Source organism: Grus americana, chromosome 1, assembly GCF_028858705.1.
Source record: "Grus americana isolate bGruAme1 chromosome 1, bGruAme1.mat, whole genome shotgun sequence".
Classification (NCBI taxonomy): domain Eukaryota; kingdom Metazoa; phylum Chordata; class Aves; order Gruiformes; family Gruidae; genus Grus; species Grus americana.
Window position 1 is genome coordinate 190,563,634 of NC_072852.1, and position 120,116 is coordinate 190,683,749.

General features: G+C 40.5%; 1 protein-coding gene and 1 long non-coding RNA gene across 4 annotated transcripts; one reads left to right on the plus strand and one right to left on the minus strand.

The window, feature by feature from the left end:
* Positions 1 to 16,370: 16,370 nt before the first annotated feature.
* Positions 16,371 to 43,855, plus strand: LOC129202926 (uncharacterized). 2 transcript variants are annotated; one of them, XR_008575872.1, is made up of 3 exons: positions 16,371 to 16,438; positions 30,492 to 30,596; positions 40,574 to 43,855. It is a non-coding gene; the product is annotated as an uncharacterized LOC129202926 (long non-coding RNA). The 2 variants fall into 2 exon arrangements; XR_008575873.1 differs by lacking the exon at positions 16,371 to 16,438 and adding an exon at positions 29,139 to 29,194.
* Positions 43,856 to 47,851: 3,996 nt separating this feature from the next.
* On the minus strand, positions 47,852 to 108,475 carry COG6 (component of oligomeric golgi complex 6). 2 transcript variants are annotated; one of them, XM_054816592.1, is made up of 19 exons: positions 108,278 to 108,475; positions 107,512 to 107,655; positions 107,091 to 107,162; positions 103,550 to 103,608; positions 89,894 to 90,005; positions 87,836 to 87,918; positions 87,527 to 87,597; positions 85,113 to 85,206; positions 81,409 to 81,537; positions 81,205 to 81,296; positions 76,775 to 76,839; positions 72,657 to 72,748; positions 70,899 to 71,016; positions 61,031 to 61,162; positions 60,342 to 60,509; positions 58,243 to 58,350; positions 56,666 to 56,719; positions 54,014 to 54,093; positions 47,852 to 50,391 (listed from the first exon to the last, which is right to left on the minus strand). In XM_054816592.1, the coding sequence occupies exons 1-19, from the start codon at positions 108,401 to 108,403 to the stop codon at positions 50,244 to 50,246; spliced, it is 1,947 nt and encodes a 648-aa protein (XP_054672567.1). In that variant the 5' UTR covers positions 108,404 to 108,475; the 3' UTR covers positions 47,852 to 50,243. The 2 variants fall into 2 exon arrangements, with proteins under 2 accessions (XP_054672567.1, XP_054672578.1); XM_054816603.1 differs by lacking the exon at positions 108,278 to 108,475 and adding an exon at positions 108,016 to 108,205.
* Between the last annotated feature and the right edge of the window lie 11,641 nt (positions 108,476 to 120,116).

Genomic DNA, 120,116 nt, shown 5'->3' on the forward strand with positions numbered 1-120,116 from the left:
TTATTACTTGAAGTTTTATGTGTGAAGGAAGAAAGGCACAGAGTCTTCGAAACTGGAAATGGCTGAGGAGAGAGAAACAAACGGTGTGTTGGAAAAAAAAAAATCTTCAGAAGGTCCTGGCTCTTCTTACGTCAAAGGTGTCTTGTGGTTTTTTCTGCACAATTGTACCTCCTTTAAAACCTCCAGGAATGCCAGCTCTGTCCCTCTTTCTCTTGGTGGGAGCTTCCCAAGGGATGTGTCTCAGCCATGGCTCACCAGGATATGGTCCTTATTTTCCTGTGCTTTCTCTGTCACTTGCTACAGATTGCTCAGTGTTCACCTTCCTGCCTGTGCAGGAGTCCAGTTTTGGCAGCATGGATGAGAGTGCCTTATTCAAATATCTCCCAGCCAGGTATATAGCTCCTGGGAACCAGGCGTAAGGACTATAAGAAGGTATACATTTCCCCCTTCTTTCAGGAGTGCCATAACCACCAGGCTCAGTATGTCCATCAGGATATTTGAAGAGGGCTGGGTTGCTGGTCCTTTCACAGGAGGTCTGAGCCATGTTGTGATGAGGATCTGTAGCAGACCTATGCTTATGCGCTCTCTGATTTCTTGCTGATGGGTTGGGGGCAGTTTCTAAACCTCAAATTTATCCCAAACATCACCAATTTTTGCACTTATGTTATGCATAAGGTGGTGGGTACCATTATCATCCCTTTAACTTTAGATATAGCTCTGAAGTTAATCTGGACTTTTCCATGCACGTGCACATTCTAGAAGGGTTTGAAGAGGAATTAAAAATTACTTCTAAGTGTACATAGTAAGGAAAAGCAGCTAAATAAAAATTACTTGTAATACCTAATTGTCTGAAGGAGAAGAAACCTGATGGAAAAGAAGTTCTGAAAGCATAGACTGTGTTGCAATGGGTTAGGAAACAAGATACACAAACCTCAAAACGGAGACTGACTTTTCTGCTTCTTCTCAGCTTCCTCACAAGTCAAAGGAGTCAGAATAGTTACTTTAGCCACGGTGAGAAGGTGACTCAAACACAAGCCTTTGCTCTCACCTTCCTGCCTCCTTCAAGCAGCCACTTCTCTCTTCAGAGCAGCGGGGTGAGGTGATGTGTCCCATCTCTACTGCACATTGCAATGCTTCAATCGGTGTTTTAAGGGTGGGTTTTTTATTGTTTGCTTTAAAGGAGAGCGGTACCCACTGAATTTATATACTGTGGACCCCATGGGTCAGAGCTCAAATTAAGAGGCTGGACTGGATTACAGCTAAGAAGTAAATCCCTGAATGGGACAAGTTAGCAAATCATCTTTAAAATATTATGTATCTGTATAATGCCTCAAGCATTCAAGCTTTAGACCTTTGGTTTTAATCTTGCCCTGTGACTCCTACATGGACTCACTTTTTTCTTTTTTTTTTTTTTTAATCATTATTTATTCTACTCTCTTACCTGTGTTAGGTTTTTTAAAGGTTGTTTTGCATTTTTATCAGCCTGCAGACATTTTAGCTGGTTAGTCAGTTAAAAAATCTGTACCTGAAATTTCAGAGTAGCTCAAGAACTTGCAAAGAAGTTTAATGCTTATAAAAGTGAAAGAGCAACAGCACTGGCCTGACTCATACCCTGTAGGAGTAGGTGCTAGCATAAACCTCCCCACATATATCTGCTGGTTCATCTCAGCCCTTTTAACAAGCTGCAGTCTGTATTAACTCATTACAGTGCAGTAATAGCAAGCTTTGGTAAGAGGCTCTTTCCTTTCCTGGGTGAAAACAGCTTCTTCAGCAGCTACTGAACTGAATTTTACTGTCAGCAGTTTATATTATTGTATACAATTAGAGCGTTTGAGCCAAAATATGATGGGTTTTCTGTTAAAAAGTACTGTATGTGTTAGTAAATGTATAACTCACCAATCCCTTGCCAGATTTGGGATGGATGTTGTATTTGCGTGTAGTATGTTCTCTGCCTCCATAGCCTCTGTTGTACCTGTCCTGGTTTTGGCTGGGATAGAGTTAATTTTCTTTCTAGCAGCCGGCATAGTGCTGTGTTCTGGATTTAGGATGAGAATAATGTTGATAACACACTGATGTTTTAGTTGTTGCCAAGCAGTTAAGGACTTTTCAGCTTCTCATACTGGCCTGCCAACAAGAAGGCTGGGGGTGCACAAGAAGTTGGGAGGGGACACAGCCAGGACAGCTGACCCAAACTGGCCAAAGGGGTATTCCACACCATATGACATCGTGTTCTGTATATAACTGGAGGGTTGGCCGGGAGGCAGTTGGCTTGAGAACTGAGTATCAGCTTTGGCTGGTGAGAAGTTGTGCTGTACATCACTTGTTTTCTATATCTTTTTATCATTATTATTACTACTGTCTTCCTTTTCTGTCCTGTTAAGCTCTCTTTATCTCAACCCACGAGTTTTACCTTTTTTTATTCTTTTCAGTTCTGTCCCCCATCCCACTGTGCGGGGGGCAATGAGTGAAGGGCTGTGTGGTTGTTTTAGCTGCCAGCCAGGTTAAACCACGAGAGTGCCCTACAGATACAGCCTGACCTGTGGCAGACGCTCTTTTTCAAAAATCTGATCAAAAGGATCATTTCTGCCCAAACACAATGCAGATATGGGAAATATACCGATAGAAGAAGTGTTCCGTCATGCCTTTGCTTTGCACCGTGCTGCAGGAGTGTACAGGTAGATGGTACTCGGTTGCCACTTCTCCCCACTCAGAGGGTGATGGGTGCCAGGGACAGGCCAGGAGGTCAGTCATGCCATTTGGCTTCGACCTCTATTGTACCTCTTGCTGGCACTGACCAACGAGGAATATTTGTTGTGAATACCACTGTGCTGCTCTGGTCTGTGGCCAAGAGAGAAAAAACAGGAGGAGGACCAGAAATCCTGTGCTTTGCTTTGAAAGTTCCTCCGTAGTTGTGTTTCCTTTCCAACAGGCCCCTAAAGGAGATGAGATGAGCATATGTTTATGTTTCCCAGTTATTTTCTGAAATGGTCTTCACTGAAGCGTTCATTCCAGCTTTGTTAGTGGATTTTTATTTTGCTACTGAATGTGTTCAAAGTTCTTTTCCCTCCACCGCCTTCCTGTTTTGTTTTTTCTTTTTTCTTTTGTGGTCTGAACTCAAGTTACTGTAATTATTCTACTAGGAAAATTTGAAGGTTTTGTCTCTCTACTTGACTTCCTGGGTCCCTGTGGAACTGGGTGAAAATCCATGGTTTTGGAGAAAACAGTGTAAGATAGGATGGATGTTTAGGGGTTGAGGAAGAACAAGAGTCCAGATCACCAACAGGAGTGAGGAACCGAAATGATTTTAACTATCATCACCTTTGCTAGCCAGGGTATGGTATATGGAGCTGCAGCGTGCAGTACCGCAGTATATAATGGGAGACGAAGAGGCAGAATCTTGTCTAAAGTCACATTCTGGGATACTGCTGAATTTGTAAACCATTCATGCACTTACACGCAAAAAAAAAACATGTAAAGGGACAGAGGTATACTTAGCTTAACTGTGAACAGCCTACTCCAGCATTACCTTGATTTTCTCATACTGATAACATCTTCAAGAAGAGCGTGTTGGAAATGAGAGCAAATCATTTTGCAAAAAAGAAAAAAAATCACATTCATCAATTTGCAAGTGATACAACTTCTTCTGGTATTTTCCCTTCAAATTAAAAACACTTGTCAGGCAGATTTCCAGCAAAGCATGTGGTGAATTTGTAGCAAAATTATGATGAACATAAAGAAAACACTGTCAGGTTCGATTCAGCTCTATATTTGGGGTTTGGGGAAAAAAAAAAAAAAAGGCACCAAAACCAATAGAAAGATTTATGGCTGGTTTGTTTTTTAACTTTAACAAAAATGGTTAAGGAAAACACGAATGCAAACACTCCTGGTGGGGTGACCATGAGTCACACTGCAGCTCTGTGTTGGTGCAGAGGTTCCCCAGCCGCGGGGCTGAGCTCCTCCTGGGACGCAGACCGCTGCGAGGGTCTACGTGACCCAGCACAGGTTCAGCAGCTACGGCTTCCTCTGGCGTTACCCCCCCCTCCCAAAAAACCCCCCCAAAAAAGATCTATAAGCACCTGTCTAAAAAACATGGCTTAAAAAAGCATCTTGGCTGGCAGCCATCTTCTCCTCTGGGAGAAACGAGGGAGAAGGGAGGGGGAGCTTTCACAGTGAAATTTAAGCGTAAGATTTGAGTGCTCGCTAACAGCAATCAAATGTTTTTACCCCAGGTGTAGTCCTACGGCCGTGAGCCTGCTCTGCAGGTGGCACTCCCCGTATGTGACCCCAGCGGCAAGTCCCCGGAAAGCAGTATTACCTGCTGAGGAGACCCACGGGTGAGAAGTGGCCAGGGTTTGGAGACACAAAAAGGTTTTTTCATCAGAAAATACCAGTACGTTAAACCTGACAGTTTTAGTGAAAAAAACATTGGTGAGAGGCAGAGGAGAAGCTGGTGGGGAGAATAACCCATCTGCACTGGAGACCTCCCTCAGCTTCTTTAAGCATTTTCCAGTTTTTTTCTGTAAAAATAGTGAGTGATCATTTGGGTTGTGTGAGTGGGTCAAGCTGTATTATTCAAGTCCAATTTTAACGAGCTGGGCCCTTGCAGTCAATAACTCCACGGCCATCCTGTAATCAAGCATGGTTATTTTAAAAGCCAAAAGCTCCGGTGGGGCAGAGGCGGGCATCAATTCAGCCACTGTACCTTTCCCAGTCACCGCCGAGCATCCTGAGGCGGGCCAGGGATGCACTAATTAAAAGAAAATACAGCAGCCTCTGAAAACAGGATGCTACAAAAAAGGCATTAAAGAATTCACTACATAACCATAAGTGAGTAATTTAAAAGACAAATTCAGAGTCCTGGGGTGGAAAGAGCCAAATGTTCCTTTTCCTGTCATCAAATGTTATTTACTCTAATGTGCAAACAATGAACAGAAGCTTTTTTTCCCCTCCTGAACTGTGTGAATTACTGTTTAAAAGAGTTTTCTGGTGCTGTTGATCAAGTCCATACCCAGAGTTAAAATACAGCCCACCACATGTTGGCATTTATTCCTCTTAATACCTGAAGCACTTCTTCATTGAATCCTGCAAGCCATGTTTCTTCTCGTTACTTGTCAAAGAGAGTCTTTTGTCTTCTTAGCACGCACTATCAATCTGATCATTTAAAGATTACATGCACTAGTCAATTCACCACCCTCAAACTGGAAGTGTATTCTGAAGAGCTTAGCAATAGCAGTAAATACAATGTTTCGCTCAAGCTGTTAATTATATCCAGGACAGGCTGGGAAATTCTTCACAATAATTGTGAATATTAAGTGCTTGAAAAATAGCTGCTCAGGATATTCTCCTGCAATTAGCACCAATGTATGTGAATGAGAATCATGTATGCCAGCAGCCACCCTATAACTCGACAAATCAAGACATTAAAAATCATCTCAGTGGGATGCAATTTTGCTTATCTGGCTCATACTTGAGATATTATGGTGAACAGCCTGGAAATAATAATAATGAAGAATATGATCTGCTGTGTTACTGCTCTGAAGGTCACTTGAAGGCGGTTATTTTATGCAACATTGCCAATAGAGTGTGTTTATATTCTGTTGCAGACTCAACAATATCAAGGCTATAATGTTTTGGATGGTGTTTTAATGGCACCAAAGAGGATTTTATTTTGTAGCAGAAGCACCTTAAAAACATGACAAAAAAATGGTGACCTCTGATTTTCTTCTTGAACATGCTGCACCTTTTCAGATTACATGCTGATCTGCTTGAAGCCAACAGCAAAACTCCCTGACTTTCAGAGGACACCTCCTTCCACTTTTTTAGGATACTCTGGGGTACCCTGGATATTTGTACTACATGGTACTTCTCTGAAATACTAATTTTTTTTTTTAGATATCCAGTCTCACATCTGATTCCGTGCGTTAAACCTGCGAATAAAGTAGTGCTTGTCTGAGGATGGAGTGCCTGTTATGATGATGATGAAATAAGAGATGTGGTGGCTGCTATTGCATATTTGTGAAACTAGGACGATGGCTTTGATATTTTTTTATATACTGCAGTTCTGGAGAATTTATTTGGCTGCAGTTCAGAGCATTCAGAAACCAGTCTCCCCATTGTCCTGCCTAGAAGAAATTACAGCACGTCATTTAATTGTCTGCCAGCTCCTACAACTCAGCTGCAAGCTTGCTATAACTTTTCTGTAAGTTTGCTCGACTCATGCAGCGTTCAGAACTGTCACTGCAGCAGTGCTAAATTGCCACAGCAGCTTTCTTGGTATGGCTGCAGACACATTGTTGGATATAGTGCCAAGACAGTCCTCTCCCTTTATGTCCTAAGGTTGAGTACTTCCCACTTTAGCCATCCAGGAAGCTCCACTGCATCAGGACTGATAGACTGAAGAAGAATTCCCCTCTATCCCCATCTCCCCATGAAATATAAAGCTGTTTGTTAACGATGTGCTGGCTTGAAAGCGGACAGATACTCAGACAACTTTGCCTAAAGCTTTGGCTGTGAGCACATTAGTTGTTTCCTTTCACCAAAGCCTCTGTGAGGCCAAGGACGTGTTCCAGCTCTCTGTGCGAGGGCAGATCTCACGGCACTGCTCACCCATGTGTCAGGGACCTAGGCACTGTGCTTACTCCCACGATGCCAACCACACTCAGTGCAGGTTCAAAGGCTTCACAAACCATGCTATCGCACAGCGCTCGCTCCCAGCCAGCACGCTTCCATGACACGGCAAAGCTCATGACCTCAGTCCAAAGCAAAGAGAAAACAGAGGGCTGGGGGTGGTGGAAGTGTTCATCTCTGGAGACAGTGAATGCAGGGGGGGAGGGAGAAGCAATGGGGCAGGAGGTTTTTGGGCCCCAACTCTTTCTTGATGCACAAAGCAGGAGAGCTGGTGCAGTGCTGCAAACATTTTGCTTTTGCAGCTCCAGGCAGTCTGTAGCTCAAGGGGAAGGCAGGGCTGCTGGAAGAGGGGGAGATGGCAGCACACTTGGACTTTCTTGTATCTCCTCTAACATTGGCCAGAGAGGCTCTTACAGCAGGCTGAGACTCAATGGGTGCACAGGCGAGATCCATTCCTGGTTCTGGAGGAACAAGTGCTGTCTTTGGACTTGCAACAGGCTTCTCTGCTCCTTGTAAAGGGCAAAAAAATATACTGACTTGTCCCTTCTGGCCAAGGACACAACTCCAAAACAGAGTCATTTGGCTGTCTCGGCCTGAATCACAACCCTGCACGGTATAGATGGAGAAGGCCCAAGCTAGGTCTTTCAGGCTGAAACAAGTTTGCTTGTGTGAAACCGGCTTGGTGGCTATTCTAGCTGTATGTGTCATGTTTTGTATTTAGTAACAAAACAGTCATATAGGTGACAGGAAAAGGAATCCTGTAGGTTAGAACTAGTGAAAGCATGAAATTCCTCTTTTAAAAACAAAATAGAAAGAAAAAGTGAAGTTGTTTTTCAATGTCTCTTGACTGTCCTTGTCCAGGAAAGGGCAAACCAGTAAGAGAAGGGAAATTCCTGCTTGATGAATTGGAGATGAAACCATACTAGAGATGTAGAGTGTCTTTAGTTCATGGTTCTTGTATAGTAAAAATAGGTAGAGGAGGTGGCTGGTGTCTCTGAAGTGTGGCAGGCAGCTGGGTAAGGGAGGAGCTGGAAAAGGCTCTGATGAGGTGGAGGACAGCTCTGGGACAACAGCGTTTTCTGTTAGTGCTCCTGTAACTGCTTGCAGTGTGAGGGGAAGAGGAGGCTGACTCGAGGAACACTGCAGGATTCATGTTTTTTGCAGTCACGAGATTTGGAAATCCTTGCACATCTTAGCCAGGAGAAGGGGGAGTCTCACCTGCCCCTGCCTGGCTCAGTCACTGCCCAAAGATTACGTCTCAGGGAGCTGCTGCTCCTCTGAAGCTCTCGATAAAGTTTGGATACGTCCTTCAATTCCTAAGCTGTTTGTGAACCCAAACAAGCAAGGTTAAATATTTGTGTGCAGAGGAGAAGACAGATCCTCCTTCCTGTAAATCCTGCAGAAGTGTTGTTTCATGGGACCTCTGCCAATCTGGGCATGCCCTCTGCTGCAGCCCTCTCTTGGTCTTGGCAAGGCACTCAATGCAGACTGAAAGCCATGTTTTGTTTTACATCATTTGCCTCGCAGTGCTTCATCACTTCCACACAGACATTTAGGGGTTGCTCAGATAATGCACGCCTTGTAACCACCATATTCCTGTATCCCAGAACAATCTGGGTGTTGGAGAAACATCCCTTGCAGGACCTGCTGGGAGTTACTGGTGCAAGGAAGTGGGTTATGGCACAGAATAGCAAGGGTCGCCCCCTACACCTCCACTCTTCATGAAGCAAGTATGACTCCCTCCCGTTGTTGCAACTTTCTTCAGACACTCCACTGAAGACTTGCTCCAGGCTTTGCAGACAGCTGTTACAGTTAGCACTTCTAAAATGTCTGTGAAGGATAGATGTGCACTGCAGAGGCAGCAGCACTCGGTGCCCACAGGAGCTTTCTGCAGAGCTGGAGGCAATCCAGGCGTTGCTCTCTCAGGATCCAGCTCCTTTCTTGGTGCAGACCAAAATGAAGCTCATGGACTCTAAGTCTTTTACTTGAGCCATTTATTGTTAATCTCATTATAATGATGAAACAGGCTTAGGAAGAGGATAAAACTTCAAACTATGAAGAAAGATTTCCCCACAGGCTTAATTTCAGCTTAGTCTCCTTTGTTACAAACTTTTTGCTTGATAATTTATCTTATTTGGATGATGCTCTTCAATATAGCTCTCAAGTTAATTCATTATCTCTGAGATTTGCTGAATAATCTATATCACTTAATAGTTTTTAAGATTTACAAACAGAATACCCTACTGAATTTCATTTGGCAGAAGATTTTGTGCATATGGAATGAATTCACATTTCTTTAAACTATTCCTGAAGCAAGACGGTAGTTGAGGAACTGTAGGCAAATAAGATTTAGGTCTTATCTACATGGGGGAAATGACCAACATAATGCACGATACCATTATGGTTCCCTCGGTACACATTCTCTCCTGAAATAGAAGTGATTTTATACTGGAAGAATTACTTCACTCTGATTCTAAAATTTAGTAGAACAGGTCAAATATTCAAGGCTAGATGCTTTTTTTTGTTCCTATATTCCTTATGCCCTCTGAGGATTTGGATGGGGAAAATTTTTTCCTATTATAATTATAAAGAATTAGCTTGTATAAATAGCAATTAATTGGTTAGAGCTCAACAAGCCAAAGAAAGGTTAAGCTCTCTTTCATAAAAGCCTCAGTATGATACACCAGGAACAAATGTGCATCCTCTGGTGACTGCCTGCAGTTGGCTGTTTGCTTCCTAGATGTAGTCACATGGTTGCCTGCAAGATCCTCCCAGAATCCTTAAAAATATTTTGGTCCAGGGAATGGAAGAACAGAAGACTTTTCAATGACTCCCACAGGAAACGGTGGGGTGGGCTGTGTGTGGCTACAGACTTTCCTGCTCCAGAATAAATTCGTCCAATGTACACAAAACATTCTCATCTGATGAAGAATTGGAAACAGGATTGTTTGCTAAAATGTTGGAAAGACCATTGGGTTTTAGCTTTGTTCTTTGCTGGATATTCGAAGAAGGGCTTTCTGCTCTAGTTGCACTGGTTTCACCAAATTAAAAGACCCTCTTGCTCTATTTTAGTCTCTCACTTCAAGCTGGAGAAGGCACAGGGGGTCAGTTCTCTCAATTTCTAGTGGGATCTTATGGAAGGGCAAGGCTTCATCGTGTGAAGTAGCTTGGCCTTATCCTGACAGCCAGAGCAGGACCATCTCAGAAGACAGTAGACGCAAACAATGGAGATGTCTGTATTCGCTCCACTGAATCTTATCCCGGTGCCTATGACACAGGGGCTATTGGCATAATGATGGTGTTTTGCTCTTCTCCTGCTGTCTCGTGCTCTTCTTCGCTATATCTGTCCCTGTGAGTAATATTTGTTGTAAAATATAGCTGTAATAAAAGGCAGGGCAAAGTCTGTAGGTAGAGATACTATCTCTTATTGGATAAACAAATAGTCTGAAAAAGTAGACAAGCTTTCAAGTAGACATGCCGTTTTTCTGGGTGGAAATGAAAGCAGCAAATTCCAAAGCTAAATACAGTTTGTGAACAATTGCCCTGAGTGTAATAAGATATTTATCAGAGCATTGGAGAGGAGATCTTTGGGACCGGTAGGGAAAGAGAGGCAATGTGCCTCCTAATGTATAGCCTATGGGACAGGGAGACTTCAGTGGGGAGAGGAGAATTATGGAAGGTTGTAAAACCAGTATCTCCACCAAATCCATGATACTCAATATCCAGTGGAGTTATGAATCTCTGTTCCCAGGCTTAGAGGGAAGTGGGGTTTGAGGTCAGTATGAGTCTGCTGTGAATGAAGAACAGAGATCTAGAAACAATAGTGAGCACTAGCAGAAGCTTGTGAAGAAAAGGAAAGCAAAATTAAATTACTTTTAAATAAGATTTGTCTGGAAGTTCCTAATAGTAGGGACATTTGGTGAAACACATTCCCTCTATTAAAAAGGATTGTGTGGGAACCAATCTTTTTGCATTTCAAAGGAAAGCTGGTGATTCAAAAAATTTCCTTTTAGGAATGGAACAACAACAAAAAAAGACTAAAAAAAAGCATAAATTGCTTAGGAGACAAAATTGAAAAAAGAATAATAATGCTTCTGGTCAGATAATTTTTTGGGGGACAAAAATAAAAATACTCTGTTTTTCTGGGAATTAGAACATCTGAAAAGTTCTTAATACAAAATAGAAAAGTTGCTTTGAAATGCAAAATCAAATTTTGTCTCAAAGAAGCTGAAGAGGAATGCTTTTGACTGATGGCTCTTGACCAGTTTTTAGAAAATAACTTCCATCAAAGAAAACAAAATCTTCTGCAAAAAATTTTGCCTTCATGGAACCGGCATTTTCCAGCTGAGAGACATGTCACTGCAGAACCAGACTAACTCATGAATTTTAAATCGCAGCGTCCTGATTGACAGTGGCTAGCAGGAGAGCAAGCGTGAGGGTTCTGGGCACACTCCTGTTGTCTGCTGCTGTCAGCTGCCTCCGGTCTTGGAGCACCGTAAAGTTATAAATACATATAGAAACCCCTGCAGCCCACCCCAAACACCCATCTGCCGCTGGCTCCGCTGGGGTGCTGGGTGGCACGAGCTGCCCGTGCTCAGAGGTGCAGACAAGTGTGACCAAAGCTCTGTGGTCAAATTAAATTGTATCTCTACCGTTGTTGCGGGGAAAAGCCGCACGCAGCGTACAGGTAGGTTATATCGCAGCCGCGGCCCCGTGCTGCTCCCAGCACTCACCGTGGCTCACTGGGACGTGAAGCCCCGAGACGAAGACGACTCGTACCCGGAGCAGGCAGAGGTAAAACTGCGGCGAAGGCTCCAGATGAGTGAATTAGGGTGATGGCAGTAACTACTCAGAGACCTTTACTCCAGCTGTGCTGTGAAACAAAGCACACGGTTTGCCGCTGTCGTTTTTTTGTAAGGGGCCCTTTTATATGTAGCCTTTTTAAATGTATCAGTTAATTAATGGCCAATAAAAACAAGCAACAACTACCGATGGGCTAAGCGATTCAGCAGCTAAGTGGTTTTCAAGCTTCTCTCCACATATTTTTGCTAATTAGAGTAACCAAATCATCTGTTATGGCTAAATCGCTCAATATGTATAGCCTTCCAATCATTCCCTAATTTCTGGGAATTGGTTGATTATTTTTAAGGATTACGGGAATGTGTTTTCCTGTAGGCTACTCCCGCCTTGGACTTTTTAGATATACAATAGTTGCTCTTAATGAAGTGCAATCAGTCACTCAAGTCATGCAGTGTTTGTCCTGTATCTTCTTTAGAGCCAGCACTCAACTAGAAAATATATAGATACATGCTTGGTAGAAATAGTATTTCTCTGAAACAACAATAAATTTAAAAGGTAATCTTTGAAACTCTTGGAATTCACAAGCAGGAGCTGATTCTGACATTGCAAAGCCATAAAATAGCATGATGTCACACAGCAAACTTGTTTTGCTTCCTTTCTTTTTCACTCTTCTCCCAGCACTCCTGCTCCCATCTGAGGCCATGACCCTCAGCTCCTCCTTCTATGTCTTGAACTTCCCATGCTGTTTTGAGATATGAGAGAAAAGAGAGTGGAGCATCAGTAAACCAATTTTCACCAATTCATGGAAGAAGAGTTCATGAAGGGCTAACAAGGACAGCTTTGGTTCCCTGAGCCACGGACAGCTGGAATTTGGGAGGGTGTATCTGAGAAAGTGCCTTCATACTCTTCCCCTTTCGCTGAGGACCTGCAGAATGCACTAGCAGAGAAAGGGTGCTGAGATACAAGGAGCTTTGGTCGGGGCATGTATGGGTGCTCTTATGGTTCAAAGCCGCCTTACATCTTACAACTACCAGATGATTTACTGAATGAAAAGAGCACGGAACCCTTCGTCTATTGGTTTAGCACACTTCTCACCATCATCGTGACTGGAGTATCCTTACAGCTGGCTGGTCCCCTTTGCATCTGTGAGCAGAGACATGGCTCCTATTAAGCCGTTCTTGTCCACTTGGTCTTTCAGAGATAATGTTGTTAGGAATCCATATTTCTGAGTGAAAAAAAAATGTTGCTGTTTGCTGTGGGTTTTTTCAAGTTTGAGCAAAAGCAGTTAGGAAGGAAATGGGAAGGGGAAGAGAAGAGAATTATGTAGAAAACCAAAGAGCTTTCAAGCAAGGATATTGTCAAATCCATAGGGAACAAAAGCTTTCCAAGCTAGTTAGCACTAGATTTCCTTTCTCCCTCATAGAACAAGGCAAACAAATGTCAAAATGAAATGCTGAAGTAGACCTTGGAATTTCGGAAAATCCTCCTACTTAAGGCTGCTTCACTGCTGGGTTTCAGTGAACGTAGGGTTTATTCTTATTGTCTATTTGTTGTAGTGTCTATTCCTCCTTTTACCATAACATACCTTGGGTGGGGGGTGGGGGTGTAAAATAAGGATGCAGCAGATGCCACTGACAGCTTTTCCCTGGTGACAACTGGAGCAGTACCACAGTAGAGGTGACCAGCACTGGGAGAATGTCTCTGGGCTACCAGCGCTCCATTTTTCAGCCTTCGCACTGCCTGTCCTGAGAGCTCATGCAGGTGCTGATATAGGACTGGGGAGGTGTTTAAGTAAACAGAACATTGATTTTCAACTCAGGTTTTAGGGGGCGTGAGTGCCATGAGAGTCCTTCTGCATTCAGGAGTCCAGTGATGCTACTTTTTGGAATAATCCTAGAAACCCTTTGTCACTGCTTGTCCCAAGGGAGAAGACTCCCAGCCCACATCCATCACAGCCTTCTTGGTCCCAGGCTGCCTTTGTGGTCGGTCAGATGTGCTGCAGCCTGGTCGGCATTCTTACAGACACTCATTGCATTGGTATTTTACAGCTGATACAAAATATTTATACTCCAAAGACTTTTAGAAAAGGTCATATCCGGTCTCCTTGCTGGTCACGGTGAATCTTTCATAACTCACTGTCTGGCAGCAGCTTGTAAAATTATGTTTTCATAGCCTAGCTACTTGACACTGGAGTATTGGATTTAACCTTTTTAGCCCCTTTTTAAGAATCGTTATGGTGAAATAAGTGACAGGGTAACATTCTGATAAAAAAAAGAAGAAACACATAGTGATACCAAAAATTGATTAGCAGAATTTTGCCAAATATCTTGCCACAGTTCTCAATTTGTTTTTTAGAAAATACAAAAAATAGCATCACGGTATTGAAAGCATCAGCCATGACACACAGCTCATGCAATATCTGCATTCCCACTGCACAGTTCTCAGGGTTAGCCTCAGCTTTGGTCCTTGTCTCATGTTATCCATCTAATGTAACATCTGATTCTGTGTGGTCCTGAACTCTCTTAACACCAGAGACTCAGACCCACAGAGATTGGAGTGATAAGACGCAGCTGAGCTGACATGACTTCAGGGAGCAAGGCGGAAAGAAATGCAAGCTCTCTTCCAAGCGGGCTTGCTTGTCCTCCTGTGCTGTGGGGGGAAAGCAAGAGGCAGTATTCAATCACTCACTTGGACAGAGTTCAAGTGTTTCTGCTGGGAAATAAACCCACAGCATTGTTGAAAGGTGCAAAATTGCCCTGTTACCTCAGCAGCTGGGCCACGCCAGCTAAACTGGAAATCTTGCAGTACAGTGTAGTTAATGATCTGTCTAGCTAAACAAAATTTCACTGCTAATCTTCTTGACCTCAGATGTGTTGCCTTTGTTAATCCCACTTTAAAATACACCTTTCTACCAGGACCTGGAAGCGTGCTGAGTAGCTACTGTAAAATTTGCATGAGTATTCAGCTACATGGAAACCAAGACACAAGGGAAGCTCTCTGAGCTGCAGCGGCCAATCCGCAGGACAAGTCAAGTTTAATTCTTGCAGGAAAATTGCCAGTACAATTTAGGAGAAAGTCCTTTTTTTCTGAATCTTTGAGATACATCTCTATTGCCATCTTATTGTCTTTGGCTCTTGGAGTGTGGAAAGGATTGTTTTTATTCCTCAGCATTTTTGGCCATGATCTACTTGTACTGAAAGGACTTAAGATGTAGATGACCCCTCCTGCTTTCTGGCTGTGGTACAAGTGAAGACTTTAAGCATCTGAGTCTTTGTTACTGAAGTCTTCAAGCTTGTTTTAGCATCTTGCAGGGACTTTTGTGGCTTCTGGTATGAGGACGCTGGAGCAGATGTCCTTGTGCTTGCTTCAGGTCCAAGTGGCTTACCACAGCTGCTGGCAGTCGCACTGAGTGGCCACAGCTTCCCTCCCAGCCCTCCACTTCTCAGTGATGTCTAGAAATGGAAAGAATGAATGGTCAAGTCATTTTTAGAAAGCAGACGTTTGCAAAAAACCAGCCAGGCACTTCCTGGGCAAAGGAAGAGGGGGAGAAGGGGCTGCAGGGGAGGCTGGGGGGCTCTGGTTTTGCCACACTCATCCCTTCGCATCCCTGTTTTGGTGCAGCAGTTCCTCTTCAGGGGTGAACCCTGATGCGAGAGGAGCTGCAGTGCCAGGCCAGGAGTGGGGTTGTGTCCAGGGGTGGCAGGGGATGGGAAATGAGGTTCTCGCTTGCCTTCAGCTTACTGCTGTCCAGCCAGCTCTCACAACATCTGCTTCACCCCGCTCTGCGCCAGGGGAAACTGTCTGGCCCAGGTTGTGCAAACCCTCATCATCACACAGACCCAGCCGGCACAGGGCATGGACACCCCTGGGGCCGTCCCAGCCCCAGATTGCTCAAGCAGTGGTGGCTCTGCTCTGCAGATGCTTCAGCCAGCCCAAGAAAGACACAGGAGGTCTAAACATAATAAAACACCTGCATGCTTTGCCCTTCCCCAATTTCCTTCCTGCTTCACAGCAGGGGTTTGGGCCAGACATGGGGAATAACGATTCCCCCGCCTAGACCCTCCCTCAGCACTTGCCTCACATGGGAAATTCTGTTTTGTCGCAGCATGCCATCATTCTGCTTTTTAGTTTGTTTTGTTCAAAGAACAACATTCATGAAGGTGGTTTTCACCTCTATACCTGATGCAAGAATTTTCCCTCCATATCCTATGGCTTCAGGAGTTCATACATAAGGTCAAAGAAAATAAAATTAAAAAAAAAAAAGAAAGGACACACACATTCAGAGGCAAATTAAACACCAGTTTTAAAGTCTGACAAAGATATACACAGAAAGACTTGGTCCCCAGAACCAAGCTCAAAAGATAGACACAGGCAGATTTCCCAAACTGTCACAAAGTACAAAAGAATTAGTTTATTTAATGTCAACACACTTCATGCAGCTAATAGAGGATCATACAAATTCTCTGTAGGTCATTGCTTTTCCTAACTCAGTAGAAATTCAAGTATCTAATAAGAAACACCTACCCACCCACTGACCTGCTATATGGAGTTATTTTGAAGGGAGACATCCTTACACTTGCTTGAAAAAAAGGAACAAATACAGCTATACATACTGTAGCAAATGCACACAATTCTCCTTAGGATGGACCAACTGGAATTAAAGGCCCACCTCTGGCTCTGAGGTGCTGATCTCCTCAGCAGACCTCACGCACAGTCCTACTCCATGCCCCTACCTGGACTTCTCCTTTTCTCTAGGACTACCTGTACACAAAATGTCTGTTCATCTTCAAATCCTGGGATTGCTTGGGCAGCGGATTGGCAAGGGAAGGTAATGTGAAAACTGTTGCTCATGCTCTGAAACACCTATAAGGCTGGAAATCTCTGTCATGTAGAGCCAGCCCTTTCTGGTTTGAGTCACATCAGAAATATTGCAAAGGTAGGCTGTCTCTCAGTGCTGGAGTGGTGGCTGAGAAAGCAGAGATGGAAACAAAGACAAAGCAAGGACATGAAGGTAAGGGGAAAAAAAGTAATTTAAAGCTTAAGCAAACAAACAAAAACCTTTTCTATTTATTTAATGCAAATTTGGGGTTGACTTATGTTGTCAGAAAGACTATGTAACTGTTAAACAATTCAGGGAAGCTAGATTTCCCCAAATTTGCTGCTTATTTATGGGTGTATTCACTTTGGCCATTGCTGAAACAAATCAAGCCTGCCTGCCGCACAGTGCTGAGCGCTCTGTAGCTCCCGTGGCTTGTTGCTGCTGGATCGCTGGTAACTCCAACCCTCGACAGGTGTGGAGGCACGCTCTGGCCCTGGATGGTCTGCAGTTCCTCCTGCATTTTCTGCTCTCCCATCAGGCACAGGGGGGGTCAGGGAGTTTGACGAGCCCGTGGGCTTCCCTGAGAAAAGACAAATTCCCACCAGGATGGAGGGTAGAGGGGGAGTAACTTAACATTGACAGCAGTGCATCTTTACCATGAGGAGGAATATGGTACAAGACTAAGGGGAAAAAGGCTGCAAGGCACCTCATATACACCCCATATAGCTTTTGGGATCTGAGCTGCACCGAGTTGGCATTTCAGTGCACAAGAGAGGTTTCCCAGGCCAGGATCTGCTGTACAGGGAAGACATGCAGCCAGAGGGGTCTCAGTGTGGAAAAAAATCAAATTATTTGACAGCAGTTTGGGTACAAGTACACCTGGCAGGTGCATAGTTTGGTTTGACACGTGTGCTCTCACCGATGTGCACGATGAGCATTAGCCCCCAGAGAGCAATTTTGCTGAGGTCTGACTTGACAACATGAGAGGGTTCTGCAGGATGGTACAAGTTTAGTGGTGAATCAGGGTGTCTGAGCTTAAAGGTTGAAGAGGCTGTGCTGTCACAAGAGTGGGCAGGGGTGGGGAAGTAGCGTCTAACCCAAAAACATGCTTCCTCCTCATGCATGTCTATCATCACCCATAGGTAGGGTGCGTGGGTGTCATCGCCCTGTCATCCCAGTAGCTCTGCCACCCTCAAGTACGTCGAGCCACGTTTGCAAGCAGGCGGGGACGGGGAAGCGAGGGGGAGAGAAGGGAGTGAGCCCAGCGTGCATCACCAGCACCGCGGTGCTGTCAAAGTCCGGCGTTACTGTGTGCTGCATCCCCACGCAGCCACGCAGGACTCGTCCCCGGCGGGCTGTCTGCAGCATGCACTGGAACATGATCATTGCTGCTGATCTTCTGCAATATGTGTTTTAATCTTCCTTTTAGTACTGTATTTGCTCCTGGCACACTCGCGTTTGAATCATAACCACTCCACAAACAGATCATATAACACTTTTTTTACAGCCCAGAAGCTGATTCCCCTTTGCTAAATGAACTGCTGTAACCTCAGTGTTACCCTGGAGAGAATTCCTCTGTATTTTGCCTTGCAAATAATTCATATGAGTTGACACAAAGTTCTAGCCTGTGAGTACAGTATGTAGCATTTGGTACAGTATGTGGCTCCTTGCAAAGCACTGTTGCATGTACATGCCTGGGATCAATTATTTTCATTGAAACAAGAGAAGCCGCATGATGAGTAAACCCTTAAGTATGACATTTTATTCCCACACTTGGTGGATATATGCAACAAAATATACTGCAAAAGAACACTTTAAAAGCATACTTTAATGCCAAGCATACTGAAGTCTTATTTCATCTCAGGAAAGGAACTGTGGTAGATAATAATGCCTTTCCCTCAACCCACAGCGCTCAAAATTTAGAGGCAAAAAAGATCTCCCTGCAGAAAAAAACCCTAAAAAATTCCCAGAGTCACTATGTTGCTGTCATCTTTCTTTCTTCATATTCCAGTCCAAGCTACAGGCTCCAGCCAGAGTGGGGAATCTGTCATACCAAGCAGTGTGAGCACACAGACTAGAAAATAATCCCTACCTAAAAATTTCTACCCTAAAACGCCAGTGACGTGGATCTCTGGTTCTGTGCCTGTTCCAAGAGAAAGGGTGCCAGCACCAGGGGGGAACTCGCCCTTTCAAAGAGCCCGCTGTCGAGCAGAGGCTTTCCTTTACGGCACCATGAACCCACCTCCCTCCCCTCTCTCCCAGCACGGGATGCGTTCCCATGCTCATGCCCCCCAGCACCACCCCGCTCCCCAGAGACGTGGGTCAGGGAGCCCCCTCCTGCCCTCGGGGTACCCTGCCTGGCCGCTGAGCTTTTTCTGAGGATCCCAGCTCCCCTCGGCTGGGCGTGCAAGGCACAAGCCCCAAGTGCCATCAAAAGTCTCAGCTTGTTCCTCTCTTTCCAGTTTGTCAGGCTGATTGGTCCAGGGTATCTTTTTGAAGCATTAAAGCCGTAAGAGGCTTAAAGTGATAAAATATTAGGACAGAGTTTAAGTACATCTAAGTCGTTGAATAGGAACAAGCTGTGTGCAAGGTACCAGCAGCCTGTGCAGGCACATGATCTTATCTCTGCTGCCCTCATTATTATAACCCTCTTCATGCTGACAGTGTTGTAATAAGTGTAATATAAATAAACAGAAAGAAATATTACTGCATCAGGGATCAAGTCTTCTACTTTATTGTATCCATGGCATCTATTATCCCAGGTGCTTATTAAGACACATGCATGTACACCAATGCACACTTTGTAGTGCTGACTCTGAGCTCCTTCACAGCTGGAAATGTCATTCTTTTCCAAACCGTCCCGAAAGATGGGAACTATCCTATTTTTACAGTTGGGAAGCAGAGATACTATAGACCAGCGCTTCAAAAAGATATGACCAGCTAATCTGCTTCTGTGAACAAAGTTAAGATGCAAAATCCCAGTTAGCAGCCTGCTCTCTGGCTCTGGGTAGCTCTAGAACTGGCCACATGTTGATGGCATTAAGCAATGAGTCCAACAAAACCAAGCTGGGATCTACAAACTCCTCCCCTGCTCCATCCCAGTGGCGAGGAGCTAGCGGGTGACCTTGGAGCAAACTACCAGACTGATCTTCTCACAGACTGAAGGATGGGCAGCCTTTTTCTGTTCCCTGCCTGATGTGAGCTGAAAGCATATCTCCTCCCGCAGTCCTCCAACCACCTTGATCACCTTTTGGTCAGTTTTGTGGTCCTTCTCAATTGAAGTTGTCCCACTTCCCAGACACTTAGGGGGTTGGAAGACAGGTAAGGGTGGCTCCAAGCACATGGCTGAGGCACACCTCAAGGAAAGGGTACACCTGAATTTCAGTCCTTACTTCAGTGAGTGCTCAACTACTCTGCAAAATGTCCCTCAGGGAGACAACTGCAGAGTCTTAGTGCTCCTGACCAGCTCTCCTCATGAGAAACTGTTTCTTTTCTCTCTTCTCATCTGAATTACTATCCCCCTATCCGAATGAGAGGTGATGCCCTTTCCTCTGCTTGTGGTGTAACACAGGGCCATGAGATATTCACCTGGCTCCAGAGCTGTGATCCTGTGCACCTTTCAGCACCTTTACAAATAAAAACGAGGTAAAATCCTTGTTTGGGTGAGTCAGGACTAGTGTGTCCTGAATGAGAGACTCAAATAAACACAAATCCTAGCGCGGTGGAGAAGGTAATGTGGAGGCTTGCAGTGGCAAGGAGAGACAGAAAGCTCCACAACCAGAATGAGGAAAGAGGAAGAGGAGTTCCTCTTCATTTTATCTTAAGGAAGAGTGCAGAAAAGCCACCAGTGTTGTCAGGGAACATCTCTATGCAAAAGTGCTGAGTTCAAGTGCATTGGTTCTGCACCTGTTTCAGCATCCTTTGCAAATAAGACTTAAGTCAGATATTTTCAGAGGAGCCTGAGAGACCTGGGGACCCAGCTCCTGTTGGGTTTTGACACTTTTCTCAAAAAAACCCCAGACTAAGCTACTATGAGTGACATTCATAAGGAGGCTGTATGTATGCTTTAAAATGGCTTAAATAAGGCAAAGGAGAGAGCGGTATCCACAGCATTCCTGCAAAATTAGATCAGGGCTGACCCAGTGGATGGCACAGGAATTTGGAGGCACAGGTTGAAGCATGGTCCTATTGCGTCATCGCTCCACAGTGTCCCTGCTCATTTTGCAATCTCAGTAAAGCTGTGGACATGTGCCTGCTGGACAAGGGTGTCTTTCATGTGCCGTAGGGGCACTGTACTGAAATAGGCAGTTATATGGCAACAAATGCACGGTGACATTGAGGTATGACCATTGTTTTCTGTGCCATTTCAAAGAGCGATCATGCATCCCTGGGAAAAAAAAAAGTCATTAAAATAAGCCTGAGTATACAGAAATGTTGACTCTCATATTTAGTTTTAGGACTAAACAGGTTGGCGGAGTTAGAGAGAACTGGGCCTGTTGCAATAAAATCCAAAGAGCAAATGCACACTGAATTTTCCAAGTGCCAAAAGACAGATAGCAGGCATTTCACTGCCTGAAACAAAACCTGGGGCAGGGGGGAAATTTACCCAGATTAGGCTAAAGAAAAGCTTCTCAAAATAAAACCTTTTTTTTTTAATGGCTGACCAAAGAGGAAATTTTTTCAATTGCAAATGTCTGTCTCTCAGGTGTGGGATTTCACAACTCGGGGACAGATTTCTGTTGCCCAGGGTGGCTGCTGAGGTACGCCACAGCTGCTGTGCACGCTGCCGTCACTGCAGGGAGAGTACCTGACGTCCACGGCAGCTGCAATAAGGCACGACAGGGTGATGTCATTTACAGAGGGGGTCTCTGCACTTCTAGGGGTTTGGATTTGACTGAGAGTGGTCCTGGCACTGCCTTTGGGGGATCCCAGAGATGCAGCCTCTGAATAAACGTGAATAAACATGTTTATAAACAGCTGAAAAATGAATAAACAAATACCCTCCGAGGGTTTGGCAGCCTGTAGTGAAGTGCAATAGCGTTGTTCTTCAATTCCGTAGTCCCGTGGCTGGGCTTTTCAATCTCAGGATGAGCGATGCAGGCCAAATCCTTGCTCTGATTTACATTTGGATTCAAATCAAATTCCCCTCTCTTTTAAATTCACCTCAGCTCTCTCTTTTGCAAGAGCCCTCGGAAGCATACCTCTCCCACTTAAATATTTCTCAGTAAAGAATAATTATTCAATATTTAAACGTTAACAGAGAGACAAGGACAGAAAAGCCATAGGAACGGTATACTGGTAGCTGGGGACCAGGCTCTGCTCCAGTGATTACTGAAATATTGTATATGGAGTAAATTACTCCAGGAAGAGACACCGGGATCATCCACGGAGAGTCATCCCCAGCTGGTGGTTGGCACACTGCACAAGGAAACAGATAAGGCAGGCTCAAGTTTTCTCCAGGCACTCAGAGGTAGTAAACCTGGAAAACCCCAAGGCATCCTGGAGTATGAGCAGAAAAGGAAACACCAGCTTCTTGTAACTATCAGAAATGCATTAATTGCTTCATTTCACCAAATGATCCCAAACACAGCATTGCTGAAACACTCTCATGAGCTGATTGAGTTGAACGCTTTGGCCTGACCTTAGTTTGCTTTACTAGGTAAGACTTGGTGACCTACATCTGTGAAAAGCATCAGCTTTTTCAGTGAATACCAGTTCACAAAAATCCGTTATCCTGCTGTAATCACATCGCAGGTATATTTACAAGGAGCTAATAAGTGATGAGTTCTGTGAATGAGAGCTTCAGAGGAGATGGCAGCCAGCAAAACCACACTGCAGCTGTGGTTCCCACATGTGCAGGGCTTGCTTCCAAGTCTCTTAAAATTAATGGAAAAGATTGCATCCTTATTTACTTGGTGCAGAAGGGAAGTTTGAGGCAGAGCACTGAAGTGATTGTATACCAAGGTGAGCTGAGGTGAAGGCTGCAGGAAAGTAGCCAATTACCTGCTATCCTGTCGATATAAGGGATGATCATACATTACATGTAGTTTGCTACTTGCACTGAGACTTCATTTAAGGTAATTAGTTTCTTACTATAAAGCAGGATTCAGATATTACAGAGAAAATCCTCCTTGCCGAGCTTGCAGCGAGGGAATGAATTCCTAAATCTTTCAGCACAGCTCATGCTGAACTCATGCCTAAATCTTTCAGCGTACGTCAGCCATTCACTGAGCCTTCACAAAGGAGAGCTGCAGGCCATGAGCAGTGCTTCTCAGCTTCAAGCACGCTTTCCTGCTGGGGCATTAGACCTTCCCAGGCCTCAGGACTACTCAACCAGCAGTGCCCAGTCAGCAGCATGCAGGCTGGAGGAGCAGCACCATGGGATGTTTTGGTCCACCTGCATCCCTGTGGCTCCGCAGCATGCTGCAGCCATCCCCTGGGGATGGAGAAGTTCAGTAGACCTGTTCAAAATCATGGCCAAGGTTGCTGAGCAATGATGATGAAAGCAGCTTTCACAGACTATGGGCCTCTTACGGCACAGTGGACTTCTTGCCACAGCTGGGTTACTGGTGAAAGGCCTGTGGCTTTCACTGAGACAAGATTTCATCAGTTTAATTGCACAAAAGCAGGTATTTGGTGAAAAGACCAGAATCTGAAGCATGGTGCTGCGTGCCCAGCTCTCCTGGTGCAGCACCAGCAATGGCAGGGCAATGCAATGCCTCACAGTGACGGTGACCACGCCAGGCACAAACACACAGCCATTCTCCAGGAAGTGGCTACCCTGCATCCAGCCTTCATGAAGTTCACAGGGATATGAGTTTAGATGAAGGGAGTGGATTTTTCCTACATTTTCTCTGATACCCTCATGCTCTTACATTGCATGGCTGGGCAGGAGCTCAATATGCACTTGAGTGCTCCACTGAAGTGCAGGAGATTTCGCCTGTGATTTCAATGACATCACGAAGTGGTTATCTGTGCTATGTGCCTGTGCTCATCAGAGAGGTGAGTAGGTGAATCCTTTGTCTTTTCTATGGGTGAAGATACATAACAGGGATTCCTCTTAGCTAAGAGCATATGTGCTGCTAGGGTTTTCAGGGAGCACTTTGCAGAGCTGGGAATAGCTGCTGTACTATCTCCTGCTCTGGCAGATGAATTACCCTTGTTTCCTAAGGTGAATACATGATCTTAGGACGTTTGCAGGCATGTGTGTGTCTATCCTATCTCTATAATGTGTGAACCCAGTGGTTTAATTCTTTACTTTTGAGAGGTATGAGATTACAGAATTATCACTGAGATCCTTATTGTGCACCAGGTCAGGCAATGAGTAATAAACTTATTGTCTGGACATCAGAGTATCCACACGGGCAAATGGTGCTGGAGAACAGGTTTCATACACGGCACTACTCAGGGAGGTCTCTTTTAGCTTCTGCTGTCCCTGGTTAGTGCCTTAGATGCATGAGATGGTCCAGGCTATTTCCTCCCTCTCTTTATGCAACCCTTCTGAATTTGAGAAGACAATTTGAAATTCATAGGTCTTAAAATGATCTTAAGCCCTTGCTGTTTGTTGGGGGTTTTTTTTGTCTTTTGCTTCGTTGGAAGAGGTTTCTGTGTAACCCTATACTATTGGTGGAAATGAATACTTGAAGACTCAGCAATTTAGACGTCCCATTAAGCAACAGCAACGTATGTACTCAGATGGGGACAACGCCCAAATGCCTTAGTTTTCCCCCGCTTCGGTTGTGAAACGAGAGCCTCGATCTCTCCCAAAGGCTGGCAAACAGCACCCGTCCAAAGAGCACAGCATCACATATTTACTTACGTCACCCAGCGCACGTGACAGCAAGCAGGGCCCAAGGGTCAGCCTCCTGAGGGACCCATGGCACGCCGATGCCCACAGGGGAGCCAGGCTGGGCTCTTTGCTTTCCTCGGGTTCTTTATAAAAGGGAAAGCTCATGCTGAGCCATGGCTTTGGAGATTCCCACTTCATGGCAATTCATTTTGGCACCCTCTGAGCCCTGTAAGAGACAGGCAGACTGCCTTTCGCCAACTTTGTGGCTGGGAAATGACAAAACAGGTCTACTCCAGAAGGTCTGCAGGACAAGTTACATGCATTTGACCTTGGTACTGCCTTGGAAATAAAGTGCATGATGAAGCTTAGGACCAGGCTTATCAGTGGTGTGAGAGCTACTTCAACCTGTTGCTTAACTTCTGCTGCTTGACTGAACAGTGTACTTTCCAAATGGCAGCTCTGAAAAATAGAGAAGGGCACCCTGGGGTCTGATAAATTGGCTGGGCTCCAGCGACTTCAGGATATTGTCTGTTTACATCAGCTGGTGGGGGGACAGGTCATGAAAATACTGCTAATACCAGAAATCCAGAATATAGAAACTCTGTCCATCTGCCTTCTGTGGTCTGAAGGCCAAGAAGAAATGTGGATGTTTTCTTTGCTTGCTCTCTGAATCAGTGCGTTTGCTCCATTTTACTGTTCTGGTCTCTTAAATGATCAGAATAGGCACTCTTAAAACCATAAAAAGCAAGTCTTCACTTTGCCATGCTGTTGTCATCTCTAGCATTTGTTGCTATCTATTTATTAAGGTACATCCTCTTAATAAAAACATCCAAGAAATCAGCTTTTGTTTGCTGATTATACATTCAGGTATTCCAGATTTATAGCGCTCATTTACCATAATTGAAGGTTATGATGAGTACAAATTTTCTGCTAAAAGAAAAAGAGAAAATAGCAAAATGGTATGGGGCAGCGTTCATGTAGAGATAAAGCAATGATTGTGTCATTTGTTTTGGAGGGTAGATTTGCTATTAAGCTGAAGTCTAAAGTAAGGTACATTGATTTACAGGAAATTGCTCACTTACACACATATTAGACATTTACAAACCCTACTTCAGAAGCCCCTGAATACTGATAAGCCTTTGTGATTTCAGCCAAGTATGTCATCAATAACATCAGTGTCTGTTTATAAACTTTTTTTTTTTCCCCCTTGATTCAGGTAGTCAAAGTTCAGGAAAATATTTGTCTTTGGTCTGTGCAAATGAATGCCTTGAAATTCAGTGACATTGCCCTCTTCAAAGGGAACCAGAGGAACCCGATCCTATTTCCCAGAAGAGCCTCAGAGAAGCAGGAGAGCCAATGTGACTTTCCAGAGAAGTGGCACCCTTCTTTTTGTTTTCACCATTTAATGGAAAAAATAATTGTTTCCTCTTATCGTCCCTTTGCATCTTGGGAGCTTTGAAAAATGTCTTCTTGATCTCCTGGATTACTTGTGGAAGAGTTATATATATGACTTGAAAGAATGCATTAATAAATAAAATACCTTCCTATAATTAAGACAGAACAGTTGGACTTGGCCAGCCCCCGTATAATAGCTGGCACTGGGACCTTTTTCCTGAAAGGCTTTGGCCCCATCTGAAGGTCCTGATTTAGCAAATCACTTAAGCACATGCTGCTGTAAAGCGGATGTGCTCAAGAGTTGCTGAAGTGCAACCCTACATTTCGCTCATCCTCCCGTGTGTAAAACTGCAGGAAACGATCTGTCTTTTGTCTTTCTTGTGCGCTGAGAGAGAAAGCTTTAGCAAGCAGGTGGTGTCCCCTGTTACATTTCAACACAGAGAATACACGATAATAGAACTTGGCACCAAGGCAAAATGCAAGTAAATATCATGTGGTGCATCTATCTGTTACTCTAAAGCAAACATTAGGAAATGAATAATCTAAATAATTATGTACAAGAGGGAAGAGCACAGGCCACTGTGATACGGGCTTTCCCTGCACGGAGGCAGCCACCGGCGCTGCGGTGTTCCCTTCAGAGCTGGCCACCCTCCATCCCTCCCTCACCCAGGCAGTGGCCCAGAAATACCCATTTTCTCCATTGGCTGTGAGACTTTTCCATTGGCATAGGGAGACTTTTCACAGGGGTCAGGGTGCTAATTTATTTGTTCTGCTTTGTTTCCACACCTGATTCCCACCAGGCTGTACTGCGCTCCCCTTCCAACCTCCAGGGGGGCAAAGCTGCTCCCCTTTCCCCCCACCCCTCTTGTGCCATCCTCAATCCATTTGGCTGACACCAGCATGAAAACCAGCAGAAATGGTGGCCACCAGTGACACTTCTTCTGCTTTGCCTGGGGACAGGTTTTGTGCTCTAGAGACGTGCCTGCTCCTCAGTGCCGCGGTTATGCTGGAGTGTCTCATGGCACTGGGATCTCATCCTGCTGTGGACTAAAATATCAGGCTGGGGTCAACATGGAGCTTCATGAGCACCTGAACCACAAACTGAAAAAAACCCAAAGTGGCTGTGTTTGCCCAGCAGCACTGGCACTGCTGGGTGGCATTACTCTGGAAAGGTTATTCTGCTGTTTTTTTGCTGAAAACCCTGAGATGGATACAGGCATAGAGAAGAAACACTTTTGTCAAAATGAAAAAGATGCATGATAGTTTCTCAAGATGGCCCTCCTCATGATGGCCAGAAAGGGAGCAGAGGGGTGCCTGGGGGTCTGACAGTTGTGCGTGGGGCATGGACGCCCATGGGTCAGCTCCCCACAGCCACGCTGCTCCAGCACCGCTGGCTAGTCTCCTGCCTCAGCAGCACTCGCTGCAGCTGCAAGTGGATGAAACTAGACAGCAGACAACTCTACAACCCTCTGAAGATGTCTCCTCTGAGCTCCTGTGAGTCACAAGCTGAGTTTCCCCTCCAAAGTGTATACCTAAGCTTCTTATCTTATCTTGTATAATTGTGCATATTCTCATGACCTGTATTGGTGCCTTATCCTTATTGAGTGGCACACAATTGAGTGTTTCCCTCTTACTGCCCAAAAGCTGGTAGGAGATGAAAGACAAGGTAGGGGAAGATTCGCTGGTTCTTAGTTTACCCTCCTATCAATCAATCAGCAGCAATCCCTTCCAGATAACAACAGAAAAATGTGTCAGTGCAGATCAGCAACCGCTCATCAGCCGCATCTGTGAGAACCTGCTGGGACCAAGTTTGAAATCAGTGTGTAGAAATACAGCATGCTGGCTGAGCTAATGAGCTGTAAGAGCAAAGGAGAAGGGGGAAAGGAGAAGGAGAGGGAGGGAGAAAAAGAGAGGGAGAGAAGTTTGAAGATCCAGTTCCTGCTCGAGCTCCAATGGGAGGCGGGCGCTCACTCAGCGGTACCTACAGCATCCCAGCTCCAGAGCCATAAACGGGGGGAGCAGTAGCAGCAGCAGAGCAGCTTTGCAAGAGTAAGCAACACTGAGGAAGGAGGGAATGCTTTTGCACTATCTACTGTAGCCACAGCATGCCCTCTAAAGGAGGTCTACCTTTCCCCACTGCCTTTCCAGATCTCTTCAGATCATCACTTTGGTTCTTGATGTCTCACCAAAGCTCCATGCCTAAAGCAGATGTGAATATGTATGCATATGTATATATATACCCTCCAGGATGAATTTGAATGGACCATTTTGATGCACCTTTGACATGCAGTTTTATACTCAGTCACACCTCTGTGATCAGCAGATCATTTTTATGCTGTTAGATGTTTGCAAAATGTGCACATGGGATCCCAGTAGTAATTGTCCCTTGTAAAATGATGACAGCCCCTCAGGAGACACAGAGGCATCACCTGGGTGCAAGCCCTGCTATCCACGGCTCTCTTTTATATAAGGGGCACCTGCTTTTGGAGATCATCTCCCCCATTTTGCAGGCAGCACAGGAGGAACACGGAGTTTGTTGCTTTCTCGGCTTCACAACAAAGCTATCCAGTTCTAAAATTATCAAAGTGAAATGGAGGCTTATGAAACGTGTGTGTGGGTGTTAATGGAGACAGAACCGCTCTTATAACTGCCTTAAAAGCTATTTCATAAAATAGTTTCATTGTCAGGGACTTTAAACATACACGATTAATATCTTAACTGACTGTGCCTCATTTTGCATTATCTCAAAGGACAAATTTATAAGATGATACACACTATTTAGTCTTTATAATGCTGGCATCTGTAACTGGCATGCTTTGGGAGAGTTTTACCATCATTGCTAGTTATAGAAACATATTAACTTGTCATAAACAACTAGAAGTAAATTAATCAGATTCACAAATGTGTTAAGGAGTTATCTACTATATATAAACTGCCAAAAGCAACCTGAAATCTATATGAAGTGAGGTAAATATTGCTTAGAGATATTAAACAACACATGTATAAATCAGCTTAATTTAAAGAATCCTTGAAGCTACCAATGCTGTTTTGACTTATAACATAAGGTTGTATATTTTATAGAAAGGCTTTCACTGAAAATGTTTAGATTTAAAAAATGTTACAAATATTTTATAGATTTTGTATTCCTTGAAATTTCATTTTAAAATTTGGAATAGTATTATTAGGGCATCTATCCATTTTATTAGGTAGCCTCAATGTGTTAAGAAGGAAAAATAAAAAAATACTGATTATAGGATGCCTTGAAAGACGCTACTTTTCAGAAATGTTTCATGCCTGGTAATTGTCTGTGTGCATCAGTGTACTCACAGGAATCCCTCTGCTTCTCCAAGCATAACACATTCTCAGTGTGTGGGACGCTTAAGGGAAAGGATACCTTTTCTGTGAGTGGACAGGGAAAGCTGTCAGCTTCCTCAGTCTTGCAAATCAAAGAGAGAAAGGGGATATGTTTGTTTCTTGTGAATATGTTAGAATAAAATACCAAAAAGCTCTTTCATCTAGTGGAAAATATTGGCATAGAAATAAATAGGAGCGTGTTAAGAAGACAAGGATTGACAGGTCTATGCACCCCAGAGATCCTGTTTCTGATGTAGTGATGCTTAGGGAAGAGTATAAAAATGTACCCATTTTAAGCTATCCCAAATACCCCTCACACATTTTGAAATATTACAGGAATCAGGAAGGATATCACAAAGCTCTGAGATTAAAGAGGGAATATGATGCCCCAATTTTCTTGGAAAGAAAAGGTAAGCCATCCTTGTCTTCAAAGATCACTCCGGCACTAGACACATCTCTCCTCTATTTTTTCTTGGCACCAGTTTTCCAGAGCCTCGGAGGGTCTTAAGGAGCTGGGCTGTCATTCAGAGAATGAATCAAGGTTCCTGACATCAGGAGGAGAATGCCGTGGCAGATGGCATTCCTGTCACCAGTGTCCTCCAGAAAACACTTGGATGTATTGCTGGGGGGGACTGTATAAACTTTGAGAAGAATACGGGAGAGGAGATCTACTGGGAAACATGGTATCAGCAGAATGCATGCCCTTCTGCAGACACATCTCCTTATTTCCATGCCTTAGTATCCTTTCTTGCTTTGACTCATCCCTCTGTGGAGCTTTATCTCCTGCTCCATCACTGCTGCCTTCTGCCCTCTTGCAGAACAACCTCCAAACCAATTTGTCCTACTTAAGTTTAGACACCAAATGAGGTAGCTGATTCACAGCTGTAGGTGCACAGTCCATGAAAGGGAGACATACCTGCAGAAGAAGATTGTGGTGGATTTTGGAGTTTCTTTCTTTTCTTCCTTGACTGTAGGATACATCTGAGGGCAATTACACCCGAATTTACATGCAGCTCCTGAGGTACTAATTGTAACCAGGATGACTCATGCAGTAAGAGAAAAGGTGTTATCAGCTAGCAAGTATCTGTCAGTCTGGTGACATCTTTTATAGCTGAAATGGCTTCAGGACTTATGTTCAAGTCTGCTCTCCAGCCTGGCTTGCCAAGGGACTGCTTAGACCTCTTGTTGCCACACTGCCTCATCCCCTCTCTTCACTTTCAGTAAGGGCTTAGCTCCACTGAGCACATTGTTTTGCCTGCCAGATCTCTTCCAGACCCTAGTCCCATCCCTGTAAATGAACAGCATTGCATTGGCTAGAAATTATTTCCAAGTGCAGAATTGTCACGCTGAAGTTGTCTCAGGTCTGAGATCTTTTTCTTTTTCATACCTTGGTGGTTCGTTGCATCAAAGTGCTTTGCAAAGTAGCTTTTGGGTGAAGTACCACAACCCTTCATGCCCACAGCTCTCAACTATTTGAAGACAGTGATGGACCTAAATACACAAAATATAGCTAAAACATCTCCTTGTAAAAGTCCACATTGTTTTAATCATACAAAAAGAGCAGAGAACAAGTAGTTAATTGTTCACCTTTTCATAATTATGCCCTCTAAATGGTCTTCAAATTTTCTGTCTTTCATCTCTGCATTTGTATGTATTGGTGCTGCCTAAACCTTGCTTTGAACTCACAGGATTTCTGTTCCTCCACAGACTGCACCATTCCTCCACTATTCTTGTCAGGGGAAGTCTTCTGCTCATACACGCAGACTGAGAAATCCTAGCTGTTATGGAAGGCCAGGGCAGGAGACTTGAAAGGTAAGCAAGCAATTGGCACACTAATGGATAGTTGAGGTTAGACACTCTGATAGTGGCAATAGCCACCCTGGTCTAAAAATACCTTGTTAGATTACATTGAACCCGAGGACCCTGTGTGAGAGCTATTTTCATGTGAAAACAATGTCTGTGAGTTTCAAGGCAAGCGTATTTGTTGTTTTGCAAAAATCTTCATCTAGAGAACTTTTCTATCTTCTCCTGTTGCCTCCTGCTCACAACCCCCAACATGTTTTTGTTCTTTCCACTGTTTAATGTTTATCTTCCTTTGCAAAAATAAAAGTCAGATGGGAAACTGTCTTTTCTGGGCATTCCCACAGTGTGTATTTGCATTGTTGAGCAGTATCTCAATAGCACGGTGTTCTTCAGATAATCTGGAATCACAGAGGCTATGCAGGTAGCAATCACGGTACTATGCACAACTATAACTGACTATGCCAAGCAAGAATCAACAGCCCAGAAACAAAACAAGACTGGCTGAAAGTGCAAAGGTTAGCTGGCAACTTTCCTCCAACAAATACATACAGTTCTGGCTCCTATAAACCACAGGTTAAAGGGCAATGACATCCTGGGGTGGTGATTTCTTTCTCTGTAGTCCAACCACAATGAATTTAAGGCTGTATTTTACAGTCCTGTGTGGACCAGCAGCAGAGAGTAACACTGGTTTCCAAGAAAGCCTTCAATCTGAAGATACTTCAAAAGTTTCAGAAAGCCTTGATCTAATCTGACAAATTGCAGCACCTCTAGAGGATTCATTCAACTTGAAGCATTTCTATTTATTTTCTTTTTTTTTTTTTCAATCCTCAGTCATGATGTGAGGAGGTGATAAAAGTGGCCCCCCACGGCTGAAGTGAAAGGTATCCAGTTTCTCCAGTGGTGATGTTCTGACAGCTCAAATCATAACCAACAAGGATTTGAGTTGATTTTTGTTTGTTTGTTGGATTGGTTTTTTTCATGCCTGCATGAGGGCTGGAACTGCATTTAAAAAGAAATCATCAGCTTCAGACCGTAGAAGAACTACAGAGGGGGTCAGTGGTGAAGGGACTAGTGGCTGGGACCAAGTCGAGCTCTTGCTGGGCCCTAAGTGACATGGGCAGATAGAAGGTTTCTGTAGGAGAAAAAGATGTTAACACAAGTGTCTGCAGTAAAGCAGGAGTCAAGTGACCTGTTTTTACAACCTCTGGCTTGTGTCCAGACTTTAACCTCCCCATTCCCTCCAGATTCAACGTGCAGGGTTCAGCAGTGCTCAGTTCTGGCTGAGCCTTGGATGGCTTTTTGGACCACTTCATTCAGCACCGCTGATGCCAGCAAAGTTCACTGCCTCAAGGTTTTCAACTGGAACCACTCTTTCCTGGTGTCTCTTTCCTGATAAATTAGAGCTAAGCAAACAGCCGCCAAAACAGATTTAAATAAGCACCAATATCAACAGGAACATTTTGCTGCTGTTTTTACTTGGCAGGACCAAACGCAGCTGCCTGCTGAACTGGGTAAATAGAGAACAGGGCAGTATTACACTTCACCTCTTTATCAGGGTTCAAGGCAAACCTTTCCCTCCTTTTTTCCTATTTTGTGCATATTTTGGAGTTGTTTTTAGAAGTTAGTGTTTTTTTTTTTTTTTAAGCTTCAGTCTGGGTTTCCGGAAAATGAACTAGCTGAAACTGATTGCGAAATTATTCCCTATCAAAAGGTAAATACAAATAACGCAGAAATGCTGACAATAAGAAAGAGGTTTTCACAAAAAAAAAAATCTCTGTTTTTAGAAAGACTATTCTTTGCTTACCGATTTTATGCTTGCATGTTTTGGCATTCTCTGTGTTATGAATAAGCAGAAGTTGCAAATCTGCCATCCTGGACCAGACCTAAAGCTGAGCCAATTCCTCTCCTGCTTACAGTGGTCTGGGAGAAGGGCCAAGTAGAAGGTGTCATGATTTCACGAAGGGGAGCAGTAGGGAATCTACCTTCACACAAGGTCCCCAGCCCCATTATGGGATGGAGATTGTCTAAACATGAAGTATAATAAGTATTGCACAACATTTATTCACCGTGACAAAATTCTGATGTTCTTGTTCACCTTATACATGCCTAATGGTGCTTTAAAACTTGCTGAGATACTGGGTCAGGCCACCACTGTGTTTCTGATTTCCATGGCTTAATTACACACAACATGAAAATACTTTTCCTCAGTTGTGATTTTCCCACCTTTTAATATCAACGGAAATATTTACTGGATTCCTGTACTCTTACACTACAGCACATCCATTCAAAGGGTAAGTGCTTTTATAATAGTATTATACACTTAATTAAGATCATGTTTCTCAGGTACTAGATACAAAGAGAAGGTCCCTGGCTGTAACTGCTCACAGTTTGAGCAGACAAGGCTGAAGATCAGGGGAAACAGATACTATTTAACAGAATCACAGCATAGATTCAGCCTCTCGACGCAAGTCAGATGCTCCATAGAGGAAGGCTGGGTAAAACCAGGACCTGGCTTCAATCACATATTGTCCTTTTGTGTGAAAAAATTTTTCCCTTTAATACACAGGAGCTCTATTTGTTAATGGTTTGGTTAGGAATATCATATCTATTTCCTTTATGGATTATTTTTATTATCATTGCAACCCACAGTAAGTTGTAATGGGGAAAAACTACAAATCGGTTGTTCCTGTCTTGAAATTTTTGTCTAGCAAGATAGCTCGGTGTGGAAGGAGTCATATTTTCTCTCATCACCCGCTGGATTGAGGCTCCAGTCTCCGACCATCAGATCTTCCCTCTGCCTTCTGTCACTGAGGGTTCTGGTGTCTTGTTCTCATCTGAGCTCTCTGAAATAGCACAAATACAGGCTACACAACTGCAGGCTGGGCAGAGAATGGATTGAGAGCAGCTCTGAGGAGAAGGACTTGGGGGAATTGATTGATGAGAAGCTCAACATGAGCCAGCAGTGTGCGCTTGCAGCCCAGAAAGCCAACCGTGTCCTGGGCTGCATCAAGAGAGGTGTGACCAGCAGGTCGAGGGAGGTGATCCTGCCCCTCTACTCCGCTCTTGTGAGACCCCACCTGGAGTACTGCATCCAGCTCTGGGGGCCCCAGTACAGGAGAGACATGGAGCTGTGGGAGCGAGTCCAGAGGAGGGCCACGAAGCTGATCAGAGGGCTGGAGCACCTCTCCTATGAGGACAGGCTGAGAGAGTTGGGATTGTTCAGCCTGGAGAAGAGAAGGCTCTGGGGAGATCTAATTGCAGCTTACCAGTACCTGAAGGGGCCTACAGGAAAGCTGGTGAGGGACTGTTTACAAGGGCATGTAGTGACAGGACAAGGGGTAATGGCTTTAAGCTGAAAGAGGATAGATTTAGATTAGATATAAGGAAGAAATTCTTTACTGTGAGGGTGGTGAGGCACTGGAACAGGTTGCCCAGAGAGGTTGTGGATGCCCCCTCCCTGGAAGTGTTCAAGGCCAGGTTGGATGGGGCTTTGGGCAACCTGGTCTAGTGGAGGGTGTCCCTGCCCGCAGCAGGGGGGTTGGAACTAGATGATCTTTGAGGTCCCTTCCAACCCAAACCATTCTATCATTCTATGAAATTTTGGCGACCCCCAGTAACTCTGCCTACCTCTGAGCATTCATCCATCCTGAAGGGTCGTGCTCTCAGAACAGTGTGAGTCCTGTTGTTTAATGATCACTAGCAATAAATGGGAAAGACAGGATAGTGTCTGACGTACCTTCCCGTGTCAGATCAGTGTCCATCTGTCCTGGTGGTCTGGCGAGAGCACACAAATCTTGCTTCTACCCGTGGTCCGTTGTCCCCATAGTGCCCTACACAGCAGTTGTAGGATTAGGGATGTTAAAGGGTACATTCTGGCTTCTTTTCTTTAGGATCTGTTTATGGATCTGTTGGTCATGAGTTTTTTCTCCAGTTCTTTTGCACCTGATAGTACTGTCTGTCTCCAAAACCTCCAGCAGCAACAAGTTCCCAAATTTCTCCATTTGCCATGTAAAATTTTTCTTTCTACTATCTGTTATATAAATTCATTCATTTTTCATTGAGTGCCCACGCTTCTGCTATTGAAGAATCAGGTGAACAATATCTCTGCATTCCCCTTACTATTGCCTTCATGTTTTGTAAGCCTTTGTAATATCCTTCCTCAGCCTTCTCCTCTCCAAACTGAAGCAATCCAGCCTTTTCTGTCTCTCTTCATAAGCAGCTCGCATCATTCCCTTCTTCCTTTGGCTGTTTTAATCACCATTCTCTATAGCTTTTTTGATTCTACTATATCCTTCAGATGCAGAGACCAGAGCTGCACATAATACTCAAGGTTTTACAGCGTGGCTATTTCCACCAGTATGACATGTAGTGTATACCAAAAAACCCCCAACCAAATCAAGATAGAGGATGCTGAGAAGAGCATCAAATATTCCAAAGTATGTGTAGGTAAAAGCAATGGTAGAACAAGAAGTGGGATGGGTACTGGAAAGTGGAGAAGTTACAAGCTAGTGAGAGCAGGAAGAACACGATGCTTGGAGTAATTAGAGATTTGATATTCAGGCCTTAGAGAGGAGAAAGCTGTAGTGCTTGGTAAAGATACAGTGCAGCATGGTGAAGAAATCACAAGCAGCACCTGTGGGCAAGGAGCCAAGAGATGGAAAACAGGAGAAAGAACTTGAGCAACTGCTGGGTGCATAAAGAGAGGGAAAATTATTCAAAAATTTCTCTCCTAGAATTCATGGCTGTTAAAACAAAACAAAGGAGAAGGTTAAACAAACAAACAAACAAACAAACAAAAATCCTCTAGTACAGAGAATACAACTTAATGCAAAGTAAAGAACTTGGAGGAAAATTCACCCTGAACCTAATTTTTCACAGTAAAAAGAAAGTGATTGAAAGTAGTAACAACAAACAGCGGAGCTACTTAAATTCAGATTACCACAGGGTAAAATCCCAGTGCAAATGTTTATGATTTTATGAAAGCAATCTAATTAGTCACAAGTGACTAGGACCAAGGATGAAAATCGACCGCTATGGGAGAAGGCTAAAAGATATGATCTCCAGTTTGCAATAGAAGATGGGGCTCCTGGAAGAGAGCACAAAGGCAATGAGGCTTTACAAGGGAAGTGAGGTTTAAGAGGGAAACTGTAACAGTGACAAAAAAAGGGAGCCAAAGTGACAAGATAAAGAGAGTCAGGTAATTCTGATATAGAAAAGATAAGGCCAGAAGAAGATAAGAAGAGAGGAAAAGGGCGTTTTAATGTAGAATCTTCAGTTGTCAGGTAAAAGATCTTAAGGATTTACGAGGACAACAAAGGTGAGGGTAAATATCTGTGTAATGTGCCCCATCTGTACTCCGCATGACCAGCTTAACAATCTTTGTAGGGTGGACCTGCAGCATGTGGGGCTGGAGAAAGCCAGCTCTTCCTCTAATATACAAGAAGCAATTATTTAGATGTTAGACACAGCTCTCAGAGAAAACCTTCCTCTGTCTAGGTGGAAAATGAAGAAATAATCTCTTTCAATAAACATGAACGGCAACAAAAAAAAAAAAAAGCCTGAAAGCTGCAATTGCCTCAAGTGGATGTTTAGGTAGGGCCAGAGCTATGCCCCTATGCCCTGTAAATATGTGATTTTACCACTGGAGGTATGGTCCACAAAAGGCACATACCCAGGTTTTAGACCTGAGCTACCTTCTGTATAATTTGACACTAGGCTGTGGTTTTTTTCTGGCTTTGGGACCTGACATGGCATCTAACTGTACAACTATCCTTACCACCTTACTACCTCATAGTCTTTGCTAAATGGCATTTCAGATGAGGGTAGTGATCTGGCATCCATCTACGACACTGCTGGAGAGGCAGAGTAAGGTCAGATAAGCAGATTTACTCTTCTGCTGCAAGCGGATGCTAGGGGATGCACGGGGAGGGCTAAGCAGAGCCTCCTCCTTGCCATCCTTCTGCAGGCTGTGGCCAGATAAGGGCACAAACAGAGCGGAAAGATTCAGATTAGACCGACAACATCAGGGTAGTAAAATATCTGCTTATTCAGTGCTGTGGTTTCAGATGGGAAAACGCAGCGAAGAGGCCCTTTCCTCACACACGCGCATGTTCAGCCTCCTCTCGCCCCGCCGGGGCAGGCGGCTATTCTTGACTCCGGTCGAGCTATTCACGACACCCAGAGCTGGGGAACTGAAGCACAGAGATTAAGTGATTTCCCCTCCAGTGGTGACAACCAGGAAAGAAACCCAGATTTCCTGCTTCACCGTTTCGGGCTTTAACCACAAACTTTTCCACCGCAGGGTCTGCAAAACTCTCCTTTGCTTATCCCCCTGCTCCAAGCAAACTGCTCCACATCATCAGCAACCAACTGCTGTGGGGACGCTGGGGCTCAGGCATGGCATTTAGTAGTCCACTTGCCCCTCTCACCTCCCTGTCTCTTTCCACAGAGCTCACTGACTTCAGGTGCCAGTGCCCAAAGCAGAAAGGTTCCCGCTGGCACCGTGCATCCCTACTGCCTCTCCCAAGCATCCCCCGAGGCTCTCTGGAGCCTCCCCACCTTCTTACAGGGGCAGGGGGCAGGCACAGACCCCGTATGTCTCCATCACCTGCAGGCTGCATCATACATCCCATTGCACTGCAGCGGGACTGAGGATCACGCAGGCTGCACGGTTTTGAGGCTTATGCAAAGGTGAAGGTAACTTTGGTGTTTTCTAAATGAATGCTTGACTTCTGGGGTTTTTTGTTTGTGTCTGGCATGTAAACACCTGTAACACAGTGTATTGATGTTTCTGGCCTCTGATATAGATGGGCCTGTCTGGAGCGTCATTACCTGAAACCTGAAAAGCCTTTATTCTTGCATGCCAGGGTCTCTTTTTAATGCACGGCATGATCCTTCTCTCAGGAATGATCGCTAGCTCCCCATTAATTTCTCCTCTCTGTTTCATTGCTCAGAACGACTTTCTGAGCAGCGTCTGATCTTGCCACTGCCCCCCCAAACCATGGAAGAAACAGCCTCCCACTATCTGCAGAAACACCCTTCCCTCCCGCCCTGCGCCCTGGCAGCCTTGGCACGGTCCCTGTCCCCATCGCCGGGGCTGCAACTGCCTCCTTTATCTGCCCTTACCAGCCCTTCCTCTGTCTTTTCGTTCTGCCATCAAGGTCTAGAGCAGCTTCCTGTAATATTTTCTGTGCCACTTGTATCTTAACTCCTGCCTCAAGTAATCTCTGCCTCTGGTGAGCATTTTCCATGTCGTGTCTTTCTGCAGACCATATATCTTTCTTTGCTCCTGTCCCTAACACTTCCTCCGATCCTACTGAATCTCTTCTTTACTGACTTGGGATTTTAGGGTTTCCTGTTCTCAGGAACCAGGATCTTCAGACAATGTAATATAAACTGCCAAACCAATTTGCTTTTGACCTTTTGATTAAAGCAAAACTCTTGCTCTGTTACACTCAAAGTCTACATTGCACGTGTTGGTTTCTCCTGCTTTTTTTTCCCCTCATGTTTTTGGATCAAAACCTGCTTTCAATCATTGCTGCAGTTAAGACTTTTCACAAGGAATCAGTTACAGGTGACACACTTAATAGCTCGAGTATTAAATAACAATGTATATATAAGAGAGTCTAAGAGAAGTTGCAAATGTTCTATATATTAAATCTTGAAACTAGAAAGAATGGGTATCATAAAAATATGGATCTAAACTAATAGCACTCTATGTACTTTCATTTGCTTAGGAGAAATCAGGACATTTAGAGAAGATTATGCTTTAAACATATGTACCATTAAAAAGTAGGTTTTGGAAAATAGATATATGGAAAAGAACCATAACTGAGGATTGCCATGTTCAATGCTTCTTTGTTTAACAGCAAGCAGCATCAATACCCAAGTTAACACAATTTATTATGAAATCCACCTCTTTTTTCCTTTTAGGAGAGGATTAAAAAAAATGCAATGACTAGATTAGTTTTAACTGAGGTTAATAAAAGGTTCTTTAAAAGTGTAAATACTTGCCAATATACATGTATAAAATTTTGCTCATATTTTTAACACGCCTAAATGCAGAAAGAATCAATTTCTATTGGTTTGTTAAAAACTCAGTGGTCTTCTCCATGGAGAGATCCGTACTGGGAGTTTTCTTCTAAGCACGTTAGATTCAGTCCTTGACCAGAAGAATGTTATTTCTCCATCTTCAGCTGCAGCCAGAAATAACTTAGATGTGATGGGATACTCTTAGAGTTTATTCCAAGACTGTACCTCTGCTGAGAGACTGAACTTCAGATGGGCTGCAGCTTTACACATCCCTGGGTAGTAAGAGTTCATGAGAACATACGTATGCAGATGCCCCCTTCCTTTGAAATCCCCTGCTTAATTTGCAATATATATGTGCAATAGGATTACTCATGTGCTGAAATGTGTGCATAAGTTTCTACAGCATCAGGAACATACTGAAGAAATAAACTATTAAAAAATCAGGCACTCCCATCCTTCGTCCTCTGCCATCCCACCCAAGTCCCAACAGAGCTCTGAGCTGACTCTGGTTTCCACTTAGGCAACACTTCTAGCAACTTTTCAAGACCAAGAACATCATGACTCCAGAAAATGCATGCAGGGTAAGTATATTTGGGAAGCTAAAAAACTTCTGTTTCTGTATCTTAGGACACAAACGATATATTTTAAACCCACTACATCCAGAAAATCAGGAAGATCAATCTCAGAAATGCTGGTGCTGGTCCATTCTCATTTCCCAGCAACAAGCACTTACCTGGTGAGAAAATATGACTTCAGGGGATGGGAGGAATGACACCTACTAAATTCATGTCAAGCAATCTATACTCAGGACTTTGGGATTTGCACTGGCTGTCAAGGTCTTCAGATGGAGGTGACAGTGGTAATTAGAGGGTCTCAGCCTCATTTTTTGCTGTATGTACTCACGTTGGTGCAGCTACACTCAGTGTAAGCACCTGGAGCTTCTCATGGGGCACCTGCTGAACGAGGAGGGTGAAGCAACAGGCTGCTTGGGAGCCAGGCTCCATGGCCGGGACTTGCAGAGCTCAGGTCCCATGACACCCCAGACATGCCAGGAAAGATGGTGCTCAAAAAGATCTTGGAGAGGTCACAGCCTACACTTTCTGTCCAGGAAAATGCAGACAGGAGCATGTGCATGTATCTGGCTGGTTAAGTGTCCACTGAATTATTTTATTTCTCTCTTGATTGTGGCATTTAAGGGTGTTTTAGGCCACGCTGGGATCTTTAGTTACTTAAACCTATGCCAGCCGAAGCAAACTCAGTTTCCAGGTGGTTCCGTGTGGAGCCAAGCTCGCTCAATTTGCTTTTCTCTGATCCTGCCCTTTCCTTACTTAACTGGGAGGACAAAGCAGGACCCAGTGCAGATGGCTGTCTCGGAAGTGGTCCCCACTGTATTGTCTAGGGCAAGAGACAAATGCTTTTGCAGCACAGTTAATCTCTTCTGAAGGAGTTTTCTCTGCCTGATCAGAACAGCATCGCTCTGAGCACCCAGTCCTGTGCCGCTGACATTGCTGGAGCTATGTTCTCAACAAGAGCTGTGTTTGGGTCTCAGACACCTGTTGGACTTAACGTTAAGTACATGTTTACGTTCCCATGAAGCCACTTGGTCTTAATCATATGCTGAACAGCTTTGCAGAGTTGATGCCGAAATTCAGTCATGTAGCAGGTGGTTGGACGGAAAGTGGTAACTGCAAAGACCTGCAATGGGGAGGCAGAAAAAAATGAACTCCTCTCCCCATAACACCCTTGTATTCTCCACATAACACCCTTATATTATTTATCTCCCTATTTAACTTACGAATCTGCCTGACAGATGAAATTTTGACTTTCAGCCGTTTCACTTGTGAGCTCCCTGGCTGTTTTCTCTCCTAAAGTTAGCCTGAGTAAATATTCGACTTTTAGTCCCCTAAGCCACTACATACCGTTGTGTAACCTAATAAACCCTTTTATTTCATTAGCACCAGTTTATCCAATGTTCCAGACTAATTGAGAGTGGATTTCCAAGAAGAAAAAGGAAGAACATGTTCACAGCCACGGACACCTCCTCACCTGTTTACGAAAGACAACGTGGGTTCTGCAGGACAGAAAAAATACTGGCAAAAAATACGGCATCTCACCTTTCTGCAATTTTCTCAGTCCGTATCAATTCCCTGAACTAAACCCCACATCATTCAGTGTTTAAATAAAAACGAAAGCTAAAAAGGAAGGTCGCTGTTTTCCTCTGCGCAGTAGGGATTAATGGAGCAGATTCTGCACTTACATGTGCGGCGATCGCCTCCCTCTCCGTGCTCTGCCTTAGCAATCAAGGAGGCGGCTGGACGCACGCAGGCGGGAAGTCACGACCACCGTCTTGTTTATAGCCGCTTGCTTCGGCAGCGTGCGATCTTTGTAAGGAAAAGGGGAATCGGAGGGAAAGGCAAAACACCATGGCAGCAACGAGCCTGCATCCCAAGCCTGTGTTCTTCTGCAATCACCTTGACCCCCCTGACCACGCAGCAGTGGTGGGAGGTTTGGGCAGCGACTGCTCTGTGCCTGGCGCAGTCGCGGCTCTCGCTGTACACGCTGTGGTCTCGCCTTCAGGCAGCTCGGCTTTGCGGCTGCTGCTCTGCGGTCTCAGTTTAGTACTCAATAGGACTTTCTGGGCTACACCAGAAAAACTTGAGAGTACGATGCTTTATAATGATTTAGAAAACGCACAACTACTTTCCCAAGGAGCTTTGCGTCTAGGTGAGGAAAAGACATACAATAAATGGCTGAAAACCTCGGAAAGCGTGAGAACAACATGATCCAGTACTAAATCTGCTACAGCAAAATAACCTCTCCAAAACCCTCTGATTTGTCTTGAACTAAATTTGGACTGGCAGTAGAAGCTTGTACCTTGTACAGAGTTTCTCTTTGTGCAACCACAATGGCTCTGACATGATATTGGCACATGAAAAGTGGATTCGCCATCTCAAGGACCCACAATATCACCCTTCAGAGGCCTCCAGGAGCCACCCAGCTCTCTCTGTTGACTCGATAAGACGCCAGGATCCACTCTGCATTTGGTGTAATTCAGTGCTCTGAACTACCCTCTGAACCACAGCTTTATGTTCAGGTGCTACCGTAGCTGGGCTGCACACCCAAAGCAAGTGGTTTGAAAATAGCCTGACATCTCCTCTCATTAGAAGAACAATGACTAACTGGTGGCACTCCTCACACAGCAGTCTAATTCCTACGCTTTTTGTGAAAGAGTTTTCAGTTCTTTTGTCATTATGGATATAAAAAATAAGATTCAAAGGACTCTCTAAACTGATCCCATTTAAGTAGATAGCTGACTCATTTTTATCGCTGCTGTGATACTCCTGTGTGCTGCCAAGAGGGTGTGGGGAAGGGGATCTGAAGGAATCGGTGTATTTTATAAATGAACCAAAGAGTGCAAGAGTGTGTTCAAGTGCAAGTTTCCAAGTCACAGTGCTGGCAAGCTGATCTTCTCCTGGCATTTGCTTGGGTCACTGTCCTAGAAGTCCCTGGGGCACATTGGCTCCTCCTTGCAGCATTAACATGGCTGCTGTAAGAAGACACACAGTCCGTTCGGTTTTTGTTGTCTGGAGCACCACACCCAAGGCACAGGTTTCTCTCGGAGGCACAGATGGGGATGCATCCTCATAGGGATAAATGTTTGTCTTTCCCATAGTATTTAGGTATGGAGCAGCAGGTCCACCTGACCCAAAAGCAGTCTGGTTGGCCATGCCATTTGGATCTCTGACTTAGCATTTGCTGAAGGGAAGGCTGTATTTCATCTACACAGACCAAGTAGCTTCTCTGGTAATTTGCCTGTTCTTATTTTCAGCCAAGAAGGAGCCAGACAGCCCTACCCCAAGCTGTGAGCCTACCGCCCTGTGCTCCAGACGGTGGTAACAGAGGCAGCAGAAGCACTGTCTGTCTGCAACAAGGACAAGTCTCTCCTGCTGAAGTAGGCAGAAGCCCTTGGAGCAAGGCAGGGAAGGGCTGGAGAAGGGAGATCTGCTCCACGATCTCTCCAGTGGAGCAATGGGAGCTGAAAGCATGACCAAGGCTTCTCCTCATCTCTGTGTCCAGGAGATTTGAAGACCTGTGAAACTTCTGGATGCAGTAATTCAGGATTAGAAATGTTGTATGTAGACAGTTTTTACAATGGAGGGTACAAAGGAAATCAAGGAATTGGGATGACCGTGCAGAACTGATACAGACAGTAGGGACAAGACCTTTCTTTAAGGATTTCCCCATAACTTGGTCTTCTGAGGAGCATTTTCTGAGCCACTTCTAAGGGAGAAGGACCTTTAAGAGCTTAGCCACTCTTAAAAGAGTCATCTTCTGAAAATCATTCATAAATTCCTATTTAGAAGTTCATGAAACTGCTAGGCTACAAGCAAGGACAGCAAAAACACTAAGAAAAAAAAAGATGATAAAATACGTGTCCTCTTCTGGCTCTTGCCCACTTCTGACTCTGATCTTTCAAGGTCAACTGCAGATCCAGAGAATGAGCTCATGTCCTGTCTCTGCAGCCTGGCACCGCTGCCAGGGCCTCTCGCAGAGCCAAGACGCGGCACGGCTTCAGCCCCACGCTCTGCCCCTGCAAAACCTGCCCTCGCCCAGTGAAAGACCCATGGCCGGCCAGCGACCAGTGCAGGACATGCCCAGGCAGCTCTGTTTTCTTCCCTTTTTGCCTTCTCTGTGTCTCCTGGAATGTGTTTGCACATGGTGGAAAAAATGCAAAGAGCAGGGAGAAGCGGCCAGGAACGTCACCCTCCCTGCCGGCGCTCGGCTGCGGGGCCAGCAGGCACGGCAGCTCACACCAGCATCGGTACCCAGGGAAGTCGGAGGAGCCCCTGATGCTTGCAGCAGTTGAACCACCCAGACATGAAATGAATTTTTGGGGTAATCCATTTTGGAATTAAAAAAGGAAAATGTACTGTCTGCACAAGCTCAGTTAACGCAGGCTTGCAGCGAAAGAGGTGAAACTTGTTTTGATCAGAAAACTGGCTTGCAAGGAGTACAAAATATTTCACAAACTTTCAAACCCATCTTCTCCTCCCCGTTTTCATTAATAGGCTTCTTTTATCCTGTCCTAAGCAACAGCAACAAGACTAATTAGTTTAACAAGTACGACAAATGGTTTTATTGACAAAAAAGAACCCTTTGAAATATACATTACATTCACAAAGGATTAAATTACACCCTATTATCCATTTTCCATAAAATAAAGATTACTTTGATAAATCACAACTAATGTTATCTTTGGCTGATAAGAACTCTGTGCTTATTTGTGTGGCTTCTATAAATAGCATGTTCTGAATTTTTTTTCTCCCTAAATATAGGCAATGATACAGTCTGCCAGGCATTTTCCTGCAATTTGACAATACCACATCTGTGAACTAGGCAGCAAATGAAAGCTTCATTGTCTGAATATGAAACATGCAACAGTCTTTCTTTTTTGTCAGCTGCTCTGCAGTAATCTATCAAACACCTTTCAGCCATATCTTGCTCGATCAAGGTTTCCTTACTGCTACAGCAAGGTAGTAAAAAAACCCTACTATTTTTTTTTTAAAGAGAAAAGCCTTTGTGGTTCATCTTTTCATTGCATGCAAAGTCTGTGTGACAATTGCAGCGTGAGGGGGTCATACCCTGATTTAGACCTTAATATACATAAGACATGCACATCAGTGTACATATGGTAAGGGATAAGTGTACATTTTCGGGTGTAAAGGACTCCGTTGCATTTTGCCTTTCCATAGCTTTGCGCTAGAGGATTCTGCAGATTACTGAAGATTTACCCACATCATCTTTGAAGGGTTGAACAGTTGGTCAAGGGCCCAAGCAATGTCTTGGGTTTGCTTCATTTCTCCTCACACCATCTCTATATAAAGTGGCTCTTTATTCAAGGATGTAAATCCCTGGTGTATCAGAAGATGACCTTTGTGTGACAAGAGGTTCACCCACCTTTTGAGCATTTGGTAACCACATCTACTGGGCTAGTGTGGACATTCCCACTGGAGCACCAGCTCAGCAACCTAGCAGGGCAGCAAACACCCCGCTTAGTACAGCACAGGAGCACATGCTCACCCTTAAAATGCCTTTAAAATGCTTTTGAAGAAGTAGTTTGATCCTGAAAAACTCAAGTTGGCTTTGTACCATGTAGCGGACGGCTGGAGAGACCTGCCCTGCCATACGAAGGGCATTGCCTCTCCTACTCTTCAGGACAAATATCCAAGTTCAAGTTATATTCGTTTCCCATGTTTTGAAACTCTTTCAAGAAGCAAATTGGCTCAGAGTTCAACTACTGCTTTGTATGTCACCGGGTGACTCAAAGCATCTCATTTTACTCCAAATTACCCAAGGGTTAGAATTGTTGCAGGACTATCCTGAAGTTTAGTTTGTAAAGTGCTTAAGAGAAGTGGGGAAAAGATGTAGATGTTCTGGAAACCTTTAACAAGTAAATCCAACATGCAGGGGAGTTCAGTTACATGACATACCTTTTACTTCCACTGCAAGTTTCTTCTAATCTGCATTTTGAAAATTCTCTGAACTATTCAAACATAACATCAATTTAACATCAGTTTACAGCATCTAACCCTACCGTGGCTGTTTTGGATTGGCACCCTCATCATCAACCAATGGCTCTCCTTCTGTGTTTTCCCTCAGAAGCAGGTGGCAGCTGATTTCAAACAAACCCACACCCTGTCTGTGTTGCTTCTGGAGGGTGTGTTTTACTCATGGAAATATGTCTAACCTCTTCGTTTAATTTTCAAAATTTTATAAGCTTCCCACCCCCTGGGTTGCCTGGAAAGTGACTCAGCAAGGCAAGCAAAGGGATCAAAGAACAGCTAGGGTATTTTAAATGAATGGAAAAGTTTAGCGGTTCTGAAAGTATTTTCCTCCAACACATATTTCAAAAACTTTAATAAAAATAATTACAGCTGAGACCATTAGCAGACAAAATGCAGGGCTAGAGTCATAAATCTCAGAGAATAGGGAGGAACACTCTGAAATGCTGCAAAACAAATGCATTATCACCTTTCAAACCTCCTTAAGCTTCTCTTTTCCTATAATAGAAAACAAAAAATCACTGTGGCTGGGCTGCTGTGTGCTTGCTATAGTGAAAATCTTTATATTTTATTTCCATAGTCGTGTGCATATTTCTGAAGAGGGGAGAAGAAAATTGTACACATAGGATTGAACACAGAGGGGTTGTCACCAGTGTGGATGAACCACCATGGGTCCAACCCAAACTCAACTCTGCAGTTTGCTATTTGCTGGATATTCTGTGGGTGATGAAGTCCCGGCGTCCCGATTCTGTTTCAGGGACTCATGTATTGGAGGTCAAAGATAAAGCCCCCATGTAACAACTGAAGGAAGATCTAGACCTTGGAGACCTCAGGAGAGCCCTCACGTACACACCACAGGGCCAAACCACAGGGCCAAACTCCTCCTTGCTTCTTCTCTCATGCCTCCCGTATTTTGCATTGATTTATGCACAGCTGCTGAATTCAAGAGAAGAAACAGAGCTGCCCCATCTCAAACTACACAACAGCCAAGGGTTTGGGTGCTCTCCAGAAAGGCGCGAGATGTTGATTCCAAACTCCTTTGGCCCAGAACCCAGCTCTCCCACTTCCCATGACAGTGCTCTTTGCATCAGACAACGATGCAAAAAGCGGCCTTTTATGCATCCGTTCTCAGAATTGGGTTGTCAGAGCATCAAACGCTGAGAGCACTGCTACTATAGGCAGTTAAGTATTTACACACCTCTCTCTACCCAGTTTTCCGAAGCCCAGCACAGAATTACAACTGGCTCTTTGAAGGCATGCTGTTGTGGATGAAAGGTGTTTGACACTGTTACGATTTAGCCGATTTAGAAATTATTAATAGTATAAGGTAAATCAAAGGTTAAAATTTAGCAGCACTTAATGACTGAATAATTTTAGATTTGCAAGTAATTCAGTAAATATATCATGATCAAAACAGCGACTTAAATACAGATTCGAAGATGACAAGATTCACACTATCTTACTATAAGGTATCTTAAATCAAAGTGTATAGATAGGTAGAAACATATATATACATAAGACAAATAAACACAAACAGAAATATTACAGCCCAGTGATATATACCACCCACACTCGTAAAGGCAAATGTGTGTATTTTATGTAAGTAGAAAGGTGGATGAAGGAAGCTAGCATATCATTAGGATTTCCCTCTTTGAGTTTAGAGTAAATACTCACAATGCGTCAGCACCCCCCAACAGGTGATAGCTGAGACTCAAGAAGGCTGGAAGCTACCTTATAAAATTTCCCTCTTTGAGTTTAAATACTCACACCACATTGGCATTCCTCAGCAGGCGATAGTTTAGACTGGAGATGGCTGGCTTCGCCCTGGCAGACGATTCTCGTGAAGCTCATGCCTGAGAGGTGTCTCAGCTGAGGTGGGATACTGGTCACAGCCCGCTGCCATCCGGGAGGGGTCTCACTTAGAATTGCTATTGATAGGGTCTCAGATAATTGACTTTGGTCAGGTACTTTTCCACTCCGGCCCAGCTCGGATGGTGAAACATTCTGGTACTTTCCACCAGTTGCAGAGACTCAGAACTTTTCTGGCATCTGCCCCGTTTGGGCCATGGCTCAGGCACAGGTGTACCAGACTGTCAGGAGGTGATCGATTGACACTATTGTTCCCAAGTAATGGAGCAACAAGAATGTTACGGTTCCAGCACAGATGTACCAGGTCGTTACCAAGGGAGCGAGAACCAGACGCATTAAAGGGGCGCCTTGACGCTCTGCTCTGCTGCTCAGGTATGCAGCCCAGAGAAGTGGCGGGGAGAGATGCACCACGTACTCAGGAGAAGGGGAGGGTTGCACCACCACACATGCCCCTCCAAATCAAGTGTTTAAGGACAAACAGCAGCAGCACTGACTAACTCAGCCCAGGTGAGCATCTCTTCATGCACTCTGATGCTCTTCAGACCTGCAGTAACCAGTCCAAATACGGAGCCAGTACCGACACCCAGAATTATTCCATTTACTGCAACGCTTATGGGTCATCCATCCAACCGAGCAACTAGAAGTCTGCAGCTTCACTGCTCTTGGTGTGTAAATCCTGGGAATTTGTAAAATAAAAAGGTCAGAAATGCCAAGCTAGAAAATGGCAATCTAATCACCCTTTCCTTCCTCCTCTTAGGAAGGCAGGCAGGCAAGAGGAAATAACAACAGGGAAGACAGAAGTCAGTAAATCAAATGCTTTTATTGACATCTCTTCTCATTTGTGATCCTTTTTCATTTACTTTAATTGCACAGACCAAAATTAGTGATTGACTTTAATTTTTGTAAGTTACAACTTCTATAGCTTTTGCATTTTTATTAAGAGAAGATGAAATCACGGAGAAGTCTCTACACAGACTCAAAGATAGGAAGCAACTTCTTACTAATCTTCATGCAAACTACTAACTGATTATTGGAGACTGAGTGCAATTTCAGGAAAAAGTTCACTCTTATGAGTATGTTAATCTAATAACAAGCTAATTTATAATGCTTTCACAACTGATGTAATTTTCACATATTAGATAATAATTATAGGCATATTAAGCAATATTAATATCGTTAAACAACAATGAACAGCATTCTGAATGTATACTCTGGTAATGCAAAATCGGAGTAATTTAAAGTGCCTTACCTAGTAAAAGAGCATAATTTTCCATTAGAGCTTTTCTAAGCTTCTAGAATTTTTTGTCTTACAAGTCTGGAGTTTTTAAACAGAATAAATCTAACATTCACATTTACAGAAGAATTTAAGCCTGATCCAAGAACTCCAGGGACACTTACACTTTCAAATATTCTTCTATTATACCAACAAATTATGCCCATTTGGAAAAGGAGCTATTGCTTTAGTGTGGCATTACCAAGGAAGCCGATTTCTGAGCGCATTGTATTTATCTTGTGCAATGAGTTTTCTGAGAGACTAAAATGTATTGCTGCTGCTCTTCTCTATTTCTTGCTCATTTGCAAGCATACATACATATAATGCTGCCACCAAGTATATATTTTATGTGGGGAACATTATTACTGACAAAAATAAAATATGTAAGTTATTCAATATGAATGACTGCTCATCTTCCCCTTAATGTATATAAATAAGCCACATCTGAGCATAAACTCAGGCAACTGTCATAACTCTCTGTGGCACCCGTTCAACAACAAAGAGGAAAAAAAATAGTGAAATGCTTCCAATGAAACAGTTAGCTTAAATTATCCTTTAAAAAACCCAAACCCAAACAAAAACCACACAAGACAACCCCCAAACATCCCAAATTCTTTTTACTAACGTTTGATTTCCTGAAGGTTTTTCTATACCAAGGCTTTCCCGAAAGAAGAATATGTTTAAAGAATTTTGCACAAAATTATCATAAGGCCCAACAGAGAACAAGTGTCCTACTTATCTATTTTCCTCTTTTACTGTAAGCCAAGGTCCCCTAAATCATAACTCTCTATATAATTAGGGCTTCTACACAGAGAGGTTTACCTTTGCACCAAAGGAGGAAAGAAATGAAACCTTCACTCATGGCCTTTTACACATCAGCCTGGAACAACCACACACCCCGGCTCTCCCACATAATTCCCAGAAGAAACTGTGGCTGCCCCAGGTGAACTTAACTGTAATTCCTGGGAACACCACTGCAGACATATAAACCATGAAAATCTCTTGGTGGATTAACAACTGAATAAATGGTTGTACTAGTGCAGATGGACTTTTGCTGTATTTAAAAAAAAGCAAAACGAAACCCACGTACATGTGAAGGAGGAATAGCCGTACCGCTGTGCAAACCGTTTTCCTATCCCACGTTGTTATTGGTCCCACCCTTAAGAGATCTGCAAGTTTCAACTGATATAAGAATTCCTGCAGAACGATTGCACTAATACAAAATCCTTCCAGTAAAACAAAATTATAGAAATAATTTAAAGCATTAAATTCCAGGTTATGTGCATGCATGTAGTTCAAATATTTCTTTTTCTTACAGAAAATACCAGAACTAACAACAACGATAATGGATTACAAAACAGCACACAAATTTTGCCCTGAAGATATAATTAACAGGATTTCAAACAGCATCAAATATTCTGAAATGATTTATGAGCTGTAAAAGTGATGGTCTTAAGACATTCGAAGTATATCAGCTGTATTAAAATTACAGTTATCAGCATTTACTGATAATAGGCTGAGAAAAAGAGTGAAAGAACAGGGAGAAGAGCAAAAAAAAAATAAATTGGTGAGGTCGTAAGAGACACTGGTTCGATCTCTAGTTGAAAGGATTATGTACAGCAAGGAAAAAGCTTCTTTCCTTTATTCCCTTTCTCAAAGAGATTGCATATTGTCAAAGTCCATTTCAACTAGAGAAATACATTAAAATAATTTTTAATCTATATTCTATTTTCTGGCCTATAGAAGGTATTCAAAGACACAGGAAAGACTAGACTTCTGACAAACAGATTAAACAAAACCACATTCCTAGATATTTTAACTCTACGGTTACACATCAAAATTTGAAACAGAAAAATAACTTGATGCAAATACTCAAACAATACAAAACTATGGATTCAGATAAATCTGGCGGAAGCAAGACTATGAAAGGAGTGCCTGAACTTGATGAGGAGATCTGTGTAGTATGGTTTCTGGATCCTTATATTCATTTGAAGGATCCATCACAGCTGCATATAACTCAGTGTAAGCTCTGCAGACCAGTTCTGTTGACTGTTTTATTATCTGCTCTCTAAAAAACAAAACAAAACCATAATTTGCAAATTGTAGGAAATGTAACTGTACTACAAACAAAGAATTAAAGATATACACTAAAAATACACATTAAAAATCACTGTCAGTTACGTTTTACTTCAACTCTGAGAACAGCTTAAAGTTTTAAAACAAAAGAAGGCTTCTTCATCTCTTTGTATTGTACATAAACTCATATATGATCCTGATAACCAAGAAATTAGCTGCTTTAATTCTGCAATCATGAAAAAAAAAAAGTAGAAGGCTTTAATTTGCACGCATTAGGTTTTCACCTGCACTCCCCTGCATCTTTAAAAAGACTGATAATCTCAGTGATCTACTTTCTACCTCCTGTGGATTCTTGCTGTCCTTTGTAAATACACACATTTTTTTCATCTACCAGCAAATACATTCTACTTGCTTTATCTTAACAGCACCTGACTAATCGGTCAAAAAGGAAGAGCTGAAAGCGATAGCAGTCAGAGATTTAAAACTTGCTACAGCCTTTTACCAACAACGCTATGAAGTCTGTGTCCTGTTATTTTTCTGGATCTAAATGAGTACCAATGCATAGAGACTGGAGGCTAAATTTAACTGGAAAGTTTAATATTTCTTGAAGACAAACTAACAGTTTGATTTTACACTGCCCCTTGATTCAGTTTACTTTAATCACCATGGTGATGTGTTTACAGTTGCAGATGCATTTTTATCTATCAGAAAGAGTAGCTACAACTATTTTACAGCCAAACCCCTGCAAGTGGAACACCAGGAGAGGCTGAGGAAACCAAGGTAACCATGAATCCAGATTCAGACCTGCCGTACTACACAGCAAAGGAACAAAAAGACCAAAACCGCATCCATTAAAATCAGGGCTGAATTCACCAACCATTGGGAATCGACAAGTTAAAGAAATCTCAAAGACCAAGTGCGTAGATCTTCATCTTTTCAGGAAATACTAAGAAACGGAAGTTATGAGAAAGAAGATTAAAAGGTAAAACCTGCATTTTATTCTAATGCACATTATCCAGTTTTTTGATATACAGGATCAACTGCCAGTATTACTAGGTTATTAGAATACCTGAAAAAAAGACTGGCATTATAATAGGAAATCTAAAAATGCTATTATAAGGGAAATATATTCCAGGTGTTCAGTTACTGTAACATGACAATCTTTTAAGAAAGTATTGCACACAGAATTCATATAAAACTCACTGTATTGCATCAAATAATACTAAATTAAAAGAATAAGTTCATTAAAATATTCCAGAGGACTGAACAGCATCCAGTGAGTCTTTCCATCAAATAACCTCAGTGTCATTAATCAGTACATTAGGATTTCAGTTGCCATAACAACATGATACATTTTATCACTAACACAAATGGCAGCACTTTCTAAAAATAGTAATGCCAGCATTCAGTTTCTGTGATCCAACACAAATGAAAAGAACTTTACAAGACCAACAACCACATAAATAAATAGCTTAAAACTTTTTAAATGAGCAAAGGAATTTGAAAGATAAGAGCATGTACTGGCAAATGTTGGAAAGAATGCTCTTTGTAGTTGTAAAGCTTAAATGATATTGCCAGTGAGGATATAATACACTGGTCCCTTATCAAAAGCATGTGGTCTGATTTTGAGAACCAAAGAACTCTTGGGTTCCAGCTCAACTGTTGGATCACAATTATGTGATTTCAAGGAAGACATCTTCAAAATTCACATCAAACATCTGCAAAACTAACTTGAAAATTTCAACTACTATAGCCAGAGATTAAAATTATAGTACTAGTTAAATGTTTTGCTTTAATTTTGAGAAACTTCTGAATTTTGAAGGTTTACTTACCACAGAAAATATTATTATCAAGATTGTGATTCTACAAGCATGCATCTCTGTAGATAGGTATTTAACTTCAAAAGGATTGCTAGTGTTTATAGCTACATGTTTGAAGGTTAACAGGCTAACAGATCTTGGTTTGTTTTTTTTTTTTAATTCTAAGCAGAACCCGATCTATAGTGTTGAGTTATAGCAGGTTAATAAACTCCTGCATGTCAGCTGTGCTGTAGTAGCAGCTACAGTAATCATCCTCACCCAGGCTCCCCTCTCACCTCTCAGCTGCCCACTTTTGCAAGACAACATGAATTTGGCTTAAATTGTGCTGAGAGGTTTATAAAGCTTATTAATGGGATAAGGCTAAGTGCATACATGACCAGTTTACCTTGGTTCATCTGACAGAAGAAAGATTAAGTCAAAGTAATTTCGCTGTGCCTGAGTCTTTATGGTAGCATAAAGTCTACCTCTGAAAAATTGCTTCCATGTTAGCAGTGAAAAATTGAGGCTTTCAAAATACATTTACTGTTATTATGATTTTTAAATAGACCTACATTAAAAAAAGTACCAAGAGCTTAAATACAGGTTTAATAGCTTGACATCTAGAAGTAGAAGTTGCAATGCTTCACTGACATTATTGCTCAAGCTACCCTGTTTGATCTGTACTGGAGCAGAAGAGCTCTCACACAACAGGGTCAGCTCCGCTGGTAAGGCGCAGGAATGGTAACCCAAGCACAGAGACCCAACGAACTACTGAACAGCACCAACATCCCCCATGCCAAGCCATGCACCAGGTATATGGCATGAAACTGGAAGTCTTTGGATGAGAAGAACCTGAGCAACACAGCAGGAGAACCTAGCTGATTGCTGTAGGTCGCTTCCAACTAACTATTCTATTCTAGTCTAATAAATTCTCAACAATAAATATTTTTCCCTTGACATATGTCAGTTTCTAATTGCAAAATGCTGTAATACAACCCACTGAGGACAGGTACTAGCAATGAGACTCCAAATATTGTTGCATTATATAAAATGTGACACGCTGGTCTCAATTTCTGGTATATTCTGTAACCTGCATTCTTCACAAAAGTGTGAAAAATAATGTCAAGAAAGGTTTTTGATCAGTGCAGCATATAATTCTCTAAGTTTAAGTATTAGAAAATGTCTTCATATGGTTCGCATTTAATTGGAAAGAAATTCATGGCACTTTCCCTAGCCTTAGGGTTCAGTTATATTCAAAAAAACAAGAGAAGAGATAAATAATAAAGTTCCTGCTTCTATATTTCAGAGAAGAAATCACTAAAAAAAAAAATAATAGGTGAAGAGTATCTCAGCACAATATTCAATGAGACAGAATGCCAGTAGTCTACAGCAGAAGACAACAAAGTTGAAAATTCTAGACCTGATGGAGCAGTGGGGATAAAAGAAATCTTGTGTGGAAAATTACATACTTTATCTGTCTTTGGAATGCTTACAAAATAGTTCTAAAACAATTCACAACTAAGTTGACAAAAAACTGCTGACACAGCGGAACACATTCAAAACAGAGGAATGTAATTCATTTTGACGGTGGCCATTAAATCAAGAGTAACTACTTCAGAAAGTTACAGAATTACATATTCCTCACTGTTCAAGAAGAGGAGAGTCAGAACAACACTGAATTGTGACCTGAAGGACAATGCAAATGTGATTACAGCTGATAACCTGAATTCTCATCATGATCCATTAAAACTTAATCAAATTCACCTTTCTGATCATTATGCAGGCATAATAGAAATTCAAAGGTAAGGTACTTACTTCACAGTGGCACTCAGAAGGAAATTCAACTGGGACATTAACAGACTATCTGGAGCAGACAGATAGCGATCAAACTGTGCCTAGGGGTGGGGGGAAAAAAGAGAATATGAGATCAACATATGAAAAACTTGCTGTTAGATGAGAATAGGTAAAATCACAGATCTCTGAAAAGTGATTACATTAAAATGCCACCTTATTTGATAAAAATGTCTATTTTTATATATTTAAGATAGAGCCTAACATACTATACAAAAGTTTAAGGTAGAACTTAATAGTCCAAACCCAATGTCTAACTTCAGCACCTCTGTCACCAGCATTTTAAGTTTCTGACTCTGACAAGTATGGGTGGAGGGGCAAATAATGAGAATCCAGCTTCCATAATTATCCATCTAAGTTTCCTATGCAGCTGGTGCATGTATGCATGAACCTCTGAAGATCAGACCTAGTCTATTCAGTGCAGAGGGAATATAGTAGCCTCCAGACAGAAATCTAGTCTGTCCAAGTTAGACATGTTGCACATTTCTTTTTACATGTTTCTTTTTACTTTTTGGCAGGGAGTCATTGCTTAATAATCTAATAAGCAATTATGTTGGGAAAAACAAGAGCAAGGGACCTAGCTCAGGCTCCTCAAACTGCTTCTAGGTCTACTTCTCCTTCCCCATATAATACAGTGAAAAAAACTGTGGTGCTTTGATTTTAGTAGTTTGGAGTGGAAAACACTAAGAAAGAAAATTACTGCTGTCTTCAACTACCTATAAGAGAAGTTGTGGATGCCCCGTCCCTGGAAGTGTTCAAGGCCAGGCTGGATGGGGCTTTGGGCAACCTGGTCTAGTGGAGGGTGTCCCTGCCGATGGCAGGGGGTTGGAACTAGATGATCTTTAAAGGTCCCTTCCAACCCAAACCATTCTATGATTCTATGATCACATGGGTGACTATGGAGAAGATGGAACCAGGTCTTCTCACAGGTGAAAACATGAGGAATACCGGACACATATTACACTAAGGAAAATTCTGATTAGATAGTAAGAGGAAAAATTCTCACCAGGAGTGTCATCAAACACTGAACAGGCTACACAGAAAAGCTGTATAATCTCCATCCCTGGAATTACTCACTCAGTCAAGGCCCTTGGCAACTTTATCTAATGATGGCAACCTTCCTGAACACTGGATGAATCTTCTCAAGCTGGTAAATCCTAAAATCCACATACATACATCCATTTGTGCAAAAAGTGGGCACAAATGACTAATGAAGTCACTCTCAGTTCTCACAAATTAAGTTTTTGGGGTTATCTACCCTCGTTCAGAAAGCAAGGGAGCTTTAATTGGGAGAGAGGTACAGACTTTACTAGAACAGTGTTTGTAAGCACACATCAACAACTTAAAAGGCTGGGACCTGGAAAACTTTCAGGTTAAGTTGGGAGGCAGTGAATCTGCCTGCAAGTACTCCCTCCACATGGTTTAAACCCTGGGAAGCCAAAGGATTAGGTTGATAGATGGGATTTATGTGGGTTTGATTTCAGCATACTGGGTTCCATTCTCGTTCAAGTATGTTCACACAAGTAGAGATTAAAGGAAGTAATGAACAAAATAAAACAGTTGGATTCTTCTCTATTCAAGTGAAATTATTATGTACCGTTACAGACAACAGAGCTACATATATATCTAATTTAAAGAGATGGTCCCCAAGCTACAGTCTTCAAATCCCTCGTTGGTCTACAAGACCATGATAAACAGAAGATATTTAAAAGCAAAAATTATAAATATTGATAAGAATGCATGCTGATCTGAGTAAACCACTGAGTGCTCTGTGCCAGAACTCTGTCCATCCAACCAGCTTGGGAATCACTGTTTTAAAACTTGAACAGAGGAAAACAGGCTACACTGACCTGAATGCCAATCAGGAGGGATTCAACACAGAAATTTTTAAAAGACCTTTTTTTAAAAAATAAATTCTTTTAAAAAGACCCTTTTTTTTCTCGTGGGGGTATACACGTACTGCTGGATGAGCAGGCCTTACAGTTAAACTTTCAGAATAAAGCTAAACTTGGCTAAGCAAGAAGAGTGACAGATCATGTATTATTGCCTACTGAACTGCGATATTGCTATTTCTATGCAAAATAGCCTTCACACACTCTAAGAAAAAATATCAGCTGATAATTTGTTTTAAAATATATTGCAGCTTTCAACTTAAAAAATGTAACTGTGGCATATGCCCAGCACCTAACTTCTGAGTTTAGCTGAACTATTTGCATAAAATCAAAGCCTTAGGACTAAAATTATAAATGATAGCAGAACCTATATTTCAAAGCACACAGGCAAAAACACCCCTTCAGTGATTAAAACTAATTAGAGCTAAGTATTTGCTTTTAGCAATTTAAGATGACTCATGGGATAACAGTCTTGTAAGTAAAGTTCTGTTTCTCAAGGCTCAGAAACTAATATTCTATTACCGCCCATTCATAAATAATTTATGTATTTATTACTTCAAGTGGTCAAATTACTACAAATGAAGAAAGTATTCCCAGACATGTAATTTAGCTTTTCTTAAAGACTATGACTGGTTAGATGAATATCTACTACATCACACAATTAACAGTATTCTTTCCCATGTTACAGCATCATCATCATAATATGAAATTGTAAAATGCTTACCATTGCAACCTTCAGGGACATGGAATCCATACTTGGCAAATTTGAAAGAGGACCCTAAGAATCAGTAGCCAAAGAGGGGTGGGAAAAAAGGTCATATTAGCATATGGAAAAAGATAAGAAATAATAAATTCTACAAACAGTTCAATACTAAATTATTATTTCGTCCTGCTACAGGATCTTTTTGTTTGGAAACTGAATCACCATATCAATACTGGAATGCTGTAACAGTTCATTTGTATTCTACCGCTCTCTTAAATGAAAAAAAATCAGAATACTGAGTTCTTAATATGTCCTTTCAAGTCCTTTTCTTCCTTCTTCCCCATTAAATCATAAACCCCCCCAAAAGCCTTCCACAAAGTTGAGGATAAAAACTGAACTACAAACTGGGTGCATCCCCTTCATGTTCCAGAATTACAGAGGACAACCTAGCTCTGGTCATCTGTTCTGGGACCGTGCAGAATTCAAGCCTGCTTCCCAGTAAATCTTCCATGCAGGTATGGCACTACAATGTATATGTGCTGCCTAGCCCCCCAGCAAATCCTGTGATGACGTCACCTCTGCAGCCAGGCAGCTGGACAGATACAAATGAAAATTCCTACATTCTGTTAAACAATCTGCCCTGGTCTATTTGAAATTGGTTTTAGAACAGGAGATCGGCTCATGAATAGGAAACTAAGCTGAGTTATTAATCAGATTATTTATACATTTATTTATTCATCTTTATACATAAAAATCTGTTGAGTTTGGGCACTTTATGCAAAATTATTGGCTGAAGAAACAACATAAAGCTCTCCAACAGAGTTCTGCTTTCTCCAGAAAACACTGTTCTTCATCTTCACAAAAGATCACAAAAGGACATGGTCACAGCTGAAGGGGAGAGGGGCTGTTTTAACACCTATAACATAACAACTGTGGTTCACAGGAAAGGAAGAGCATAAGCTCTGAATTCCAGTTTTCAGCTCACTCTAAGAAATCGGAAGTTTTCACTTTTAGAATCTCACTGTCTTGGTGCTGGAATAGCTAGAGCAATGAATAAGGACAAAAGCAGAAATTATTCCAAATTACTATTAAACTCCTCTGCCAATTTAACACAGAAGAAAAAAAGCAGTAATTGCCTAATGCATGTACGGTGTGCAATGGAAGAAACCCGAATGCTGCATGCACTGTAGGTCCGATATGTTCTAGATATCATGGAAGTGGTATAGATACCCAGTATTTGTGGTTTAGAGCCAGCTTGACTCTGACACTTTCTGAAGCATATTAAACTACCTATACAGTTATTCTGAGAATGTACAGGATGTCTGTGGTGTACGGAGCCTGTTGATGGTACACAGATAAGCTGCACAGAAGGACTGCTGCACACCAGCCCTGCTAGGCTTGCTGAATGTACAGTATCGGGAAAATCTGTATTAGCAAGGTGCCTTTGTCTAGCAGTCCTGCTCCCATGTGAAAAACCAACAGATATTACTGCGTTTTTGCTTTCAGAGGAAGCTTGATTTTCAAAAATATTAGTGCCAAAATTCTTCTCGTCGGCAGGTATGCAGTACCTCCTCAGCGTGTACGTTATAGAAGCTTACCTGTTCCGGTTTGTGTTGCTGCACAGAGTTATATATGTAACTTAGACCAGCTCTTGTTAACACGTAGGAAGCTTGTTCATTTATGAGTGTATCTAAATGAGCTTCAATCTGAAATTTTAAGCGTAAGATATTTATAAAATGTGCATGAGAATATTAAATAGAACAAGCTCTGGGGTTAAAAAGTCTAGAAACACAATAAGAAGAAGAAAAAAAAAAACCCCAAAGAAAAGGCGAGTGATCAACAAACAAGAAAAAAACAAAAACAGATACAGCATAATTATTTTATCCAGTTATATCTTCCATATTATAAAAAGCCAATAATAAAAATATTGATAATTCTTTCAGGTCTAACAGAACAACCTATTTTTTTTGTATTTGTAAATTCAACAGCACCAAAAATTAAGAATACCAAAGCTCTAATCTTAAAATCTGCTATATAATTTTATTTTGCTATAGTTCTTTGAAAATATGTGATAAAAATCATCCAACTCCTGTTGAAAATATTGACAATAGCATGGCAGTTTTATAATAAACAAGAGAAAGAGACAGGCTTTTACAAGGAAAGTAAAACTGAAACTAAATCATAATCAGTAATGCTTTTAAATTCAATACTGATAAACATGTATTTGAAAAAAGTTAACTGAAAGAACAATAGACAATGAAATTACAGCTATCGATTTTGCTTTAATTATCTTCATATGAAAAAATGTCATAAATGTATTTTACATTCTTAGTATCATTTTCACTTTGCAAAGAAACCTAATCAATAAATCCAGTCACAGCAGCAGCAATCATTTTTCACTTTGAGTAGTCTTGAAAGATATTTGGGTATATAAACATTATTACTTCATTTTTACAGATAAGTACCCACATTTCTTTTATTTTTCTTCCAATCCTAAAGAAAAGCAAAAATCTATAATATATCAAACTCTAGTAAAATGTAAGACTCCCATGTCTGGTATGTTAAGAGTTCACCTTTTTCTTTTCTAAAATTGTTTAGAAAAATGCACTTTTTAAATCATGAGGGAACTCTTAATATTTCAATTTGGAGATTTTAACTGTCTTAGAGAGTTCTTCTTTTTCTATGAAAAAAAGTTTTTCTTATTAAATATGCCATTCTAACTCCACTTTAATAACCTACTTATGTATAATCTTAAAGATATTTTTTCAGTCTGTTCCTGTATTTGTAAAACGTTTGAAGAAAGTAAATGTTATTAAATGCATAACCTTCAATTCTACTGCTTATTTGAAGAATAAATCAATTGCAACATTTACTGTGAAAAAGAAACTCTGATAATAGAAATTAGAAATGCCCCAGACAGTTTGGTGGCGTTGTCTGTTTGTTTGTTTCAGAGCTAAAAGGTGCTAGAAATTCTAATTAGGAGTAGAAAGCGAAAAATGGCTCACAGCCAATCTTTACTGATGCCTTCAAATAAGAAGTCGTGACTTTTTTCTAAGCCCCCCAGCTCCAAAAGCTCTCCTGAGATATATTGCAGAGATGTTCATGCAGCAAAACTATAAACGGGCAGTGCGTAAGTTTTCCCAAGTCAATGGTTTATAAACTACATTTCCATTTCAAACTGGTACCACATATGAACTACTATCCTGGCACATTAGGTGAAATTGAACAAATGAGAAAAGAAAGGGAGAAAGAAGGACTGAAGTAGTAACTTCAGCTATACTATATTCTAGTATAAACTAGATGATGATCTAGTATTACCTATATGATGGAATATAGTCAGCCATTTGACTGTTTGAGCTTTCCACTTGCTGCTTCTCACAAAGTTTGCAGGTAAGTATTAGCCTGATTAGGATAATGAAAATGTTCACTGATATGGGTTTATCTGCAACTAAACCAAGCCAAACCAAATCTTCTAATCATTTTTTTGTCTGTTTAGAATAAAAGATGCTGTGTACCATAAGCTCTGATACCTGCTATTTGTTTCTGGTGTCTGATAAGAACCCCTCTTATCCCATTTCCTTGATTTAGAATTGACCCAAAGCCAACATTATCAAAGATAAATAGGTTCACATCACAACTTATAGTCTGAAAAAAATCAGTAATAAGTTAATTTCCTTTTGGGTTTATTAAAGCTTACCTGAAACTGTAACATTTCTAGACGTTTGTCAGTGAATTCAAAGAGAGCCAAAGTAGTCTTCATCATATAAAGTGAATTTACCATGAAGGTCGCCATATCAGCCGTGCCCAAATTACTAGCAGACATAGTACACATCTGTAACAATGGATCTAGCACACAAGACAGAACCTAAAATAGAAAACACACAGAAAAGAGGGAGGGGAAGGAGAAAATCATGTCACACAAGGCTTCTAAGCTCATTCTGTCTCTATCATGTATTTATTCCCCAAAGCAGAATAAAGAGAAATCTGAGTTTCCAACTGTGAAAGTAGTTTTCTACTGGGTTTGTCAGCAGGTGATCAGCTACCATAGTGATGGGAAAAGTATAAAAACCAGAGAACAGATTCTAACATAGCAGGAGAAAGAGTAACCCAGATTAGATAATTGGTAATTGTGCAATCTTGAGGGTGTATTTACTTAATGGACCAGTAATTGGCTAACAGAATTTAGATACCGTGTGAAGAGTAGCACTCCATACTGTACTGTAATTATCCACTTTGTTAGTCACCATCTTTACAAACTCGGGTTTGTCAGAAAGCTCCAAAATGGGACCAGACAAAAAAGTAATATTTCACCCATCTTTTGTGTACCGAGACTAACTTACACATACTTTTTTTGCCCCCTCCTCTTCAAGGCAATCATTCTTATACCTGCACAAAGTCAGCTTGACGGGCATCCAGTGGAACAACAGATGAGTCATGAGATGCCAGAACCTCCCGTAGCAAGTTAAGTGTCTGATTTAGTGCAGAGCTTGGGCCAAGATCAGGAGGTGGGAGCTCAACCTGAAGAACAAGATTATCTGTTTGTGTTTTTTTTTTAAATTTAATTTACAGCAAACACCATCCAATCTGTTAGCGTAAATGCAAACAGCTAATAATAAAATTACATGTACGCATTCAGGGAAGAACTTTGATACTGGACAAATCTAGCATGTTGCAGATAATAATTGCCTGCAACTTTCAACGTAACCATCCCATTCAGTGACAAACAAGCAAAACTGAATTTCTTTTTTCACTTAGACTATGCCTATTTTATAATCTAGAGATCTAGAGAAACCCAAACACTACCATTTTTAGCAGTAAAAAAAATACATTTGCTAGATTAGGTGCCAAAGAATAGCCACATTGTTGGCACCACTGAGTTCACTTTGAGCAGGACCTCCTGTAAACACTCCAGAATCTAGTGCAGGCAGAGCTCTGGGATATTAGGGCCATACTGCAACAGCTGAATGAAGTCATCTTCTTGACAAGGCTGCACAGCCCCTACCACGCTGAGTATGAGAGCAGCAGTCACAGATACAACAGTCTTAATCCCTAGCAAGTTTTAACCTTAAATTACTAGTATACAAATGAACTGCATACAAGCTAACTCAAGTACACCTTCATACTGCAACGATACTGCAAGAACTGGAAGGCAGGCCTACCTCCAAGACAAGAAGTAGGAATTGCAGATGGTTAAAAACCAGAAAGAAAAAAAGTTGGTAAATCTTATAGAAAAAGCACACTTTCAGAGTCAAATTATGAAAAGTTGGAGCACCTGAAATGAACTGAAATTCTGCGCTATTTTTAACACAGGTTCACATGCTTTAGCCCTTCTTTGTAACAGGCTACCAAATGCTTCATAAAATGTTTATATAATATAAAAACTAGCACATCTCTTTTTCCCAACCCACACTCCTCAGGCTCCACTCCAAATGCAGTTGCACCTTCATGTCTTCCATGCTGCCTGAAACTGGCTTCCTGCTGCCTCCAGACCCTCATTACAGCCCAGGCTGCTGCCCTCCTTCCCTGCTGCCAACAACCCTCTTCCCACCTTCCCGTCTCCTGCCTACCCACAGGCAAACACAGATCTGGCCGGATCGCGTGGGAGTAAGGAGATCCCCAGCAATATAGGATAAGTGAACACTTCAAGGCATAATCTCTTCCCAGAAGGATGCAGGGAGAACTAAATTTGGCCTGGCCTGGAACTGGCCTGTGCATCTCACTCAAGGTATTTGGGTGCAGCAGAGCAAGGCAGCGTGCACTTCTGCAACGCTCTTAAGACTCCAGCTCAATGAGAAAAGGCGGCAGCTTTGGATGGATCCCCAAGCCACAGGCAACATGTTCCAGACCTTCCCAAATGCGAACTACCGATTAATAGCATAACAACATGGATGTCTGAGTCTTCAAGGAAGGAAAAAAAATATCAAAGGGGCAGAGGCTGATGGCCAAGGAAACAAAGGAGGAGAGCCTAAGAGGCATTTTCAGAGTGGAGCATTATGGGGCCTTGTGGAAATGAATCTTTACCTAATGAACATGCCACCAGAGAAAGAAGAAACAACTCTCTCTCTTTGGAGCCAGGCCTAGCTTTCACGCTTTGTGTGTTCTGAAACATTTGAGATACTGCACGTCCCCTCGCTGTTACCAAGACAGATCGAACAAAAACTTTTTTGCATCCTTCTGAATACAAAGTGTTCCTCTATTCTCACTTTCCAAGAGAGTATACTGAATTTGAGGAACTAATGGAAAACTCAGTCTAATAGGTTCAGAGAACAGTTGTTGTTCAGCATAAGCAGTCCTGAAAGCATAAAACAAATATTCTAGCAATGAAGTAACAGTAATTCAGAAAGAGACACTTATTCAGTGCTGATTAGTAGCAAAGTTCAGTGAAATTTACAGCACTGAGTGACTTTCTTCTTGTTTATTCTTGTTATTATTAGGGGTATTGATTGTGCCCTGAACACACTGTTCTCAGACCTGAACTGGACCGTGTTCAGGGATATTTTGGCATTAATTTGAGACTAGAGTTTGATGGAGTTTTCACTTCCAACACACACATAGATCATGGCAATAATAATTTCAGGGTTCTTTGCACAGAATTTCTGTCTCCTGAAGTAGCTGATGGTCAGAAGCTTCTAAATTAGCTTCATCTTTCATTTAATCTGCTCTTTTAAAGTCCACTGTCTTCTAGATGGGAGCAAGGAACAACATTATGAAAGAAGAAAATACGGCAAGGAATAAAGGTTTAGATCATTAGATTCTATTAGGGTTAGCTTGAAATTCCTGACTACTGCAATACAGGCAGAATTATCAGTAAGGGGAAGGAAAATTAAAGCAGTGCTATATTAATTTTGAAAATTCTAACTTTTGCGCATGACTATAGATGCGGTTTTTTCAGAATTAAAAAGGAAAATTTAAAAACATATATCTAATTTATAGATGAACCTACCGATTCATGAGAGCTAAATCACTATTTTAATTAAAAAAAAAAAATTGAAGCCCTGACTGTTTTATGTGCACTAAAATACTATTATAACTGATCCTATTTCCAGAAAAATAGATTTGAAATACATGCTGAATTCTACCTTTGAAATACCTGCTTCAGATGCAAGCCAGACAGGGGCTAACTAAATAATTATCAGAGAAATTCTGTAGCAACTAGTTCAATAACATTAAAACATACTCATAACCAGCAATGCAGTCATGCAGAAATGTGGCAAATCAGCTGTTCAGCCTTTCAAAGAAAACAAGAAGAAATTCCTGATTTTTAAAATCCAATATACAAAACTGAAATGAATTCTCCTAAAATTACAACAGACACTGAAAGTTGTACATAAGGTTGAGTATAAAAGATTGTATCTTCATTTAAAGTTCTGCATATCAGTCAGTGCGGAATAGTTACTAAGCCAGTAATCTTCCTCCAAATATACAAACCAGAGCAGCTTCTCTGTCTATGAGAGCAAATAGCTCAAAGGATATCTTGAAGGATTTAACAAACAGCAAAGGAAAATACAAGAAAAAGAAAAGTCAGTATCAACAATCAAGAAAAGAGTGCATGTACGTTAATTGTTTCCCTTTCTCATTTACAAAGAAGGTTAAATGAAAAAAAAAGTGCAATTTTTATTCCTATTAAATACAGTTAGTTCTATTAAGGACTGGAGCAGATATTAAGGAGCAGCTCTGTTAAAAGCTCATACATGCACCTGCAAATACTGAAAAGGCAAGGAAACAAAACTATTTATATACTATCCTACTTGAACATCAGAAAGTTAACAGTACAGAAAGACATGGACATACTGGAGCGAGTTGAGCAAAGGGCCACAAAATTCATGAAGGGACCAGAATGTCTCCTACACAAGGAGAGGCTGTGTTCAGCTCAGAGAAAAGATAAGGGGTATTATCACTGTGTATAAATCACTTATGGGAGGGATAAAGAAAAGAGAGACAGACTCTTCTCAGTGGTGTCCAGTGACAGGTCAAAAGGCAACGAGCACAGATTGAAACACGGGAAAACAATTTTTTACAGTGAGGTTAGTCAAACATTGGAGAGATTGCACAGTGAGGTTGTGGAGTCTCCATCCTTGGAGACATTAAAAACTCAAATGGAACTAGTCCTGGGCAACCTGCTCTAGCTGATATTCTTTGAGCAAGATGGTTGGACTAGATGATTTCTAGACGTTCCTGCTGAACTCATCCATTCTGCAATTCTATAATACTAGTATTAAATAAAACAAGAAGGTAATTTTAAACACAGAACTCCTTGGAGAAAGCACTGCTTAGAGTGACAAATAAAAGGTTGGTGGGTTTTTTTAAGGGCCTAATCAGCTTTTAATATAGTCCTTTAAAAACCTCACTGGCAGCGGGTGGAGACAAAGCCCTACAGATGTGAAACCTTGTAAAAAGGTATCTGGATGTTTCATCCTGTCAGTCACAACTGAGTAGCATCAACTACAGAAGTTCATTCTACAAATTGAGACAATATTCACCATAATGAAACAGCAGCAGTGTAAGAAACTTGAGTGCATGTCTACCAGAGAAGCTTCAGAGAAGCTGTCCTAAGTTCTTTTGAGCCCTATTAGGATCCTACAGAGATCACCAAAGTAGAATGCCTAATGCTTTTCAGCTATCAAGTTGGTCATGAAAGAAAAGACAACAGAAAAATTCTTGCTAGCTTTGCTTTGTTCACATGGATCCATTCAAAACCACAACAGCATTCAGATCACAACATCAACCAGTCTCATTTAATCTGCCTCATATCTGCTTTCCCAGAAACCTAATTGGTTTCTTTCTGACAGGAATCAAATTATGAGGGAGAAGTTTACGGTTATTCCCCTGCAATGTTTTAATACCTCTCCCACTGACAAACTTAACAGATAATGCCATCACAACATTTAATTTGCATACATCTACTCTAAAAAGAACACCACTAAGGAATAACAATCCCAAAACTTGATTTGGGGTACTCTACTAATAGTCTTCTAACAGCGCAGCCAGCAGATGACAGGTTAGTTTGGCATAATCTCTATTACCCTTATGATAACTCTCATTCCATTTAATTCAATGTTTGCGATTATTCTTTCTTTTAATAATTGGACTAGAATACTACTGAAGCCAGAGTAAGGACAGGTGTTCTTGAAAATTCCCACTCTCCTCATGTATTAGCTGGTCCAATAAAACATGCTGGCATAGGTAAGTCTAACAGGCTTGTTAAAATGCCTCACCAGTGGACTCACGATTTCAAATGACAATTCTCTCACTATGAGAGAACTGATAGAGCAGTCCATCCACTCCAGTGCATGAGGCACTTTGAACTTTGCTTCCAGTTCATTGGAACAGTTGCTTTTGTTCTGATAATTATTTTAATTTAGTATTTTCTCTCGGATTTATCATCATCTGTAAAATGGTAATCTGTACCAGGCTGTTTTTTTCTTAGATCCAGACAGTGAGTAACGCAAGCAGAATCCCAAATCCCTAAACATTTCAATTATTAGAGCAGGGTCAAAGGAAACATATAAAGAATACATAAGGATTGAACCTATAATTCTGATCTGCTTTACTAGGATGGCTGGTAGACCCATGGCTGGATTCCAGAAAGAGAAAAAGAAACAAATACAAACACGATTTTTCAGCACAGGGACACTAACATTCAAAAAACATTCTGGTTGAACCAACAACCAGGCCAAACCAATTGTTACCAGAGGTAGAAAGCACTGGCAGGACTGCCCAACACTGCCTCTGAAGGGTAAGAACCAGCAATGCAAAGGAGAGACAGCATTTGCAGTAAAATGCACTGAACCTTCAGTGACACAGGAGAAGGGTGCACAGCTTCTATATGATGTCAGCATTGAGCTCTACGACGACCAGAGAATCTCAAAACTATGAGTGGCACTTTAAACCCTGAAAACAAAGTGGCTTTGCAATGACTCCATTACCAAGCTTCACGACAGGTTTCAAGGACTATCACACACAGAGAGACTCCCTCATGATAACAATGGACTTACTTTCAGGCAATATGCTGAATATTTCTGTTACATAGACTTCAGCTCGTAAAGAGCTACCTGAGAAGTCTGAACGAGAACACCATAAAAACGGTTTCTCAGGCTGAAGAGTCTGAAGTTGTGAGAACTGCTGACTACCTTATTTTCAGATTACAACCAGGATGCTTGAGATTTTTCTGATGTAATGAAAAAAAATGTTGATAGGAAAGTGCTTCTGAGCAAGTCAGTAAGTACTCTGAAGTAACCAGGGATTTCCCTGTACCATTTACACTGATGGCTTGACAACCAAGAGGGAGAATCCTGATCTAAGACTGCCTTTAAGTTTCCATACAGCTCTCTGCTTGTGACACTCCTTATGTAATATGGGACTCTTCTCAAAAATAGATGTGAAGAGGAAGCTATTTTCTCATCCTAGAAAGGACAGCCTGAAGTCTCAGTTTCCCATACTGCTTCAGAAATTAAATTCTAGGCAGTTTGAAGGCAATGCTCAACTCAGCATGATCAATAACCTACGGAATTAAATTGTCTGTGGTGATGAGGACATCAGAGTCAAACTACCATCCTGTCATCCGTCTACATCAAAAGGAAGGGATCTTGAGGAGTGAATATACTTAATGAAACCTGCTTTGTCTAAAAAAAGTTCCCAACTAGCTACACTTAAGAGCAAGATTTGCTTAAATACTATTCTGGTCTATCAACTACTAGATAGACTGTAGATATTAAAAAGCATACCACAGCAAGACACAGTAACACACCAGCGTTTCTAGACAGTTCTCCCCACACAACAGCAGAAGAGAATTTGCACAGGGCTAAAGAAACGCTTGTGAAGTTACAAATTCACTGGTAATTATGACTAACTCTTCTGGAATTGTGTATCTACAAACAGCAATTAAGAAAACACTTCTTTTTAAATTAAATAAAAATATAGAACTGATTTCCATTCAGAATTTCTTGCTTATGATTTTCAGACTATCAGCAACATCTGATGATACTGAGGAAATACTCTGGTTACAATGGTGTAACTCGCACAGGCTATATTCACCACTTTCCAATGATCTAAACAAGAGGCACTTAAGTTTATAGAGATAAAAATATTTTAGGAACACTCTCTTTGTATTCTAATCTATTTCCAAAGTTATTTAAATTGCCTTAAGAATCATATTTTAATCAAAGTAACGGACAGCTGATATGCTTTGAAACAAGTTTATCAATTCCTTAAGATGCAAAATATAAGCAGAAATAAGGAACCATGATTTCCAGAATGTCCAAGTGAAGAGTAATTTACTGATTTTACAAATGAGTATTCTCTTTGTGCATAACAGGAGCAGCAATGAAGCCTCTGCAATCACACATGTAAGCACAAAGGGTCTGCTTTCAGTGCTTTAATCTCCTTTGAAAATAAAAAAAAATTCTGGAAGCAGTTGCAATGCATACACAGTTAGCAAAATGCTGGTAAAAAGTTCGGAAGTGAAGAAAATCCTACTAATACATATACACAATTTTGGTCTGAATACACATTAATAAAAACGATGGTAAAAAGCAACCTTGAGATTCCTCAAAATGTAAAAGCATTGTGACATTCACTACTAAATTAACGAAGACCTAAGAAAAGGCATAAAAGCTGGTTATCTGTATATTAACACTCAATAAACTAAGTAACAGGAGAATTAAATTTATGATAAAATATGGTCTTTATCTCATGGAAACTGATGTTTCTCTGAGTGTAATTCAGACTATTAATTTTGTATTTTTTGTGAAGTAAAACTAATTTCAGTCATGAGGAGATAAGGCATTATTCTATCAATTCTATAGTCCACTCATAAAGGGTAACAATATACATTGCTTCAAAGGACTATCTAGACCTCAGTCACGAGAACTACACATCAGTACAGTAAGATTCCTTCTCAGCCATAGAGTTACCTCATTGTTAACTTCTGAAGCACAGAGATTAATAAATAATTGTGGATGCCTTTGTTACTCATATATTTAATCCTCTTCTGAGTCTCTAAGCTTTTAACCTCAATTATATCCTGAGGAACAATCTTCATAGGGCACATATGCAATGTAAAACTGTCAATGTTTCATATTTAATTTAGAAAATGTGTTTATGAGAAAGAGCAATATTATGATCTTTTTACACTACATAGTAGGCTCGGTATGCCATTCATTATTTGTAATAAAACACCACTGAAGGTGGCAGTGCAATCACCGCCTTCATTTAACGTCAGTAAAACAAAATTTGACCCCTTTATAAAACAATGGCAGCATCTAGAGCCAGTTACATCCAGGCTGGGGCTGAGGGAAGGGGAACTAAGAGGGCAAAGAGGATTGCACAACCTTCCCAGAGTGACAATACAAAGAACACGCACTATGAACTGGGGGATCGCAATTCCTTTATCACTTCTCCTCCTCCTGAATTCTACATGTCTCCATACTGAAAACAGCATATCACTCAAAACAAAAGTACAAAGATTGTGAGTTATGTGAGTAGGAAAATTATGCTGGATCCTGTTTGAGTACAGATGTAAGACCCAGGGGGATAATACAACAGGGCTAAATACAAAAGAGACGAATACACAGCTGTCTTACAGTTTCAAGCCAAGAAAATTTCTTTCTTTAAGCACTACGTTGTTTGCACGTTCTTTGTAAGTAAAGAGTAGTCGTATATTTTTGCTAAGGTCTGTCACTGATTTCTCATCATAAAAGGAACAAGTACACAGATATTTTATTTTAGCTTATGTATCAGTAAGTGTTTAGAGGAATTCATGTACAGCTAGCATATGCCCATAGCAAGCTGTAAGCTGTATTTATTTATTTATTTATTTAGTAAATTCATATTGTCCCTGTCCATTGTATGTTTTATGAACTTAAGCTTTAACGGATCCCTGAAGAAGCATTAGTAGCAGAGGAACTACTGTTCTGATGACACCGCATTCAAATGGAAATACCCCATGACGACAAACAATGTACTAAGTGGACTTCAGTAGTATGGACTGTGGGTGGTAGCAACAAAGGAGTAACCCGATGAAGGAATGAAACCACTGAAGGGAGTCTACGGAAGGGAAGAAGAGGAGGAACAACTGTTCCTTTGAGAAAGTCATTCCTCAGCCCTTGCAGAAAGACAGAAATTGGGACCAGACGCAAGCTGTGCAGAATGAGAAAACTACTTTGAGACCACAGAGCAACACCGACCAAACTCAGAAAACCCCACTGAATGATCAGCAAACTACGAGGCTTTGCACAAAGAATAATTTATGTAAATCTATGTATTTTTTTAATTTTTCTTGTAGGTTAAATACAAATTATTTAGAAATACACTTACAAAACTTCACTGTTTGTTTTCCATTTTCAAACTTTTTTTTTTTTTTAAACTGGAAAAAACAGTAATGTGAGAGCTTTGTTGAACTCTGGGATTGTGCAATAATAAAGGCATCTCTTCTTGGTTTTAGGGCCTGGTCAACTCACCACACCTCACACAGGGATGCTGGATGAAGAGTAAAAGTATAGCGATGTGTAGCCTAACAATTTTCTTTGACTTTGCTTAGATTTTAGAAATGTGAGATTTAATGGACAGATCCACCAACAGCAACATGATGCAAATAGAGCAGGGAGAAATTAAAAAGAACTGTATTTGTTACTGAATAATGGGAAATTCACTGAAACACAATTCAAAGCGGTCAGCAGGAGAGGAAAAGATACCAGGAAAACGATGTTGGCTTAGGTACAGTTGTTTGGTATAACAAGTGTATATTCTGCTTTTAATGGCAGCAATGTTCATGTGGTAAAACTATTTTTATAAAAAAGACAGAAAAGCCTAAGTTTTGGTTTTACTTATCTTTACCATCTTGGGATATATTTCGTAACTTCAAGAGAGGAATTATGCACGAGTAATTAACTATTGATCTGATGATGCGTTAATATAACTTATATGGTTCAATCAGCTGACTTTGCTCTATCACACTTAGGGAAATTTCCTAATTCTGTTACTTCTCATAGATTTTAAAATTATGTAAATCTGTGTAAACGAATACTGCTAACAACAATATTTTAGCCATATTTTCACAAAAATAGAACTATTAACAGAATTAAAACATAAACAAGAAGTTTTAATGTAGTTTCATAGCTAGAATATAGAAACTACAAAACTTCGGTTTTAGAAAATGTTGACATTTAAACCAGATATTCATTGAACAACCTTACTAGACAAAAGGGAAACGAAAGTGTGTTTTGAAACATGAAGGCTGTATGATTTTGAAACAAACCTTGTCCATTAGTTTACTTGCATGAAGACTCAGGCTATTAAAGAATATTTTCTTGCTCAACAAATGCATTTCTTCAATTGTTGTCAACAATGTGGCTGCACTGTTTCCTACAATACCACTGAAAACAAAATTAAGAATTAAATAATTTGAACGGGGGGAAACATGACAGTGTCAGGTAGTTTGGACAGCATTTCAAATAAAATGACTTTCAAAATTGAAAATTAACAACAAACAATTACAGGGAACAGTTCTCCATATTAGCTGAGAGATTCACTCATAAGATGACCGTGAGAACAAGCATCATCAACTATGTCATTAAGCAGATATTAAGTACAGGATATCTAAATCTTTGCATGAACTTTTTAGTAAAATTCTAAAATTTACTGGATTTTTGTTTTGTTATTCAGAAAATCTCCTTCTGTTATAGAAAACAGATTACATAAACAAAAAGGGTTGATAACTGTTCTGTCCTACTGTCCTTTAGGGATAGTATAATCGCTCTTCTTTCTTCATTGCGATGTTAGGCATCTCCAAAAATATAATAATTCATGCCTTGCTATTCCATATGTCAAGCTATTACACTTAGCATGAGTACTGCATAAACCTTAAATGGCACTACATGACTATGCTCATCTTCTGTCTAAAGTAAAATTTAAACTTGTAGCTTGATTTTCAGGTTATAATCTTGTTGCATTTAATAGATCGTTTCTCAAACTGCATTTTCCCTTTATTAGTTGGGTGCACTTACTCTATACAGAAGAAATTATTCAGCTGGCAGAAGGTACTTCAGTGGTCTTTAAACAATGTATTAACAACACAGAAAGCAACAGATAAGACTGTCTAAGACCTTCCATTTTAACATCACATTTTCAATTGCACCAAGCTTTATAACCACTGGGAACCACAAACTTTGGAGACAGAAAAATGACAGCAAAAATCTTTCAGCTTTTTTTGACAAAAAAATTGGGAATAGCTCTTATAGGTGTTCTACCTCAGACCTGTGGTACCATCACAATCGAGGGTTTTAAATACAGCGTGAGGTGCCCAAGAACCACTTATCTCAGTCTGCCCAACATCTAAATGTCTTTTCAGACAGAAAAGAAGCTCAAGTATTCATAGTAGCGATTCAAATTCTCAGCAGTTCAGTCCAGGGCTGCGGAGGAAGTTTTTTCTGCTATTGCTGTTTCTATCCAATATGAACTACTGCAAATGCCACAATGTATAAACCCAGTGGTTCTAGCTTTTCTCCAGTTTCTGTGTTCCCAATGGCATCTGGAAGGTTGGAAGATGGTTGGTGCACCTTCAACAGCGAGATGCGGAATGAGGCAAGCATCTTTCCAATAGAAAAATGCACGTGCACAATTAGAAAAAATGGTAGCAAAATAATAGCTGTCTAAGGAAGAAAAGAAAAATTGAAGTTCTAAAGATAATTTAATTCTAACATTTTCTCAAAGGGGACTTGACTTTGTCATCTTAAATGTTTTATGTAGTTTTTTTCATGTACTATTCGTATCTGTACACAGAACAATAAAGAAAGTTTCTGTGGCAAATTGATGCTATATTCCAAAGCAGATTTCATATGAATTGAGGAATGACAACAGATAAATGGCATCTGCTTGATATCATGCACATTTCTCCTTGATTCCATTGTACAGAGTAAAAACTAAGCCATGAAAATACTGTTTTAACTATACTAATTTTTATACATATAATAAAAAAAAAGAAGATGACTTTAACATACTTTGTAATTTTGCATACCTGATTGTATGGTGGTAGAACTTGAGAAGATTAGAAATCTTGTACAGTAAAACTGCTCCTGGCTCGGCAACAATCACCTGCTCAATTCTAACCTGCAGAATAAAGAAATATAAGCATCCTTCAGGTCATACATTTCAAAAGCCAACCTCTATGATTTTATATGCAATATATGTTTGATTTTTGAAAAATAATTTAAACCAGAAATAAAGTTAAAAAGAGAATGTCCAGTTAACTGTAACATTCTGCTTGAACCAAAGTGCTTCTTGGTTGCCATGCCTCCAGGTAGAAAACAAGCAGGTATATGTATTCTTAAAAAAACCAAAAAAACAAACAAAAAAACCCCCCAAAAAACCCATTTCCCTATAGATTTTTGTTGCAACTTGTTACTGAAAATTTAAAAATAATGAGATCATTTGATGAATTAATACCAGTACGTAGTGGAATTCTCCTCAGCACTGAACAGCAAGAACAGCTACAAAGCTGCAAAATCCCTAAATTACAACAGTTGATCATTAGCATCATGCAGCAATTCAGAACATCCAAAGTATTAGGTATTTTACCCAAAAGACAAAATTTCACCTGGATCAATCTCTCCTTCACTTAAAGGACAGATTATACACTTCCTACTGGTATTTAATCAGATATATTTATAATAAACGACCAGCTAAGTTGACTGATTATCTCAACGAGGAGATACTGGCTACACAGACCAAAACAGTGCTGACTGTCTTTATAGCTGGACAGTTGATGTCTTGTCTCCATGGTACACGCAGTCTCGATCCTCTCATAAAAGGCTGCCCCAGGGTCAATCTTTGGGCACTCATGAAGCAGTGAGAGACAGTAACTTATGACTGCTCTGTTCTCCCACGTTCCTGCGTGTGAAAGGGCTACACATAAATCACCAGCCGCCACCCGCTCTCCCAAGTTTTCTGTCTGCAGTTCAATGGAGCACGATGGGCAGTAATGCCTTCTCCTCAGAGTCAGCTGCAGGGAGAATTAATTAAGATTACGCTTCCTCAATCCTCTCCCTTTGCATCTAAGTCAGAGACCAAAAACAAAGAATAATTTTTGACTCTTATTCGCAAAGCTCAATGTGCACAGTTAATTTCAACACTCAGGTGAACTCTGCTCTTCACTGCATAGGTATATACAGAGGTACAGACACAAATAGCTATCTCCAATGGTGCCTAAAGGGTCATTTGGGGAGGGATACTGAATATACTCCAGGTGTACAGCAAAAGAGAATAAGGCAGGCAGGGGAAAAAGATGAAAATCAAAATACTGACACAAAAAAAAAGCTGTAACTGAAAATAAAGAAAAGAATTAAGAAATAGAAAAAGATAGAATAGGCAGGAGGAGAGAAAAAAAACCCCAAAGATTTTAGGGTTAGGAAACAAAAATAAGAATTAAACAAATAAAGCAGGAAAAGAAGCATTGCTGCTTCCCATACAGAAGTTTTCACTGCGCAGGAGAACCACAATTTGCAAGTGACTAAATCTAACCTGCTCATGGAAGTCATGGACTTACAGTTCTTATCGTTTCCTAATCCTATGCGTCCTGTAGTCATAAAAGACTATCAGAAGTCTACGTAAGGTATCGAAAAGTGTTTTTTTCAGTTTTGACCTCATATTAAGTACTACGGAAAAGATGAGGACCTTAATTTAAATGTCTTTAGGGTTCTCCTATTTCCATCTGAAATGAGAAGACTGTGGTAAGATCCACCACTAGTGACTACTCAAGATTCACTTGGATGCCTAAAACTCAAATCAGTATCAGTAAGAAATGTGGAAAAATTACACTGCAAATAAGCATAATCCTCCTTCAAAAGTAAGGAAACTGTACATTCACATGGAAAGGCATAAACCCTAAGCAAAGTACGTAATTCTGTTAAGTACTTAAAAGTCCTCGTGGAAATGCTATGACTAGGCTTTAATCAGGCTACTTTGTATGTCAGCATCAACTCAAATCAAAGTGACAGGTTTGCAAACATCAGCAGAAATCCACTAGAAAAGCAGTATACTGTGGTGCCATACAACTACAACAAAGAGTGTTTTCCCTGAATTTAATGCAGTTGTTTTTCTTATTGTGGACAATCTTCAGAAAGAACAATGTATTGTAGAAAAGACTCCTCCAAACTGAGTCTATTTTTATTGTTCCTCTCAACACGATGGCTTGCAATTATCTAACTGCATTGTATGAAGGCTTTTCTGCTTGGCGGTTTTTGGGTTTTTTCTGCTTTTTTTTTTTTTTTTTTTGCTATGGAAGATTTCCCCAGGGGAAACAGTAAGTACTGCATATTTTACATTGGGAAGTCTAGACTGGCAGTGAATTAACATAAGTTGCATCCTATTAAAATACAGAATACAATGGGAAGTCTTTAATTGTTCCTCTAGGTTTTTTTTTCATTTTTATTAGCACAGTAACTAACTACTGATGATATTTCAGGGATATTTCTACAGACAGCAAAAGCATACAAGTGTAAAGAGTTTGGCAATCAAATCAGAAGGATTTCTGTACACCAAACTGTACAAACACAATTACTCAAAACAAGATCAAAACTCCCTCTGACTTACACAAAGGTTTGATTCTATCCCTAATTACTTTGTTGGAGCGCACAGAAACACTGAACTCAAAACATCAGCATTCAGTATTAAGAGAACTAAAGCACGCAAGAAGAACACAGAAACCTTGGGAAGGATCTTCCCCAAAAATTGTGATAATAGCTTATTTGTCTAATACAACAGGTGTTTTTTCAACAGGTCAAAAACTAAAGGCTGTGAAAGTTGATCATAATTATATGGCAACTGAAACACAGGAAGTTCCCTCTGAACATCAGGAAACGCTTTTTTCTTGTGAGGGTGACCAAGCACTGGCATAAGTTGCCCACAGAGGCTGTGGAATCTTTCATCCTTGGAGATATTCAAAAGCTGGCTGGATACGGTTCTGGGCAACTGGCAGTAGGTGGCCCTGCTTAAGCAGGGGGGGTTGGACCAGATGACCTCCAGAACTCCCTGCCAACCTCAACCCTTCTGTGATTCTGCAATATTCTAAATGGCACTTTCTTCATTTTTACTTCTCTTCCAATCTTACCTGTTTCTTATCAGGAACTTAAGCAGAGTATACAGAACCTACCCGTTAATGTTTGAGGCTAAGTATGTGGCAACTGGACACAGTTGTTATAGCTACAGTATCCTAAAATACACTGCATGGTCAGGCAATTATTGGTATCAGCTTCATCATGTCGATTATTTTATTTTGTGCTTATGCGAAGCACATCCAATAAATAAGACAGTCAATCATTTGATGGATCATTATTAATTATTTCTATAAAATGGGTCCCCTAAATTGGCTGAGACTCTAGCTTGAAAAACAACTGTGGAGGGATGAGACAGAACTACAGCAAATCAGGGTAGCATAAAGATGATAAGCAGGAAACAATTTTTCATGATTTCTTTCAATACAAGAGCTGGAGTTGTTAAATAAAACAAAACCAAAAGGAGCTGGCTTTTGACACAGCACACAGTTAAAACATGCACTTCTCTCCTGCAGGATATGTTATGAATATCAACAATTTATATCAGCTTGACATAGTCATATAAGAAAAATCTATCAAGATCTATCAAATACAAAGACAGCAGCTATGGCTCAGGAAGTCCTTAGTAAGCCCACAAGTGGGGGAGGAAACTATTCTACAGAAGTATCATGACGCAACTGCACAACCTGTACACTCTTCCCAAAGCATATGCTAATGGTTGGTCACTATGAAAAACAGGGTAGTAAGTTAAATTGATTTGTCATTTGACCCACTACAGTCATTCCTATATTCTTATCACAAAGCTGAATTTTTGTACATAAGGACTCCCGGCCTTTAGGGAAAGTGAAAGAAAAATCAAGATATAGATTTAATATCGTAATATCTCTCTATATGACTATTTAAACCCGAAATCTATGAAGTATTGAATCTTTAGTTTTGAAGGGGTTTATGATTCTCCAAGTTGAGAATCTGACTCTCAACCAAGGGTGATGAAAATACATTGTAGAGATGGGGAACAGGTTCTGGAAAAACAGGACAGAACAATTTTTATATTTAGAATGCTAAGGAAAACAAAATACTTCACCTTCAGAGGCCTGCAGACACCTTCTGTGATATGTCCAACTACTTCTTGAATATTTTCTTCTACACCTACAGTTAATGCAAACACATGCTAAGATTATGCAAATGTAATTCTCTTTTCTTCAAGACTACAAAACAAATAAACAAATGTAGGAGCTACTCCTCCATAAAAAGCATTACGAACTGCATGTTCTTTTCTCCAGAAGACTAGTTTACACCTCCACTGAACTTCAAATCTAGGCATTAAGAAATACCTGTGTGACAAAACAGAGTCCTGGAGAGTCATTACGTTATGCTATGTGATTGCTTCCAAGCACAGCATAGTGCCTGGGGATTTGAGGGAGAAGGAGCAAGGGAAAGAATAAATGATCTAGCAAGAAACTGTCACACTAAGGCTCAATATTAGCACTTCACAAAACTAAACAGAAAAAAATGGCCAGTGAGATGGTTAAGGAGCAACAGTACATACCATTTTGAAAGGCCTGAACCGTAAATGCATGCATCTGTCAGCATTTGGTACTGACGTGCTCACGGCATTGTTACAAATTGAATCACATATGTACCTCCACACTGCCGTGTGCTGCAGCATTAGCAAACGCTTCCTCCCCAGCAGCAATTGAAACTCATCTTTCACAGAACTATATACGAAAGTGAATATTGCCCTATCTTATCATGGAACACAAATGAATTGTTGCATGGCAACCGGTACTGTCATAAATCAATCAAACTGAAAGCAACAGATCTTCAAGCTCTCACTTCAGTAACAACTCAGAATAGATTTATGGAGACAGCAATACTTTAATTCTAATTTAAAACTTGTCAACAGGAGTTCATCTTCAGATGGGACCCATGCAATGAACAGTAAACAAACCGACTGTGCCATGTGATAGAAATCAGGTGACCTGAAGCTCTATTTTGCAGCTCTTGAGACTAAAAGAGATTACCTCTGAAAGTAAAAATTATAAAAGATCAGAGATGTGTGCCAATGTCTCTTTACACCAAGATACGTGAAAAGCCACGTTAAGTGGTGGCTGTAAGAATTCCAGCATACTAAAATGGTAAGATAATAAAAATATGTTTGTATATGTAAGTACGATATCAAGGAAGAAAGCAAGATTATAAACCACAAGATGCATGGTGTGTTATGTAATGACTAGCTCCCAGAAACACCCTAACAATTTACACATTTTTTAGTAGGAACAGTCACACTTTTACTGTTCATCAATATAACAAGCACCTAGCACATATTTGCAATCGTGTATCTAGACCAGATTGACTTAACAACAAGTTCTTGGGCATGAAAGTTTTAGATGCAAAAATATACAAGTTCAAACACCAAGGGACATAGAATTACAATCTTGATATATCACATGCTTGTGCCTTCACATACTTTCATATCCAATTAAAATATTTTAGATCCAGCAAACAGTAAAAAGAAATCTTCCAGCACAATTGGTTATATAACTGTTACAAGTAATAGTATGTCATGCTGACATAAAAGAATTATGGAATAAAATTCTTAGAGACCCAAAATCACTTTTAGAAAACAGTCAATTACTGACAATACACTTCTGGCTCCCTGCTACACTGCGTATCATTTTTGTCTGCATACCCTTCTTTAAGGGAGAGATCTTTTTTGAACTTCGTTTGGCTTGTGCTCTCCAGCTGGGTTCCTGTAACTCCATGAAAAATGGGTTTCTACTTCTTCTCCTAAATAGAATGCCTGCAATTCTCCCTTCCTTTCAAGTGCAAGATCTCTGTAAGATTGGAAGGCTCCTGTTAGCCGAATACCTAAGCTCCAAAGAAGAGAACCAGATGCTTTATGCTTGGCCAGTACAACGCAAAATAGTTGAACTTTTCTGAATGTGTTTTTAGTTCTTAAGATTTTAACAGCATTTTTGGTCAGATTAATTTTAAAGAGCTAACATTTGCAAGCTTAAAATTTTAAAACTTTTTAAAAGCTCTTCTCAAATACTTGATTATGGGCTACATTGTTCTCTTTAAAGTAAAAACCAAGATGGAAACATTTCTCAAAAAATGTGGCATTCACACAATTTTTCTTCCACTGGAACTAAATCCACCTCTATCTCATCCACAGCTATACAAGTGGCTGCTTCTTTTTTTGTTTGTTTTTTTTTTAAGAAGAGAAGGGAAGTTTTTGTGGAGCTGTGATTTACCACATTCTCCGTAGTCCTGAAATGACAGAAGAGCTTATAGGAGAATTTAAACAGAAATCTGAACTCAGAACAGAGACTCCTGAATTAAAATAACAAAACTAGTTCCATCTGCAAAAAGCTACTCAAGTTGAAACTAAAGTTAACACATATTACAGAAAAAGATACATCTCACCTAACTTTAGACCCTCAATTAGGTGTCTCATCTATACCACTTGCTTGAGCTCCCTCTATAGGGAATGGGAAAAAACCTCAAACAGTTGTGATGAAAATCTGCAGAAATGCCTACTTTAGATCTAACTTTTGTTGCGAAAATTTACCCTCTGGAGATGCAAATCTCTGTCATTATCTATAAACACAAATAAACAAGATGTTAACTTTTTAAAACGACTAAGTGAAATTAACTTAATCTCTGCTGTAGCCTGCACTACCAGACACCTGGAGACTGTACGATAGTACAGAAAATTCAACTTGAATCTCTCAGTACCGTAGACACTGTACTCACCAATTAGCCACTACCAACTCAGGATCTGTATTTATACAACGCATATAATCTCAAGGTACTACATAAGGCTGCACTTCCCATAAATGTTTCTTGTCAAACTCAGTGGTACCTCATAAAGTACTTACTTTCACCTTACAGATCTTATCGCATAACCATCCTTGTAATCAAAAAAAACTTCGCAAAGATGCAGGGGAATAGTTAATGGACTGCATCTCCCAGGCTTTGTCGTTCCCAGTATGAAGCTAGGAATCATTCTTTACATTTCTTGAAAACTGCACAACAGTGAGGACAAACCCATTCCTGGAGAGCTTAGGAAAACATATTTTTGCTTCAGACAGAAATACTGAATCTCTTGTTTATACTTGACTAGTCTCTTTGGAAAAAAGTTTTGTCTTGGTGGGTTTTTTGGAACATTTTTCCCCAAAACATTTATATTATCTGTATTCTCAAGTAGTTTGCTCTGATCTATGGCCGAAATGCTCTCAATATATCTGATTATGTGGTCATAGCATCTCAGCTTGACTTCCTGCCAGAAGGCCAAGGGATTTAATAGTTAAATAAAGCACTGCACAAGGAGGTGGGACAATTTCAGAAGTGAACACAGGCCTGGGCAGCAGCAGTAGCACAATAAACAGCAGATCCAGATACAGTAGCATCCTCTATGTGGCCAGCTTTTCCGGAAGGACTCCCCAGTTCAGCAGAAGTATCAGATAGTCATCTACAGAGAATTGCCATGTCTTTTTCTCTACCTTACAGCCATCATGAGGCCCGCTTTCCTGTCTTCCTGAGATAGTCAGTAAAAAACATTAAATTCAATTCTATAGTATGCTGTAACTGTGATTAAAACCCAACAACGTTCCTTTGGTTTGATTTACAACAGCCTCCTTGCTCATATACCATTAATTAGGAAAGTCAATTACTACTTCCAGCAGTAAGGGAAATGAGAATGCAAATTAACTTTAAATCTCAGAGCAGGACTCAATTAAGACATACAGTCTGAAGAGCTCACCAGATCCAGATCAAATACAAGTTCTTACACTGAGTTTGTTCCAACTGAGTACACATGCTTAATTTATTTAAAACAGTCTTTGGCTGAAGCTATGGAGGCAAATCATACTACAGGTGCTACAGGATAAAGGTTTTAAAAGCAGAGGTCCAATGTACTTAAAAGAGAGCAAAGGGGCTGAAGAATAAGCATGAGTATCTGTAGGTCTGTTAATGAAGGAGAGCTTTGATATTAAAAAGCTTCACATGTCCACGAGCACTTTGACCTCCGTAAACCTGTAATGATACGTTACATGACAGAAGAAAATTCCATTTTACTTGTAGCGTAGAAGGAAGAGAATTATAGGAAGAAGGAATTATTTAAAAAAAACCCTAAACAAATGAGCAAGGAGTAACAAGAATCCTCAACATATCAATAAGCAACCCTACAACGTTTTCAGAGGTATGTATTCATATACATTAGAGACAATTTTTGAACTCTCAACTAGTCTAAAATGTCCCTTTGTAAATTTAGTGTAAATCTATTATAAGCACAGTAAAATGAAGAGTGCATTTTGAAATACTCTTCTTCGTTAAGGGCTTTCTTCTGGCAAAATGCAACTACCAGCTACTCTGAAATTATTTCCAAGAAAATCTAAGCTCAGACTCTCATAGCTGAAGTACAGCCTAAGACATTAATCATACTTTCTGACTTACAACACACTTACTTTCTATCACTTTCCAATTTATATTTTAAAAATCTGGTACTACCTTGAATAGTTACAAGCTTTAACATAGCTTCTAGGTGTTCTTTTTCAGAAGCTGTAGCTTGATGCAACCAGGCCAGCATGTCTCCTACGTACCTAAATAAAGACAGAAATTTCTATGTAAATCAGCAGTTTATGGTGTCAGGGATTCAAAGTGGTAACAGGCAAAAGAAGGATTACTTCATATACATTCTTGTTAGTACTGTACCTCAGAGGATCGTGGGAGTGCATTTCAATAGGGCGGGGAGTACCTCCCAGACCTCCTCTAGTAAGAGCATCTATAAAGCCACGGACTACAGCACTCCTCCTAGCTGTTCCAAACTCATCCAAGGTGTACCTGTTATTGAAACATGAAAATGGGTAACACAAAACGGTTCACCTCATCATCATTTATTAGCTCAGCTTTACAGTTAATATGAGTAACCATTTTTATAGGTCTTGAAATCTTGCATCAATGCTTCTACTATGAAGCATTCAAAACCATCTGATTTTCTTGCCTCCTCTAAACAGACACTAAAGACAACTTTTCCTTGACCCTCCCGTTCCCTTACCCCACACAAATAAATACATAAATGTAAAATCAGCTTCCCCATTTTTGTACATATAAGTATGTATTGGCAGGTCTAGGACTCCGTTCACATGTTGTCCAGCTGACAGACAGAAGCAGCAACTTACTGCACTGTAACACAAGGCTTTCTCTTTTTTCTAGGCTACCACATGATTAGTAGCAAAAAGTCATTTTCATTTGATAGTTGTTCATTGGTTTTAATCAAATCAGACTTGGTTAGACACTTAATGGAGGGACAATTACAGCCCAGAGTGTGTAATCTCAAATAGCTTGCTAGTAGTAGTAGAAGTACCAAGAACATACACAAGGCTCATTTTTGGAGTAGGCTACCTTCCTGTTGGGGCTGAAGCATGATAGCAAGTGAAGGATGGGAAATGAAGACTGCTAACATCTCTGTTACATCTGCTTAGAAACAGGATTTTTACAAGCCACAGAACACTTCTATTTTTTTTAAAAACTGAATTTAAGCATTTTGAACAAAAAACATAAATTACAAAGGAGAAAAAAAACCCAACACGACAGTTTATTTTTCCAATACAATTGAAGAAATGCCAAAGAGTAAGCATGGTGTCACTTACCAATGACACCCAGCAGCTGAACAGATAGAAAAATAATAATAATAAAAATCATGTTACTCACTGACTGATGTTAAATAAGTATTGCACTCACAATTAAACAGATGTGGAGAATAAAATACAAAAGAAAATAATAAACTGTTTCTCTTTTCAATCTACATTACTATTTAACAGAGGGGGAAAAAAGCACACTGAATAATCCTGAAATTTCTGTTTAAATCTTTTTCTTCATACACTGTACTTGTTAACTCAGAGAGTAAATATCTGCAATTTAAAAAAAAAAGGCTAATAAAAAAGTCTTTAATAAATCACTGTTTACAAAATTTATGCAATGAAAAGTGGGAGAGATCTGGGATCTGCTGACTACCTACAGTCCAGGAGTAGCAGTGCTGCAGTGAAAAATCTCAGGTACTTACAGAAACCAGCTAAGGTTTGGATTTTTTTTCCCTCCGATAAACACCTATATAATGATCATTAAAGATACAGCAGCAAAACAGATCTTGTGATCTTGTTATTAGTTTAGAAAACAGCATTTAATAATGATAATTCTGTTTTAAAATGAAAAAGACTACTAATTTTCTTTTTGCTCTCAGTAGAACAGGATATAAGTGTGACAAAATCCTGCATTTTTAAAAAATTCAGCAATAACTATTATTTACACTAGAAACACAGTATTTACTACTATGCTATTACACATGCTCGTGTTAAGGGAAGAAAACAACATTTGGATTCTTTTCAACCCAGCTTCAATTTTCTAAAACCCAGTAAAGTAACGATCACTGGAGGGGTAGAAGAAGGAGGTGGAGGAAAAAAACCTTTGAAAATCAGAGTGGAAGATGGAAGAGGAACATGCTTTGAGCTATGACTCCATGTATTTTCTACGAAACAGTTTTCAATTTTTCTGTTAGAACCAGGAAGTGAAAACCAAACTGAAACGTTTATTTCGGATCCCTACTGACCACAGTTCCCAAAAGTCCATCCATGGTGCAATCTTTCCGCCACTTTAAAGTTAACAAGACATAAGTTAATATAAGAAAACAAGAACTTGTAGTTTTGTTTCTAAACTCCTGCCCTTCTCCGTCTTACTCACTTTCACCCAATGAAATCACAATCCTTATCAGATGCAAGGACAGTGATTTGGAGGAAGAGTGCATAAAATCAACAACTTAAAATTACCTTCTTCTATGACATACTGTTTTACATTTTGAACTCAGCAGTTTGTTATGTACTAAAGGTACATAAAAAATTTTGGAAGGGAATAAACTAAACCTTGAGATTTAGAATGTAAAGCATCAGTACTGCCATTTTGACAATACTGCTGTAGTAAGCAGTTAAGCATGATAATCTATGATGAGAGACATAGGGCTGCATCTTCAATAGTAATGTTTACTTTTACCTTTATTGGCAGAAGAAACGTCCTACCTACCAAGTTTTACCTTTGGTAACACTAGTATTGCTGTTTGTGGGAGAGATGTCAGAAGAAAAATGAAGTCTCTTTTGCAGATTCATTTTAAACTGGCCAGCTGTGGAGTTATCTAGAAGATGGGGTTTTTCCCCATAATTGTTAAGAAAGCAAAACAATAGTTTTATGACATTTGAAAGTAACCTAATTTAAAAAAATATTTATTACAGAAAATATAGACTGCATCTATAAAAAGTCCTATAAAATGTTGTGAACACAGCTGTGACCGATCCTTTGCAGCTGCAAAAAAGGGCCTGGAGGAGGGAATGCAAGAAAGGACCCCGCAATCCCCAGCTATGGCCCAATGTACTGCAATGCACCACATGCAATAGGTGGGGAGGTCGAGTGACATCACCTCCCCTTGAATCAACTAACTGAACTGACTGAGCATGTCAAGATGTGCAGTTTCTCTTATATTGATGCAATTTTTAAGGTCCACTTGCACTATGTATTCTGCGCATGAAGAGCTCCACGTCACATACCCCCACCTTTGCACGTTTGAGACTCTCAAAGACAAGGGTAGACTTTGAAAGACAGCCTTGTACTCTGCTGTCCTGGATGCCTGTGGCTAAAAGTAATTTGCAATAGTTGCAAATTGTGATGAATGCATTTAAAAAAAAAGTAGCATAAGAAGTACCTCTTCAGGTGTGGTCACCCCAATAAAAACAGTTCTTACAGTGCCACCTCCTGGTTAAGTTGTCTCTACTAACTACTATTTCATTATGTTAAAAAGTCCCTTGGGCAAATTCTGAACAAGAATTAAACATTACTGTATTTTTTTTTTATATATATATATATATACACACACACACACACATATAAATAAAAGTACCTCTATGCTTTAGAGGCCCATATGTAGAAGATTGTTTTTAACAGCTTACTGTACAACTCATAATGGAAGACATTCTTACAACCGGGAGCACTTCAGTAAAAGCTAATTAGCCTTTATCAATTTTTTACTTTGGGAATTTAAATGAGACAATCACATGATTTCAACAACAGTTTTTTCTTCAGAAAAACCCTACAAGAAGAGCAGAAGTTCACAATTCATTTAGCTTAAAACAAAATCAGTCTGACATTTTACTTTAATTAGAAACCAGTAAGTTGGAAAAAGTCCAATGACATTTACTGTATCATAATCATGTTAAAACGACTTCTGAAATTCAAAGAAGTTGAAATATGTTTTATTATTACTTTTTTTAAATCTGACATAAGACTAAATTGCCACCATCCTTGGTACTGTAATTCATACCTATAAATCTTATAGGCTGGAAATACTAATTTCTGTTAAAAAAACATTTACTTACTTATACAGGACAGGTCTATCTTGTAAGGCTTCCATGGCTTGAGCGAGAACTGGAGAAATGTCACATGATTCTTGCGTCAAAGTCCTGCATTCGTCTACAAAATACCAACACAGATAAAAGCACATTCTTTATGCTGTAATACCTTTTATTACAGGCTGTCAAATAAGAAAAGGAGTTAAAAACTCAAAGGTTTTTAATTTTGAATTGAAGCCTTCAGAATATGCTACCTGGCCTAGTTCATGTTAGTGTAATTAAATTCCCCCATAAACAGTACTTTGCTGTAAAATGGATGCCCATCACAAATCTCAACAATAAGAAAAATTAAAGGAAGCTTAGTATCTGGTTGCACCCATGTACAAATGTTAAATCATTCAACCATCAGAATTCTGTCAGGTTCCTTTATAATTATTTACCACATTTCAGGTAAACTATTAAGAAAAAAGAGAGCAAGTATTTAATAACAGAATCATCACAGAATGGTTTGGGTTGGAAGGGACCTTAAAGATCATCTAGTTCCACCCCCCTGCCATGGGCAGGGACACCCTCCACTAGACCACGTTGCCCAAAGCCCCATCCAACCTGGCCTTGAACACTTCCAGGGAGGGGGCAGCCACAGCTTCTCTGGGCAACCTGTGCCAGTGCCTCACCACCCTCACAGTGAAGAGTTTCTTCCTTATACCTAATCTAAGTCTACCTTCCTACAGCTTAAGGCCACTACCTCTTATCCTGTCACTACATGCCCTTGTAAACAGTCCCTCTCCAGCTTTCCTGCAGCTCCCCTTTAGGTGCTGGAAGGCTGGTATAAGGTCTCCCTGGAGCCTTCTCTTCTCCAGGCTCTCTCAGCCTGTCCTCATAGGAGAGGTGCTCCAGACCTCTGATCAGCTTCATGGTCCTCCTCTGGACTCGCTCCAACAGCTCCATGTCTCTCTTGTACTGGGGCCCCCAGAGCTGGACGCAGTACTGCAGGTGGGGTCTCACAAGAGCGGAGTAGAGGGGCAGGATCACCTCCCTCGACCTGCTGGTCATGCTTCTTTTGATGCAGCCCAGGACACAGTAGGCTTTCTGGACTGCAAGCACACACTGCCGGCTCATGTTGAGCTTCTCGTCCACCAACACCCCCAAGTCCTTCTCCTCAGGGCTGCTCTGAACCCATTCTCCGCCCAGCCTGTAGTTGTGCTTGGGATTGCCTTGACTCATGTGCAGGACCTTGCACTTGGCCTTATTGAACTTTCTGAGGTTTGCACAGGCTCATCTCTCAAGCCTGTCAAGGTCCCTCTGGATGGCATCCCTTCCCTCCAGCGTGTTGACCACACCACACAGCTTAGTGTCGTTGGCAAACTTGCTGAGGGTGCACTTGACCCCACTGTCCATGTTGCTGACAAAGATGTTAAACAGCACCAGTCCCAATACCGACCCCTGAGGAATGCCACTCGTCATTGGTCTCAACTTGGACATAGAGCTGTTGACTGCAACTCTTTGAGTGCAACCATCCAGCAAATTCCTTATCCACCGAGCGGTTCATCTGTCAAATCCATGTATCTCCAATTTAGAGACAAGGACATCATGTGGGACAGCGTCAAATGCTTTGCATCTGAGCACTGAAGCAAGCTGTGGGTTTGTTTTAGTTTTTTGGTTTTGTTTTTTTTTAAAACTTTAATCACATCAACTATATAATCATGTATATTCCATGCATGAATGTGGAAATCAGATAAACTAAATCATACATCAGCATAATAACGATGAATTTTCATTAGGGTGAAATCATAACAATGATTTGAGGCTTCAGCATTCACTGAAGAACAGCTAACTAATATAATATCACATTGTACCAGCTTTTCTTCATAAATCTTCCTGCCAGTGTCTTGGGAGAAAAAGAGAAATAATACAAAAGCATCTACATTTTACACTATCAAAACATTACATTGAACACTGACGCTTGGGTCCACAGTACATATGCAAAAAAATAATCATCTGCTATCATTCAAAAGAGCATCCTGATAAAGTAAGTTTGGGCTTTATTTTTCTTTTTTAAAGGTAAAAAACCACTCCTCACACTAAACTAGATCTTACTACTAAATTGTCAAAACTAAGAACTTCTCTGTGACCTGCAAAAAAATGACTTGCAATACACGTAACAATTTGCTTAGACTACCGAACTGTAGTTGTTCTCTGTGGAAAACTATCTGAAAATACAAATAAATAATACAGTTTTACAAACAGAGATAAGACTGGGCCAAAAAAGGAGACAATCTCCAGTTAACTATTTGGTTCACAACAGATCTTTCACTAAGAAGGAAACCCACAGCCTTGTTACTGAATCTTGGAAAGGATTTTTGCTGAGTTTAATCCACATCAAGGAATTAAAGAAATCATCATAATAATATTCATAAACATAAAAACATTCTTAGTCCTACTTTGAGTCCATCTGTAAAGTCGTTCGTAAGATGTCTCTTGCAGTAAGGCCATCTGTTCCATAATTTCCAAGCTAGAAGAAAAAAGATTTTATTTGCAAATACTATTTTTGGTAGTACTACCAAAGGCATGTACAAATAAAATAAAATAAAATACACCATTATTAAAATTATTAAAATTTTAAAATATGTTACTATGGTTTTATGTTAAATGCTCCTATCTAGTCATATGAAGTAAATTATGAGACCTTGCTGCAAGTTCTGCTTTTAATGAGGAAATGGTTATCTTACACTCATTTAAGTAGTACTCACCCTGCCCTCTGCTGATTTGTCCGGAGGAGAATCTTGACATCATCGTGAATTTGCTTTACTCTTCCCAAAGCCTTGAAAAAATCCTAAATCAATTGAAAGAAAAAACAAAAGCAGTGTTCAAACGCAGTAACTTCTCATTCAAATCTCTAGCATTCTGCACTCCCCATTTCAAATCCGTATTTATGTTCCTTGCAGGTCTGTGTTCCAAGTACTGTTCTGAAAATACAATTCCACCCCTCGCATCTCACCCTTCGTTCCACATTAATAGCCTTAAGATTTTTTCTTTCCCATTGCATCACACCCTTCCAAAAAAAAAAGGCAGCAAAGATGTGGTTTTAATCTGTCTTTTATGTAGCATGTGTGTGTTTTAGGTTGATTAGTTAACACTTTGGGGAGATTTTGAGGACATTATTATACATTCTATCATCTTTTCTCTATTAACATTAGCAACTAAATAGCAAATTGAAACATTACAAAGTATAATGATTATAGGTTGATTTTTTTTGTTGTTTTCATATAATGGAGTAACAATTTCTAAGAAAAAATAAATGTTTGCAATAGACTAGATCAAGTTTTCCATGACAATCTTCCCCTTCTAAATAACTCAGCAGCAGCAGCGAAAAAAACCCAAACCACCAACTAGAAAACACAGACATATGGCCAACAGGTTATTTTGTTACTGTTTTAGAGAACAAATGGCAATCCACTACCATTTTCAAAGGCAGGTCTTCTTATGAAGTCATCTTCCAAACATCATAGGGGAGACCAAAGAATTCAGATATAACTGTTTGTTACACCTTTTGTGACCTCCACACGGTTTGCTTCAGAAAAGTAAGGTCCCATTCTGGCTGAAGTTGTATACAAATATACATATTCTAAGTGAAGTAATGAAATGATTTAACCTACTGCCTTGAAGATCATGTTTATAAAAACCCAAATAACTCTTCCTTCAGGGGAAAAAAAATAAAAAATCACCAAAACAGAAGCCTAACTAAAAATGTTTCAAGCACACTGCTTGATTCTATCATAGGAGAAAAGCACACACGATTTTACTGAAGTCTGCCATTTCAGTAGCACAACTATATCTCAGTCACTTCTGCACATTTTCTATGCAGACCAAAGTATCAAAAGAACTAATCCTTCTGCTGTGAACCAAGCATTGAATAAACGGCACAGTGTTGCTGTCATTGCTCCCTGCAACACATCCTTTTTAGAAACCTGAATGTTCTTTCACAGCAATAGCTGGTACGAAAGCATACAGCAATTACTCAAGTGCACAATCATTTAACATATTCCATTTACGCTGTCATTAGCACTGTTTATGGTTATCTGCTCCATGTCTTTAATAATGCTTTAACTGCAGACAGGATGCTTGTGGAAATGAGATAGTATGTCTCAGCAGGTAGTCTACATTTAAGTGAAAGTTTCTATGCAACTACACTAATAAAAATCTATTAAGTGTACTCAATTCTCTCATTATTCATTTTGCTTTTACTGCAGAACAATGTGCGTTCTTATCTAAACCATAAACATATTCAAAATCTTGTTTTGGAAAGTGGCTAAAAGTGAATCAGCACCTAATATCTTCAGCAATCAAATAATAATGAGGGAAAACCTCAGCTTACATTGTTTCAAGTCACTGAATACCTATCTACATGCATATGCAAAGCGCACACACACATGCCCAAGGGTAGTGCTACATATTACCGAAGCACTGCAAATTTCTCATTTGCTTTATTTGAGTGGGATGAAGTTTTAAAGCATCTTCACTGAAAAGTCAGGCTTCGCAAAGGTCTTTTTGAAGTGCAGAACCACATGATACCTCATTTGCCCCTTAAATTCATTACACAAACTAGAATTTAATGTTGATTTTCTTTCTTGTTACTTGAATCTTTCATCACACATTTCAAACTCATCAGAAATTCACCATTTTGTTAAAAGGTACATTCCTCCATAAAAAATTAAATTACAAACTGATAATATGATCTCATGTACAATTCAGCTAGGATGCTTCTACATTTTAGTTCAGGGCAAAGCTTTTAATGTTCATTGAGTTACCTCAGTAATTGGCTCATCTTTCGTGCCTCGAAGGAGGTTCATTTCATCTGGTGTCAGCTGGAATTTTGTTATGAATGCATCTGCAACTTGTGCTTTCATTTCTAGCCTCTGACTGTAATAAAACAAGGTTAAAAGAACATTACCTTTTTATGCTTATCTCTGATTTATTTTGCATATTCATACTTTTGGAAACATAATTAGCATTAGAAATCAGTGTTAACAAATTGTAATAGTACATTCTTGCCATTTAACACTCATGTTGTATCTTCACATACAATTTTCTATTAAGCTTACATATATTACTGAGTAAAGGCAATATAAAGGTAAGTTAACACATTTGAAAACTAGTAAGTTCTTTAAAAAAATACTCCTTTAGTGTTTGTATCACAAGTTATGTAACCCAGATACTTTGTGCTTGTACAGTTGTAATGATTGCAGTTACTTCCTTTCAAATTAATCAAGGAAAGAATAGGATCTCATCTCATATTTTCAGAGATACACAAAAAGTTGTAGCGCCCAAAATGAGAAAATGATCATTAGATTAATCTACTTTTCTGTAGAACAGATCCATTTCTTTTTAACAACATATAGTTGGGATACAAATTTACTAATCTCACAAGCAATCAAAAGGTAACTGCTCATTCTCTTGTATCACCCTCCCCAAAATAAACGCAGCAGCAACATAATACACAAACGCCATCTCGTGGGCAGCACCTTTTTGCACGTTTTGTCACAGACAACCACAAAAGGAACCAAACGAATAGAGTTTTATTCCACAGGAAGGGACTGAAATTCCTGTAGCAACGGAAAAATTGCTCAAACTGTGGTTTGAGCATACAGCATTCCAGGAAATAAAAACTACATTTTCCGGACAATGAGAAGACACTAATTAGTTATTTGTAGAACAAGGGTCAATTACTGCAAGACCATTTCAGCTTCCAATGTAGTTTCTGCAAGATAAATACACTATTATTATAGGGCGGTAAGACAGGCAAGTACACTTATAATACTGGCTGCAATAATTAAATTTCCTTGCAAGATCAAAGCTTGAAAAGTAAGCTTTTACTTATTTACTACTTCTCTACTATCCAACTAGTGGCTGGACTGTGTTCAGCTGTAAGAAGCAAGGAAAACTGGCTTCCTTTCTGCAGACATGGACTGCCTTCCCATCCTGCAGTTCCACAAACTCTTTTAGAGATCAGATGAAGTGTTTCCTAACAGTCAGTGCTCTAGTGTAGTGAACAGTGATAATGAAGGGAATATAAAATCCAACAGTGTTCTAAAAGTAGAATTTATGAAAATCAAAGGGGAAAGCAACCCAGTACTTCTTCTCCCAAGTAACAAGTGATAGGACAAGAAGAAATGACCTCAAGTTGTGCCAGGGGAGGTTTAGATTGGATATTAGGAAAAATTTCTTCACCAAAAGGGTTATAAATCATTGGAACAAGCTGTCCAGGGACATGGTTGAGTCACCATCCCTGGAGGTATTTAAAAGACACATAGAAGTGGTGCTTAGGGACATGGTTTAGTGGTACACTTGGCAGTGCTAAGTTAATGGCTGGACTTAAAGGTCTTTTCCAACCAAAATGATTCTATGATTCTAAGTTACATGGAAAACACCTAAGCAAAAGGGAAAACAAAAAACTTATATGCTTTAATACCACATCTTTAATTGATAAGTCAGGTTTCCCCAGGGTCCTATGCAGATGTAGCTGTTTTGCCTTTACACTGACAGTTTTGCAATGCTTAAAATCCATCTGTCTGGCTATTTAATTTTCTCTAAGTAAACTCCACAATTGCAAATTCAGGGTCTCCATGGAAGAAACAGGAAGGGAAGAAACAAAAGTGATGGAGGTTAATTTTGGCCAACTAAACAGGCAATGACAGCAGATGCATTCATAAAAATTATAGTCCTTTCCAAGAAATCTGGTGGTAGCTCACCGCAAATGAGGAAGAACAGGGAAGAGGTCTACAAAGGGAGGGCTCAGGAGTGCATAGGCACCTTGGAAATGAGAAAGTGCAGGTACAGGAAGAAAAAGGTGAGAAAGGTTATTTGGAAGAGAGGAAAGAGATTTAGAAGCATGATGATGGTTTGGCATGGAGGTGGAGTCAGTTTTCTACCACAAGGAATAGAGAAAAGGGAGGGAGAGATTTGGAGAGCATGGAAAGTACCAAAAGACTCCAGGGGCAGAGAAGGGAGACATGCAAGGTCATGAGTCTCAAGGGACTGATGTTGCCCCATCTTTTCTTAGAATAACTTTATGTAAATCTCTCATGTTGGGGTAAGGACACACAAGACTGTCTTCAAAAGTAAAAGGAGCTGGCACTGTTTTCCAACCCTGCTGATACGCTTTTCTGACAGGATGCATGGTAGACCTCAACATAGTGGATGGAGAACTGAAGAATACCATTTTGAACATATTCCACAAATTTTCAGCAGGAAGATTAGGCAATAAAATCAGAAGAGAGGAAGCCATGGTGTAACTTCAGCAGAAGATAGAGGAAAAAATACCAAGAGAAGCTGTCTACAAAACGTACTCAACAAGGATTAACAGTCAGGAGGATATTAACAAAAGAGCATTTTTAATTAAATATTAGGCTTGTCAGAGATTTTCTTATGATAACTATGTCATTCTCACAACACAGCTGAAAGATGGATCAGGTCTGCTCTGTAGTAATATATTTCATCACTGCAATGATGCCTTAGCCATTCTGCTTAGGCTGCCTCAGCCATCCCTGCTCATCCCTGGGCTGTATTGCCCTTTCCACTGTGCTAGAACCATTGCTTATAGTATCATGTAGTGAATTGGATCAGGGAATAAATCTGGCGGGACAAAACCAGTTTTTATTTAATTTTTTTCTTGGAAGGAGGTTACATGTATTCTCTAATTCAGTTTACCACAGGCCTGTACTAAAGGACTGTGGGGTACTAAGTTATGCAAAGCAGAGTGAGCTGCCAGAGGCAGGGGGGTAATGACTACTTAGTTCACTGCTGCTATGAATAGTCATGAAAACCACACTTCAGAACTCTTCTGGGGTATAAAAAGAGGTCATTTCAATAGTCAGATAATAATAACAACAACAACACGACCCTCCCCTTTCAACTTCCCCCCAAAAACCTAGAGGTATACGACAAATTGAAAATCAGGCATGGAGGCTTAAAACTTCAACCAATGATGGTGCTTTCAACAGCGCTCTCCTATTCCACACAATTGTGCTGTTGAAGTCTAATCCATCAACATCATTGTCATTGGATTTGGTTGAAACAGCAGACAATGTCATTTAGTGAATTAACTTTATTTAGTAGTTGCTCCGAGTCTCTCCTCTTGTGATGGAAATCTCAATTTAATATAAAACCACAAAGCTGAAAAGACTTACACTGGATTATCCCTCCCTTTAGGGAAAAGAAGGAAGGTAGGAAAGAGACTGAAGAAAGCAAGATCTTCTTTGGTTTCAGCTGAGACAAGATCTCCCTGAAACACAGGAGCAGATGGGATGTTGAGAAACTTTTCTGTTCTTTGAACCTGTCTATCTCCTGTGTGCATAACTTTTAAGTGCTCTTACAGAAGATCTCCATTTACTACTACCTCCTATTCTTCAGATTTTTTTTAATGTATTTTTATAGGAGCTCTCAGCAGTAGCCTGCATACTTTCACAAAACTGGGGGCAGGGGAAAGTCTGATTTGAAGAAGTGCAGTATACTGGACATAACAGTTTTTCCAGTCTGCTTTGCAGATTTGTTGGAATTAGGGTTGTAGACTTTCAAAGAACAAGGGCCAGAGTGACAAACTGCACAAACTGCAGGCTTGTTAGCCCATACTGGAACCCTGTGCCCACTTCACTCCTGTGGTTATAAAAACAAACAATTGCAGATCTCACTACTGAATCTCTCTCCTCCTGCAAGTCCCCACTCCGTACAGTTCTCCCTCCATTCCTTTTTTGCTGCTACGAAGAACAAGGCTCAATCAAACATCGTGCTTTAAAGCCATTCCCATCCCTGGCTGTGTCTCTGGCCAAACCTACTGTAACTGCTCACTGACACACTGCACACTTCCAATAATTAACTTTTACAAAACAGAGTCAATATATTAAACTCTAGCATACTGCCAAGTTAAAAGTTCCACAATGTGATCACAAAATAACAGCCTCAAGGTGGCAGTAATGTTTCATCTATCTTTCTCAAAATAATGCTTCAGAAGTAGTGAGAAACATCTATCCTAAACCTAAACTAAAAACACGCATCTGAATTTTGATAAAGCTATTTCTTTTGGGCTCTTTACAAAGGATGTGGGATTTCAACAAGCTACACAGTTTCCAAACCCAGGTTAGCCTCTGCTTATGCTATGAAAGTTGCCTTGGTTATCAATCCAACTGAGAGAGAGATCATATTTCCTAGATGATGGATCAGGAATGAAATATGTAAAGTGCTACGGATCCCTGACGTCTACCTGGCAGTATACAGTATTAATGAGACCAATAGATTTGCAAAGGTATTTAATTTTATATATATATTTTTTTTTCCCTCTGGCATAAGCTAACAGCTATTTAACTAGAATGTAATCAATTTTATTAAAGCAGGGAAATGGATTAAAATATCACTCAAGTTTGCTATAGTTATTTCATTGTGATAAGTGCTATACAAAACACAATACGTAACAAAAGCTAGAGTAAGGGCATATTACAATAATCCACAGCAATCAGTACCTGCACAGACACTTGGACATTTCAAGACCCACTGGCCTTTCTGTAAACATAACAATTTCTGAATTGTGTTCTAAACCTGTGCAGTACAGCAGAGGAAAGGCCACACTGTGCTGTTATCCCAAAGTGGGTTTTTTTCTTCCCTGCATAAAGGAACAAACCTCACAGATCATGGGAACACGGCACCAATGCAAAGGGGGACGTGCCAAGCACTGGTAGACTTTGGAGCTTGGGCGGGGGACGGGAATCCAACAAAGAGCAATTTCCCCCGTTTTAATCGTTACCAGGGAGACAGAATTCTTTTGCAAGAGAGCTCAAAAGGCTGGGAAAACTATGCACTTCATGCACTTTTCCCTTGAACCAAGTACAAATGTGCACTGTTTGTTAGGATTATCACCTAGACAGCTCAAAAAATGAGGTGGAGGAGAAACAGGCTTTTCCAAAGTTTAATTTTATCTTGCCACCAAGTACAGCATAAAAGTCTGCTAGCTTCCTATACTTGGGACAAGTCATAGCAGTATGTTCTGAAATTACTTTCAATTTGTGGTACTGAGGATTCAACACATTTTTAAAGCCTCAAAAAGATGGAGTATTTCTACCTCGTAATGAAATAACAACCATCTTTAAGAGACATGTATAAATACTTTTCAGCAGCAGCTGGAAAAATAATCTTTCTGTGATGGTTTTAGTGGAAGGCAAATATACAAGCCCATTTAACAAAACATATACACACAAGTAACTGTTAGAAAACCACTCTTAAGTACCAGGTACAAAAATGCATTTCTAAATGCTGAGAACAAATGGTTTTATTCTACATTTTGTCCGTCACATCTTTTATTAAAGGAGAACTGAAATATTGTGAGAAGGTATTCAGTGACCAATTCCATCACATAATATAATTATGAAATTTTGTCCTTAATTAAATAACAGGAAGGCACAGAAAATCAGAGTGAATTATCTAACATTCCCAGGATACAGGAAAATAGCAGTAATATTATAGAAGGCCTTAGTGAGACCTCATCTGGAAAACAGATCACAAACCCGATCACCTGTGTTCCAGAACAATGGACTCCCATTAGACCAGAGCTAGCAGGATGATGATGGGAATGGAGAACCTCATTTATGAGAGGAGATACAGGAAGCTCTTAAGATAAAAGACAAGATGAGAAAACAGTCAGTTTTTATCCAAGAATCAGAAGAATTAGTTTGGAAGTTAGGAAAAGGCTTTTACTGGAAAGAACAAGCTTTTGAGCCAAGTGTTCCAAGAACAGCAACAGGTACAAAATACAAAAATAATTAACTAGTTATACATTGAACAGTCGATGAGTTTATGAAAGTCATCATGCAAATGATAGCTGGCAGCAGAAGACTGGACCTGAACTTAGAAGATTTCTTCCATCTGCAATCCCTGTCTAAAGACAGCTAGCCTGCAATGCTGCAGCCCTGCATATAATACATTCTGTTCTAAAAATAAATAGGTAAAAATCAAAAAGGCTAAATCAAAAGTTTAGCAACAGAAGATACTAACTGCACTGAAATTATTCAAACCTTGTCAAATAGATTACTAAACACTAGAATAAAAAAGCTCATATGCTGTAAAACAAACTCATATAATTTAATAGTTTTCTACATACTGACTGGGCTTCCTATAAGCATCATTGATACCTATCTACGAAACAGTCTGGATAAGCAATTTTCACATGCAAAACTTCACAGCAATCGTAATACATATACTTACTAGGTAAATCACTGTTTAGCAATGTTTAAGATAGAAGATACGGTTTCCAACTTGTGAACAGAGAGTAAGTTAAAAAGAAGTGTATTTCCAGTAAATAGATTATTTTCTATCTTACAGAGGTCAGCTAGTTGAGACTATCATACCAAACAGACTCGCACCTTCAGCAAATCTTTTAGACAATCTCATATAAAGCCATTTGAAAGGGGACTGCTTAGTCTAGCTTCAAATTTACCATCGAATTAAAAAATGTTGCCAAAGGCATGAAAATACCACACTCTTCTCTACATCCACCTGAAATAAGATCAGAACAAATGAACTTAACCAGCAGCAAAAGGAGAACTAAATCAGATAGTAGGAAGATAATGAAAAACCAAAATCAATTTCCAGGTAAGACCATGGGCTCTCTGTTCCTGGACTTTTCTTCTAAGAGCAGATTAGACAAACATCACTCAGGAATGGTATCACGTAACTGATTCTGCACTTCTGATGAATGTTTCTCAACCTGTAAGAACCATGCCTCACTTCATACTGATCAAGACTACTTCATGCCTCAACAGAGTACATGGTTGCCAGGTAGAAAAGATGGCAGGAAATAAGGCTTTGCACTTTCTCTGCTCGTCATGGCTAGAATGTGACAAATTAGGGTTTTCTTCAGATCCACTTTAGCTGTTTGGATACCTGTGTTATGTCCTGTTACCTATGCTTTACTTTGGTACAAATCAAGGAAGAAAATCAGGCTCAGAATTTCAAACCTTCACCCTCCCCACAATGACTTGTAATTCAGTTTAGGCAATCACTGCTTTTTCTCATGAAGCATATCCACAGGAATAAATGTAATTACAAGTTTCAAAAGGTCAAGACATGAAATACATCTCATGGTACAAACCACCAGATCACCACTTTTCTCGGCATATGCTGATGAAAGCAAACCTCTCTAACCTGCTACAAATTCTGCTGAACTTTCTGCATCATTTCCAAATTGACTATGACGAAAAAGATATTTTGCAAAAAAGGAAATGAAAAAAGCATCACCAAACAGACAAGCATGAGAGATCCGTAGTACAGCACTGCTGAAGCAGCAGATGTTCACTAAGAAACATTTTTCCTAAGACTTTTGACCTTGTATTGAGCACAGAGGTGACAGTCAAATCATTCACTGAACTCCAAGAACTGTGTTTGGTAAATTTAAATAAAGAGCAAGTCTGAATGTAATTCAATTAAAATAAATTGAAATACACACTGCTGCATTCCAAAATATGTTTGGGAATCGTATTTAACTGTATTTTTAAAAAGTGAAACAACCCTAGTGCTACAGAAACCGATTTTCCAGAATCAATGTAACTAATAAAGACTCTGACATCAAAACACATATTTTGCTGTTTAATAACACAATTAACAGAAGCTAGCAAAAGAAGATAATGTGTAAAGGTGTTCAAGTGCATAATGTCAATGAAAGCTCTGAAACTTTAGCCTGACTCAAAAAGTATCTGTCCAAGCCATTTCCATTCCCATTCTTTCATACGCAATTTTCAGAGCTGCCTTTACTTCCAGAAAACTACTTCTGACTTTCACTGGTTTTCCATTTCTGCAGGCTTATTTTCTGTACTCTCCCTGAGCATATACATACACTGAGAGAATCGCTCTTATTTAATTTTGTAAGAATTAATATTGTAACTATTACCTTCTGGTCTCTTTCTTCAATCATTACATCCACAACTGTCATTTGTGGCTAACCTCAAAGACAATCTTGCACAGTACCTTACCATTAAATGTCTGGTAGAGCTACTATGAAGCCAGGCTTCTGAACTGTTATTCTCTGGTTTGGGAACTGTACTGAACTCCAGGACACTTGTTCCCAATGCAAGGCGAAGTAGTTTAGTATTGCAAGTAGGTTTTTAGCTTCGCACAAAGTAAAAAAGAACTAAACTCAGATACAGGAAGAGAACTGCTAAGTCACAAGGAGCTTTTATTAAAATTTCACTTCAATGAGCAAGATCCTTTTTCTGTCAGCATATTAGCAAGGGCAATAAGCAAACCCACATCTTTTAAAACACAGCAGATGTTGTTTGAAAACAAACTAATCTCCTCGTTACTGTATATAAAGTCTAATGCAACCTGAAAGTAGTATTAGTGTGCTCAGGTAAATGTATAGAAATCTAGTGAAGATACCAGAGTGGAATTTAATTTTTAACAATTCACAGAAATTGCCTAAATTAACTACCTCGGTTTTTCTTCATTATCAAAGTTTGTCACGAAATACATTAAAACAAACGTTCTATTCAAGACTTTACATTATTGAACAGCAATAAATTAACTTTATGTTATAGAGAGAGGTTGAATGGTTTGGACTAATTTATTTCACACTACATGGTTCTATTAAGTTGTGATAAGTCTCAATTTTAAGGAGAGAAGAGGAAAATAAAACACCCTAGTTCCTATGTTAAACAGATTCCATAACTTAAATAATGCAAAGGAAAACTGTTCTGCTTCTAATATACAGTAATTTTAACTAGCCTTTACAGAGAAAATAAGTTCAGAACAAGCAACCTAATTGACCAAAGAAATGCACCAACTCTGCCACATTCACAAATATAAAAATGCAATTGTATTGATGGAAGATTACTTTTTTTAATTTGTTATCTAAGTAACACACTCTATTTAGCATTTATGCCAAATTGGGTGTAAGGCTCACAAACTAACTTACAAGAAAAACAGTGCTGCAAAGCAACAGCCTAAGAATGCAGAAGTCTTAACTTAAATCTGAGATGAACATCTTATTTTCCACCCCAACTATTTAACCAAGTGTCTTAAATGACACATTTTATCAAGATAGGGAGTCATCAGGATTACCTATAGGATATTGCAGATGCACCACAATACCTTCAAACTACAAATTTGAGAGACTACGATGACCAAAAAGGAGTTCAGGTAAGAAACTTAGGAAATTGAAAATCATCGTGAAATATATTTAATTATATAGGTGGTAACACAACGCAAAAAGTACTTAGTATAATAGTAGTATCTGGACAGAACCACTGAGGCAGCCACCCCTTTGCGAGTACTGCAGAAGAATATGTGCAAAGATGAAAGCATGAGCAAGCATTCTTACTTAAAATGTTCATCCCATACTCAAGTTCCAGTGGCCACTCTGCATGTTCGGGAAACTTTATTCTTCAGTGCTGTCACGCAGTTCTTGATTAAAAGAAAAACACTACACAGGTTCAAATACCACATAGGGAAAAACTTCTGAAGAGAAATTTACATTTGCAAGGTTGCACCCTATGAAAATACTGCACTTAGTATTTCAGTCTTCCCTTTATTTGCTTTGTATAGCTAGGGGAATAAAGTTACAACTTTGGCTATTGACTTTTCTTTCTCTGGTTTTGAAATGTCTGTTCTTTTAATTGCAGTTTGTCTTGATAGTAATTATAACATCTTTTGACAAAATTTACTTTCCACAAGAACTGACCAGGCATGAAGAGGGTTTACCCAAGCCAAAGGTTCCACCTGTCATTTACTGAAAACAGTCTTAAGACTATTACCGAAAGACAACTAGGCATCTTTGATCAAAGCCAGAGCTAACATGTATTCTTAGAAAATGAAGGGAAGTAAATGAAAAGCTGTGAACTAACAACTCTGGTATTTCCCTAAGTAACCTTCTGTCTTCATCATATTATCCAAGTGAAGACAGCAGCCCATTTTCCCTAAAATTTCAGACAAATACAAAAATTAAATATTTTCTAAAATGTAAATCCCTAATTACCATAAATGCATTAAATGCATCTGAAAGTTTGCTGTCTCCTTTCAGTTTTAGAACATTGAATCAAATCATAACATTTTCCGTCTATGAAAAAATGGCCAGCTAAAGTAAATGAGATAAATGCTAAGCATAATAGAAGACCTTTTTTTGACCAATAGCTAGCACAACAAATCATTTACTGCAAATGAAAATACTTGCTGAAATCATTTTTTTAAAATGGCTAAAAAACGTCAGAATGGGACTTAATGTAGTACTCAGTGAGAAGGACAGAATCAAAATACCTTAGGGACAGTGTAGACAACTGGTTCAGCAAAATGACAGAATGTATTATCTCTCCATCCTGGTTTTGGCTGGGATAGAGTTAATTTTTCTTCATAGTAGCTAGTATGGGGCTATGTTTTGAATTTGTGCCAAAAATGGTGTGGATTCAGAAAACAGAGATGCTGTCATTATTGCTAAGCAGTGCTTACACAGAGCCAAGGCCTTTTCTGCTTTTCACACTGCTTCACCAGCAAGGAGGCTGGGGGTGCAACAAGGAGTTGGGAGGGGACACAGCCAGGACAGCTGACTCCAACTGACCAAAGGGATATTCCATACCATATGACGTCATGCTCAGCATATAAAGCTGGGGGAAGGGGTGGGGAGGGGGAACGGGGATGACACGTGACGGATGACATTCAGAGTGATGGCGCTTATCCTCCCAAGTAATGGTTGCACGTAATGGAGCCCTGCTTTCCTGGAGATGGCTGAACACCTGCCTGCTGATGGGAAGTGGGGAATGAATTCCTTGTTTTGCTTCGCTTGCGTGCACGGCTTTTGCTTTACGTATTAAACTGTCTATATCATCCCATGGGTTTTCTCACTTTTACTCTTCTGATTCTCTCCCCTATCCCAGGGGGGCAGGGAGTGAGCAAGTGCTGCTGGCCGGGGCCAAACCACGACACTCTGCTATTACAAAATGTTCAATAACTATCATTGTGAAAAAGAAGAACATAACTAATTTTATTTTTCAAGTTAATGTTTAAAAACATACCATTACTCAGCACTGATTTAAGAACTAAACTCACAAACACGGTGGTATAGAATTAGTTTCTTTTAATATTTTGATGTTAGATTAAAAAATCACACAGAAAGTTCTACTATATTGTGCTATTTGAATACAAATTCCCATTATCCTAAACTTCAAGAAACATCTACCTAATTCATGTATTCTTGTGGAAAGCCTATCATAAAATAAACAGCTGGCAGGACCACAGGGAGTAGAAATAGAAATTTGGGATTGACCAAATCTGAAGATGACTTCTGTCTTTCATAGTAAGAAAAGAGACATCTTTTTACAGGAAGAATTCTAAAAAATTGATTATGCTCAGCAATTACTGGTTCAAGGCCAGGTTGGATGGGGCTTTGAGCAACCTGGTCTAGTGGAGGGTGTCCCTGCCCATGGCAGGGAGGTTGGACTCAGATGATCTTTAAGGTCCCTTCCAACCCAAACCATTCTATGATTCTATTATACTGCTTTGTCCTAGACTGCTCTTGCTTTACAGTCATTGTTTCAACTGCCTTCTTTTTTGATGGGTCCAGCTTTCATCTCTGCATTTCAATCACATTTTAGGACAACCCTCAGAAGACAGAGAAGCCATGTTTCACCATTTACCCCTTTGTAGGATAAGAAATAACACCTATTAAGTTGAAGAAATCACCAATTTAAGACCTGTATTTTGTCTGATTGCTGGCAAGATTTTAGCTTTTCAGGAAACCCCTAACATTCAGCAACAGAGGCCTCTTCATGTACCTGATGTAAACCAAGCGATGCATCAGAAGAAACATTTAATGTGTCAAAAGAAAAGGTGACTCCAATGTCCACACAGAAAAAAAATAAAAATCTTTTGCTTAAATTTTTCATAAGCTTAGCCAGGAAAAAAGTTACCTTTGTTAATAAATGACACTTGTTAATAAATGATTCTTCCATGACCATCATGTTGTAAGATCACACATATTGTCTGGCTTCTGCTAGTGGGTACTTCACGTATACTTACAAAATAGCCTTTCAAAAGAAAACTTTTGCCTACATGTGCACTCTGAGGTCACACAGACCCTTAGAAGGACAGGCTACTTCCTAAACCTCTTTTCCTCCTCATACCAGGGGGATGTTCTGTCTCTTATAGGAATTAACAGAAAGTCTTTTAAGTAAACTATCGTGCGAGTAAGGACTATATTGTAAAAGTACTGATGTACAGTCTGCATAATCCCCTTTAATGGAATTTAAGGCCAATTAGACATCCATCATTTGGGATTGGTCTTGGTATCTTCCATTCTGCTTCAGACCAAGGAATCAAAGCAGCTTTCCTTTTCTTGAGGCTACATCAAAGATGACCACTTCTCTGTCCTACTACTTCACATACTCATATTTAAAATAATACATTTTCTAAGACTTGACTTCTGCCCACTTTCTTAAACTGTAACTTTGCTAAATCCTCCATTTTATATCAACCAGTATGGTATTTTATGCAGTTATTCTACATTCAACTTTTAATATATGTACAGATCACACTCTAACCTCACATTCAGACTCTCACAGGACATAATCTACTTCCTACTGAAGTCCACAACATGAACCTACTGATTTTGAAAGCGCACCCAGAGTTATTCAAAGTCATAATTTCTACTAGAAACGTATCACTGGAAATAATTATTTCTAATCTCTAGTGAACTGTATATAATTTTCAGAAGAAAGCTCATAAAGCAAGGAAATTCATTTCTCTACACTGACAAAGGCTAAAGCTGTAAAACCAGATGCCCTAGCCATAAAAACTATAGAGATTACTTGAATCTGTCACAGGTTATTATCCTCTTCCCATGAATAAAACTACTGAAAAGAGCAAAATACAAATCTTTTCTTCCACAAGAGGTTGGAGCACCAAGGGAAAAAGTGGTCTGTGTTAGGTTCATTAAACAGCACTTATCTATGTCAGTTTAGCTTTAAATATGGCAGAGTAGGTTATAAGCCAACTTTCTGTTCCTACATACAGTCCCTGAACAAGACAGTGATTTCCACTGGATATGAAGCATTAACAACAAGAAGACTGTGAAACTGATGAGAGCCTTGAGTAGGTCTGTATCTGTTACAAAACAATATAACTTACATTATTAACTGACATTAGGTAAAGCACATCCGTATTCAGCATGCTGCACCACTGTAACTGATTCTCTTCCCTAAATGGTCAATTTTATGACATAAGCACTAACACATGTTCTTACCTTTTTGTACCCTCTAGTAATAAACTCAGAGTTCAGTATTTTTAATTCCAATTGAGCTACAAACACAAATAGTGTTAAAAACAAAACACAAATACAAAAAAACCCGAAGTTATTACTCAAAAGTGGCAGAATCAGACGTAAAAGAAAATTCCATCAGTACTGTCATGTCTTCAAGAAATAAATAAGGTGGTATACATACTTTTCTGCCTGGAGTTTTGTGGTTTTTACTATCAAGTCTTGGGTTTGTTCCTTTGCTGCCTAGAATACAATTAGAATCATTAATATGAAGAACATAAACATATCAAATGCATTACGCAACCTTTAAAATATTTAATACTTTTGAAGCTTTCTGACTATAAGCAGTTTAAAGAGCGTACTCTTTGAAAAACAAAAAGCCTTCTTGAAAGAAGTATTCATTAACTCCCTGTTTTCAGGAACAAAAACATAAATTAATATCCTTATCCATATACATTTTCATCTTTCTATACATTTATATTCACACAGTTAATTTTTAATTTATATTTAATAAAAACCCATTATTATAAATATTAGAAATAGTTCTGATTATTCTGTTTGTCCATCAACTGTAAATCGTTTGCTGTTACAAAATGAAAAGTGAAACAAGTTCCTTTGGATGCTAAACTGCTCAGTACCAGTGTCCATCCAGCCATTTTAGACAACATGAATACAGCTCTGCTGGTCTTAAAATTTTATCTCTACAGTTCAAGCAGCTTACAGGGCTGTAAAGACCAAATGCAATGCACTTAAGTAGTTCATCACAGCCCTAAATGTTCAGTGATGACAATGCAAGGGAACCCATGCAGAAACAATTCTGCTACGGACACCAGCTGCATGACTAGAGGGACTGCTGCAACTGAAGTTAAAGAGTTCTGAAACTTATCACTCAGCAAGAAGATAAAAGACATCCAGAACTGTGGTTTCCCACTGGACACTACCAGTTATCACTTAGGCAGAAAAATAAGAAGATTTAACAACAACAAAAAAATAATCCTGAAACCAAAATGCATTCAGTATGGAATAATATTGCAAGCAAAGAGGTGGAAACAGACATAAAGATATTCTGCATGAATAATTTCAAGGCTGTAATGGGTCTAAATCACAGCGTTTGAAGAAGATGCCAGTCTCAAAGCCTGTAAGAGGTCTTATGCAAGTATATACGTGCACTGATTCACTTCAGCCTTTCTATCTGCCACACTGCATTAGCTGCAATGGAAAAGCAGCCAAGGTAGAGGAACACTTTGAAAGGTGAAAGGAGGACTGCAACCACTCAAGTGCAACTTCAGTCATCAGAAGGAGATTGAGCTGTTCCACGAATACAGACAGCGGGCATCGCTGTGGTGACAGCTGTTGAATTTTCTAAAGGAAACTATTATGGACTAGCATGCAAATTTAATAAAAACTCAACAGAATTTACTGAACATTTAGTAGTTCCAAAATAATTTAAGATATCTTTAAGCTTTTTATATCTTATATAAATAATAATATTTAATTTTTAAAATTTATTTGTATTTAAACTTTTTTTTTAGTAGTATTGATTTTCAATGCTTCAGCCTAACAAAAAAAGACTCTTACAACAAAAGACTGGACCTGAATTATTCAGTATGGAAATCTATTAATTCCAGACATTATTTTACCCCCTTCCTTTAGAGCTGCAGATTTTAATACACCAAAAAGAAGAAATTTACTTTCTTTCCAGTACTTTCTGGACAGAAATACTGATTGCCAAGAAGAATGCTAACAGCATGACAGCAGAAAGGAAGGAAAAGCAGTTTTTCTGCTACATCAGGAAGCCAGTTTTTATTTATATCCATTCAAATGCATGCCAGATACTGTCATTATTGTGTGTATGTAATCTAAGAACTTGCATCTAAGCAAAACAAGGTAACTGGCAGAAAAGAGTCAGACATGCCAGAAAAATCAGAAAGTTGATATCTGATGTTTATTGTAGATCCAAAATAGAATATTTTTCTCTTCCCCCCCACCTCAGTATACCAATTAAAACTTCCATTATCCTTCAACCCCGCTTTATTCCATTCCAGCACTTGCCTCCTTCTCTCCCTTTCAGCCACTGCGTTTATCAAGTTACTGTCCTGACATCAGATTTGACAGTATCTGGCTATTTGGATTGGATGGTATTATAAACTTACAAAATAAAAAAGGTTAAAATTTTTTTTGACTTATCAATATATAGTCCCTTTCATATCTTGTATTTGTTCTGCTCTCTTAATACATCTCTCCGCACACTTTTCTGCCTTATATGCTGTAGAAACCCCTCTTTCTATCTTCTATTTGCTCTACTTCGTTCATTTTTGTCGTCTTATTCCACTGGAGCACATGCTTGCAAGTGTTCATGTCCTATTACAGACAAAATACCAGAGTATTTGACAACTGAGTGCTAGTTCATGGGCTTATTAACTTACTTTACATTCACATAGACAAAGAAAACATGGGTTGAATTGAGACAAGTTACAAGTTCTACATGGCTCTAGAGGAAACCTCCTGTGGGGCACAGAATGAAACTACCTACTGACTTTAATAGAAAAAGAAATCACTGCAGGGTGGCTCTACTCTGGAAAAAAAAAAAAAATCACAGATGATAGTTACGCTTCATGATCTGAAGACAGAGAAGAGCAAAAATCTGCATGGACACTTGACTCATTTCCACATCTGAGAGTTTAATCAAACAGTTCCTGAACTGCACTAGGGAATACATCCACATTAACAGCATTCAAAGAGATCCGAGACCTCCGAGGTGTTATTATCCACTGCCTTCCAAAATTGAAAATTAAGTACTGCAGTGGGCTACACTGTACTCTCACACTTTTTGGAACCAAGTCAATCAAACTACAAGCGTTCTTATGGGAATTACATACAACAACTATTAAACCTATTCATCTAAGTAGGGGGACACCTAATGTCCCCACACACACATTACAAGGGGAAAAAGCAACTTTTTTCACAGGACTTTTTAGTGAAGAATTCTCATTCACATACTATAACTTATGTGCTATATTCAGAACAGATTTGGTTTGGCAAAACATCTATACTTCAGCATCCGTAAACCTTTTAAACGCATCACTGTATCAAATACTGAACTTGTACACTAAAACCAAGCCAGATTTAGTAACGCGTTATAAACCACAACTTTTTATTTCCCCTAGAATATTATGGATTCAGGACTAATACAAAACAGAATTGGTTTTGCTGCATACCAGCATTTTGAGACAATGTCATGAAACTAAACCAATAGAACGAATAGGGCATGCTAGATTTCTCTCCCTCTTTGGGTTACAAGATACTGTCTTATGAATATACTTGACTACATCTGTTGTGTTTATTTAAATACCTCAATGTGAAAGGCACATACATTTTACATGGAAACACACAACTGTAATTAACCCTTTAATCTCACACACATCCAATCGAATAAAATATTTTCTCTCCACTCACATACAAATGCATATCACATTGCTATTCTCAAAAGAAGTATATTGCTGCATTCTTAATTGCAATTTATAAGAAATTAAAATGACTTTCTCAATATATTTTCTAAACAAGTAAAAAGAAATATATTAATATCCTGTAGTAACATTATACGCATACTATGGAAACATCTCAGTGTCGCTGTTAATCCTCCCAAATAATTATTTATCTTTTTAAAAGAAAGTAGTTGCACCTCAAAAGGAAAAATAAACACAGCATATCTATTCATATATTACCTTCAAACGACTGGACATATCTTCACAGCAGCTGCTCATTGCTTGCACATCTTCATTTATACTCTCAAGCTCCTAAATAAGGTCAAATAACAACTGTTTTAAATCAGAAATGCCAGGCCTACGCTCAGCTTCATCTCACCAAAGTCAGATGCCCAAGTTACAAGGACCATAGTTGCTCTAGGCTCCCTGTTAGTCAATGGAGAGAATGCACCTCTAAAAATCGACATTCACTTGGGATTTTTATCTGTTTGAAACATCACCTCTCTCTGCGCAGGACTTTCATCAAATGATGAAACAGTTTTACTGTAAAAGTACATTTGTCCTGGAAAGTAAAAATCTCTCTTAATCCCTTTTTTTTTTAAACTTTAAATTACATAGCGGTACTCTTGCAAAATAACTAGTCATGCTGTAAAAATGCTACCTCTTTAACCTGCTTGAATATGTGGACAAATTCTTCATTTATGGCTAAGCTTCGTCGTTCAATGTCTCCACGCAAGTTTCTTCGGGTGCGCAAACTGTTTTCGACAAAAAAGGTTGAGAGAGCCTTGAGTGCTTCCAGCATTTCCTAGAAAATAAAAAAGATCTTAACTTTCCATGCAGTTACAAAGAAGTGGGTTACCTAGTCTGTAACCATCCCAAGTTCATGGTCTTCGGAAAAAAACCCCAAACAAACAAACAAACCAACCAAAACTATTACATTAATTTAGAGAAAAAACTACCTAAACACATTCCAGATCAGTTGGTAAATAGTTAAAATAATTGCTGAGTCTTTCTTCTTCTTGTATAACGTACAATTTTGTCTACTGTTATAGAATAGATTAGTCAGTAAGATTACATTCTGTTAAAGCATGACCTATCCATAGATAAAAAAACATTTAAATCAGAGAAAGCTTAAGAAGTACCCTCCGACCTAAACGATACGAACCTCCCTACGATTTGAAGGGAAGGAGCAGGTGCGCGGCATGTTACTGGAGAAGCAAAACTGAATTTTATGTTTAAGTAACACTGCAAACGTCAGCTTGCGACTCCGCAGCGGAACTGAGAGTATGACAGGGCTCGCGTCCCAATTTCGGAGCCTATCGGGGCTCGCAGCCCCTGACGGCTCATCCGGCCGATTCCCCGCAGGGCACTCCCCGCCGGGCAGGCCCCGGCCCCCGCCTCGCCCCCTCAGCCGCCGCCCGTCCCACCTTGTCGTTGTCCAGACGAGTCTCCAGGATCTTGTTGAGTTTGCGGGACAGCGGGTTGCTGCCGGGGGCAGTCGGAAGCCCCGGAGCGGGGGCCACTGCCGGCGGCGGCGCAGCAGTGTCGGCCATAGCTGCGGCCCTCCCCGGCCGCTCGCTCCCAGCGCCGCGGTGGCGGACCGGCTCCGGCGGAAACGCGCTCCCGAGGCTTTGGTTCCGGCAGCTGGTTGTGAGACCTGGACGTGTGGTCCCTGGTACAGGTGGCACTCAGGAGAATAAATAAAAGATTTTAGGTTGATGATAAGAAAAAGGGTTCACTTCCTGAGGTCGGATAGCCGTATTGATTTCATGAAATAAATGCTTTAGGTGTGAGCATAACTCACAAATAGGAAAATAAACAGACTCTTTATTGTATACGCTAAGTATACAGTAAAAGCGTGTCAAAATGAGGAGCGTGTCTTGCTTCGGCTGCGCATTTACCAACACGGCGGTTTTACCCCCGAGGTCTCTGTGCAGCCCCAGAGCAGCCGAGCAGCCTCTCTGCAGCAGAGCCGAGGCGCCAGGGCTGGGCTGGGATCCGTGTCCCCCCTGCCGCAGCAGCAGCCTGCGCTGCCCTGGACAGCCCGGCCAGCCTGGCCTGGGGCCTGCGGCCATGCCACCTTGGTGGGGTTGGGTCAAACATCTGCAGGAGCCCGGCTGTGCGCCCCGCTCCCGCGCTGCAGCCGTGACACGTCCCGTCTTGACGCGATGAAGGGAATTCTGTGAGCTTTTCTGAAGAACAACAAGCAGGTACACTGATGAAGGTAAGATGCCGTGGGAAGAAGATGGCTATATACAGCAAACAGCTGTATATAGATAAGGGTCCCACCATTGCGCCAGCTCTGAAAGCAATGGCACCTTGCACATGCGATTGAAAGCCGGTTTCCATTTCTCTGATGGTGTGTGGCTCAAAAAGTAAAGGCTCGAGGAGTAGCTTAAGTCTTCAGGAGTTTGGGGACTTCCCATTGCTCTTCTGCAGGCTTTTCCTGAAAAGAACTGCAAGCGAATTGAGCAGCCTTTGCCTTTACACCCAAGGTGGAGCACTGAAATTCTGAATGTTTTCATTCACTTTTTTTCTTTTAGTTCGAGTCATTTATCTCAAGAAAAAATTATATGAACAGAGCCCTCCCTGAAATCTTTGCAAAACTTAGGATAGTGATAGGATATTTAGTCTTCATTTTTTGTTTGCTTCCTCACATGTATCGTCTACAAAAAAGGCTAGCTTTTCTGAGCAGCCTGTGTAGTGCCTTGTTTCTACTCTTGGCTAGTCAGCAAGCAGGTTTTCAAGTATTTTCAGACACCTTGTTTCCCTTCGTAGTTTCTGTTTCTCCACCCTATTACACTGATGTTATCTCCTTCTAGATGTCCTTTACTTCTGATTAAGCAGCCAGGAGCCAGGATCTCCCTTCTCCATGTCAGAAGAGAGAAAAAGCATCACAGGTGTGAGCAATTAATATTTAAGCTTGTCAAGAAAATTCTATTATTAGAAAGTTCCCCTCCCAACTATAAATTGGATGTTGTTAGCAGTTTGAACGTTTCAAAAGCTGTTAACCTGTTAGATGGCTTGACAGAGTGAAGGCACACCTCAAAGTCAGAAAGACTTGAACACCCAAACCACAAGTGTCAGATAAGTGAAGACCATTGCCAAGTCTTGTCCAGCAAGCTATACCACAAACATACAAGGAGCCACAAAGATTTTTCTCTATCAGTTAGTACATGCATTTTCTTTTGAAGCATCCAGTTCTGCTTTCAGATGCTCCTTGACGGGTGTGCTCCTTAATGTTTTTCATGAGCCAGAATGCTTCTAGCTAATGTAACACATTGGGCTGCTGCTGCCAGGAACCGATAGGATTTTGAAACAGCATGTGTTTATCTGTGAATGTGTTCTCCCAGGAAAATGAGAATAAATAATCGAGGGAGCACTTTTTAATATGCCACAGCTGAAAGAAGCATTTGTATGAGGACACCAGGGCTTATTTTTGTTCTTTTAGGAATATTAGATGCAGCCACAAAAAAAAAATCCTCTCTTTTTCTGATAGGAATAATATTTGCAGGCTAGATTTTTCTTCAGAACAGATTTTTTTAAAACAAAAATGGAAATGTGATAGTGCAATGAGGTCACTGTCTAAAACTCAGCTGATGTGCCATGGCTGGTATGTGTCACGAAGGCAGGTTTGACATGACATTCTTACCAGTTTGCTTGTCCACCAGTAAACGTTGTCCTCTTAAGTCAACTGGATGTACATTGTGGGATAAAACGATTGGAAGTTTGTGATGTGTAATGGCCAGAAGGGACTTTGATTTCGGATATCAGTTTCTGTGTATCAATGGAAGACAGTTTGTGTGGCATGTGTAATTTACTCAAGCTTAAGTTCCCTTACCAAAGCTAGACACAGCAGCACAACGACAGATGTCAGCAAAGAAATATCTGGTACATGGTGTTTCTGTTGATTTTCTTATCTCAGTTCCTTACTATGTTGGTTTTGGTTTTTGTTTGTTTGGTTTTTCCCCAGGAACAGACAGCAAAATATCTGTTATCACTATGCAGCTGGTGAAAGTGTTCACAAAACACTCATTTGGTGCACTACAGACAGGACCACAGTTTAGCCTGCAGAACAAGGAGTGTGTGGTGTGTGGAATGCCACCTGCCGTCTACATAGCCTGAGCTAATAATGCTGTTGTACTCTCAAATGCTTGGAGGTACACGTAATTTTTGAAGGCAAAGACAAAAAGGTTTGTAGTAGTCACCTGAATCTGTTCCTCAAAAGGCTAAGTAAGAATAAAAGTCCACTGGATGAATAGGTTGACTGGGGTCAAAGACATGGCTGGAGCTGGTATTTCCCTACCCTGTGGCAAAAGAGGAGTGATAGACCAGGACATAAAGGAAATCTTTTCTTAAATACAGAGGAGGAGAAATAGCTATGAGTGTTGTCATAAGCAAATAATACTGAGAAAGGATTTTTGTGATGAAGAAGAAAATGTAAAAATACATTAAAAGAAGAATAATGGAAGGAAGGAAGGAAGGAAGGAAGGAAGGAAGGAAGGAAGGAAGGACGGACTAACTAATGCAAAGCTTGCCTCAGTATGATGCACAGAGGACATAGGACCAGGAGAGATTATGAAGTGAAGTCAGGGAGGTGAAAGGCCATGTAACAGATGCCCATAATTAGCTGTATTTTTTTAAAGTGTAATAGATAAAATGAATTTGACAATGCTAGTGTTACATGAGTTTTACAGGCCCTGATGCTTTCTGATGCAGTGAAGAAGAGCATTTGCAGGAAGCTGGCGATAGTAACTTGCTGCTCAGCTATGCCATCCCTGTGAAAGTGATAATAGCCGTTTATACTGCAGCCCCTATAGAAGATCAGGTGAGTGGAACTCCACTCTGCCAAGCTCTCCACTGTGCACAACATACCTCAAAAGAAATCCATCACTGCCTTATGTTCTTCACAAGTTCTCTGCCATCAAATTATTCATCGTCTTTCTCCAGCGTTTTGATGTCATTTTGTGCTGTGGTTGGGCTAGAAAATCCAACTGATAGGCAGGAGCACAGGAAAATGTTCTGTGTCTTTAAGTCAATTAGAGTTGGATTTTGTGATGGTTTATTTTCCGAGGGGTTAATATTGTAGATACTTTTCACCAAACCAAATCAGCCCATTCCATGAGCTAACAATTTTTCAAAAGCTCAAACAGCGTTGACCCCATTCTGCAAGTTAAAGTATGACTCCATGAGTGATTTGGCCAAAGGTCACTCTGACAGCAACCTGTAGTCATGTAGTGAAACCTGTCTGTGTCCCTTGAAGCTCCAGAAGAATGTACAGTTCTGAAGTTTTTGGTTAGCTCATGCTAGCTCACTTTAGGATTTATTGTCATGCCTCACAGTCAGCAGTAGTGGCTATAATATATGTGATGCTGAATCAGCCACCTGGTTTGAGGAGCTGTAAAACTCCTGTTTGTTATAACTCACTGAAAAGATAACACTAGCAGTACAGTATGTGCTTTAATGCATACCAAACCCATGAAATCTTCCTCTTCATCTCCTGCTAAAAAAACCCAACCATTGATTTCAAGGGAAGTACAGTGTCAGCAAAACTAATAGGATTTGGTCTAAATATATTTGGCTCTAGAACTCTACAGAATACAAGATCTCTCTAAAGAAGCGGTCATCTACACTACATGGCCACATCCCCAGCAAGGTCAATAGTGTTAGTCATGGCACTGCCACTCCAGTGAGGGCCCAAATTTCACCTAGAAAAAAAGAAACAAATGGCTTAGATGGCAGAGCCAGGAGAACTAATATCTGCTGCTTAGTGACACTGTGTCTCTGTGGCTGAGGTATGAAGCTTATCTTCCTTTGCATATGCCCATTAGTATGCTGATGAGGTCTGTAATATAGGAGATTATTGTTATCATTATAATAACAATATAGCAACGAAGAGGAATATTTTTGCCAAAAAAAGTAGAAGCAGGACACAAGTAACACATGATATAATGCTAATGGTGTATGCCAGACCTGCTATCCTTTCTCTTCAAGCAATGACTGCCGATGTCCTGCTGGCAAAAACTCTCTGGAATGTGTTCTGGTTTACAGACAAAATAAAACTAACCCAAACAACTGAACAAAAATTACAACTATTCACCATCAGGCAAAGAAACAGGACCCTTCACTGTGTCCGGATCTCAGCTGAGGGCAGTCTCTAGCAAAGAAAAATCTAGAGACTGATACCTAAATTTCTGGCCTGTGCCTTCACATCAGCCAATTAACACAAGGCCATCTATGGGATCATGAGATGACCGTGACACGGATCATGAGAAGCCAGAGGTAGATCTAATAAATCATGGAGTGATGGCATTAGAAAAAATACCTTATGAATAAGTACAGCAGCAGCACAAGTTATAACACAGATGATAACTGCCATGAACTTGGCAGAGTTCCCTTTTTTGACAGCTCCTCCAACTGCTGTATTTTAATCGAGACCTATGGGTCAAATGCGCGTGTCTTACCGATCTCAGTCAAATCTCTTAGTTTCTTCTTTCCTTGACTTTTCTGGCATGTTTCCTGTGAATAGACTGTTCGTTGCAATCCCTTAATGGAAATCCAGACCACTGCATTAAGCCCCCACAGCTAGTGATGAACCGTGACTATTCTGCACTGAAATGCTTAGGCAATTCTTGTTATCCCCAGAACCCAACCATTATGGTTGCTTTGTGTTTACAGTTCAAGTCGCTGAAGACATGTGATAAATGTAGCGTATATTGCTGTCATTCAGGATTCATACAGGATTCCAAGATACTATTACTCTGCTTGGCAGGACAAGAGATGCATAAATATAGACACAGTAATAAAATGTATAATGAAGTGCATTTTTGCAGCCTTTTCCATTTCGTTTTCCTTATTGCATTGACTGGCTGGTCTCTGTTTCGAAGCCTATTTGTCTTTTTCAAAGCTCCTTTTAAACTCCTGTTGTATAACTTTTGACTTCTTGCCCTTTTTGCAGCTACCCCCCACCATACTTCTTCCACCAAGGCAGAGTAGTATGACTGGCTTCTCTCAGCCCCAGCCAACTTCTTTAGCGCAGTCACCGTTCAAAATACAATCCTTACCATTAATAACTGCTATACTGGGTCTGGTAGCTGTTCCTTGGGATGTAGTTGCATAAGATGATAGATTTCTCACCTTGCTAACCCAGAAAATCCTGCACAAATATTCCTGTTGGCACAGGAGGGACAAGAGTATGTGGTCAGGGACACCTAGGGGATAGCACTTCCCTTTTAAATGGCAGCTAACAATTTTGTCAGACACAAGTGAATCTGGAACTATGAGAGAACAAGGAACTCTTGAGGGGACAAGCAGTAGTGTGATACAGGGGCAAAAGTGGGGCAACTTCACCACAAAAGCCATCGTCTTGTGAAACTGGACCTGAGGGATAGTCCTAGTGCAAGTCACATAAAAATACTGACAAACATGGTAATTTTGATTGCAGCATTACAGCATCAACCTAATTTTACAGGTATGGGTGTCATAAACAGGTTTCCTTAGAGCTCATAACAATTCTATTTGGGTGAATTTAATGGAACTGTATTGCTATTGCAGGAAAAATAAGAGTTGCCATAATGCCAGGAGAAGTCACACTCTCTGACATCTGTCAGGAGGGAAGCAAAACAACTTCTCAGCAACTCCACTGCGGAGCTACCTGGTATATTTGGATTTGATTCCCTCTGTAAAGTTGACTCAGAAGTGTCCTCCGGGCTTGCCTCAACCATTCATCTTTGTGTGTCAGCTCATGCAGCCCTTCCAAAGCCTTGGCGAGATGCCATCACCCTCAGAGATGCTGGAGAGCTGCAGTGGATAAAAATAACTTATTACTTAACGGCTGACACTGGTTGCAGTCACTGCAGATGAGTTGCAAACAATTTCTCTGCAAAGGTCTGCTCACCTCCAGAAGAAATATGTTTAAGCCTGCAGTTTCTTGCTAAAATTACTTGCCATTCCTTTCTGGTGGTCACTTCTGCCTTCATGGCATTATTACAGGGCTGGCATCCCCACGACTGATGCACTGGAAGCCAATAATTATGTCCCTTGGGGATGGCAAAGGTTAAAGGAAGCAAATTTGTTTCTAAACTTCAGCATCTCCGGTGCATATTTATGCATTTGCAATCTGAAACAGTGAGGCTGGAATGAGTCTGGGCAGGTCTGCCAAGAACGAGCAGAGGTAGCAACTTAGCCTGTCCTGGGCCCTTCTGGGTGGCTGCAGGGAGCACAGTGATGGACTGCCTGCTCTGAAATGCAGAGGGAAGACAGCTCAGCCTTGCCACGCTGAGTGACGCGGCTGTCAGATGGCTGGATAGTACTGATATCACTCTCTGATTACATTGGAAGGAAAATGCGTTGTGCATTTTGCTGCTGTGATGAGGGTTTTGCCAACGCAGGAGTTCTGTGTCAGCATCTACCGCAGCCGAGTAGGTTGGTTCGGCTGGTGTACAGCACGGCATCAACAGCTTTGTGAAGCATTCGTATTCCCTGGCAGGAACTCAAGGAGCATTTCCAGCAACCTCCAGTTACAGTATTAATTACAAGAGACTATCAAGTTCCCCAGAATAGGCCCCAAGCTTCCTTTTGCATGCAAACTAGCAAGGACTTTCTTGTCCATGCAGGTAGAGCTCTTGTCAGAATATCATCAGTCTGCTTATAGCATCACCCATCACTGTCAACTTTCCTTAAACAATGACACCTTAAGACATTGTTGTGCATGCAGAGCACATGCCTTTCAAAAAGCAAATGTCATGATGAGTGAACTGCCAATCTGGAGGTTTTGAAAGGATATTTTAATATTAATTTTGATGATTAGTGGCTTCTTTCTATTTCTGTCCCGTACATGGCCTTTTATGTGATATAATCTAGAGTCCTAATAATACAGGCACAGCAACACCTTAAAAAGAAGCATCAGGTGCCTTAACCAGATAGAAGATTGCAGCCCTAGCTGGCAGAAGTTAGCAGATTGTCTTCAAACAATATTTGTGACTCGCTGCAGAAAACTTATGGCAATAAATGCCTATGCTGGCATGGAGCTAGGCTTTCCTTTCACTGGTCCAAAGGCAGATTATTTTGCTGCTTTACTAGTGGTGTGATTGCTGATCCACTGCTGATAGAATCATAGAATGGTTTGGTTGGAAGGGACCTCAAAGATCATCTAGTTCCAACCCCCCTGCCATGGGCAGGGACACCCTCCACTAGACCACGTTGCCCAAAGCCCCATCCAACCTGGTCTTGAACACTTCCAGGGAGGGGGCATCCATAACCTCTCTGGGCAACCTGTGCCAGTGCCTCACCACCCTCACAGTAAAGAATTTCTTCCTAACATCTAATCTAAATTGACCCTCCTTCAGCTTAAACCCATAATCCCTTGTCCTATCACTACACTCCCTGATAAACAGTTCCTCTCCAGCTTTCCTGTAGGCCCCTTCAGGTACTGGAAGGCTGCAATAAGGTCTCCCCAGAGCCTTCTCTTCTCCAGGCTGAACAACCCCAACTCTCTCAGCCTGTCCTCATAGGAGAGGTGCTCCAGCCCTCTGATCAGCTTCGTGGCCCTCCTCTGGACTCGCTCCAACAGCTCCATGTCTCTCCTGTACTGGGGCCCCCAGAGCTGGACGCAGGTGGGGTCTCACAGGAGCGGAGTAGAGGAGGAGAATCCCCTCCCTCGACTTGCTGGTCATGCCTCTTTTGATGCAGCCCAGGACATGGTTGGCTTTCTGGGCTGCAAGCGCACACTGCCGGCTCATGTTGAGCTTTTCATCAACCAACACCCCCAAGTCCTTCTCCTCAGGGCTGCTCTCAATCCATTCTCTGCCCAGCCTGTATTTGTGCTTGGGATTGCTCCGGCCCATGTGCAGGACATAGTAGCTCTGATGTAGGGAGTTCTGAATATCAAGTGGCCTGAATCTCTTCTCACTCTCTTCAACTTGGATACCTGAAGACTTGAAGATGAAATTAAGTACTTATGGTGAGATACATCTCACCAGTCTTCTACCATCTAAAAGCCAGAGGTGACGGCCATAGTTAACCATTCTATCAGAGTGAAAGAGGCACTTTCGGAAAGCAATTAATCCTATGATTCCTACCTAGTCATCTCCATTGGTTGCATAGAAAACTTGTATGATGGACCATTGGCTAGATACTTAATTCTTTTTTTACCCCTGTTGATCTGAATGGCTTTGGACTTCTCTGCAAATAATATTAAGAGCGTGCCCCAGCTTCAGTGCTGCGGAAATGAAATACTGTGTTTGAATGCTGGTGTAACCCCAGACTCTCCTTATAGTCATGGGAAGGGGGTAAAAAGCCCAGCTTTTTTTGACTTTAAAATTAAATAAATAAAATGTCTTATTTTCACAGTAAAATGATCCACTTGGTGCCTGGAGGCATGTGACATATCATCCAGATGCACATCATTTTGGGTGACATATCATGGACTTGCCACTTGCAAAGGCAGAACTGCTCAAGGGCTAGTTTAATTTTTGCACCTGAATCAGAAGAACTTTCAGATTTTCATTCATAAATCAATGGTGCTGTCTAGTTCATACCCGCTTCTTCTGTTTTCTGTTCTCCTGTGTCTCCTTTCTTTATTCATTTTGTCACCTCTTCTCCGTCTTCCCATGCAAATCCATCTCTCAGAGGTATGTGTTTCACTCTATCAGGGATATGCCTACTTGGGGTGCATTACTCACCTTCTCAGATAACAATATTAATCCAATTTTCTTTTTGCATGATGGGATTTGGACACAATGTCTGTTATCAGTAGTGGAGATATTATGCCAGCACACCACCACAGGGATATTGGCTGGTGTCTGATTCATTGAAATGAATAGCTGTTTTACGAGAGACTTGAGTGTGAGTGGGAATACATGTGTTGAGCTGTGTTCTCCAGAGTGTCGGGACTGGCTTGAAGATGTGCTTAAGTGCTTGGTGATTCATGGCCAGAGTTTCTGTGTTTTACAAAGTTGACCCAAAGTTCCTTTCTTTTTTCAGTCACCGAAGTTAACAGAAGCATTCACAGATGGGTATTGCAGCGTAAATTAACTTCAGCTGAAGAAACAAGATGGTTACGAAGAAAGAGGAAAGACAACTCTCACTGCATCAGAGAGGAAGGACGCACTGCCTTCCTGAACTTGGAGGAAGAGAATAAGAATTAATTCCCTCCTCATCACTGCCTCAGCCCCATTCTGCCTCATTTTCCTCCAGGTTAAAGGCCCAAGCGATGGGCAGTTCTTTAATATGCAGAGCTACCACTGAGTCCTCCCTTCTCAAACGTGAAAGTGACTTAGCAAATATGTAGCTTCTCTAAGGACAGCTTATGGTGTATATTTGAGTGAAGGATTATTTTTTTTTTTAAAAAAGTCCTCGGTTTAATGGGTAATTTCCCTTGAAAATGGTAAACTGCAAATTAAATGGCAAAAAGCAATTAATTATTGAAATGATAATATCCTTGTAAAGGTTAAGAGGCAATATAAATGAAGTTCCTGTGAGCACATTAATGGAATTACTGTCTTCCCCCTTATAAGTGGCAACTGTAACGACCTCGCTAATTAGCTTTTTCATTGGGAAAAGGAATATTGAAATATGTAGTTATATTGCAGAAGCACAATCTATGACTAGGTTATTTTCCTACAACATAATATAGAGAGATCCCTTTTACATGCAGTTAAGAGCTCTTCCCAGAGCATTCAGCTTTTGGTGGAAACAGGAAACAAGATGCATTTGAATGACGTAGGAAGAACAACTTGTAATTTGGAAAGATAACACGGGCCAAAGCCAAAGATCAATGCAGACACACAGACCAAGATACACCCCTCTTCAGCTTGCTGCAGCTTCTCTGTGAGCACAAGGCATGTCCAGAACATGAGTCAACCCACTGTGGGTGAATAGGTGCCTATCGCTCCCCACACACAGCGCAGTGCAGGTAGCCTGGTCTCTGCAGTCCAGTCTGGGTCTCAGGTACTCCCTGTGCATTATTTTCATATGTGGAGGTACAGTTATACATGTATATAATACATACATGCATACCCATGTAGGTATATGAATGAATATATATGTACTGGATTTCCTATTGACAAGCCTTTTAGAGAGCTTTAAAAAACGTGAGCTTGGCTCTTCCCCCACTGAGAACATTTCGGATGTTGATACACTGGAAAGTGGGTACTGTTTGGGTTTCAGCTGACAAGAGTTGGCCTTGCTATTTTTCCGTACATGAATCCGTGTGAGATTTGAGAGGTTCCAGCTTCACAGAGTGCCTGAGATCTGTATGAACCTCGGGGTATGACGGGGAGGAAATGAGCTTCCACTTGTAAAATGCATTGGCCTTTGTCCCCAACAAGAGGATTTTCAGCTTTCCTTTCTAAAAACCCCAGAAATCATTAGCCTCATCCTTGGGAATGGGATCTAATATGGTGACCTAGATGCAAATGATTGCTGGAGCTCAGGGGCAGAGGCAGCTCAGCTCCAGTTCTGCGGCAAAAGGGTGGGGGGAGGAACACTACTCTGCCTTGCATCCCATTCGCAGATACACACAGTTTATGCAAACTGTGCCACTAAAGTCACCGCTGCATCTTCTGCAAATGCACCTCAGGAACATCCAGATAGCAGCACAAGGCAGTTACGAATCACACAAATTTTGTGGAGAACAGAAACAAGCTCTGCTCTCTGCCCCCACTTTTCACGCATCTTCTCCATCTGCAGCCCACATCAAACGCTTCGGAGGGGTGCAAGGACTAAAACCCGGTGCCGTTTCCACAGGGCTCCGGGAGATGCGAAGCCTCCCTGTGCTCGCAGACGGGGGACCGGCCTGCCCCCCCCTCCCGCGCCCCGCTCCCGGCCGCCCAGCGAGTGTCACTGTCGAGCAGCGCAGAGCTCCGCTCCGGCCCGGGCCGCGCCGGGCACGCCGCTGTCCTGGCCCGGGGACTAGCACCCCTCCAGCCCCGATTTGAAAATGTGACTCGCGACTGAAAGCCGATCCCTAACTGAGGCTTTAGGTTAAAAGGAAAAATCTTCTTACTGTTGCACGCGTCGTTAAACAATCGTATTTCTCTGAACGTGCATGCCATAAGAGAACACCATGGCATCTTTTTATATTCTCCGCATCTTTCTTTAACAGCGTCTAGGGAAGGTAGACCAATGTTCCCCTGCTAAATAAGATGCCACGATTAAATTATTTGCATTGGGTCTACATGCACAGAAAACAGGCTGCCCGTAGATGAGCATTTCTTACTGGGAAATCGCTCATTCATCATCCAGACGTTCCTTATTTTTCCAAGT

What these genes read in the sequence shown, in the direction of transcription:
- COG6 (XM_054816592.1), bottom strand. Translation starts at nt 108,403, where the DNA reads ATGGCCGACACTGCTGCGCCGCCGCCGGCAGTGGCCCCCGCTCCGGGG. An exon ending in ACAAAACTCCAGGCAGAAAA is followed by an intron (nt 90,006 to 103,549) that starts GTATGTATACCA and finishes GTTTTATTACAG; the next exon opens with TCAGAGGCTAGAAATGAAAG. An exon ending in GTCAAGCTGACTTTGTGCAG is followed by an intron (nt 60,510 to 61,030) that starts GTATAAGAATGA and finishes TTTCTATTTTAG; the next exon opens with GTTCTGTCTTGTGTGCTAGA.